Here is a 144,179-nt window from a genome sequence, read left to right as displayed (position 1 = left end):
TTTTGGACAATTTAATAAAATATATATATATATGGGTAGCCCGCCATTCTTGACCTGTTAAGTATCTCTACTTACATGGTCTACTTGGTCGACCAAGGTAGTTAAAAATTGAGAATGAGTTTAAATTGGGATCAATAGGGCTTTCATCATTTTTTCCTGTCCTTCACCTTTTGTTTTGAATGTAAGGCACAAATAATATGATGCAAAAGTTATTACTTCCTTGACAATGTATGCATTAATGTTGGGGTTCAATCAAAGTCCCATATTGAAAAGATTTGGTAAAGATCATGGGGGTTAAAAGGATGCAAGATATCTCCATTGATATGAGACCTTTTGGGTAGAGGCCAAGAGCAAAGCCATGAGGGCATAGGCCCAAAGTGAATAATATCATGTCATTGTGGAGATATGTGGACATCCTTTGGGCACAACAAATGGTATCAGAGCCATGGTACGAACCAAATACCATGTGGGGTGGCCTTGAACGAAGTTGAGGGTGGGCCTGGAGTAGGTTAAGGTGACCGGATGTTCGTGGGAGGCCTGGAGCAGGTCAGAGCGATCAGAGACTTGTGTGGAACCAAGTAGGTCAGGGTGACCAGATGCTCACAGGGAGGCCCGAACCAGGTCAGGGTGACCGGATACTCGCGGGGAGGCTTGGAGCAGGTCAGGATGACTGGATGCTTGCGGGAGGTCTAGAGCAGGTCTAGGTGATCAGATACTCGCGGGGAGGTGAGTAGGTCAGGGAGACCGGATGCTCGCAGTGAGGCCCGAAGCAGGTCAAGGTGGTTGAATGCTCGCAGGGAGGCCCGGAGTAGGCCAAGGTGACCGGGTGCGGATGCTTACGGGGAGTGTTGGTTGCTACTCGGAAAACCTAGAGGTTCCACTGTACAAAAATTTTGTACAAAGGTCTGAACCTTTTCCTAGCTACCATGTGTTCTTTTAAATTAAATTTTGGATCGCCTGCGGAACTTAACACGTTTGATCCAAAACTTAATCTATTTGTTCTTTAAGGTTTAGACTTGGATCTCCTGCGGAACTTAACACGTTTGATCCAAATCACCTAAGTTATTAATTCCATTAAATATTAATTTCCATAATTGGTTCCCAGTACTGACGTGGCGAGGCACATGGCCTTCTTGGATATGGGAACAACCACCACCGACTAGACAAAACCTTTTATGGAAAGCTAATATTTAATTTCCTAAAATAACTTTAGGTCAACCAAAAGGAACAATCAAATCACAAGGAAAAGAAAAATAAAAGAACACAACTTCGAAAAACATATTCGAAATACTAGAATCGTAAGCCTCTTGTATTTGGTATTATTTCCATAAATAACTAGTATGCTGCGGAAAGAAAAATTACTAGTTATACCTTATAGAAAAACCTCTTGATCTTCTACCGTATTCCTCTTCTAACCTCGGACGTTGTGTGGGCAACGATCTTCCGAGATGAGAAACCACCAAAGCACCTTCTTCTCCTTTCTTCAAGTTTCGGCCAAGCACTATGCTTCCAAGAGATGAAGATCTTTTCCATCAATCAAGCTCCAAGGGATGTAAGCTTTCTCTCCTTCTTCTCCAAGCTAAAATCCGGCCACCACTTGATCTTCAAGGAGGAAGAGAGGTCCGGCCACAAGATGGAGAGAAGAGAAAGGAAGGAGGCCGGCCACACCAAGGAAGAAAAGAGGGAGAAAATAATAGAGGTTGTTCACCCTTGAAGGCTCCTCTACCTCCTCTTTTATAATCCTTGGTCTTGACAAATAAGGAAATTTTAATAAAAACTTCCTTAATTCTTTTGCCATGAAAAGGAAAATTTTATTTTAATTAAAATAATTTTTCTTCTCACTAAAACATGGTCGGCCACTTATTTCCTCAAATCAAGGAGAGTTTTAATTAAACAAGAATTAAAACTTCCTAATTTGTTTCCGGAAATTTATAAAAATTTCTCCAATAATTTTATCCCTTCATGATTGGTTTATAAAAAGGAAATTTAATAAATTAAAATCTTTCTTTTAAACATGTGGATAAAAAGAAAATTATCTCTAAAAATTAAAATCTCTTTCAATCTACAAATAAGGAAAGATATCAAATCTTTTCTTAATCTTTTGTAGAAACTTATAAAAGAGAATATTTAATTTTTAAACTCTCTTTTAAATCATGAACATGTTTAAAAGGAAAGTTTTCTTAAAATTTAAAATCCTCCTTTAATCAACAAATAAGGAAAGATTTCAAATTTTAAACTCTCTTTAATCATGTAGATGATTTACAAATAAGGAAAGTTTTTACCAAAATTAAAACCATCCTTTTAAACTACAAATAAGGAAAGAGATTAATCTCTTCTCATAATCTTTGTAGAAAGTTATAAAAGGAAATTTTTATTTTTAACTCTCTTTAAAAACATGATATCCACATAAGAAATAATTTTAATAAAATCCTTTTATTATTGTGGCGGCCACCTAAGCTTGGGACCCAAGCTTTGGCCGCCACCTTCATGGCTCATCCACTTGTCTTGGCGGCCCTAGCTTGGGTTCCAAGCTAGCTTGGCCGCCCCATTGATGGGTAAGAAGGTGGGTATGCGGTGGGTATAAATCTCTATATACTAGAGGCTACGATAGGGACAGAGGAGGAATTGGTTTTGGTCTCCGATAAAATTAATCCCGTGTTCGCCCTAACACACAACTTAATTTTATTAATAATAATTCATTCCACTAGAGAACTATTATTGAACTACGCACCAATCCCAAATTACATTTTGGGCTCCTTCTTATTATGAGTGTGTTAGTCTCCGTGTTTAAGATAACAATGTCCACTAATTAAGTAAGTTACCGACAACTCACTTAATTAATATCTTAGTCCAAGAGTAGTACCACTCAACCTTATCATCATGTCGGACTAGGTCCACCTGCAGGGTTTAACATGACAATCCTTATGAGCTCCTCTTGAGGACATTATCAACCTAGTATCTCTAGGACACAGTTTCCTTCTATAATCAACAACACACACTATAAGTGATACCATTTCCCAATTTATCGGGCTTATTGATTCATCGAACTAAATCTCACCCATTGATAAATTAAAGAAATAAATATCAAATATATGTGCTTGTTATTATATTAGGATTAAGAGCACACACTTCCATAATAACCGAGGTCTTTGTTTCTTTATAAAATCAGTATAAAAGAAACGACCTCAAATGGTCCTACTCAATACACTCTAAGTGTACTAGTGTAATTATACAGTCAAGATAAACTGATACCTAATTACACTACGACCTTCTAATGGTTTGTTCCTTTCCATTTTGGTCGTGAGCTACTGTTTATAATTTATAAGGTACTGATAACATGATCCTCTGTGTGTGACACCACACACCATGTTATCTACAATATAAATTAATTGAACAACTACATTTATCACAAATGTAGACATTTGACCAATGTGATTCTTATTTCTAAATAAATGTTTATACCAAAAGCTAGGCTTTTAGTATACACTCTAACAGGGAGGCCCAGAGCAGGTCAGAGTTACCAGATGCTCGCGAGGAGGCCCGAACCATGAGAGTAATTGTGGTCCTTCGTTTGAGGGGAGGATTGTTGGGGTTCAATCAAAGTCCCACATTGGAAAGATTTGGTAAAGATCATGGGGTTAAAAGGATGCAAGATATCTCCATTAGCATGAGACCTTTTGGGTAGAGCCCAAGAGAAAAGTCATGAGGGTCTAGGCCCAAAATGGACAATATCATGTCATTGTGGAGATATGTGGACATCCTTTGGGCGCAACATCTGGTCACTCTGACCTGCTCTGGGCCTCCCCGCAAGCATCTGCACCCGGTCACCTTGACCTACTCCGGGCCTCCCCGCGAGCATTCGACTACCTTGACCTGCTTCGGGCCTCACTGCGAGCATCGGTTTACCATGACCTACTCGTCTCCCCGCGAGTATCTAGTCACCTTGACCTGCTCCAGGACTCCCGCAAGCATCCAGTCATCTTGACATGTTCTAAGCCTCCCCGCGAGTATCTGGTCACTCTGACATGCTTTGGGCCTCTCTGCGAGCATCTGGTCATCCTGACCTACTCCGGGCCCACCCTCAATTTCGTTCAAGGTCACCCCACATGGTATCTGGTTCGTACCATGGCTCTGATATCATTTATTGTGCCTAAAGAATGTCCACATATCTCCACAATGACATGATATTGTCCACTTTGGGCCTAGACCCTTATGGCTTTGCTCTTGGGTTCTCCCCAAAAGGCCTCATACCAATGGAGATATCTTGCATCCTTTTAATTTCATAATCTTTACAAAATCTTTCCAATGTGGGACTTTGATTGAACCCCAACAATTAACAATAAATACTTCAACATGTGCCTTATTTTTGATTTTTTTTTTCTTCAAATGATATAAGAATCTGATTATGCTAAAACAAATTGTATTAGATATTAATATATAATAAAATTAGTATATTTTTATGCATTCATATTATCAAAGTATAGAAGATGAAAATTTACCTTTCAAAAGGATACATCCATCGAAAATAGACAGGTCCTCCAACTTTAACCTCGTATGGTAAGTGAATCAAAAGATGTTCCATGGAATCAAAAAATGAGGATGGAATTATCCTTTTTAAATTACAAAAAATGATTGGAATGTCTCTTTCTAATTTCTCCATATGCGATTGTCTCAAAACTGTAGAGCAAATATCATGTAGAAAAATGCATAACACTATAATAACATCCCATACAAAATCTGATAAGAGTTCCCTAAACGCAATAGGAATGAGTCTTTACATGATTATATGTAACGCCCGAAAATTCTCGAAACTGCATTATAAATATTCTACAATTTTTCTGGAGTTTTTAGATATTTTTCCTGAATTTTTCGAGTAGCGGAAGCAGCAAAAATAAATAGAACCGCAAAATAGCTTAGGCGGGAATAGAACCCGAGACCTATGGTTTAGGGATAATGTTAGTAACCGGTTGAACCCAGCAGGGCCGTGCTGAAAGGAAAGGGAACCAATAAAATTTATATTGGAGTTGGACGAATTAAGTCTTTAATATAAATAGGAAAATTAATCAAGTGAGGAGGTTATTTTATTTTCACCGTGACCTATCCTCTTCCAAAACCTCACCGCCGCCCACACCTCTTCCTCCTCCTCTCTCGGCGCCCAAGCCCAAGGACTCTCGGATCATCCTCCGGTGACGACTCCAACACGAAAGAGGTTCTTCTCCGCGAGAGGAACGCGAAGACGTGAGCGGATCGTCGAGAAGGTCATCTCCACCGGAATTCTAGCGAATAGAATCGTAAGAAATTACGAACCGGAGGTAAGAAACCCCTCACCTGCAGTATAATAGCTACCGTGTGATTTTTCTGTGCATTAGTTTAGTTATATGCGTATGTTTTCGACACATAGGGTGTATTTAACCCTCCTCGCAGGTTTAGGGATTTAGTGAGTACCTTTAGATGGGTCGGACACATCTTTTCTCCTTCAGTTGGAGGTTTAGATGTTGTTGGGTGCCTAAAGGTAGTCTCCCTAATAGAGAGGGGAGTTAAAGCGCACTAGGTGTTCGATTAAATAACCAGCTTAGAAAAGAATGCAACTTAGGCATTTTTATTAGCACGGTTGAATGCATTAGAAGCATCTAAATTAGTAAATCAGTTTATTCTAGCTTATATGGGACTACGGTCCAATGGGTGGGCTCCCACAGTCGTCTCTAGGTTCAGACAACCTAGCTCTAGGTTCAGATAACCTAGAAAGAGAAATTTAGTGTTGGTGCAACCTTAGGTCAAGGTTGACCTGGTTGACCTGACTCGAGTTGACCTGACTCGAGTTGTATTTTGATGTTTGACTTAGGAAGATTGTTGGTGCAACCTTAGGTCAAGGTTGACCTAGTTAAGTTGTATTTTGATGTTTGACACTCGTGGAAGAGTTGTGTTCTTGATATGGGACAAGAATAGATGTTTGGGAGATTATTGGTGCAACCGTAGGTCAAGGTTGACCTGGTTGACCTGATTCGGGAAAAAGTCCAAGTATGGAGACTTGGCAACGGAAAAGTCCAAGCAGGGAGCTTGGCATGCGAAAAGTCCAAGTATGGAGACTTGACACTGGAAAAGTCCAAGCAGGGAGCTTGGCACGCGAAAAGTCCAAGTATGGAGACTTGGCACTGGAAAAGTCCAAGTATGGAGACTTGGCACTGGAAAAGTCCAAGTATGGAGACTTGGCACGGAGAAGTCCAAGCAGGGAGCTTGGCAAGAGGGAAAGTCCTAACTGAGATGTTAGGCAGTTGGAAAGTCCTGGTGAGTGAAGCCAGGCAGTGAGAAAGTCCTAACTGGGATGTTAGGCAGTGTGGAAAGTCCTAGTGAGTGAAGCCGGGCAAGGGAAAAATCCAGATGGATCAAGGGTGATCGGACATCTGGTGTGGAGAAGTCTAAGTGGGTCAAAAGGATTGACCGGACAATTAGCGGAAGTCTAGCAGTCAAGGGAGTGACCGGATGCTAGAATGATGTACCAGGTCAAAGTTGACCGAATGTTGGTGTGGAAGCCTTAGGTCTAGGGTCGAGAAGTTTGGATCGGTCGTGACCGATCCAGAGGGGTCCCGATCGGTCCGGTGACCGATCGGACGATGGCTCACTGATTGTAATCTGATCGGTTTGGAGACCGATCGAGGCAACGCAACCTCGCGAGAAGAAGCCGTGGATCGGTCTGCCGACCGATCGACTGCTTATGTATCACTGGGGACCGATCCAGGGGTCTTGATCGGTCCGGGACCGATCAGGCTATCCACCTCCGATCGGTCCGGGGACCGATCGGGAGGTTCGCTGTGGCCTGATCGGTCTGCAGACCGATCAGGGTTCTAGCCGTTGCGACGCAACGGCTAGTTTCTTCGCTGTCTTCTTCGCAGGTATAAAGGGGTCGACGGCTGCTGCTGCACGTTAACTTCTTCTTCTTCTTCCTTCCTGTTGCGAAGTGCTGTTGTGCTTGAGCTTTGTTGAGCTCCTCCTTGTCGAAGCTTCGCGTGAGCTTCATTCCACGACTGGATCAGCTGCTGCTGAGTTGCTTGCTGCATCTGTCCGTGAAGTTGCTACTTCATCCGGGACCCCAGTCGACGAGAAGGCAAGCTACTGTGTTTACATTCCTATTGTATTTTGTTCTTGCTATTCTCTTGTACTCTTAGCTTGATGTTGTAAGTGATTGTGGCGAGGTTTCTCCACCCACAAGGAGTTTGATTTAGCCGGTTTTCCGGGGACTCATCCACTGACGGATTAATAGGCTTCGTCCACCTTACGGACACGCCGAGGAGTAGGAGTTTCATCTCCGAACCTCGTTACATCCTTGCGTAGAGGTTTGATTTCTTCTCCTATTTTCTTTCTGCATTTAGTTTCCGCTGCGCTAACCCTAGTTTGTAGAAAGAAACGCGAGCAATTGGGGTCGGCTATTCACACCCCCCCTCTCTAGCCGTACGAAGAGATCCTAACATTTAGAACAGTTTAGCTATACTCAGTATTTTACTTTTCAGTTGGCACTGTACTGGATTAGATATCCATTGAGCTGGGCTCCCATAGTCGGTCCCTAGGTTTAGATAACCTAGTAGCTCTACTAAATTCGGGACTTGCAACCCCGGGTCTAGTTAGAGATGCGCGCATAGCACGTACAGTTGTCGGGCCCCTCAGCAGCATGTTTAGTATTTTCACTTATTATATGTATACGGTTTTCAACCTTTCACAAATTAGTTCGTGAATTCAGTACAGTTCTAGCAGTAGCTCAGTATTAGCGTAGCTCAGTTCTTAGTATCAGCTTAGTTTTTCCCTGTGAATATGCATGATGACTTTATGTTCAGCTTTAGATATGCCATGATTGTATGCTTATATGTCATGCCATGCTTAGTTTATGTTAGGATCTTTCGTACTCGGCTAGAGAGGGGGTGTGTGAATAGCCGACCCCAAATTCGCTTTCTTTCTACAAATCGAGTTAGCACAGCGGAAAATACAAAGAAACGAAAGAGAAGAAAACCAAACCTTAACACAAGGATGTAACGAGGTTCGGAGATTAGGGCTCCTACTCCTCGGCGTGTCCGTAAGGTGGACGAGTCCAGTCAATCCGTCGGTGGATGAGCCCCCGGAAAACCGGCTAATAGATACTCCTTGTGGGTGGAGAAACCTCGCCACAATAACTCGCAACAGCAAGATAGAATACAAGGAATACAAGAAGTAAATACAATGAATGTAACAATACAAGCTTGCCTTCTTGTCGTCGACTGAAGTCCTGGAAGCAACAACTTCACGGACGAATGCCAACAAGCAGCTCAGCCGAAAGAAGCTCACGCGGGGCTTCGGAAGTGAGCTCAACAAAGCTCAGTCGAAGCTCAAACTTCAGCAGCAGAACAGAAGTTCTAAGAAGGAAAAAGAAAGAGAGAGATCTCACAGAAGATGTCCTCGTCTCCTTATACCTGCGAAGAAGAAACAGCGAAGAAACTAGCCGTTGCGTCACAACGGCTAGAACCCTGATCGGTCTGTGGACCGATCAGGCAACATCCTGATCGGTCTGCAGACCGATCAGGGAAGAAGCCTTCGCTTCTGTTCCGTCCCTGATCGGTCCATGGACCGATCAGGGAACCTCCTGATCGGTCCACAGACCGATCAGGGAACTTCCTGATCGGTCTGGGGACCGATCAGGCTTTGTGCTCGCTCCTGTTCGGCTTCTGATCGACTCCTGATCGGTCACCAGACCGATCAGTTATCACACAGTAGGCTACTGATGTGTTACTGATCGGTCACCAGACCGATCAGAATATTCGAGGTATCACTGGATCGATCACCAGATCGATCTAGTTCATGGTTTTCGCCCAAACCAAGTTCAAACCAACATCCGGTCAATCTTGACTTGTTGGTACTTCATTCCTAGCATCTGGTCACTCCCTTGACCTGCTAGAATTCTCCGCCAAGTGTCCGGTCAATCCCTTTGACCTACTTGGACTTTCCTCAACACCAGATGTCCGATCATCCCTGATCCATCAGGATTTTCCCTTGCCTGGCTTCACTCACCCGGACTTTCACCTGGCTTCACTCACCAGGATTTCCACACTGCCTAACATCCCAGTTAGGACTTTTTCACCGCTGGCTTCACTCACCAGGACCCATCACCCTTAACGTCCATTTGGACTTTCCCTTGCCCGGCTTCACTCACCAGGACTTTCCACACTGCCTAACATCCCAGTTAGGACTTTCCCACTGCCTGGCTTCACTCACCAGGACTTTCCACACTGCCTAACATCCCAGTTAGGACTTTCCCTCGTGCCAAGCTCCCTGCTTGGACTTTCCGCGTGCCAAGCTACCTGCTTGGACTTTTCCCCGTGCCAAGTCTCCGTACTTGGACTTTTCGCGTGCCAAGCTCCCTGCTTGGACTTTTCCCGAATCACGGTCAACCAGGTCAACTTTGACCTAAGGTTGCACCTACAATCTCCCAAACACCTATTCTTGTCAAACATCAAGAATACAACTCTCTTCTCGTCAAACATCGTCAAACATCAAAACACAACTCGAGTCAGGTCAACTCGAGTCAGGTCAACCAGGTCAACCTTGACCTAAGATTGCACCAACAATCTCCCCCTTTTTGATGTTTGACAAAATCCAAAATCAAGTTAGGTTAACCCGATAACCTAACTTAGGTTTTCTAATGTTCTTCCTTGAACATTCTTCCAAAACCTACACTCTCCCCCTTGGGACATCTCTCCCCCTTTTTGACACACATCAAAAAGAGGGAATCAAGGTCAAGAGTTTCTTCCTAATGAAAGTCTCATACCTTTCATTGAAACCCTTAATTTCCCCCTTGAAACTAAACTCAACACTCAATTTAGTGATAATCCCATATCACTAATCCTCGAAAGTCTTAAGGAGTAAAAACTCCCCCTAAAAGTCAACTCCCCCTTGACAATTAGGTAAAACTCCCCCTAAAGGTCAACTCCCCCTTGACCATTGCACCAACAATGTCTTAGAGAGTTTCAAACCTTTAGAAACCCGAAACTCACTCCCAAAAACTGAAATTTCAGACACCTGCTGAAAATCAGAAACTGGCACGCACTGATCGGTCCTCAGACCGATCAGAAGCCCCATGGATCGGTCCCCAGACCGATCAGGCCTTCCCTGGATCGGTCCGGTGACCGATCCAGCCTCTGAAATCAGAGATTTCTGATTTTCTCCCCGGGAGAAGTTCAGAAACTCACAGAAAATTACAGAAAATTTCAAAAATTACGAAACTTTGAGGATACATTCCTCATATCATACACTATCAAGGAAAAATAGTTTTCTATGAAAATAGTTTCCATTTTTCAATCTTGATACAAAGTTCAAAAACTTTGAAATAGTTCAAGTTTAACTCAACTTTGTATCACAATGTTCAATGATGAATGCTATCACTAGGAAAGCTTCATCAAGGTTTTTCAAATCAATTTTAAAATGCTTTTAAACCCTTTAATTTGGGACCATAATCTTAGGGATAATTGTACATGACTTGTACACAAGCTTTCCCTATGATCCCCCATTTAGAATTAGGCTCATCTAGGTACAAGAACCATGCACCTTGATCCTAACTCATCATCCTAATATCTCACACACATCTAAGGTGTATCAAACACATTCAAGTCAATTTTGATGTGAGATATGGGTTTAGGTTAGCTTAATCTAAGTTCTCATGTATTTTTCTAAAACAACAACTTGATCTCCATATCAAATTGTGTTGTTTATCCTTAGATCAATTTCATTGATTATAAATGCAAGAAATGATGACATGGCATAAAATGATATCATACATAATAACATGTGCCAATGTCATGATGTCATGGCATAAAGTATGAAACTTTAACTAAGGCATGACATATAACTAACCTAAGCATTATCATGACATTTTAAATGATCATAAAATAAATATGATGTCATGACATGGCATATGGCAAACAATACATGGCAAATAGCATATAAAGGTATAGAAAATACCTAATTCTAGTCTTAGTTGTCATTTTTGATAATTTTGATCATTTTGCCATAAATTCTATATTCCTAAGTGTAATGGACCTAAAATCAAATACAAAAGATTTTTAGATCACTATGTGCCAATTAGATTGACTCTAGAAAACTCCTTAATTGAGATTGGCACATCCTAATCACCTTAGGAATAATTTTCCATTTCATTTTCAAGGCTTGATTACACCTTGAAAATTCCTCAAATGCCACCTTTTGCTATGAATAGATTAACTATCTATCCAAATAAGGTTGACACACTCTAATCCATCTAGCGTGATGAAATCACGCTCCTAGGAACCCAATACCTATTTGAGCTCATTGGGTTCACTAAATATTCACTAGGGATGACTTCCCTAGCAACCCTCCTAATGACCCTCCTAGGCTTTAAAGCCTTGGTCATTTGGGACTCATCAAGATCAACTCTAGGGGTGACTCCCCTTGTGACCTTGGTGATGGTCTTCCTAGCCCTAGATTTTGTTCCATAATCGAATGGAACATTATGATAAGTGGGCTTGACCACTTGGGACTTAGGTTTGTGACCCAAACCTTTCTTGTCCTTGAATATTGGTTTTTGACCCTTAAACCCTAGAGATGACTTCTCCAAGTTCTTAAGAGCCTTTTCCAAAGTATCAAGTCTTGACCTCAAGACTTGATTCTCCTTCTCTAATACCTCAAACTTTAATTTATCATTTTTCTTTGAGGTATTCCTAGGCATATGTCTAGATGATTTGGGATTTCTACCTAGGTTATCCTTAACCTTAGATGAGTTGATCCTAGGGTTGGCTTTCCTAGTGTTATCCTTATCTAGGCTCACATGTTTGGCACCTAAGCATGTGTATCGATTTTTATAATTATCATGCGTATCATTATTGTCAATTGCAATCAAACTACTAGCATGCATCTTACTAGTATTGCAATAATGAGCCTTAAAGGTTACCTTAGGGTTTGCCTTAGCTCCCCCTATCGATGTGCTCGTCTTCTTGTCCTTGTGAGGTTGCCTCCCCCTCGGACATTGACTCCGATAATGTCCCCTTCGCTTGCATTGGAAGCACACCATGTGCTCCTTGCCCTTGCGTGTTGGGACTCCGACTTCCTTGACCTTTGGCGCCGGTGGAGTCTTCCTAACCCTCCTTGGACACTTACTCTTGTAATGTCCATACTCCCTACACTCAAAGCACATTATACGTAATTTACAAGAAATTAAATTGCTTGAGTTACCTAGGGTTGAGGATGGTTGAACGCTCTCTCCTTCATCCCTTCCGGAGGTAGAAGCTTCTTCTTCTTGCTCCAAACTTGAAGAAGAACTCTCCTCCTCTTCATCCTTAGATGCTGAGTGACCCTCAACCTCTAAATCCATGCCTCCATGATGTGAGCGACTTGACTCACTTGACTTCTCTTCATGGCTTGAAGTGGAGTTCTCCTCATGGAACTTAGCCAAGTTGTTCCACAACTCCTTGGCATTGTTGTATCCACCTATCCTACACAAAACATCATTAGGTAAAGAAAATTCAAAAATTTTCAATACCTCATCGTTGACGGTTGATTGGTGGACTTGCTCCTTTGTCCACTTCTTTTTCTCCAAAAGTTCTCCTTCTTTATCCAATGGAGGCGTAAAACCTAATTGAACACAACTCCAATTCTCAAGGTTAGTCATAAGAAAATATCTCATTCTTACCTTCCAAAACGCGAAGTCGTCGCGATCGTAGAAAGGTGGAATCGTGATGTCTTCTCCGAGTTGATCCATCTCTAGCTTGTGCTCCCTCGGATGTTAATCCGGCGAAGAGCGACCTCGCTCTAATACCACTTGTTAGGATCTTTCGTACTCGGCTAGAGAGGGGGGGGGTGTGAATAGCCGACCCCAAATTCGCTTTCTTTCTACAAATCGAGTTAGCACAGCGGAAAATACAAAGAAACGAAAGAGAAGAAAACCAAACCTTAACACAAGGATGTAACGAGGTTCGGAGATTAGGGCTCCTACTCCTCGGCGTGTCCGTAAGGTGGACGAGTCCAGTCAATCCGTCGGTGGATGAGCCCCCGGAAAACCGGCTAATAGATACTCCTTGTGGGTGGAGAAACCTCGCCACAATAACTCGCAACAGCAAGATAGAATACAAGGAATACAAGAAGTAAATACAATGAATGTAACAATACAAGCTTGCCTTCTTGTCGTCGACTGAAGTCCTGGAAGCAACAACTTCACGGACGAATGCCAACAAGCAGCTCAGCCGAAAGAAGCTCACGCGGGGCTTCGGAAGTGAGCTCAACAAAGCTCAGTCTCAAGAGCACAAGAACGTAAGTTCTAAGAAGGAAAAAGAAAGAGAGATCTCACGGAAGATGTCCTCGTCTCCTTATCCTGCGAAGAAGAAACAGTGAAGAAACTAGCCGTTGCGTCTGGACACCTGATCGGTCTGCGGACCGATCAGTATATCCTGATCGGTCCGCATCGATCGAAGAATCGCTCTGGGGTCCCCGATCGGTCCATGGACCGATCGGAACCTCCTGATCGGTCCACGCCTCGATCGACTTCTGATCGGTGCGGGACCGATCAGGGAGGTCCCTGATCGGTCAGGATCTCGCCTCGCTCTCGATCGGCCGATCGATTCACGATCGGTGCGATTTCATGAGCAAGTGGCTATCGATTCAATCGCTGCCCCAATCGATCAGTAATATTCGAATCGATCACCGATCGATCTAGTTCATGGTTTTCGCCCAAACCAAGTCCAAACCAACATCCGGTCAATCTTGACTTGTTGGTACTTCATTCCTAGCATCTGGTCACTCCCTTGACCTGTTAGAATTCTCCGCCAAGTGTCCGGTCAATCCCTTTGACCTACTTGGACTTTCCTCAACACCAGATGTCCGATCATCCCTGATCCATCAGGATTTTCCCGCTCACTGACTTTCCCTGGCTTCACTCACCAGGATTTCACCTAACATCACTCACTAGGACTTTTACACCGCTTGGCTTCACTCACCAGGACTTTCTCTGCGCTTCACTCACTAGGACTTTCCTTCCACCTAACTTCACTCACTGGACTTTCCACCTGCCTCTTCACATACCAGACTTTCCACTGCTGACTTCACTCACCAGGACTTTCCCACTGCCTGACTTCACTCAGGACTTTCCCTCGTGCCAAACTCCCTGCTTGGACTTTCCGCGTGCCAAGCTACCTGCTTGGACTTTTCCCCGTGCCAAGTCTCCGTACTTGGACTTTTCGCGTGCCAAGCTCCCTGCTTGGACTTTTCCCGAGTCACAGTCAACCAGGTCAACTTTGACCTAAGGTTGCACCTACAATCTCCCAAACACCTATTCTTGTCAAACATCAAGAATACAACTCTCTTCTCGTCAAACATCGTCAAACATCAAAACACAACTCGAGTCAGGTCAACTCGAGTCAGGTCAACCAGGTCAACCTTGACCTAAGATTGCACCAACAGTTTATTCAGTATATCCAGCATATGTTTTAAACAGCATGATTTAAAATCATATTTGCATCGTTGCATGTTTTGTGAGGTAGATGATTTCTTACTAAGCTTTTTAGCTTATAGATACTACTTTTCTTATACTGCAGATAAAGGTAAAGGAAAAGTGGATCAGTAGCGGAGGCTGGAGGGCAATGCTATCAAGATGTGTGTGGGCAGGAGTTGGAATAAAGATCTTTGGGATCTAAACAGTTTTACTTCAGTATTAGCACTTTGCGTTTTTTTAGTTTTCATTATTCAGTTTTGATTGTTAAGTGTTATGAGATAGTAAACCATGCACTATGTAGTATGCCAGGTTTAGAATGTTAGTAGTGTTATATTAGTGTGATTTGCATTGGTTTACAGTTGTTGTGTGAGGTTTTGGCACGCCAAAGTGCTGAAATCAGATTCTCGGGCGAAATCAGAACTCTGATCGGTCTCCAGACCGATCAAGGCCTGAGCAGTGCCACTGGATCGGTCAGCCGACCGATCCAAACAGATACAGTATGCTACTGTATCCTCCTAGATCGGTCAGCCGACCGACCCAGCACGATACAGTAACGTTCCAGGAGAGTTTCAGGTGCCTGGATCGGTCAGCCGACCTATCCAGACATACCTGGATCGGTCTGCCGACAGATCCAGCCACACCTGGATCGGTCTGCCGACCGATCCAGTTGGGAACAGAACGACCGCAGCTCCGATCGATATGTGGATCGATCGGCTGGTCTGTAGGTAGTTGGGAAGTTTAGTTTCTAGTCCCTAGCTCAGTTGGGATGTTCAGTTTCCCCTCCTTAGCATGTGTACACCAGCAAAGAAGGTCTTTAGACCTTTCTTATCAGTTGTATCCGTCCTTAGTAGAGTAAAATTTTAATTAGCCCAGCTTTCCGCACAGTATAGTTTAGCATAAATTATAGCGACCAGCCTTACAGCCAGTACCCAGAAGGTGGGTCGTTACAGAGTGGTATCAGAGCAGTGTTCCATACTTCCTACACACACATCAGCATTGAACCTGCAGCTTCCAAGTAAGAACATCTCTCACTTTATTTATGTTTCCTGTTTTCATGTTAGAAGTAAATGAAGCATGTTTAGTATGTGATAGTATATAACATGATAGCAATAGTTATATAATTATAAGTGTATTAGTTATGCATGTCCTGTCCTCCATGTCTTTAGAAATGGCACGGGGACGCCCAGCTAGAAGGACACCAGCTACTGAGCCCCAGCATGAGGCAGGCAGTTCAGTGCCTCCCCCAGACCTTACAGCGTTAGTGGCTCAGTTACAGCAGCAGCTAGCTGAACAGCAACAGGAGATAGCCACCCTCAGGGCTAATCAGCAGAATACCCCCCCTACAGCGCCAGCGCCAGCACCAGTACCAGCACCAGCAGTCCCAGCAGCTGAGCCAAGAAAGGAAGCCTATCTGATCCAGTGGCAGCGAGTCAAGCCAGAGAACTTCTCAGGCACTAGTGAACCATGGGATGCACAAGCCTGGTTCAAAACACTGGAGAGCACGATGGAGCTTCTGGACTGGCCAGAACACGAGAAGGTGAAGTGTGCCTCCTTCTGCCTGACAGGAGACGCACGCATGTGGTGGGAAAGAATCAGAACGAAGCACCCAGTGAACTAGATGTCATGGGCTGACTTCGAGAAAGAATTCTTCGAGGAGTTCTTTCACATACGGGTTACAAACCGCCACTACGACGAGTTCACTGAGTTTCGTCAGGGCAACCTTTCAGTTGAGGAAGCCGTGAAGAAATTCAACAGTTTGGCTCGTCTATGCCCAGAGCTAGTCAGCACAGAGAAGGAACGAATTCGGTTGATGCTTAAGATGCTGAGGCCAGAGATAGCAGTGAACGTGGCTAGTGGCATACATAGGCCACAAACCACAGAGGAGTTAGTGAGCAGTGCCTTGACCACAGAGCATTACCAGAACAGCATAAAGCAGCAGAAGCAAGTCTACTCAGAGTCCAAAGGCCAAGGAAACTCTCACACTCAGAAACAGCAAGGCCACAGCTCTAACTGGAAAGGGAACTCCAACAGCAAGCGCAAATCAGGGAGTGACCCAAAAGGAGGACCATCTAGCAAGCGACCCAGTTATCCAAAGTGTGCAACTTGTGGGAAATTCCACACAGGGGTTTGTCGCAAGGGCACACGAGGATGCTTTGAATGTGGACAAGAAGGGCACATGGCCAAGCAGTGCCCGAACAAGACCGGTCTTCCTCAGCCACAGCAGATTCAGTATACAGGCCAGCCAGCTCAGTTATATCAGATGCAGGCCGCTCTAGAAGGTCCACTTATCAGCCAGGGCAGATTAGAAGCCCCTCCAGCTATGGCGAATGCGAGGATCTACTCACTCACCAGAGAGGACATAGCCAATGTCTCGACAGTTGTCACAGGTCAGATTAGCATTTTTCAGTATAATGCTACTGTTCTATTTGATACTGGGGCAACTCATTCATATATAGCCCGGATGTTCTCCGAAAAATTAGAAATACCCTCAGAGGTACTCAGTGGTCAGTTTTTGACGGCACTACCTTCAGGAGAGATCATGGCATCCACGCACTGGCTCAGAGCAGTGCCGGTCATTATAGCAGACAGAGAGTTCTTTTGTGATTTGATAGTGCTAGAGATAACCGACTATGACGTTATCTTTGGAATGAACTTTCTGATCAAGTACGGTGCTACCATAGAGTGTCGTAAACAGAAAGTCATCTTCCAACCTGAAGCGGTAGTGCAATTTGAATACAGCGGGGAACCAAAGAGAAAGGCCAAGAAGCTTCTCTCAGCTATGAAAGCACAGAAGCTACTGGATTCAGGATGTACAGGATTCCTAGCACATGTAGTCAACGCCAGCCAGGACAAGAACCAACAGCTAGCAGAGGTTCGAGTCGTATGTGACTACCCAGTAGTCTTCCCTGAAGAGTTACCAGGCTTAGCACCAGACAGGGAGATTGACTTTGAGATAGAGCTCATTCCCGGTACAAATCCTATCTCCAAAGCGCCTTATCGCATGGCTCCAGTAGAACTGAAGGAACTTCAGGAGCAATTACAAGAGCTGCTCGACAAGGGTTTCATACGCCCGAGTCACTCGCCATGGGGAGCGCCTGTATTGTTCGTGAAGAAGAAGGATGGAAGCATGCGACTGTGCATAGACTACAGATCACTGAACCAAGTCACGATCAAGAACAGGTATCCCCTTCCCAGAATCGATGACTGCTCGACCGGTGAAAGGGAGCAGGTGTTCTCAAGATAGATCTCGATCGTTATCATCGGTGAAGGTTAAAGAAGGATATACCCAAGACAAAGATTCGTAACCGGACACTACGAGTTCGTAGTCATGCCCTTTGGCCGACCAATGCTCCACCTACATTCATGGATCTCATGAAGTAGTATTCAGGAGTATTTAGATAAGTTTGTTATTGTGTTTATCGATGACATTCTTATCTATTCAGGAACTCAGGAAGAACATTCAGAGCACCTGAAACTAGTATTGCAGACCCTTCAGCAGAACCAGCTATACGCCAAGTTCACGAAATGTGAATTTTGGTTAGATCAGGTGTCCTTTCTGGGTCACATCATCTCAAAGGATGGTATTATGGTAGATCCCAACAAGATAGAAGCGTAGTAACTGAAAGAGACCTAAGAACGCCAAAGAAATCGGGAGCTTTAGGGATTAGCAGGATATTACGAGAAAGTTTGTAGAGGACTTCTCCAGATAGCCTCCCACCGATGCTCTTACCGAAAAGAATGAAGTATCGGTGGACGAGGATCAGGAGAACAGTCAATGAAAAGGAGATTGACCAGGCTCCCATTTTGCTCTACTGCACAACACCAGCACTTTGACATCTATAGTGATGCCTCTAAGTTGGGACTAGGAGCGATCTTGATGTAAAACGGCAAGGTGATCGCCTATGCCTCCAGACAACTCAAGGATTATGAGAAGAATTATTCTACTCATGACCTTGAGCTTGCAGCGGTGGTGTTCGCTCTCAAAATTTGGAGACATTAGTTATATGGAGCTCAGTGTATGAGATCATCAGTCTGAAGTACTTCTTCACTCGTAAGGATCTGAATATGCGACACAGATGGTTAGAGCTGGTCAAAGACTACGATATAGACATCCTCTACCATCCGGGAAAAGCAAATAAGGTAGCGGATGCACTTAGCAGAAAGTGCTACCTTATTATCTCTAGCACCATGTCACCAACCCTACAGAAGGAGATCGTAGATTTCGGTCTTGAACTCATCGTTGGACTCCCTACTATGACCTTAGAGTCTACCTTGCTTGGTGATATTCGGTCAGCGCAGGCCTGAAATTCAGAAAATCAAGCAAGGGCTAGCGTAAGAAAGTAGAGAATTCAGAGTGTCCGATAGAGGGGTGTTGTATTTTGGTGACAGACTCTGTGTTCCAGATCAGGAGGAACTACGGAGACAAATTTTAGATGAGGCTCACAGGACTCCCTATGCGATGCATCCAGGTTCCACCAAAATGTATCAAGACCTGAAGAAACGTTTTTGGTGGCCCGGGATGAAGCGAGACATCGCCAGATATGTTAGCATCTGCCTCACCTGTCAGAGGGTCAAGGCAGAACATCAGCGACCAGGAGGAGTTCTGCAGCCTATACAGATTCCAGAATGGAAGTGGGAGGATATCTCTATGGATTTCATAGTGGGACTGCCCAGAACCACGAATGGTTTTGACGCCATCTGGGTAATAGTCGACAGGTTGACTAAATCAGCCCACTTTTTAGCATCAAGATATCCTACTCCATGGAGAAGCTAGCTCAGTTGTATCTCCAGGAGATCGTCAGACTTCATGGAGTCTCACGTACCATTATTTCAAACAGAGACAGCAGATTTACATCACACTTCTGGGAGTGTGTACAGTCAGCATTGGGCATGAAGTTAAAGTTTAGCACAGCATTCCATCCATAGACAGATGGTCAGACAGAGCGAGTAAACCAGGTACTCGAAGATATGCTCCGAGCGTGTGCCCTAGATTTCAAGGGAAGTTGGTGCAAATATCTGAGCTTAGCAGAATTTGCATACAACAACAGCTATCAGGCCACTATCGGCATGACACCTTACGAGGCTCTCTATGGGCGGAGGTGTAGATCTCCAATCTGCTGGTATGAGAGTGGTGAGCAAGGAACTAGAGCTTCAGACGGATCTAGTAGCAGATACCACAACAAATATACACAGCCAGAGGATAGAGACAGCTAGAGCCGTCGAAAAGCTATGCTGATACACGACGCAGACCCTTAGAGTTTTCAGTTGGGGATTCAGTGTTCCTCAGAGTAGCTCCCATGAAGGGAGTAATGCGTTTTGGGAAGAAGGGCAAGCTAAGTCCCAGATATGTGGGACCATACCTTATCAGCAGAAGAGTGGGCAAGGTAGCATATGAGCTAGAGCTACCCCAGGAAATGTCAGCTGTCCACAACGTATTTCATGTCTCTATGCTGAAGAAGCATACCCAGATGTCACCAGGTGATTGAAGTACAGATCCGCGAAGACCTCGGCTATGATAGTCGGCCTATTCGGATAATAGACCGAGCGGTTAAGAAATCATGAACAAGGAAGTACCATTAGTCAAAGTCATTTGGCACGATCCACTGCAGAAGAGGCAACTTGGGAGATGGAAGCTAGAAGTATCCGGAATTGTTCTAAGTTTGAGGATGAACTTTTATAAGGTATGGGGATTATAGCAGAAAATCGAAACCGCATTATAAATATTCTATGATTTTTCTGGATTTTTAGATATTTTTCCGAATAATTTATGTCAGACAAAATAAATAGAACCAAAATAGCTTAGAATCGAACCCGAGACCTATGGTTTAGGGATAATGTTAATGTAATTGAACCACAAGGTCGTGCTGAAAGAAAAGGGAACCAATAAAATTTATATTGGAGTTGGACGAATTAAGTCTTTAATATAAATAGGAAAATTAATCAAGTGAGGAGGTTATTTTATTTTCACCGTGACCTATCCTCTTCCAAAACCTCACCGCCGCCCACACCTCTTCCTCCTCCTCTCTCGGCGCCCAAGCCCGGATCATCCTCCGGTGACGACTCCAACACGAAAGAGGTTCTTCTCCGCGAGAGGAACGCGAAGACGTGAGCGGATCGTCGAGAAGGTCATCTCCACCGGAATTCTAGCGAATAGAATCGTAAGAAATTACGAACCGGAGGTAAGAAACCCCTCACCTGCAGTATAATAGCTACCGTGTGATTTTTCTGTGCATTAGTTTAGTTATATGCGTATGTTTTCGACACATAGGGTGTATTTAACCCTCCTCGCAGGTTTAGGGATTTAGTGAGTACCTTTAGATGAGCCGGACACATCTTTTCTCCTTCAGTTGGAGGTTTAGATGTTGTTGGGTGCCTAAAGGTAGTCTCCCTAATAGAGAGGGGAGTTAAAGCGCACTAGGTGTTCGATTAAATAACCAGCTTAGAAAAGAATGCAACTTAGGCATTTTTATTAGCACGGTTGAATGCATTAGAAGCATCTAAATTAGTAAATCAGTTTATTCTAGCTTATATGGGACTACGGTCCAATGGGTATTGGGTGGGCTCCCACAGTCACCTCTAGGTTCAGACAACCTAGCTCTAGGTTCAGATAACCTAGAAAGAGCAATTTAGAACAGTTTAGCTATACTCAGTATTTTACTTTTCAGTTGGCACTGTACTGGATTAGATATCCATTGGGCTGGGCTCCCATAGTCGGTCCCTAGGTTTAGATAACCTAGTAGCTCTACTAAATTCGGGACTTGCAACCCCGGGTCTAGTTAGAGATGCGCGCATAGCACGTACAGTTGCCGGGCCCCTCAGCAGCATGTTTAGTATTTTCACTTATTATATGTATACGGTTTTCAACCTTTCACAAATTAGTTCGTGAATTCAGTACAGTTCTAGCAGTAGCTCAGTATTAGCGTAGCTCAGTTCTTAGTATCAGCTTAGTTTTTCCCTGTGAATATGCATGATGACTTTATGTTCAGCTTTAGATATGCCATGATTGTATGCTTATATGTCATGCCATGCTTAGTTTATTCAGTATATCCAGCATATGTTTTAAATAGCATGATTTAAAATCATATTTGCATCGTTGCATGTTTTGTGAGGTAGATGGTTTCTTACTAAGCTTTTTAGCTTATAGATACTACTTTTCTTATACTGCAGATAAAGGTAAAGGAAAAGTGGATCAGTAGCGGAGGCTGGAGGGCAATGCTATCAAGATGTGTGTGGGCAGGAGTTGGAATAAAGATCTTTGGGATCTAAACAGTTTACTATTAGCACTTTGCGTTTTTAGTTTTCATTATTCATTTTGATTGTTAAGTGTTATGAGATAGTAAACCATGCACTATGTAGTATGCCAGTTTAGAATGTTAGTAGTGTTATATTAGTGTGATTTGCATTGGTTTACGCTTGTTGTGTGAGGTTTTGCACGCAAAGTGCGAAATCGATTCTCGCGAATCGAACTCGACGGTCTCGGACCGATCAAGGCTCGAGGCTGGATCGGTCGGTGGCCACCGACCGATCCAAACAGACTGATATGCTCATGATCCTCCTAGATCGGTCACCGACCGGCCCAGACGATCTGATGAACGTTCGGAGAGTTTGGTGCTGGATCGGTCGGCCGACCTATCCGGATACACGGATCGGTCTCCCGACAGATCAGAACATGGGGATCGGCCGACCGATCCGATTGGGGAAAGACTATCAGACCTCCGATCGATCCGTGGATCGATCGGCTGGTCTGTAGGTAGTTGGGAAGTTTAGTTTCTAGTCCCTAGCTCAGTTGGGATGTTCAGTTTCCCCTCCTTAGCATGTGTACACCAGCAAAGAAGGTCTTTAGACCTTTCTTATCAGTTGTATCCGTCCTTAGTAGAGTAAAATTTTAATTAGCCCAGCTTTCCGCACAGTATAGTTTAGCATAAATTGTAGTGACCGGCCTTACATCCAGTACCCAGAAGGTGGGTCGTTACATTATATGACATTCATGACTTTTCAAACCAATAAATTTACATTCTATCATATCGACGCATCTTCCAAGATTAGAGACATACCCATCTGGAAATTTTGATGATTTTAACCATTTACACACAACACGTCTCTGATTCTTATTCAATGTATAAACTGTTTTTGGCTTTGGTCCCCTACTATTTTCATCGACATCAAGAGTGAGCCTTTTATAAATAATGAATAGCATATTTGAACTCTTTGCAATCTCAAAAATCCACAGGAACTTAAATGAGTGCAATCGGAGTTCTCTAAGTCTATCAGTGAGTTTTGGTTAAAACTCATTGATGGAACTAGAGAATTCCAATTTCACTCATTTCAGTTTCCGTAGATTTCTAGGGTTTCAAGGAGTTTAAATATGCTATCCATTGTTTATTTCAGCTTCTCAGAGGTGTTAAAATATAATAAGGAAGAATTGTTGGGGATCGGATGACCGACTAGAAGGGGGGTTGAATAGGCTAGGTCACCCCAATTTGATTTCTTCTCAATGAGGTTAGTACGCTAGTGGAAATACTATTAACTAAATAAAACAATAAGAATAGAACACAAACTCTAACACGATCGATGTAACGTGGTTTAGAGATTGTTTGCTCCTACTCTACGGCTTGTCCTTGAGGTGGACGATCCCTTAATCCTTCGGTGGATTAGTCCTTGGCAATCTCCAACTATAGTTTTCTCCTTCTCGGTAGAGCAAACCTTTCACAAAGGTCTCTTCCTCTTTACAAGATGAAACTTAGGTTTGGATAGGAAGAGAAGACTTAGGAGTTATTCAACAATCATAAGTAACCTCTGTACTCATCCCCATTTATTATATCTATACCTATACCCACCCTCATACCTATCGAGTATTTAACTTTCATATTCATCCCCATACTCGTTGGATTTTTGAGTATCCATATCCTACCCATCATCCTATTAATCCCTACCATTCTTATTTTTTTAAAAAAAAAAAATTATTTCAATGTACTTGTCAGCTCTTCCTCGTCTCGCGCTCCTTCGATCGGGTGAACATTTCCCGTGAAAAAAGATAAAATACGTGTTGATGACCGGATAAAGAGACAAACTAAGTCTTTTTTATGATGGAAAGTGGGCTAAAGTTTTTTATTTCTCAATAAAAAATGAGGATATATATATATATATATATATATATATATATATATATATATATATATATATCGACTATCAGGTAGGGTATGAGTAGGATTTTACCACATCCGCCTTCATACCCATACTCAAAATACCTATACCCGAATACCCATTTACTATAATCGGGTATAAAAATTTTCACCATATCCTCCTCCATTCGAGTCGGATGTCGGATTACCCATCGAATTCTGGTGAAATTGTCATCCCTAATAACCTCCTTCAATACCCCAAAGCTTCCCTTAAATAAGAGGAGATAGTTGAATAAGAATTCAACTCAACCCGACATCAGTCGACTGGTCTATACACCAGTTGACTAATATAGCCGTTAGATACAACCAACGACTCTTTGCAGGACTCATATTCTACTAACGGTCATATACTAGTCGACTGGTGTCAACACCAGTCGACTAGTCTTCACAGCCGAAGAGCACAGAACCTTTTTGTGGTCTTCGCAGGTGAACCTTCCTGTGCTCTTTACGAATTTGGACCAGTCGATTGGTCCAAGTACCAGTCGACTAGTACATTACATTCACTCATACTCATCCCTTCCGGAGTCGCCCTTGAAGCCCTCTTCCTCGGCCTTCGTCCCTTAGATGCACCCGAGCCCGCGACTCCTCTCTATGCACCCTTCGCGTTGCCTTGAAGTCCGCTTCCCTCGGTTTCACTCTGTTCCTCATCCGACGGTCTCTCAGATGTCTTCCACACCATCCTTCATCGACTCAAGGATCCGAGCCCTAGGATGAGCTTCCTAAACTTGGTCGCACCAAGTTCCTCATGTGTTTCACCAAATCCTGCATGGCTCAAACACATATCAAATACATATGAAAGTCTAACTTAAACTCTTTGACACACATCAAAATCATAATCGTACATATCAATCCTAGGTCGATTGCACCAACAAGGATCACCAAAATTCTCCACGTTGAGCCTAATATGACCCAACGTGGGTCTAATATGGCCCAACGTGGGCCTGATATCATTCTATATCAGGCCCACGTTGGACCTGATATAATTTCATATTAGGCCAACGTGAACCTGATATCTTTCTATATCAGACCCACATTAGGCCTGATATGATTCCATATTAGACCCAACGTGGGCTTTATATCATTCCATACCAGACTCATGTTGGGTCTGATATGATTCCATATCAGGTCTAATGTGGGTCTGATATCATTCTATATCATGCTCACATTAGGCCTGATATGATTCCATATCAAGCCCAACGTGGAGAATTTTGATGATTATTTCTTATTATAGTTTAACACCTTTGAGAAGTCGAAATAAATAATGGATAGCATATTTGAACTCCTTGTAACCTCAAAAATCCACAGGAATTAAAATGTATGCAATTGGAGCTCTTTAGGTCAATTAGGGGTTTCGATCAAAACTCACTGATGAACTTAGAGAGCTCCGATTGTACTCATTTCAGTTCTTATGGATTTCTAGGGTTGCAAGGAGTTCAAATATGCTATCCTTTATTTATTTTAGCTTCTCAAAGGTGTTAAAATGTTTTTATAAGAATTGACATGTAAAAGAGAGAAAAAAAAAGAGGAGAGGAAAAAAAAGAAACGTTGCATGCATAGGAGGAAAGAGAAGAGAGAGAAATAATAGAGAAAATAAAAATAAAAGTAATAAAGGAGGTAGAATGAGAAAAATAATATAAAAAAGTATATCTTTTAGTAAATAATAAATTAACATACACCTTTTAATAAATTTAAAATCTTAAATACACTTTTTAATAAATTAACATAATATATTTGAGAAGACCTATATCATTCTACTAGTCTACTTGATAATTTTGAAAGTGCTCATTATAGTGTAACGATAACTTCCGCAAACCATCCATCATTGTAAAGTTACGCTTGGCCCGATCTAACTACCCTGAACCATGAATTTCTCAATACAAGTCTTTTCTTTTAAAGTAAGTGTCCATACCTGTCCGAGAATCTGGGGTGCTTTAGGAATTCAACTTAATGCCTTATCGCCGCATTGTGCTCGTGGAGCTACCTACGTCATTGCTGAGGAGATATTTTGGACCATTTTTTACAATTTAAAGGAGATCTTCTGTACCATTATTTATTATCCAGATAATACCTTTTTTTATATGTATTAATAGGGATGGATAATCTCTACTTATTATTATCATCCCTATTTATAAAATAAATAGGAATTATTTATCCCTATCAATACATATAGAAAGGATCTTTTGAATCATAAAAATGATCCAAATGATCCCACCTCACATCATTGGGGGTTATTGGTGCAGGAGTGCTCATGTGATAATTTAGAAAAAAATTGATTCATTCCTTTGATATATTTTTTCTTCTTACATTCGATTATTCGACCATTATTTTATAATGTTAAAATAAAAAATGAATGATACATTCTCTCTCTTATCTGTACCTCAATTAAAGTAACAAGCTATAACACTATGTAGCTCATACAATTATGATGTTTTTGATCGAGAATTATTCTTGATAATTTTGATTATCTATCTAAGGTTATCAACAAAAATCCTGTTTAGTTTAGATAATCGATGATTCTCGAGTAATGTTTCATGTCCGACACGTCAGCAAAAGGAGCATGCAACCAGGAATCGGAAAATCTCGGAAAACTGAGATTTTATTATTGATTCCGGAGTTATCGAATTTTTTTTACCCAAAATATCTTCGGATAAAAGAAAAATGTAAAGAAAAAAAACGAAAAATATAGAAAATAAAATTTAAAAATAAAAAAACCTAAAAAAATTAAAAAAAATAAAAAATCATTAAAAATAATTAAAAAATGGTAAAAAAAACTTTTAAAAATAGGAAAAACATTAAAAAAATACAAAAAAAAACATTAAAAAATAAAAAATAGAAAAATGTAAAAAATTTAAAAAAATAATAAAAAAATGTTAAAAACATTAAAAAAAATAGAAAAATGTAAAAAACCCAAAAAAAATTAAAAAAAACTAAAAAATAAAAAGTAAAAAAAAATTTAAAAAAATTAAAAAACATAAAAAACAATATATATATATATATATATATATATATATATATATATATATATATATATATATATATATATATATATATATATATATATATATATATATATATATATATAAAAAAACATGAAAATATAGTAAAATATAATAGAGTTTAAATAATAATAATAAAAATAATAATAATAATAATAATAATAATATTATTATTATTATTATTATGTATAGTTAGTTTTGCAACTAAGGGTAATTTAGTAAAATATTAAATTAAGTTATTCATTAAAATCTTCAAACAAATATGTTTTTATTGTATTAACTAAATTGAACCAAATAATATTTTATTTTTCGTAATCTTGATTATGTGATTATCTGATAATCATATAACAAAGATTATACATGATAACTTAAAACAATACAATAGAACGATGATCATGGTAATATAACATCCGCAGCAATGGTAATATAACATCTGCAGCAATTGTAGAAGAAGAAACAGCAGCATCCGATCGATCGATCGATCATGGAGGTGAGAGTGAAGAGCTGGAGGCTCGTCAAACCAATCGACTGGCATCCGCCTCCTTCGACTGATCGTGTCCACATCGTTCCCCTGACCGTCTTCGACAAGGTGACCACGAACTTCCACGCCGCCGTCATCTACCTCTTCCGCCCGCCGCATGCGCCGACCTCCAATTGCCACTTGGAGCGCGGCCTCGCGGAGGCCTTGTCCGCCTATAGGGAGTTCGCCGGGAGGTTTGCCGCCGACGATGACGGCAACCCCGTCATCGTCCTCAACGATGCCGGAGTGCTTTTCGTCTAGGCGACGGCAGACTTTCCCCTCCCGTTCGAACCGTCCCCTGCTTCACTGCGCTTCCTCTCGAGCAATGATGACGGTGATACTGGAGATGCTTTGGCGCGTGTCCAACTGACACGGTTCGCGTGTGGCTCCTTGGCTATCGGGTTCTCGTCGCACCACCGCGTCGCCGACGGGCACGCCACTGCCAATTTTTTAATCGCGTGGGGGCTCGCTTGCAGGGGGATTTCGTTCCCGTCGCCGTTCCGCGACCAGTCCGTTGTCGCTGTTCCGCGTGACCCTCCGGAAATCCGGTTCGATCACCGGAACACGGAATACTACTTCAACGCCGACAATGATGGTGACAGTTTCCCAAAAGACGACTGATACGGTTAGGTCCTGATGGCAAAGTGGTAATTATAAAGAGAGGGAAGGGCAAAATGGTCATTACACTGTATAGGGCATTAAAGGGGAGAAGGTGCACTGTTGAAGGGGGCTGCTTCGTGGAATTGACTCCGCCGCCAACAGTTGCTTCTTTCTCCTTCTCACTCGAATTCTTCGCCGGCACCGATGCTGACCGCCGGCAGCCGCACATTCTGTAACGCCCGCCCTCCCTGCTAACCCTAAGGGACGGGGCTACGATACTCTATGTACAATTTTTTTTTTTTAAACAGCGGAAGACTTAAAATAATTCTCTTAGTTTAATAAAAACTTTTCTTTTGTTTTCCCTTTCATCAAATCCGAACTACACTACCATGGCCTCAATAACATGATATCAAAATTAGTAGAAACATAACATCAAGTCACGCATACGGTACTACAATTCATTATACCAAAGCATAGTTTTTTAAAAGTTTTTTTTTTTAAGCAGGTTCTTATTTGGTTGCCTAGCCACTGCCACACACATCTCCTTGCCTCTCCTGCTGCTCCTCTAGCTCATCCAGCTTTTTCCTTTATCTGTGGTACAAGGACAGTAAGCTGTGAGCACTCATGGCTCAGTAAGTTCCTTTCCTACTCACTAAAACTGAAAATCATAGTATAATCAAAGAATGTCTCAACATGGCATCATTTCAACTAGTCATGACATAATGTAACATACTCTTTTAAGCATATCATGCAACATGAAGAAATCATAACTAGTCATGGCATATCATAGCGTAAAGCATAGCATGAAGCATAACATAATCGTATCTAATCATCGCATATCGTCATAAGGAGTCATGGCATATCCTACACATGGACATATCATGGAACATAACATAATCATATCTAACCATGACATATCATAAATCATCATAAGGTATATGCAATATGATTTTGAAAAAACATGTATCCGAAAACATGTGTATGTCTCATTATCTTTAAAATCATTTCTTCTTACATATATACTTGAACATAATCTCAACTTAAAGGGGATCCCGGCTATGTACCACTTACATATTGCGCGCAACCTATGTAGGTCCAAGGTAGCAAGTCTTGAACCCTACAAGGCAACATACTAGGCCCGAGTCTTACTCCATCGACCTAGGGGCACTTAGGAGCCCATCCCTAACGAGGCCCGAGTCTTATTCCATCGACCCCGGGGCGCTTATGGAGCCCACCCTTGGTACAAGCCATATAAAGTAAAGTACATGTCATACTTATACATATCATACATCATAAAAGCATGCATCACTTAGGCACACATCCTATCATAAAAGTATGCATCACTTAGGCATACATCATGTCATAAAAGTATGCATCACTTAGGCATACATCATATCATAAAGGTATGCATCACTTAGGCATACATCATGTCATAAAGGTATGCATCACTTAGGCATACATCATACCATAAAAGTATGCATCACTTAGGCATATGTCATATCATAACAATATGCATCACTTAGGCATAGATCATAAAAACATGCATATCTTAAGCATAAAGCATATCATCAAGCATGCATAATTTAACGACATAGCATATCATGAATGCATGCATATTTTAAGCACTAAACATAGCATCAAAGCATGCATAATTTAACCACATATCATAACATAAGCATGCATATTTTCAGCTTATATCATATCATCAAAGCATGTAAAATTTACCCACATATCATAACATAAAGCATGCATATTTTGAACTCATAACATATCGTAGAAATTCTCATCTTGTATAGCTCACAAGCATACATGTCTAAGCATAAAAGTGTATCATGTGCTCATCCAATCATAAGGAACAATGTAACATGATTAATTTGGGTACTAAGCTTCCTAATCCTTTGGGTTCTTATCTTGGCCGAAACCCTCTTAGGTGCCAATTCAGGTTTTAAACAACATCCAAGCATGTAGAACCTAATTCATCCACATATCATTTTCATAGGAAGTATTATAAACAAGATTTACTTGGACTCTAAGTTCTCCAAGTCCTTCAGCCTCATTTGGCCGAACCTTAACAAGTGTGAAACAAGGTTCTAAATGACATAAAGTATGGAAACCTTAACCATATTTATAGCATTTGTTTCAAGTAATATGGTAAGCACAATTGAGTTAGTTCCTAAATCCTTTAAGCCCTTAAAATTATGTCATGGCCGAAACTAACTGTTGGTGCAATATCCCTTAGGTCAAGGTTGACTGGTTTGACCAAGCTTGAGTCTTGGTCATAGTTTCGATGTTTGACAATACATGTAGACACATGGACAATGCAGGTGCAGTTGTTCATATGGGGAGATTCTGATCAGGGACTGATCAGTGTGAATGAAGAAGAGTCAAGTAGGTATACCTTGTTAGAGTGTATACTAAAAGCCTAGCTTTTGGTATAAACATTTATCTAGAAATAAGAATCACATTGGTCAAATGTCTACATTTATGATAAATGTAGTTGTTCAATTAATTTATATTGTAGATAACATGGTGTGTGGTGTCACACACAGAAGATTATGTTATCGGTTTCCTTATAAATTATAAATAGTAGCTCACGACTAAGATGGAAAGGAACAAACCATTGGAAAGTCGTAGTGTAATTAGGTATTAGTTTATCTTAACTATATAATTATACTAATACACTTAGAGTGTATTGAGTAGGACCATTTGAGGTCGTTTCTTTTATACTGACTTTATAAAGAAACAAAGACCTCGGTTATTATGGAAGTGTGTGCTCTTAATCCTGATATAATAACAAGCATATATATTTGATATTTATTTCTTTAATTTATCAATGGGTGAGATTTAGTTCGATGAATCAATAAGCCTGATAAGTTGGGAAATAGTATCACTTATAGTGTGTGTTGTTGATTATAAAAGGAAACTGTGTCCTAGAGATACTAGGTTGATAATGTCCTCAAGAGGAGCTCATAAGGATTGTCATGTTAAACCCTGCAGGTGGACTTAGTCCGACATGATAATAAGGTTGAGTGGTACTACTCTTGGACTAAGATATTAATTAAATGAGTTGTCAGTAACTCACTTAATTAGTGGACATTCGATATCTTAAACACAGGGAGACTAACACACTCATAATAAGGAGCCCAAAAATGTAATTTGGGATTGGTGCGGTAGTTCAATAATAGTTCTCTAGTAGAATGAATTATTATTGATAAAATTAAGTTGTGTGTTCGGGGCGAGCACGGGATGCTTAATTTTATCGGGAGACCAAAACCAATTCCTCCTCTCGGTCCCTATCGTAGCCTCTTAATTATAGAGTATTATACCCACCTATACCCACCTTCTTACCCATCCTATAGGGGTCGGCCAAGCTAGCTTGGAGACCAAGCTAGGGCCGGCCATGGGTATGTTCATGGGTGAATTCATGTGGCCGACCCTATTAAATAAAAAGGAATTTTAATTTTAAAAATTTTCTTATGTGGATAATATAATTTAAAAGAGAGTTTAAAAATTTAAATCCTTCCTTTTATAAGATTCTACAAAAGATTAAGAGAAGAGTTAAAATCTCTTTCCTTATTTGTAGATTAAAAGGTTGATTTTAATTTTGGTAAAAACTTTCCTTTTAATTATATTCATGATTTAAAAGAAAGTTTAAAAATTAAAAATTCTCTTTTATTAGATTTTACAAAAGATTAAGAAAAGATTTAATATCTTTCCTTATTTGTAGATTGAAAGGAGATTTTAATTTTTAGAGATAACTTTCCTTTTTGGAAATTATCCACATGTTTAAAAGAAAGATTTTAATTTATAAAATTTCTTTTTATTAACCAATCATGAAGGGATTAAAATTATTGGAGAAATTTTTATAAATTTCTATAAACAAATTAGGAAGTTTTAATTTTTGTTTTAATTAAAACTTTCCTTGTTTTGTGGAGAAGAGTGGCCGGCCATTATAATTTGAAAAGAGAAAATTATTTTAATTAAATAAATTTTCCTTTTCAATGGCAAAAGAATTAAGGAAGTTTTTATTAAATTTTCCTTATTTGCCAAGACCAAGGATTATAAAAGAGGGGGTAGAGGAGGCTTCAAGGCTAACGACTCTATTCTATTTTTCCTCTCTTTTCTCCTTGGGTGTGGCCGGCCCTTTCTTTCCTCTCCTCTCCTTTGTGTGGCCGAAACCTTCTCATGGTGGAGATAGCTTTGGTGGCCGGATCTAAGAAGGAGAAAAAGGAGAGAAAAGAAGCCTCTTTTCTAGCATCCCTTGGAGCATGGTGGTGGTGGCCGAACCTCTTCATCCTAGGAGAAGTTTTGATGGTCGAAACTTGTAAGGAAGAAGAAGGTGCTTGGTGGTTCTCATCTCGGAAGATCGTTGCCCACACAACGTCCGAGGTTAGAAGAGGAATACGGTAGAAGATCAAGAGGTCTTTCTAGAAGGTATAACTAGTAGTTTTTCCTTTTCCGCATCATACTAGTTATTTATGGAAATAATACCAAATACAAGAGACTTACGATTCTAGTATTTCGAATATATTTTTCGATGTTGTGTTCTTTTGTTTTTTCTTTTCCTTGTGATTTGATTGTTCTTTTCGGTTAACCTAAAGTTATTTTAGGAAATTAAATATTATCTTTCCATAAAAGGTTTTGTCTAGTCGGTGGTGGTTGCTCCCATATCCAAGAAGGCCGTGTGCCTCGCCACGTCAGTACTGGGAACCAATTATGGAAATTAATATTTAATGGAATTAATAACTTAAGGTGATTTGGGTCGAACGTGTTAAGTTCCGCAGGAGACCCAAGTCAAAACCTAAAAGAACAAATAGATTAAGTTTTGGATCAAACGTGTAATGTTCCGCAGGCGATCAAAAAATTTAATTTAAAAGAACACATGGTAGCTAGGAAAAGGTTCAGACCTTTGTACAAAATTTTTGTACAGTGGAACCTCTAGGCTTTCCGAGTAGCAACCTAATTTGCCTAGGTTGTACAGTGGAAACCTTAACCATATTTATAGCATTTGTTTCAAGTAATATGGTAAGCACAATTGAGTTAGTTCCTAAATCCTTTAAGCCCTTAAAATTATGTCATGGCCGAAACTAACTGTTGGTGCAATATCCCTTAGGTCAAGGTTGACTGGTTTGACCAAGCTTGAGTCTTGGTCATAGTTTCGATGTTTGACAATACATGTAGACACATGGACAATGCAGGTGCAGTTGTTCATATGGGGAGATTCTGATCAGGGACTGATCAGTGTGAATGAAGAAGAGTCAAGTAGGTATACCTGACTGGATGGAAATCCTGGTGAGTGAAGCCAGGTAAAAGTCCTAGTGAGTGAAGCTAGGCAGATGGAAATCCTGGTGAGTGAAGCCAGGTGAAAGTCCTAGTGAGTGAAGCTAGGCAGATGGAAATCCTGGTGAGTGAAGCCAGGTAAAAGTCCTAGTGAGTGAAGCTAGGCAGATGGAAATCCTGGTGAGTGAAGCCAGGTAAAAGTCCTAGTGAGTGAAGCTAGGCAGATGGAAATCCTGGTGAGTGAAGCCAGGTAAAAGTCCTAGTGAGTGAAGCTAGGCAGATGGAAATCCTGGTGAGTGAAGCCAGGTGAAAGTCCTAGTGAGTGAAGCTAGGCAGATGGAAATCCTGGTGAGTGAAGCCAGGTGAAAGACCTAGTGAGTGAAGCTAGGCAGATTGAAAACCCTAGTGAGTGAAGCTAGGTGAAAGTCCAAGTAAGTCAAGAGAGTGACCGGATACTTGGCATGAAAGAAAAGTCCAAGTGGGTCAAAGGGATTGACCGGACACTTGGTGAGGGAGTCCTAGCAGGTCAAGGGAGTGACTAGATGCTAGGCATGACGTACCAACAGGTTAAGTTTGACCGGATGTTGGTTTGGGAGGTTTGGGACTTGGTGTTGGGCAAAAACCAAGCTCTGGATCGATCAGTGGATCGATCCAGACCTTTCCCAGCGAACAGAAAGCCTCTGGATCGATCAGTGGATCGATTGGGACGCTGTTGCTTCGCGCGATAAGCGCTGGATCGATCCGTGGATCGATCCAGGCTTTTTTCCAGAGCACAGAGGCGCTCTGGATCGATCCGTGGATCGATCCAAAGCCTCCCCGATCGATTGGGAATAATCGAATCGATTGAGATCCGACCGTTGCGTCGTATTTGAGCCGCAGGCGAGCTTTGTCTTCGGCATCACTCGACAGATTCATTTCAGATCTTCACCAGCTCCTCCACAACTCTTCTCAAGCTCGAGATCGCCAGTTCTTGAAGGTTCTTGGAGGCTCTTCCAAGTCAAGAGGCGGATCAAAGCAAGAAGAAGAAACTAGGGTTAGGGTTTGTGCACTCATTGTAAGCTTGTAAGCTTGTATTTCTTTACTACCCTTTCTTCTTCTTGTATTGAGTCTTGTAGGGCTTCTCCGCCCTTGGTAGTTACCATAAAGGAGAGTTTCATTAGTGGAGGGTGCGTGCGTTGTGTGGATCCTTGGATTAGTCACCTCCCTTGGAGGTGGATACCAAGTAAAATCCAAGTGTTAGCGTGTTTGTATTTGTTTCTTTGTATTTCCGCTGCGCATCCTTGAAGAAACAAGCAACGCCGAGCAACGAGCACGCGAAGAGCTATTCACCCCCCCTCTAGCTACTTTTGGTCCTAACAAGTGGTATCAGAGCGAGACCGCTCTTCACCGGAATCATCGCCGGAAGGGTCAAGCATAACAAGAAGAGCTAGAGGGTGAAGAAGTTGAAGCAAAATTGTCAAAGTCAAAGAAATTCAAAAGCTCAACTTCTACAATGGAATTCCGAGATGGGCTCGGATTCGACACGAGGGTGGCTCCACCATACACTTCCACGAGCTTCGATTCTTGGAAATCAAGAATCGAAAATTTTCTTATGATGGAGATAGAGCAATGGTTTGCTCTTATGGAAGGTTTCAAGACTCCAACAAACTCAAAGGGCAAAGTTCTCAAGAGGAGCAAGTGGAGCCAAGAGCAACTCCAAAGATGTGAGGCCAATGACAAAGTGACCAAGCTTTTGGTCAATTTATTGCCAAGCAACATCTTGGAGCAAATTGGAGAGTTTGAAGATGTCAAGGAGCTTTGGAGCGAATTGGCAAGGATTCATGAGATCCCCTCCACTGTACCAAATCAAGGAGAATCCAAAGAGGGTGACTCAATGGATCAAAATCAAGAAGAGGAGGATTCCGAGGTTGAGAGATGCTCAACCTCCGAAGAGGAGGTCCAAGAAGCTTCATCCTCAAAGGAGAGCAATCAAAAGAGCAAGGAAGAAGTATATTCCTTGTTTCATGTACAAGAGGATGAAGATGAAGAAGAAGGTGAAGTCTCCACCTCTAGGATTGAGGGGGAGCAATCTTCATTGACACCGGAACAAGAGCAAGAAGAATCCTCCACATCCGGGTCAAGAGAAGAAGAGGATGAAGAAGCTTCCACCTCCACAAGTCAAGCAAAATCAAATGGAGGAGAATCAAGGTCCGATCAAGAGGAAGCTTCTACCTCCGGATCCAAAGGAAAAGATGTCACCCCTACAAGCAAAGGTATAAATGTTTCAATTAATAATAAAAATCATATTATATGCTTTGAATGTAGGGAACATGGGCACTACAAGAGCAAGTGTCCTAAATTGGCCAAGAAGAAGGGCCAAGTGGCACAAAAGGGCAAGGTAAAGCCCAAGGAGACCATCCCCAATACAAAGAAGAGCAAGGAGCATATTATATGCTTCTCTTGCAATCAAAAGGGACATTACCGAAGGCAATGCCCCAAGGGGAAGAAGATGGTCAAGGCTCAAGGAGGAAGCTCAATTCAAGGGGGAGCCCCTAAGGTAAAAAGAAAGGTAACTTTCATTGAGCCTATTCCCTTGCATAATGGTAAAAAGCATGCTAATTCAAGTTTATATCATTTTAATGCTATTTACCATGAAAATAGGAAGCATGATAAAATTAAAGAAAAACATGTAGCTTATCATGCTAAGACTACCACACCTAGAATTAGGAAGATAGATAAAAATCTAGGCAATCACACTAAGGACCATAGTTATAAGTCTAGAAACAAAAATGCTCATGGGTGTAATGAAAAATCTATGGTTGAGGGATTATGGAAGGAAAATCAAGTCTTGAGGTCAAGACTTGATAAATTAGAAAAGACCCTTAGAAAAATCACAAATATGACACAAGGGTCTAAGGGTAAAAATCTAGGTCTAGGAGTATCAAAGTCATCCAATGGCCATAGAGGTTTGGGATACAAACCTAAGGCTAAGAAGGATGAAATTTCGTACCATAGGGTTCCATATAGTTATGGAACTAACCCTAGGTCTAGTGGTCAAGTCAAGAATACTAGGGAAGTCATCCCTAAGAGTATTTTTGCAATAAATGTGACTAAGGCTTCTAAGAAGTCTAAGAAAGTCACCAACAAGGTCACAAGGGAGGCTATCCCTAGAGTTGACCTAGAAAATGTGACCAAGGCTTCTAAGAAGTCCAACAAGGTCACTAGGAAGGTATCTAGGGAAGTTATCCCTAGTGAGTACCTAGAGCATCCAAGGATCACCAATAGGTGTTGGGTTCCTAGGAGCATCTTCTCTACCCCATAGATGGGTTAGAGAGTATCAACTCTAAGAAGAAGGGAAGTTAACCCAACTTTGAAGAAATTGACACTCAAGGAGCATTTTCAAGGTGATTATTAACCTTTGAAAATGAAGTGGATTTATGTTTACTCTTGGGAAGAGTAAAATGTGTCACAATTTGATAAATTGGATGATATTTTAAGTGACATAAATTGGGAAAACCTAGAGAAATACCAAGTTGGGATTTTGGTATTCTCTTAGAAATTTTAAGGCAATCCGGGCCTTGATTTATATGATTACTCTTGTGGAAGAACGAAATATGCCAACATTTGAGGAATAAGCTAAATTTCAATTAGCATAAGTTAATCAAGAGAACTAGAAATGCAAATTTAGGCTTTGGCACTTTCTTGAAGCACTTTGGGCAATATAGTGTTTAAGTTTTAGGATTAGCTAAGATTAACGATACTTAGATAGGTAATCTAGGTATATTTTATTTATGCTAAACCTTGCCATGATTGTTTGCCCATAATATGCCATGACATCATATTTTATTTTTTTTATTTTTATTTTGCATTCATGACTTATCATGAAAAATACAAAAATACCATGTCATGCCATACATACATCATGTAGTTATAGGAATCTTTCTTTTGAAAGCTATTTTATTTTGATGTATGCCATAACATTATCATGCATTATGTTTATTTCCTTAAAAAAAATAAAAAAATAAGGACATATGACATTAGTTCAACAAGTGGCATTTGTTTACAACAGGTGGAATAAACAAGTGGCATTTGTTTAACAAGTAACATCCTTTATGGATGTCTACCTCTCAAAATGCCTAGATAGATATGCATGATCCCTAGAATAGGGCAAAACCAAAATCTTACATCTCACAAAGACCTATAAGATGACTTGTATGTGTTTCAGTGCACATTAGATACAAGTGAGATGTTAGGATGATGAACAAAACTCAAGATGTTGATTTAGTGCATTCTTTTGAGTTTTAAGTTCATCAAAACACATAGTTATGTGTTTTCCCATCATTGGGAAAGCTAATGTACAAGTCATGTGCATTAAGCCCAAGGAACATGGTGGGATATTGGTTTTGAAAATATTTTTAAAATGATTTTGGAAAACATTGGTGAAGGCTATCTTTTGATAGTAATCACCATTGAATAGTTAGACACAATCTTGAAGAAAAACACTAAAGTTTTTGTAAGTTTTCAAGTTTGTGTCAATATTTGAAAATATGAAGTATTTTCATAGAAAATTATTTTTCCTTGATAGTATATGCCCTAAATAATGCCTACACGAAATTTCATGATTTTTGGATTTTTGTAGAATTTTCTAGGGGTTTCTGAAGTTGGCTGATTTTGAAATTCAGCTACTATCAGAGCTCCGATCGATCCATGGATCGATTGGAGTGTCTGAATCGATCAGTGGATCGATTCAGAAGGCAATTCTAGCGAGCAGAAGCTCGCTGGATCGATCAGCCGATCGATCCAAGAATACTGAATCGATCGGTGGATCGATTCAGAAGGGTTCAATCGATTGGAACCCAACTCCAATCGATCGAAGATGCTGATTTTGGCTGGGAAAGCTTATTTTCAGCATTTTGAACCTATTTTAGTCTAGGTAACCATTCCAAACCCCTGAAAATACATTTGTATACATAAAAAGGGTGTTTTCGTGTGGAAAACAAGGATAGATTGGTTAAGGAAGGCTAAGTTGAAGTTTAGGTCGAGGTTTGTTTCAAATTTTGAATATTTGAACCTCAAAACTTCTAAAATTGGGTTTCCTAAAGTTTTGGGGATTCCAAGTCATTGTTGGTGCAATGACAGAAGTTACCACCATATCTTTAGGGGGAGGGACTCTTTAAAGACATGAAAACTATTTTTCATGAACCTTGGAAGGTGGTCAACCTTCCGTTAAGAACATGCTCAAGGTTGAGCGTTTGAACTTTAATGGGGAGTGGATATCCTCATTGTTCAAGTGGCTTCAAGTGGATAATGCTCAAGGATGGGCATTTGCCTACATTGGGGGAGAATGTAGGGTTAAGGTTAATGAAGGGAATGGGTCCTTCATTATCGTGTTGGTCACAACGAGTGAAGTTGTGAACAACGATGAGCAACTCTTCAGGGGGAGAGTTTTCAACAATGGGGCATTTATTGAAGAGTGCCCAAAATTGAGGCACGGGTTGATGTGTGCTCAAAGATGGGTTGATGTGTGCCAATAGGGGGAGAATGTGTGGTTTAAGTTAGACCTTCATTACCTATGGGGGAGGTCATAGGGGGAGAATGAAGGGAACCAACATTCATACCTTGGCATGAATGGAGTTAAGGCTATGGGATTAGCTTAACTCAGAATGGTCCAAACTTAAAGGTATTGTCAAACATCAAAAAGGGGGAGATTGTTGGTGCAATATCCCTTAGGTCAAGGTTGACTGGTTTGACCAAGCTTGAGTCTTGGTCATAGTTTCGATGTTTGACAATACATGTAGACACATGGACAATGCAGGTGCAGTTGTTCATATGGGGAGATTCCGATGAGGGGCTAGGCGGATGGAAAAGTAGTGAGTAAAGCTAGGTGAAATCCCTGGTGAGTGAAGCCAGGTGAAAGTCCTAGTGAGTGAAGCTAGGCAGATGGAAACCCTGGTGAGTGAAGCCAGGTGAAAGTCCTAGTGAGTGAAGCTAGGCAGATGGAAATCCTGGTGAGTGAAGCCAGGTGAAAGTCCTAGTGAGTGAAGCTAGGCAGATGGAAATCCTGGTGAGTGAAGCCAGGTGAAAGTCCTAGTGAATGAAGCTAGGCAGATGGAAATCCTGGTGAGTGAAGCCAGGTGAAAGTCCTAGTGAGTGAAGCTAGGCAGTATGAAAATCCTGGTGAGTGAAGCCAGGTGAAAGAACTAGTGAGTGAAGCTAGGCAGATTGAAAACCCTAGTGAGTGAAGCTAGGTGAAAGTCCAAGTAGGTTAAGAGAGTGACCGGATACTTGGCATGAAAGAAAAGTCCAAGTGGGTCAAAGGGATTGACCGGACACTTGGTGAGGGAGTCCTAGCAGGTTAAGGGAGTGACTAGATGCTAGGCATGACGTACCAACAGGTTAAGTTTGACCGGATGTTGGTTTGGGAGGTTTGGGACTTGGTGTTGGGCAAAAACCAAGCTCTAGATCGATCAGTGGATCGATCCAGACCTTTCCCAGCGAACAGAAAGCCTCTGGATCGATCAGTGGATCGATCCAGACCTTTCCCAACGAACAGAAAGCCTCTGGATCGATCAGTGGATCGATTGGGACGCTGCTGCTTCGCGCGATAAGCGCTGGATCGATCCGTGGATCGATCCAGGCATTTTTCCAGAGCACAGAGGCGCTCTGGATCGATCCGTGGATCGATCTAAAGCCTCCCCGATCGATTGGGAATAATCGAATCGATTGGGATCCGACCGTTGCGTCGTATTTGAGCCGCAGGCGAGCTTTGTCTTCGGCATCACTCGACAGATTCATTTCAGATCTTCACCAGCTCCTCCACAACTCTTCTCAAGCTTGAGATCGCCAGTTCTTGAAGGTTCTTGGAGGCTCTTCCAAGTCAAGAGGCGGATCAAAGCAAGAAGAAGAAACTAGGGTTAGGGTTTGTGCACTCATTGTAAGCTTGTATTTCTTTACTACCCTTTCTTCTTCTTGTATTGAGTCTTGTAGGGCTTCTCCGCCCTTGGTAGTTACCATAAAGGAGAGTTTCATTAGTGGAGGGTGCGTGCGTTGTGTGGATCCTTGGATTAGTCACCTCCCTTGGAGGTGGATACCAAGTAAAATCCAAGTGTTAGCGTGTTTGTATTTGTTTCTTTGTATTTCCGCTGTGCATCCTTGAAGAAACAAGCAACGCCGAGCAGCGAGCACGCGAAGAGCTATTCACCCCCCCTCTAGCTACTTTTGGTCCTAACACTTACAAGTACTCATTTAGGTTTTCAAGCAAGCATACAAGCATGTGAACTTACTCTAACATCATGTATAAATTTATAAATGGCATCATACAAGTGGTCATGGCCGAAACTTCCCTTAGCATCAATTTAGGTCACTAACAACATATAGCATGTGAATTTTTAGCTTTCTACGTTTCATATTCCATGGAGAGTGACATGAGCATGTTCAATGTAAGTTCTAGGGTTTCTAAGGCATGTATCCCTTCATGGCCGAGACTTTAAGGTGTCCATTTGAATCATAGTTAAATATATAAGCATGTGAACACAATCAACATGTTATCTCAATTTCATAAGAAGCATCTTTAACACATGAGGTCTAAATTTTAAGGTTTCTAGGTCTTTAAACCCTACATGGCCGAACCTCATCAAGCATGGAATTTGTTCAAATGGCATAAAAGCATAGAAAGTCATAACACATTTCATAACATGTATAAAAGTCAAGCACTATAAGCATACATTTAAATTGTGTCTTAGGTTTCCTAGGTTTTTCCTTTCTTTATCTCATAGCATATGTTTGGCCGAAACCTTCCAAGTCTTTAAACTAGGTTTTAGGTGGCCTAAAGTATGGAAAACCTAAACAAGTTTTATGGCAAAAACATCAAAGGAACTATACATATAAGTTTGGTTCACAAACAAGCTAGGACCCTTATGGTCATAATTATCATATATCATGCAACCAATTTTCCTATACTCTAATTAAGCATGGGAGCATCAAACAACTTTCATATCTTATTGTCATGGAGGTTTTGAGCATGTTAAAAAAATCTGTTTAAGCTATTCTAAACCATCCACCTTACCATGGCCGAAACATTAAAAGTGATGTTCATGAGTTTCTATCAACATACAAGCATGCAACTCTTTAAGAAACTCTATATTCTATCATATAAACATGGTGAGTTTAAATTCAAAGTCTTCCTAACCCTAAACCCTTCCTTGGCCAAAACTTGTGAGTGGGGTACTTTTGGTTCCAAGTAACCTTCAAGTATGAAAACAATAATGGATCCTTAACCATTTATTTAGAGGGTTTTGTGCAAGTTAGGTAAACAAATAAATTCCCTAGCCCTTATAAAACCTTTTTGGCCGAAACTCTAGGGTTAGGTACATCTCTAATCCAGCATCACATATATATAAAAATATGAGAGAACACCTTCTTACAAAGCATAGAAAAATTATCATGAATCAAGGCTTATATTAAACATTCCTAGGATCAACAAGTCATTTCTTTGGCCGAATTTTCACAACTTTGTTTCTAGGTTTTAAAATCTTCATAAAATCTAAAAACACATTAAAACCACTTGTACCACAGGTGAGGGGATACTTACTTCCTTTTCGCTTGTGGTTCTAAAGTGTGGTGATGGAAGAAAGAGTCTCTTCTTCTTATTCTCCTCCTTTGATTTCCCTTGGTAGTCTTCCTTGTATCCTAGGAGGAACCTTGTTTTGGGGGCCGAAAATGGAGGAGAGGGGGCTGAGGCTCTCGGTGGTGGAGAGGAGAGAATGAGAGAAATGAGAGAAAAATAAAATCTTCTCTTTACATGCTCCCTTTTATGTTAAGGGGGAAGAGGTAGCAAAATTGATTTTTGCTTTCCTTCTCCCTTAGCCCCCTTTTTATTTTATTTTATTTATTTATTTGTTCCCATTATTCATGATGAAACAAGGGGGAATGAATCCCCTTAATTGTCCTCTTTAAGTCACGGCAAAGGGAGAGGAAGAGGGAGAGAAAAGAAGGAAGGCAAGTTGCCTTTCTCTTGCTCTTTTCTTGCTTTCTTTTGGCTAGCTTTTACTCTCATCCTTATCATGAGTTTCCCTCCTTTGCTATCAATATATCATTCCTATCCCAACTGGTTATTACCCATTAATCCTATCATTTACATCATGAGAGGTTCAAGGTTCAATCCTTGACCACTCCCTATTTTTATTTTTTATTTTTTTTTTTTTGGTTCAACATTCTACTAATATTTTTCTAAGGCAAATTCATCATTCTCATATTTATCTTAAAAGCTTAGTGGGTGTTATACATTCCTCTCCCTTTCTTCCTCTAGCTATCACCCCTTCTCTTCTTCTTCGTCTTGCTTCTGTGACCAGGCCGCAGATCAAGTTCAGAGAAGGGGGAGCTGCGTTCGCGTTGCTCCGCCGCCGTCGATAGGGAGGTTTTGAGGGTCGCCGCCAAAGGAAGAAGGGATCTTCTTTGTTTGGTAGCTCTGCTGCCACCATAAGACCGACCACGCCACTGTCTCCGAGCGCCTCTCGCTTCTCGCTTCTTGCTTCTCGCCGGAGCTGCCTCAAAGTCGTCCCTCCGCTCCTTCTCTCGGATGCAGACAGCCACCTCTCCCATCCTCCTCGCAACACCGCAGCCGACCTCTCCTCCTCGCGATACTGTAGCCGGTTTCTCCCTGTACACAGTGGGATGACGACGCCACCTCTCTCTTTGCACGGTGGCAGTCCATATGCCCCCTCCTTTCCGGCACACCAGTAGCTGTCGTCGGCCGACCCACGACTTCCGTTGACTGCACAACGGTGGCCATGCTCCGATTCGCGCTGCCGTATAGTTTTGACGTCGATTCGGTATCCGAGCCACGCCGCTGTGCGCTTTCGACACTGATCTGGCCTTCAAACCATCGTGTATTCCAGCTTTCGTGCGGTGGTTGTATTTCGACTTGTGTGCTTATGTTGTATTATCCCGGCCTGCGTGCCGATATTAGTTCCCGGCCTGCGCGCTGATATTATTTCCCGGTCTGCGTACCGGTGTCTTATCTCGGTCTGCGTACCGGTGTCTTATCCCGGTCTGCGTACCATTGTCTTATCCCGGTCTGCGTACCAGTGTCTTATCCCGGTCTGCGTATCGATCTCGTGTCCCGGTCTGCGTATCGGTATTATATCCCGATCTGCAGCTCGTCTTCCGGGTCAATGCATCGTTCAGCCTCTCGTCGTCAGATCCAGCTCTCCATCCTGATCGGGCGTCGTCTACTCTTCCGATTCCCGACAACTCGTACCGCGTCCCATCCGAGGGCGCCCCCTGGGCCAGGGTACGTTCCTCGTTCATATTTCATATGCATTTTCATTATTTCATGACTTAGTCTTGTACTCATATATTCGTTGGATCTGCCTCGAGCATCGGGGTACCGGGGGCCGGGTCAATCCGATCGCTGGCTGCAGGTAGCGTTGACCAGAGGACTTTTGAAGACTTGGTCAACACGGGAGCCATCTCAGCACACCCCCTCCGGGACGTCGTGACTTCGTCAACATTTCATCCACCTCACCCGACGGTCCGTCCGACTCAGCTTCCGGACCGGATCAATTTGGCGCCGTCTGTGGGAATCTCCTTCACCTATTCTGGAACGTGAAGATGGACGACGTCGGGAGGTTCTCTGCCATTATCACAATCTCGGAGGACTCGACGCATATATTATATTCTATCCTCACTCCACCGGTATTCGGGAGTCAAGGGATCGTGTGGAGTTTCAGCTGGCTGACAGGTTAGTTTTTCCGTTATGTTTTTTCCCTGACTCCACGGGTATTTGGGAGTTAAGGGACCGAGACAGACCCTTAGCTGGTTGGCACGATTTCTCGATCAGGTACGCTACGAGCTATGCTCTCTTTTTACGATTATAGGAACTGTTATATTTCCCTGATAAAAGAGTAAGAGCCTAGTTCCTTGATCAAAGACTAGAGCCTTCAATTTCTGATCGGACACTAGGGGCCCAGCTCCCCGCTCATACACTTGGGACACAACTCCCCGCTCATACTCTAGGGGCACAGCTCCCCACTCATATACTTGGGGCACAGATCGCCGATCATAGACTTGCAGTACCACTTCCCGATCAGGATCTAGGGGCCTCGCTCTTTGATTACAGGCTAGGGACCTTACTCTCCGATCAGGGACCAGGGGCCCAATTCCTCCATCATGTGTGCTACAGGCTCTGCACCCTTCACCATGAGGCTCTGCATCCTCTTACTGCTACAGGCTCTGCACCCTTCACCATGAGGCTCTGCATCCTCTTATTGCTACAAGCTCTGCATCTTTCACCATGGGCTCAGCATTCTCTTACTGCTATATGCACTTCACTCTACTATTATTATATGCTCTGCATCCTTCACTTGTTGTGCAGTCTCTTACATCTACAGGTGTTGCTCTCTTCACCTACGGTGCTCTGCTTCCTTCTACGGCTATGGGCTTTGCTCTCTTATATCAGCTTCATGTTCTTTATCTTCTCCCCTCGCTCCACGGGTATTTGGGAGTTGAGGGACCGAGACAGATCCTCAATTGGTTGATATCACTTCGCGATCAGGTATGATAAAATCTCTATCTCTTCATTTCGTTATGGGCTCCGTTTCTATGGGCTTTAAGGCTTATCCTCCCCCGTTCGGGGTCGAGATATCGCCACTGGTCTCGGATCAGAGTATCACCGCCAGTCTCGGATCGGGGTATCGCTAACAATCTCTTTGTCGAGCCTTCAGACCAATTCCCGGTCGGGCTTCCAGACCAATTCCCGGTCGGGATGTCAGATCAATTCCCGATCGGTCTCTCAGACCAACTCTCGGTCATTCTTCTATACCAATTCCCAGTCGGGCTTTAAGACCAATTCCGGGTCAGGCCTTCAGATTGCTTTTTTGTCAAGCATTCAGAATGTTTCCCGGTCAGGTCTCCAGGTCGGGTCTTGGTCATACCTCCAGCTCAATGCCTGGTCAGACCTTCAGATTGCTTTTTTGTCAGGCATTCAGAATGTTTCCCGGTCAGGTCTCCAGGTCGGGTCTTGGTCAGACCTCCAGCTCAATATCGGGTCAGGCCTTCAGATTGCTGTTTTGTCAGACATTCAGAATGTTTCCCGGTCAGGTCTCTAGGTCGGGTCTTGGTCAGACCTCCAGCTCAATGCCGGGTCAGGCCTTCAGATTGCTGTTTTGTCAGGCATTCAGAATGTTTCCCGGTCAGGTCTCCAAGTCGGGTCTTGGTCAGATCTCCAGCTCAATGCCTAGTCAAACCTTGAGATTGCTTTTTTGTCAGGCATTCAGAATGTTTCCCGGTCAGGTCTCCAGGTCGGGTCTTGGTCAGACCTCCAGCTCAATGCCTGGTCAGATCTCCAGATTGCTTCTTTGCCAGGCATTCAGAATGTTTCCCGGTCAGGTCTCCAGGTCGGGTCCTGGTCAGGTCTTCAGATCAAGTACTGGTCAGGCCTCCAGATCACCTTTCAATCGGGATTCTAGACTCTCGCCCTAGTGCGAGTTATAAGTGAGCACTGCTCTCACGCTCAACCCCCCAACGACCTGCCCGGTCGACTGTCCCAGACTCTCGCCTCAGTGCGAGTTATAAGTGAGCTATGCTCTCACGCCTCCAGACTCTCGCCCCAGTGCGAGTTATAAGTGAGCTCTGCTCTCACGCCCAACGACCGAGCTGCTCGGTCAGCTGTCCCAAACTCTCGGCCCAGTGCGAGTTATAAGTGAGCTCTGCTCTCACGCCCAATGACCGAGCTGCTCGGTCGGCTGTCCCAAACTCTCGGCCCAGTGCGAGTTATAAGTGAGCTCTGCTCTCACGCCCAACGACCGAGCTGCTAGGTCGGCTGTCCTAGACTCTCTCCCCAGTGCGAGTTATAAGTGAGCATGCTCTCACGCCCAACGACCTCTCGGTCGGCGTTCATCACTCACTCGCAGCTCTGCATGACACTCGTCATACTCGCCGCTCTGCCTGGCACTCAGCTCTCACGTTCCGCTCACTGCTGTTGCTCGATCGGCATTCATCGCTTTACTCGCCGCTCTGCCCGGCACTCAGCTCTCACGTTCTGCTCACTGCTGTTGCTAGGTCGGCATTCATCGCTTTACTCGCCGCTCTGCCCGGCACTCAGCTCTCACATTCCACTCATTGCTATTGCTCGGTCGGCATTCACCGCTTCACTCACCGCTCTGCTCGACACTTATCATTCACGTTTCATTGATCGCTGTCGCCCGGTCGGTGCTCACCACTCACTTGCCGTTCTGCTCGGTACTCATTACGCTTGATTCACTTGCCGCTCTGCTCGGCACTCTCAGCTCACGTTTTCGCTCACCGCTGTTACTCGATCGACGCTCACCGCTTCACTCGCCGCTCTGCTCGGCACTTATCATTCGCGTTTCGTTGATCGCTGTCGCCCGGTCGGTGCTCACCGCTTACTTGCCGTTCTGCCCGGCACTCATTACGCTTGATTCACTTGCCGCTCTGCTCGGCACTCTCATCTCACGTTTTCGCTCACCGTTATTACTCGATCGGCGCTCACCGCTTCACTCGTCGCTCTGCTCGGCACTTATCATTCGCGTTTCGTTGATCGTTGTTTCCCGGTCGGCGCTCACCGCTCCACTTGCCTTTCTGCCCGATACTCGTCAGTCACGTTTCGCTCGTCGCTGTTGCTTGGCCGTTGGTTCGATCACTCACTGGCGCCACTCGGCTACTCGCTTTATGTCGATCGGCCTATCTCTTAAAGGTTTTGTCGGTTGTGCATTCGACATCACTCACCCGTTCTTATTCTGCTCGGTAAGCATTCTCTCTATTTTCAGATCGATATTTCTCGATTGCCAGGTCGCGACTTACTGTCGCTCGGTCGACACACGCTCGGTCACGATCATAGCTTTGCTCATCCATCATTTTCTTTATTTGCCCGGTCGCGTTTACGGATTTACTCGTCCCGATCGCGATTTACTATCGCTTGGTCGATATTTTTCTCAGTGGCGCTCATGGCTCTGCTAGTCCATCAGTCTCTCTATGGCTAGGTCGCAATTTACTATTGCTCGATCGACATTTTTCCAGATTGCGGTTACTCTTGCTCAGTAGACATTTTCTCGGTCGCGCGTTTGATACCACTTGCCCATCGTCTCTCGACCCGCTCGATTGTCTCCCTATCGCCCGATCGGCATTAGGGTTTTACTTCTCGCTTGGCAGGTACATAATCGCCTGATCAGTCTGCTTAGCATCTCTTGACCGTCTGCTCGATATCGCTCGACATTCGCCAGGTCGCTCTTTCGACACTCGCTCGATGTCTTTTGTCGCTCGGCCAACGCTTATTCTTTTCATTGCTCTGTCGGTTACTCGTTGCCCACAGTTACTCGTTCGACGTTATATGATAAACCCGCGATGTGACTTTGCATTCAGTAGCGATTCTGTTTTTCGTTTGGCTGGGTCTAGTCAGTTGGACTTGTGCCTCCTTCGACTAGACTTGAAAGGGAGGCTTGTGATACAGTTAGGTCCAGATGGCAAAGTAGTAATTATAAAGAGAGGGAAGGGCAAAATGGTCATTACACTGTATAGGGCATTAAAGGGGAGAAGGTGCACTGTTGAAGGGGGTTGCTTCGTGGAATTGACTCCGCCGCCAACAGTTGCTTCTTTCTCCTTCTCACTCGAATTCTTCGCCAGCACCGACGCCGGCCGCCGGCAGCCGCACATTCCTCTCCCTTTCTTCCTCTAGCTATCACCCCTTCTCTTCTTCTTCGTCTTGCTTCTGTGACCAGGCCGCAGATCAAGTTCAGAGAAGGGGGAGCTGCGTTCGCGTTGCTCCGCCGCCGTCGACAGGGAGGTTTTGAGGGTCGCCGCCAAAGGAAGAAGGGATCTTCTTCGTTTGGGTGCTCTGCTGCCACCATAAGACCGACCACACCACTGTCTCCGAGCGCCTCTCGCTTCTCACCGGAGCTGCCTCAAAGTCGTCCCTCCCCTCCTTCTCTCGGACGCAGACAGCCACCTCTCCCATCCTCCTCGCAACACCGCAGCCGACCTCTCCTCTTCGCAATACCGTAGCCGGTTTCTCCCTGTACACAGTGGGATGATGACGCCACCTCTCTCTTTGCACGGTGGCAGTCCATATGTCCCCTCCTTTCCGGCACACCAGTAGCTGCCGTCGGCCGACCCACGACTTCCGTTGACTGCACAACGGTGGCCATGCTCCGATTCGTGCTGCCGTATAGTTTTGACGTCGATTCGGTATCCGAGCCACGCCGCTGTGCGCTTTCGACACTGATCTGGCCTTCAAGCCATCGTGTATTCCAGCTTTCGTGCGGTGGTTGTATTTCGACTTGTGTGCTTATATTGTATTATCCCGGCTTGCGTGCCGACCTAGTTTCCCGGCCTACGTGCCGATATTAGTTCCCGACTTGCGCGTTGATATTAGTTCCCGGTCTGCGTACCGGTGTCTTATCTCGGTCTGCGTACCGGTGTCTTATCCCGGTATGCGTACAGATCTCGTGTCCCGGTCTGCGTACCGGTATTATATCCCGATCTGCAGCTCGTCTTTCGGGTTAGTGCATCGTTCAGCCTGTCGTCGTCAGATCCAGCTCTCCATCCTGATCGGGCATCGTCTACTCTTCGATTCCCGACAACTCGTACCGCGTCCCATCCGAGGGTGCCCCCTGGGCCAGGGTACGTTCCTCGTTCATATTTCATATGCATTTTCATTATTTCATGACTTAGTCTTGTACTCATATATTCGTTGGATCTGTCTCGAGCATCGGGGTACCGGGGGCCGGGTCAATCCGATCGCTGGCTGCAGGTAGCGTTGACCAGAGGACTTTTGAAGACTTGGTCAACACGGGAGCCATCTCAGCACACCCCCCTCTAGGACGTCGTGACTTCGTCAACATTAAAAGAGATAAAAGAGAATTACCAGAATTGACCGGATCAAATCATCAAATCAAATCAAATTAGTTTTAGGATTATTCTAATAATTCTGTTATAATTATTAGAATAATTCTCAGAATAATTTTTAGAATTATTCAGTTATTTATTAATTGGTTAATTGACCGAGTACTTGTTTAAACCCTATATATTGTATTATATTGTGGGCAAGTATCAACAGACAATAAGATTAATTATTACTCTCCTATTTTATCTTCTTCCTATTCTTCTTTTAACATGGTATCAGAGCCATGATCCTTCGTTCCTTCTCTTTCTCTTAATTCTCCTTCACAAATCCTCTTCCCTTCTTTTTTCTGCCGCCGCCCAAGACAAAAGAGGAGTTTTTTTTTTGAAACCGCAAAACAAGACGACAAAAGGACTTCCCCTTTTGTGCTACCGTCGCTGTCCACCGAACGCCGACCAATCCTCGACGTTGACAACAAGTGGTTGCTCCAGCCAAGGCTTCTATTTCCTCCAAGGAGAGTTTCTCGAGGCGAAAGGCCCCCTTTTCCGGCGATCCAGTCTCTCTATAAGATAAGTTATTTTACTTTAGATGTCAAATACTCAACACTATCAAGGAGGCCAAAAATAAAATTCAGTCCGATGTCAAATTTGTCGCATCATTGGCCATACTGGAAATCTATGCCCTAAAAGATTTGATTACTCTCGGGTAAAATGTCAAATTTGTCACATCATTGGTCATCCTGGAAATCTATGCCCTCAAAGATTTGCCTCAAATTTCATTGGTGGTTCTACAGTCTCAAGACAACCGTCTATTTCACAAGCATATCCTAAAGCTCTCTCATCTGTGCCTACTTGCGGTAAAACCCCAGAGTTTTCATCTACTGATTGGTATATTGACACTGGAGCAACTCATCATGTCACATCGGATTATAATATCCTTACAGACGTAATGTCATATTATGGCTCAGATACGGTTCAAGTAGGTGATGGCTCAGGTTTGCAAATTGCTAATCTTGGAAACACATATATTCATTTATCTAATCGAACTTTTCACATGCGCAATATCTTTCATGTTCCATCTATCACTAAAAATTTACTTTCTACCCGTCAGTTTTGTCTTGATAACAATGTCATTTTTGAGTTTCATCATAATCATTATCTTATAAAAGATAAAGGAACAAATGCTATTGTGTTTCATGGGAGAATCAAAAATGGCCTCTACTATCTTCAAAGTTCTTCGATCAAAGCTTTTGTTGGTGAACGCACAAACAAACTAGCTTGGCATGCTCGACTTGGTCATCCATCTCTTCATATTGTCCAGTCCATCATCAATAGGTATGGTTTACCTACTTCCATTACCTCCTCTCCATCTCATTTATGTAGGGCCTGCATGGAATCTAAAAGTCATAAGCTACATTTTTATTGATCCGATTATGTTTCTAATTCCCACTTGAATTAATTCATTCTGATGTTTGGGGCCCTGCACCTGTTTTATCTAACCAAGGTTTTCAATATTATGTTACCTTTATTGATCATTTTAGTAAATATACTTGGCTCTATCCTATGAAAAGAAAATCTGATTTATTGGATATATTCTGTAAATTTCAAAATCAAGTTGAACGATATTTTAATTGTAAAATACTTTCTTTTCATTCTGATTGGGGAGGCGAATATCAAGCTCTCCATCGTCATCTTGTCTCTTGTGGAATTGTTCATCGAGTCTCTTGTCCTCACACTCCAGAACAAAATGGCTCTGCTGAGAGAAAACATAGACACATAGTCGAAACTGCCTTAGCTCTTCTTCATCATGCATCAGTTCCACGTAAATTTTGGGATGAAGCTGTTACCACTGCTGTATATCTCATAAATCGACTCCCTACTCCATTGCTCAATCATAAATGTCCTTTTGAAACACTTTATAATTAAACTCCTAATTACACTTTCCTTCGAATTTTTGGTTGCGCATGTTATCCATGGTTACGCCCCTACTCTAAACACAAACTTGACTCTCGTTCACTACAATGTGTTTTCCTTGGTTATAGCAATTTGCACCATGGCTATCGTTGCTTACATATACCAACAGGTCGAATTTATATTTCACGACATGTTACTTTTGATGAGACTCTATTCCCTTTTTCAGTATCTTCTTCGATCGCTCCTCCAGATACAGGTGGCACCTTCTTAATACCACCTAATATTGTCAGAAATGATGGCATCTTAGGTCCTGCTCCGCTCTCTAATAATTCTCCTATACCATCAGAATCATCTCAGGATGCTCCTCCAATCTTGGAAGCCTCGCCGGTCGAAGATAATATGCTCTCTAGTTCTGAATCCTCGGATAATGCAAGTCCGTCATCTACATCACCATGTCAGCCTACTTCCTCATCACCATCAACAAGTGATTCAGATGATAATGCTCCTCGTCGCATGCTTCCCATTAGTAACATTTATGAACGTTGCCCACCAAATGTGACTCGATATCCTCTTCCACGGGCTCTAGTGGTTTCTTCAAAATCTATTGAACCAACTTGTTTTACGCAAGCAAACAAGGATCCAAATTGGCGTAGTGCAATGGCTACAGAATTTGATGCACTTCTTCGCAATGGAACATGGAGTCTAGTTCCACGCACCTCCTCAATGAATGTTGTGGGCTCTAAATGGGTATTCCGTCTTAAGTATCGAGCTGATGGCTCTCTTGAACGGTACAAAGCTCGACTTGTAGCCAAAGGTTTTAGTCAGCAACCAGGTATTGACTTCAATGACACTTTTAGTCTAGTCATCAAGATTACATCTGTCAGACTATTATTATCAATAGCTGTTAGTTCCAATTGCCTTGTACACCAATTGGATATCTCAAATGCATTTCTCCATGGTCATCTTGAGGAAACTGTATTTATGGAGCAACCACCTGGGTTCATTCATCCACAATTTCCATCTCATGTTTGTCAACTTAAGAAATCCTTATATGGTCTTCGACAAGCTCCTCGTGCATGGTTTCATCGACTATCTAATTGGTTACAATCTCAAGGATTTTCTGGATCAAAGACTGACTCGTCTCTATTTCACAAATATAATGATGGGTCTATGATATTTTTTCTTATTTATGTGGATGACATCCAGATAACCGGTAATGATCACAAGGGCATCATAACTTTATTAAGTCTTCTCAATCAAGAATTTCCTACCCGAGATTTGGGCATTGCTCGTTTTTTCCTTGGTATTGAGTTTATTCCACATGAGGATGGCTATCTTCTCTCTCAGAGCAAATACATTACTGGACTTCTTCAAAGAGCCAAAATGGATGGAGCACGTCCGGTCTCTACACCAATTGCTATAAACAATTCTCCATCTTCATCCTCTTCTGCTCTGTCTGATCCACAGACTTATCGAAGCATTGTTGGAGCTTTACAATATGTCACTATCACACGCCCTGATATTACTTTTGCCGTAAATCATGCTTGTCAATTCATGCATGCTCCAACTGAACAAAATTGGGATAATGTAAAAAGAATACTTCGCTATCTCAAAGGTACTATTCTACATGGTCTTCTTTTATATCGTCAATCGTCTCGAGATTTACATGCCTATAGTGATGCGGATTGGGCAAGTTCTCCTGAAGATAGACGCTCTACTAGTGGATATGCAATATTTCTTGGACGAAATCTTATCTCATGGAATTCGAAGAAGCAACCTACGGTATCTTGTTCAAGTACTGAGGCAGAATATAAAGCTATAGCAAATACAACGTCTGAAATTATTTGGCTTCAATCACTTCTCTCTGAACTTCATCTTGCATCAAATATTGCACCAAAAATTTGGTGCGACAATATTGGATCAACATATCTCACAGCAAATCCAATCTTTCATGCTCGTACAAAACATGTGTAAATTGATTTTTATTTTGTTCGTGAACGTGTGACAACTCAACAATTGTCCGTCTCTTATATCTCTGCTGAGGATCAAATTGCTGATATCTTTACTAAGTCATTATCCAGACAATGTTTCAACAAGTTAGCAAGCAAACTCAACGTCAAAGATCTCCCGTTAAGTTTGTCGGGGGTAAAAGAGATAAAAAAGAATTACCAGAATTGACCGGATCAAATCATCAAATCAAATCAAATTAGTTTTAGGATTATTCTAATAATTCTGTTATAATTATTATAATAATTCTCAGAATAATTTTTAGAATTATTCTGTTATTTATTAATTGGTTAATTGACCGAGTACTTGTTTAAACCCTATATATTGTATTATCTTGAGGCAAATATCGACAGACAATAAAATTAATTATTACTCTCCTATTTTATCTTCTTCTTATTCTTCTTTTAACAAACATTTCATCCACCTCACCCGACGGTCCGTCCGACTCAGCTTCCGGACCGGATCAACGACGATGTCGAGATGATCAAGGTTCACTTCACGCCGGAATTCAGCGCCGATCTCAAAACAGAGTCTGGGGAGCCCACCGCATTCGAGGCCGTGGTGGCGCAGCTGTGGCGGGCGGCGACGAGGGCTCGCGGGCTCGGCGAACGAAAGACCGCCCACTTGATGATCTCGATCGACGGGCGGAGGCGGACGAGCCCTCCTCTCCCTGGCGAGTACTTCGGCAACCTGGTCCTCTGGGCTGTGCCCCACGCCGCTGCCAGCGATCTCGTCGCCCAGCCGCTGCGCCACTCGGCGTCAATAATTCGCGAAGAGGTCGCCAAGATCGACTCCCGGTACTTCCAGTCGTTCGTGGACTTCGAGAGCTCAGGGGCGGTGGAGGCGGAGAGGCTGGTACCGGCGGCGGTGAATGGAGAGGCGGCAATATGGCCAGGACTGGACGTGGCGAGCTGGCTGAGGCTGCCATTCTCCGAGGTGGATTTCGGCGGAGGGCCCCCGTCCATGGTGATGCCGCCTTACGTGGCCATGGAGGGGCTGGTGGTGATTTTGCCCGGAGGAGACGGCGGCGTCGACGCGTACGTCAACATGTTCGACCGATTCGCTGACGATTTCCGGCGGTTTTCTCATTGTTTTTAATAATAATAATATATATTATTGTATTGGCTTTATTGCAGTGTTTTATGTCATGTGTTATGCTGATGATAATAATAATTCCTTTGCCTCAAAATTTATATGCATTCAGAAATTAATTTTTGAAATATTTTTATTTTATTTAAGATTCAAATTTAAAATTTCTAATTATTGCTATAAATGACTAAGATTGATCTTAAATTGAAACATTATAATTTCAAATTAAGATTACATTAATCTAATATTATAAAACTTTTATTTTAGTAATTGAAGTTCAAGTAGATCAAAATGACGAAATATTTGGTGGATTCGATACCAAGTAGATAAAAAAGTCATGAATATGAGACCTTTAATTTAGCAAAAGACGAGACCTCTTAATACTAAGAGGATAACCCGGAGGCGGATACTTAGTAGAAGAGGTCCTAGACGAGATTTCTTTGGAAAACAATATCTGTTAGCAAATAAGAAAGTCCCAAAGGTATATTTTTTGCTTAATTATCAAATAAATTAAATTTAAACCAGTTGAGGGTTTATAAATGACATTGACATATATATAGTCATATACTCTTTATGTTTTTGGATAGACTTGGACTTTGACAGTGGTTCGATTTTAGATTGATGGTAGTTGGTAACCCAATCGAGTGGAAGCTAACATAATGGAGTGATGAGTAATTTAGAGATTTGGTTCAGGGTGATTTGCTTGTGAATCGAATATTTTATTCGGTGAAGAGTCGATTAGACATTCAACTAAAGCAAGCTTAAGGAATTGACTGGAATGTTTTTTTAGAAGAGTTGGAAAAGAAGGATATACTTTTTTTAATAATCTAGTTATCTAAGTCTCAGTCGGAATCAGGAATTTTATATCGAGCGGATAAAATATATATGTTTATATTGAAAGAAGATGGTCATGTCGTTACCTTCCATTCATCTCTTTTTCATCCCTATTCTTATATCTTATATATTTTTTATACTTAAAAATTAAGGGGGTGATTGCCGTCATCCTCCTCCTTTGCTCCGTCCCTGATCTCATGATCTAATGCATTTTATCTTATGATTTAATTCGACGACCCACCCAATCCATAAAAATTTTCAAAAATGTAAATAATAATCAATGTAATAATCCAACAACTTCAGTGATTGAAATGCAGAAGGTAAATTTCTTATGCTCTTTAATTTTGAACCTCTCCCGTGCATAGAGAGTCTGCTAACCACTGCACCATTGCAAGATGTTAAAACATGAAAAAATGAGTCTCACAGATTTAACTGAATTGATAAATGACAGCTTGATTGCTATATTAAAAAATTTAAGATCAAATCTTAAGATTGATGGGACGTAAATTTTTACATTACGTATAAACTCATCCTATCTATTACTTAACTTTTTAGTCACTATAATTTATTTTCTCCCGATTAATTCTAGGACAAGCTGATGAGAGCGCTAGAGATGAATAAAAGATAAAGAGATGAACGGTAATTCATTTAATAAAAAGGATGGCAAGAGTCATCAAATGACTTTCATGATGAAGGGAATCAAAGCAAGTCAACTGAAGTATTCATTAATGTTAGGTAAATAGGTGCTTGAAAATAAATATTATCTATTGATGGTTTTGTTGCCTAGCACAAGCTTACAGTTGCTTGAAAATAAATATTATATATTGATGGTAAAACTAATCCATCGTAATCACGAGCATATTGAATATCTTAGATTAATATAATTATTTATAATTATATTTTATATATTTAATAAAAAAATATAATTAATCAATCAATCAATAAATATCAAATATGTAAATTTATTTTAATTTTTATTTTTATCTCAAATCCATACATTTTAATTAGTCATTTTGTAGTCATAGAACTATAGATCGAATTATTCATAGTCTTTAGGATATATACTAAAATAGCAGACTCTAGTTAAAATTTCAAGTATTAATATGACACATGAGTTGTCAGACAATCAAAGGGCTATATCTTTACATAGATACAAAATACTCCTCCGATATTTATGATGGGACTGTTGGATACAGTGGAAGCGTGGTGCTTAGATAGACTGTCTAGCAGTGATGTGATATCTTATTAAATGCTAGTGTGCTACCAAAAGTGTAGCACAACTGAAATCCAAGAATGTCCCTTGATTTCTTGATCGATGATCAGGAAAAAGGTCAATCTCCAAATGGTAGAGATATGGTCAATACCTATAATATGAGTATAAAAACTCTACTAATCTTTTTTTAAAATATCCAGAGAGTTTGTCGAATCTCATTCCTTTCAAATACTCAAAAATCCATAGTAAAGGAATGACAATCCAACATCTACGGATCACTCAACCTCCTGACTAAAAGTTCTACCTATCAAGAGAATATCCTCACAACTCTCATTGTCATGCTGTAAATATCCTTTGTCAACTGTCGACAAAAGGTCAAATACCCTCTGATCTAAGATATAGACCTTAAGACCTTTAACAACTGATCATGTGATCAAGGTCTTAAGCTATTTATGGAGACAATGATAGTTGAGTCGACTAACCATTGTCTTGCAACACATCATAGTACAATTGCTCCACCTGAGATTCAATAACCTCTAGTGACAAGCAATGGACACAAGGGTAGAGAAGTACTATCAACAAATAGCCAACCGATATAACTGTCGATCAAAGCTCTGCTTCTCGAAGATCGTCATCTGAAACTTCCACTCGATGACAGTGGAACTTCATAGATGTTAAGCAACTAACACCACCTCCTTTGCATCATCGAGGCTTATATATCTCTAGGTTTCATCAAGGATATCTAACTATATCCAATCGGTCTATGAGTCTGGATCTCCCATGGAACAACGTTAAGCGAGTCAACTGACCATCGCCTTATAAACCGTTATGCTTCCAAAGGAAGTAGAGAAGTACTCTCTCTCTCCAAAAATCCTCAAAACAATCACCAAGAGATGTTTTGTTCTCAAATTCGTCTTCTGCATCTTTCTTCATGTGGTGCCGGATCACGTAAAGGATACACAACTAACATCATCTTTTCCGCACCAGTACAAGTCATATATCTGAATGTACTCACCAATTCATACACATATATATCAGATGTATCACGTAAATGTTAAGCAGCTAGCTCTACATTTTTTCACATTAGTGGGGGTCATCTATCCGAATATACCTTCTAAGTTACCCTATCAAGTACATACAATCTATGGTCAAAGTCCCCATAGAATAGGATACATCGATCCTCTACAGACTAGTCAAGTCGGCAATGGTATATGGCCAATACAGTTCATTCTACGTCTGTACAAGTCATGTACTCAAATGTGTCTTCTAGGTTATCTAACCAAACACTAATAACTCAAAGGTCAAAATCTTCATGAAATAGAGTAAGTCGGTCTCCTATTGACCGAACTAATAAAAGTAACTCAGTACTCTACTATCTACACCTACAAAAATGGACCAGTCTTCTATTGACCAAGTTAATAAAGGTAAATCGATAATCTATTAACCAAAGTAACAAGAGTAAATTGGTCATCTACTGACCAAACCGTCAAAAATAAATCGATCCACTACTGACCGAAACAACAAGAGTAAATTGATCCTCTATGGACAGAGCCAACGAGAATAAATCGATCATCTACTGCCCAAGTCAATAAGGATAAATTAATTTTCTACTAATCGAAGCAACATGATATTTAGCAGATACTATACACTACCGAACTAGTGATAACAGAAACTAATAATACTGATGGTATAATAAGAGAAATCCCATGGGACTGTAATCCCTAATCTCTAGCTGTGTTTGATGGATCTAACTAATGACTAACATAACACAAGTCATACATGGTATAAACAACTAGCCAAGTAACAACAGAAGTGTATGATAATAGTATACAACATACCTCCTATAACTTGGAGATTCCTGCCACCGCCTAGTCCCAAAACTCGAAAGGTCACATCGAGAAATCAAATCACGAAAAACCAAAATACAGAAAATAGGTCTCGTAAACCTGTGACTCTGATACCAATAAATTGTCATGCCCCAGAGGAGTCCCTACCGATAAAATTTCGACAACATCTCCCCTGTACCGGTGACAATCTGAGGTATATATATACATACATCCACAAGCATAGTCATCGGCAATATACAACAGCCCACACGGCTGGATGAAAACACAACCACGCAGTTTAATAGATAGCTCACACGGCTGTAACATAAACACAGCGGAAATCACAAAATAATGAACATAAAATAAACCAAACAACTAACTGCGAGCCGACTCGACTTGACACAACATCACCAAACCAAATACAAGATACCACAAGACAAAACTTCAAGTCCACATCAAACTATTACAATGCCAAGATCACAAATCCAAAACAAAATAGCATAAGAAACCGAAACCAGAAGATCGTCCTCGAATGTGATGTGATACTGGCGAACATAACCTTCAAGCAACTCCATATACCTGCCACCTTGCGAAATAAACTAATTTATGGGGTGGTGAGTACTAAGACTCAGCGGGTAATAGACAGATAGTGCATGAGTATAGTAAAGAACTATAGATACAAAGGTATACAATCTCGTAGGGAAAATAACAAATACAACAATGATATCATAATAAGTGTATATACCTAAAACCATATCCTAGACTAGTAATAGAAGGTCAGGAGTAACAAAGTCCTACTACAGTACTGCTCATAACTACATGGATAACATGTGAGGTATATACATATTACTAATAAGCAAACCAGTGTCTAAACTCATACCTCAGGTATATATATCTCAACCTATGTGAACATATCAGCATAAGTAAGCAACAACAACATAAATAAGTAATAGCAGCATAAGTAAGCAACAACATCGGCATGTATAATAATAACAGCGTATGCACGGATGATCTCTCGCCCACCCTTCTGCATCATGACCCCTGTATGGCCGAGAGGCCGGGTCAGTTACAGACTGTACACCACTCCAGCTACCACTACTCTCGAGTGGCTGAGGGGACAGTTGCATAGTATCTAACTAGCTAGGTCTGCGACGAGAGTCCTGCTGCTCGCAACTCCAACTATAACTACCCATGAGTAAGCGAGTGGCCACTACCCATGAGTAGTCGAGCGTGCTGCCCTGGCCAACAACCCTCTCAACCACAAGGGAGACATGGTCGCCGACATGCATGCAATGACATGATGCGTAAAATACAACAGTCATCATATATATATATACACAGAAAACAAGTATGCTATATGAAGCCAGCATGCTCAGTAAGGTGTGTAAATAACAACATTCAAGCAAATAAGTATGGTATCTAGTATCCATATATTCAATATCTAATATCTAGTATCTGGTATATGGTATATGGTATCTGCTAAATATCATAGATAGCAATGAGAGACTGTATAGATATAGAGATGAGTTTCTCAAAGATTGAGTGGATAAGCATCAAGCACAGGACAAATACGAGTGGAGTCAAGATAAATATAGGAACTATTCGAAAATATAGCTCATGCACTAAGATTAATATACTAAAGAGATAAAGCAAGAAGTACCCGCCTTTATCTGTCGATCATGCAAAACAATCCCACATCGAGACGCTCATCTTGAATCAAAGACCTGCAATTACATGATGTACAGATTTAGCTAATTGCATATGAGTTGAATAGCTAAATCAAATCCCCAAACCTATTTAGGATAACTCCAAATCGAAACATGATCAACACTTAACCCCCAATATATGTTTAGGTTTGGGTAAAATAATTCATCACCTAAACTCAAGTTAATCGAGTTTCAACCATAATCAATCCACAATCCAAATATGCAACTCAATTATGTCTCAACAATCCACAATTAACACGATCATCCTTTAGATTTAATCAAATTCAATTAGATACCCTTCTTGTTAACATGCTTCAATTATCCATCGAGATATAGACTAACAAGCCAACTAATATAATCAATCATGTATCAATTAGTTAATCAACTCTTTTTGCCCTAATCATCAAATTAACTTCTAATCTCTTTCCATAATCAATTATGATTCTATAATCAGTCACAATAAATTTAAATTAACCACCCAACATCTCAATTGATCACTTAATTTAATCCAATACATAATGTAATCAATCCATAGCACAACTTACCCAAATTCGAAGACATCTCTGTTGACTCATGGCTGGAGCTGTTGCTGCCGGAAGTCACGGTTGGAGTAGGTGAAACTACTGTCCTCCATATCAAGTACCCCAATTCAACACTTGCTGGTCAGAAATTCAGCATAGCTATAGCATTACGGATCAGATCTGCAACCCATATGTAGATCAAATGAGTACTCTGGCCGACAATTAGATGGAAAAAGCAAAGAGATAGAAATGCTCACCATATTCTTTTGAAGACAAAGAAAAGATTGGTGGGCGCAACTACACTTGTGGCCAAATCCTTGTCAATCTCCCTGCAAGGATAGGGTCTGGAGAAAAGGCTCACACAAGGCAGAGATCGGCTGAAGTAGTACTATCCGGTGGTCGGAGTCGCGATGTGCAAAGGTGTGTCACAGATCTAACCTTGTAAGAACGATGACTCGAGGAGATGATCAGCTGTCAGACGAACTCAATCGATGGAGAAGAGGGGCGCTCAGCCGACGGAGGATCGAACGACGCTGGTATGATCAGTTCCCTTGTGGCATCGACGTCGGGGAAGAAAACATCAGCAAAGATGTAGTGCGCAAGGGAAGGAAATCGAGAGGGCTAGGGCACAACGAATGGTCAACCTCGGGTAGCTACGATGCAAGTGTTGGTTAGTCCTAGGAAAACGTACCGGTTCCATTGTACAAAATTTTTTGTACAAGTGTCGAACCTTTCCTTAAATAACCTATTGTGTTCTTTAGAAGTTAAATTAGGAATCGCAGACGGAACTTAACATCATTGATTTCAAATTTAACTTATCTGTTCTTAATGGTTTAGATTTGAATCGCAAGCGAAACTTAACATTATTGATTCAAATCCACCTATGTTATTAATTTCATTAAATATTAATTTTCAAAATTGGCTTCCAGGACTGCATGGCGAGACACATGACATTCTTGGATATGAGAGCAACCACCACCGCCTAGACAAAGCCTTTTTAGGAAAACTAATATTTAATTTCCTTAAATAACTCTAGGTTAACCAAAAAGAACAATCGAAACACAAATTCGAAAACAAAGAAAACATAAACTCAAAAATAAATTTGAAAAACTAGATCTAATGCCTCTTGTGTTTGGAATTCATACAAAGAAAAATAACTAGCATGATGCGGAAAACAATTGCTAATTATACATTCTCTTTGTATGCTAATGACCTCGAGATCTTCTGTCGTATTCCTCGCCTCGCCTTGGACGTCGTGTGGACGACGATCTTCCAAGATGAACACCAACCAAAAGCTTTCTTCATCTTCATCTAAAATCTGGCTACCACCACCACCAAGGAGAAGAGAGCAAAGGGAAAGGGAGAAGAGAGAGGGCCGGCCACACCAAGAGAGACTCCTCCAAGAGAATAAGAATTGTGTCTCATGAAGCCTCCTCACCCCTTCTTTTATAATACTTGCCCAAGGCAAATAAGGGAAGAATTTTTACAAAAATTAAAATCTTCCTCTAGTTTTTCCTTTTCCCTTTTTATTTTCCTTTTCTTTCCTCTTGATTGAATCAATCACCAAATATTAATTGATGATTTTATATTAATTTCAATTTGGCCGACCACCTTGCTTGGGCACCAAGCAAGGGTGGCCGACCCCCTTAAAGAGGAAGGAAATATATTTTTTATAAAATTTTACAAGAAGAAAAACTCTTATAAAATTTTACAAGCTCTCTTTCCTAAAGTAGGAGTTAAAAAAGGAAAGTTCTAAAAATTAAAACCATATTTTAAAATTTAAAACTTCTCTTATAAAATTTCCTTTTTTAACATGGTAATAGAAAATTTAAATTTTAAAACTTATCTTCATTTTTTCCTTAAACCATGAGGATGGTTAAAAAAGGAAAGTTTTAAAAACTTTTAAACTTTCTTTTAGAACATGTGGCCTAATTCAAATAAGAAAAATTTTAAAATTTAAAATATCTCTTTTAAAACTTGTAGTTTTCTACAAAGAGAAGATTTTAAAAATTCAAAACACCCCTCCTTGTTTGAATTATTATGGTTGGCCCGTACATGCTTGGGCACCAAGCAAAGGGTCGGCCCCTATAGAAGAGGATGTGGCCGACCCTTGCTTGGTCACCAAGCATTGGACCGACCTCCTTCTTGGACACCAAGATGAGCTTATATTTGGATGGACTTGAGGCTATAATGAGGCTACGACAGGGACCTAGAGGAGAAATTGGTTTTGACCTTCCGATGAGCTTGAGTATCCCGTGTTCGCCCCGAACACACAACTCAAGTTCATCGATAATAACTCATTTCACTAGAGAGTTATTATCGCACTACCGCACCAATTCCAAATTACATTATGAACTCCTTCTTATCATGAGTGTGTTAGTCTCCCTGTGTTTAAGATAACAAATGTCCACTAATTAAGTAAGTTACTGACAACTCACTTAATTAATATCTAACTCCAAGAGTAGTACCACTCAACCTCATTGTCATGTTGGACTAAGTTCACCTGCAGGGTTTAACATGACAATCCCTATGAGCTCCTCTTGGGGACATTCTCAACCTAGATAACTTGGACACAGATTCCTCCTATAATCAACAATACACACTATAAGTAATATCATTTTCCAACTTATCGGGCATATTGATTTATCAAGCTAAACCTCACCCTTTGATAAGTCAAAGAAATAAATATTAAATATATGTGCTTGTTATTATATTAGGATTAAGAGCACACACTTCCATAATAACTAAGGTATAGTTCTTTTATTAAGTCAGTACAAAAAGAACTTACCTAAAATGGTCCTACTCAATACACTTAGAGTGTACCAGTGTAATTTATTAATCAAGATAAACTAATGCATAATTACACTACGACTATTCTGATGGTTTGTTCCTTTCCATCTTAGTCATGAGCAACTGTTTATTATTTATAAAGAACCGACAACATGTTCTTCTGTGTGTGACACCACACACCATGTTGTCTACTATATATAAATTAATTGAATAATTACATTTAACAAATAAATGTAGATATTGACCAACGTGATTCTTTTATTTCAAAAATAAATGTTTATAAAAGCTAGGCTTTTAGTATACACTCCAACAGCAAGTCAATGTTGTGGGCTTCACCGACGATGTGTGGCATAGCGTCAACGACGGTGGTTGACCGGGAACGATCGGCGATGGAGAGGGAAGGAGAAGAGATCGGTGGATCGGGAGAAATGGGCTAGAATCGGAAATGAAGATGTGTGGGATTAGGGCATGGGCTTATAAACTTAGGTTTAGTTAATTAAACCATAAGTTAATTCTCAATCAATACCCACTTCATTTGTTATTCCAAACAGATTTTCCCCACACCTAATAGCTCTATCCCCTTAAACGTGTCATACGAACTCCGTTTAAATCCAATTTTTTTTAAAAAAAAATCTTGAAAAATCTAATAAAATTATTTCTCTAATAACACTTATTATTTAATTTTACCGTATCTTACATTTAACTTGTTTACTAACGATTTCATTCCTCTTGTCTGTGCTTGCTGGCATTCTCGGTTCAAAATTTTTTCCAGTTAACCTCTAAGTCAGCTAACCCATAGGCCAACTCTCGCTGCTTAGGATTAATATCTTTACGTAGTAATAAAAAATTTAAATTACCTCAATATTACTTACGACGTGGCGTTACATAAGGTTGGGAAGTTGGCATTTATGTTTCTTTTATTGTTCCTAGTTTCATTGTTGAAGTGTTGTTAAGTTTCCTCCTAGTTTGGGTGTCTTAACTATGCGTTGGTTATCTATAGATTTGAAAGGTCTGAGGGCATTCTGTCGTTGTGGCAAAGTTCTACTCATTAGTGCCCCCTTTAAATGATAGTCTAGACATTTACAAAATGCAGTTTTACCTGGTTATGACGAATCATGCTGTTAGGAATGATACCCTATCTTGTTATATTTTAATGGTCATTCCCATTGTTAGGACGAAACAAGTACAATAAAAAACACGTAAAAAGAAATAGGCAGGAGCATGCCCATTCAATTTTACAAAAGCTGACAAACCTGAATTGTGTGAGGTTGAAATTTTATTAATCATGTGAGCAATGGTAAGGATTGTTTCCCCCCCAAAAGATACTAGGAACACTAGCAGACAATAAAAATGAACGGGTTATTTCAACAAGATGTCTATATTTTTGTTCAACCACACTGTTTTATTCAGGAGTATCTGTATGTGAGATTTGATGAATAATACCATCAGAAGTAATTAAACATGAAAAAATAATTCAAAGTGTATTCACCCCTCAATCACAACGAAAGTGCTTTATGACACTAGAATGTTAAATTTTAATAAAAGCTCTAAAGTTATTGAAAATGGTAAAATAATCAGACATGTGTTTCATAAGATAAACTCAAGAGTAATGAGTGCAATTATCAATAAATGAAACATAATACTTTAACCCCCCCCCCCCCCCTCTCCTCCTTTGTAGAAATAGGAGAGAATTCTCACACATCAGAATGGATAAGATCAAATAGAGAAAAAAAAAGAAAGAATTTTAGAAAAAGATAAGACATAAAATGTAGCCAGTTTACAATCACTATAATCAGAAATATCAAAATATTTTAAAGGTCCTAATATTCCCGTAGAAGCCAAAAACTACAATCGAAACACTGAAACATAACCTAAATGAGAGTACCACAAATAAAAATTAGAAGATGAACAACTCAAACAAAAAGATGATAAACCCACACTCAAAGCTATAACATTTGGTACTTTGAGATGATCCAAAACATAGAGTCCTCCTTGCCTATGGCCTGTCCCAATTAGCCTCTAAGATTGCAGGTCATGAACATAATAATTGGATGAATAAAAAGATATTAAATATCCAGACTCATACAATTAACTAACAGAAATAAGATATTCAAAGTAAGACTCAGAATATAATAAACATCAGTAAAAATAAACAAGATGTAACAATCGAACCAATACCTACTAATGACATAGGAGTATCATCAGTAGTCACAATAGATATAGATGAATTGGGAGAAAAAAATAAAAGATAATAAATTAGATGACATATAATGGAAGACACTAGAGTTTAAAATTCACAAAGATTAAGATATACTTGAAATATCAGATGATGACGAATATATATGAGAGGAAACTGACATGACAGAAGATTGTGAAACAAGGAACTATTAAAACTACTCAAGCATATATGGATTAGGTTTTCATGAAGCATCTATACGATCAGGTATAGTGACAGAATGAATAATGCTTAGAATAACCAAACTGTACGAATACTTTAACACAAAAAATTTTCTGAGCCTTCGTCTCGAATCCTAAGCAGGGCCGCACTGCCACCTGCACACCTTAAAGAACTCACAGCGGAGTTTGATCCTCGAATGCTGTGGATGTGACAATCAGTTCTTCAATTAAACTATCAAAATCATAAAGATGAAGACTATGATACCATGTAAAAATTAAAAAAGAGAAAATTAAGGCTTACCTTATTAGGTTAAATATTAAGATGTTTATATAGTTAGTGTTGGATCGAGATGCGCTAGAGGGGGGAGGGGGGGTGAATAGCGCTCGCGGCTAATTCGTTTGATTCGTAAAACACTCGAGTAATTAAAATGCAGCGGAAAATAAGAAAGCAAGCACACAGAGACAGGAGGATTTACTTCGTTCGGAGCCTTGATCGACTCCTACTCGAAGGCCCACGATCCTTGATCGCTTTCCGTGGGCAACAACTATAAGCTCGTAAAAACTATTACAAACTAATTACAATTTAAAGCAGTAAAAAGATTATACTGACAACAAAGGACTAAATCTGAAGCTCCAGGTTGTCAAGGTGTCGTTGCAGCACTTCGGGATCGTCTCGTAGGCAGCTTGTAGCAGATAGTTCACTTGGAAGAAGATATATCAAGTTGTTGGTCGAGATGTCCTTTTATTGGACGTTCAAGGCACCTCCAGTGCCAGTCAAGGCGCCTTGAACCCCAGAATTTATCCCTGTTCCTGCGTTGTGATAACCTCCGCTGACTGCTGCTTATCTTAACCTGAAGGCGCCTTCATCAAAGCTCCAAGACGCCTTCAATCCCTATGAAGGCGCCTTCAGCTCCACTTCGCAGCCAGCTTCAGGTTTTGCACCCGAGGCGCCTCCAAGCTCCATGGAGGCGCCTCGGACACTGTTCATCCGAGGCAAATCTTCGTTATTTTGTACCTGCAAGACATGTTAGTGTAAGACCATTAGATTCGATAGAAGGGGGGGGGGTGAATATGGATTCGAAAATCTCGAGTTAAGACGCAGCGGAAAAGTAAAGAAGTAAAGAGATGAACACTGTTGATTTTTACTTCGTTCGGAGCCTGTGACGACTCCTACTCGAAGGCCCGTACTCCTTGAGTACTTTCGTTGGACAATTCACTAGCAATTCGGATAATTACAATTTACGTACAAATATTGCTAATGAAAAGAAAGAAAACAAAGTTAACCGACAAACAATGAATTAAAAAGAGAGCCGGAGTGAGTCGTCGGAGCTTTGTGAACGTTGTTGGAGCGCAGAGCAGCAGAGTGATTGGACTCAGAGTTCTCAGAAGACTGACTTTTTCCGTTGTTGTACTGAAGCTCCCCTCTGACCCTTCTTTTATATAAAGCTCGGGGCGCCCTGGATTCCTTCCGGGCGCCCTGGTGAGACGTGGCAAGTCCAACCAGTGAGCTCCACGTGGCGACGCGCAATCAGGATGAAATTTCCCTCCCGGGCGCCCGGATCCCTCCCGGGCGCCCGGATCCCTTCCGGGCGCCCGGAGCCTGTTTTCCCGCAGAATCCGTCCTGCAAGACAAACGTTAGTCCGGAGGCAAATTTACCCTGCAGCAAAGATTGTTAGCACAGTTTTATAGATAAGCAAAGTATGACTTAGATTCCGTCTTTCCGAGACCGGAATCTAGTCACGATCTCGACTTAGATATCCGAAATGGATCTAAGTCGGATCGACGCCTAATGTTCCCTTCCCGGGAACGCGTCCTCGCAGTCATTCCCCTCCAGTGACTTACCTCACTTACCTGCCAGACGTCCAGTCAGCCCGTCGACCCGTCTGGACTTCTCGCCAAGCGTCCAGTCAGCCCGTCGACCCGCTTGGACTTCTCGCCAGCTATCCGGTCAGCCCGTCGACCTAGCTGGACTTCGTGCCAAGCGTCCGGTCAGCCCGTCGACCCGCTTGGACTTGTCGCCAGCTATCCGGTCAGCCCGTCGACCTAGCTGGACTTCGTGCCAGACATCCGGTCAGCCCGTCGACCTGTCTGGGCTTCTCCTGCACACTTGATCAAAGTGTCAGACAATAACAAACTAACTTAACCTGATTTGTCATTCATCAAAACCTGGGTTAAATCGTTAGTGCTAACCGCACCAACAATCTCCCCCTTTTTGATGGAATGACAACCTGGTTAAGTTAGTGAAAACATATGCAAGTAACAACATGCATTTATGTGGTTTTTAAGTTAGTTTGTATTTTCAATTCTGGTTTAGCTAACTTAACCACCTAACCCTCCTCCCCCTTTGGCATTCATCAAAAAGTAAGCAGGGGTAAACAAGCATAAAAAGTTTAGTTCAAAAAATTCAAAGATATTGATAAAAGTACAATTTTTAACAGCAAGTTAAAAAATAGTCAAGTTGACTTGGGGGAGTTTAAGCTTTTGAAATTTTGTTTAAAGCATTAGCTTTTAGCTTTTAGAAGGCTAGCTAAGTTTTCATTTTCAAACACAAGTTTTCAAAAACCAGAATTCCAAAACTAAGTTTGAAAAATTTATTTTTCAACACTAAGTTTGTAAACGATTTAATTTAAAACTTAAGTTTTGACAGTGATTTAAGTTTGAAAAAATCTAACTTTCATGATTTTTAACACTTGAGTTTTTGCAAATCAAGTTTCAGTTTGTAAATATTGATTTTGAACTTTACTTTTAGTTTTCAAAGGAGTTTGGTAGAACTAAAATTGATTTAACAATTTTGAGTTGATTTAAAAAATTTTCACAATTTTAAGCAAGTTGATTTTGAAAATTGATTTTTAAACTTTGATTTTCAAAATTAAGAAAAATGATTTTGAGAAGCTTAGTTTGTAAACTTAAGTTTTGAAAAATCTAATTTCCACAATTTTCAAAACTAAGTTAAATCTAATTTTCAAAATCAATTTTCAATAAAAAGTAAAACCCAATTCTTAAAAACAACTTAGTTTTATAAGAGTTAGTTTTCAAAAGTAGGTTTAAGAAATTTTTAGGAGAACATTTTTCAAACAAAATTTAAAATATTTTATATAAAGGAAAATTTTTAATTAATTCCTCCCCCTGAACCTGACATACAATTTGAAAATATTTGCTAAAAATATTCAAAGTAGATATATATTTATTTTTTAAATTGAGGTAGAATTTTCTAGAGAGATTTTAAAGAGAAGATTAAAAAATAACACTTCAGGAGATAATTAAAAAATAAACCTCCCCTTTAATTTGATACTCCTTTAATTTATAAAATTTTACAACCGTAACATATTTTTGTACCTTGGTGTTTTAGACGATTGTAAAATTATCTTTATAAAATTGTTCATTTAAATTTGACTAACCGTAATTAATGTTAGATTAAGTTGAAATAAATTAACCTTTAGTGTAATGTTAAGTTAGATAAGTTGTTATTAATTCAATAATTGATCAATATTAATAATTTATTGATTAAATTTTGCTATAATCTAAATTTTGTATTAATTGATGAAGGTGTTAGTTATAATTTAACTTTTTATTTACTTCCTTTTAAGTTGGATTGACTTAGTTTAAAGTTGGTGGTAATTTGAAGTTAAACTCGTTATTAAACAAGGTTAAGTAAGGTTCAATTTAAGTCAAACTTTAATTATGTTTTAATAAAAATAATTAATATTTTAAAGGTTGATTAAGAAAAATGACTTAGAGTAATTTAATATTTTTACTAAGGTTAAACCTAGGTTCTAATCAAATCAAGCTTAGTTCTCAAATAAAGTTAAACTTAAATAGTTAAGTTCTACTTATTAATTAAATAATTAAGTTTAAAGTTGAAGTTAACGGAATTTAAGTTTTTAAGTTAGGTGTCTAAGTTTTAAATGAATTTAAAAGAATTATAATAATTATTATTTTTAAGGGATTTCTAACAGGAATTTAATGACAATTAATATACGTTCAATTCAGTTTTGATTTTAGATTAAAATTAATATCAATGATTAATTTAGCTTTAAGTTTTAAGTTTAAGTTAAATTTTTAAGTTTTAATTTTCAGTTAGGTTAAATTAAAAAATAATTTTAAGGTTAAAATGATGTTTAAGATTAAAAATGAGTTTAAAGTCAAAATAATAATTTTTAAAGTGAAAATAGTCTATAGAAATAATTTATTATTATTACTATTTTTTTAAGTTAAAAGAATTTTATTATAGTGAAAAAATAAGAAGAATTTTTCAAAATGATACATAATTTTTAAACTAGTTTTTAAATGATTTTTAAAAGTTTTTAAAATAATTTTTGAAATAATTTTTAAGTTAAAATAATTTAAAAATATAATTTTTATATTAAAATAATTTTAAGTTAAAATAATTTTTAAGTTAAAATAATTTTTATGTTAAAATAATTTTTAAAATAACAATAATTTTGAAAAGGTTTTAAAAGAATTTTTTAAAGTTTTTTTGAAAATGATTTTTAAAATAGTTTTAAAAGTTTTTAAAATGATTTAAAATAGTTTTTAAAATAATTTTTAAAAGAATTTTTTAAAGTTTATAAAATGATTTTTAAAATAGTTTTTTTTTAAAATAATTTTTAAAAGAATTTTTTAAAGTTTTTAAAATGATTTTTAAAAGTGTTTTTAAAATAATTTTTTAAATAGTTTTTAAAATAATTTTTAAAAGTTTTTAAAATGATTTTTAAAATATTTTTAATATAATTTTTAAAATAGTTTTAAAAATAATTTTTAAAATAGTTTTTAAAATAATTTTTAAAATGTTTTAAAAGAATTTTTTTAAAGTTTTTAAAATGATTTTTAAAAGAGTTTTTAAAATAATTTTTAAAAAATTTGGAAATAATTTTAAAATAATTTTTAAGTTTAGAATAAAATTTTTAAGTTAAATATAAAATTTTTAAAGTTAAATTTAAAATTATTTTTTTTTAAAGTTAATTTTTGTTTTAAATAATTTTTTAAAGTTAATTTAATTTTTAAAATAATTTTTAAAGTTAATTTAATATATATATATATTTTAAAAAATTAATTTAGTTTTAATTCGAAATTTAATTTTTAATTAATTCAAAATTTAATTTTAATTTGAAATTCAAAATTTAATTTTAATTAATTTTAATTTAATTTGAAATTTGAAATTTAATTTTAATTTGAAATTCAATTTGAAATTGAATTTCAATTTGAAATTTAATTTTAATTAATTTTAATTTAATTTGAAAATTAATTTGATCCTTATTCATCTCACCCGATCTAGATTATCAATCAAGGAATCCTATAATTTTGTTAGATGAATTAGATTTAATTACAGAGTTTGGTTTAACTTTTGTTAGATTCAGGTTTAGCTTTGGTCTCAACAAATAGGCATTCTTCGGATAAACTTCTAAGCTTGGTGAGTCACTTGGACGTCATTAGAAGTAGCCAACCTTTCGAGGTTTTCCGAATAGTCCTATCCACGGAGCTTAGTATTAAACCTTGGTCTAACTAGTTAGGATCCATTTAAGGGTAGCTTCGGTTAGTTCCACTTGGCCAAATGCACCAGATCGAAGCCATATCTTTCTAGACATGCGATGCCCAAGCTTCCCTAACGTACTATCATCCAAAAACTTCACCAGTACCATGATTCAAGTTAAACTTGGTCTCTTTTTAACTAATCCTAATTACCCTGCCGGGTTAGTTTGTTTGGGTTACCCTGTCGGGTAAGTTAGTTTTGGAGGTGCCAGCTATTCTGGAGCCTCCCCCTAAATCATTGGTCTTTAATTTAAGATTTTTGTATAATTAGAGTTGGTTTTAGTTAAGTTGTAATGTTTAATTTGTAATTTAAATTTAAGTTTTTAATTTTGAATTAATTAAATTGGTCAAATTATCTTTCTTTAAGAGAGTGTATTTAATATTTGAATGTTCTTTCAATTTCAATTTTATTGGGTTAATTGAATTATCTTTCTTTAATAGCTTATTTTTAAAGTTTAAGTTTTTATTTATTTTTAAATTTGAATTAACTAAACTGTTTGAATTATATTTTCTTAACGGTTTATCTTTTAGCTTTTTATTAATTGTTAATTTTGAAATTTCTAGATTATTTTTGTTTAATATGTTATCTTTAACATTTAATTTTAAGTTTGTTAAATTCCGTTTTGATTTTATCCTTATATTTTCTTTGTCTTTTAAATTGATATGGTTAATTGAATTTATTAGATTAGTTTTATCTTTAAAGTTTAATTTCTTATTAATTAAATTATCTTGGTTTTGGATAGAATTTTCTAGATTAATATTGTCTAGATTAAATAATTTATTAATTTTATCTAGATCAATATTGACCTTGTCATCTTTTTTGTTTGAATTTTCAAATTTGTTTAGGTTTAAATTCAAATTTTTAGATTTATTAATTATTTTCAGATTTTCTGTATTTTCTAAATTAATTATATTTGTTTTGTCAGAAAATATCCTAGAGGTATTTTTGCAAGTATTGTCATGTACACTATTTTCACATATACTTTCAGACATATCCAAATTAACAGTCGCATATTTTAAACTACTACTAGCAAGGGTGTTTTGGTAAATATTACTAACCTTGAGCGCAACCCCTAATTCAGCAGGCTTCTCCGTTGGATCTGACTCGAGTCCGGATTCGACTTTAACTTGATCTTCTAGCTCCATCGTCATCTCGTGAAGCTTGATCAACTGGGTCCACAGCTCATATGCATTCTTGTACTTTTCTAATCTGCATAAAATATTGTTAGGTAAAACATTACAAATAATGTTACTTACCTTTTTGTTCAGTTCCGAGTTTTGAGAAGGTTTCCTCAAAATTAGCATATAATCGATGTCTATGCTTCCTAAGAAGCATTCCATTAATCGCTTCCAGTAGTTGAAGTCTTCATGATCGTATGGTGGCGGTTCGCAGGGGTTCCGTCCTTCTAGAAGAGTCATAATTTCTTGCACACAGAGAAACAAACAAAAGATCCCAAGACTTGGTCTTGGATTAGCAGTGCCGAAAAAAATAATATTTCACTATTTTCAAAAAAAAAAAAATATTATTAAAATATTAATAAAAAAATATTATTTCAAATTTTTGAAAATGTAATATCTTGTCAATACTAAGCAATGGTGAAGAGATGACGATGTATATTTCAAAAACAGTTTTATTTTAAAGATAAACGATATCTAATTTTTCTTTCAAAAAGTCCCCCCTTTGCCTGATTGGTGGTTGCACCAAATCAGAGCGGTACCTGCTCTGATACCACTTATAAGACCGTTAGATTCGATAGAGGGGGGGGTGAATATCGATTCGAAAATCTCGAGTTAAGACGCAGCGGAAAAGTAAAGAAGTAAAGAGATGAACACTGTTGATTTTTACTTCGTTCGGAGCCTGTGACGACTCCTACTCGAAGGCCCGTACTCCTTGAGTACTTTCGTTGGGCAATTCACTAGCAATTCGGATAATTACAATTTACGTACAAATATTGCTAATGAAAAGAAAGAAAACAAAGCTAACCGACAAACAATGAATTAAAAAGAGAGCCGGAGTGAGTCGTCGGAGCTTTGTGAACGTTGTTGGAGCGCAGAGCAGCAGAGTGATTGGACTCAGAGTTCTCAGAAGACTGACTTTTTCCGTTGTTGTACTGAAGCTCCCCTCTGACCCTTCTTTTATATAAAGCTCGGGGCGCCCTGGATTCCTTCCGGGCGCCCTGGTGAGACGTGGCAAGTCCAACCAGCGAGCTCCACGTGGCGACGCGCAATCAGGATGAAATTTCCCTCCCGGGCGCCCGGATCCCTTCCGAGCGCCCGGATTCCTTCCGGGCGCCCGGACCCTGTTTTCCCGCAGAATCCGTCCTGCAAGACAAACGTTAGTCCGGAGGCAAATTTACCCTGCAGCAAAGATTGTTAGCACAGTTTTATAGATAAGCAAAATATGACTTAGATTCCGTCTTTCCGAGACCGGAATCTAGTCACGATCTTGACTTTGATATCCGAAATGGATCTAAGCCGGATCGACGCCTAATGTTCCCTTCCCGGGAACGCGTCCTCGCTACTTACTACCCTTAATTTCCCCCTTGATACTCGTCGACCCGTCTGGACTTCTCGCCAAGCGTCCGGTCAGCCCGTTGACCCGCTTGGACTTCTCGCCAGCTATCCGGTCAGCCCGTCGATCTAGCTGGACTTCGTGCCAAGCGTTCGGTCAGCCCGTCGACCCGCTTGGACTTCTCGCCAGCTATCCGGTCAGCCCGTCGACCTAGCTGGACTTCGTGCCAGACATCCGGTCATCCCGTCGACCTGTCTGGGCTTCTCCTGCACACTTGATCAAAGTGTCAGACAATAACAAACTAACTTAACCTGATTTGTCATTCATCAAAACCTGGGTTAAATCGTTAGTGCTAACCGCACCAACAGTTAGTCCCAAACAACATCCTGCAACACAAAGTTAGCACAAAATAACAGTATGGATAATAAAGAATGTTTAAGACAGTCTCCGGACTGTCCGGGTCTGATTTCGGATTTCCTACCGGAAACCTTAGGTCGACCCGACGCCTATTGTTCCCTCTACGGGGAACGCGTCCTCACCTACTCCACTCAGGAGATTTACCTGCTGCTAGTGCGATCCTCCAGATCGACTGGACTTTTGCTCAGCACTCGACGCTTCCGGACTTTCTGTTGGACATCCGCTTCTCGGCCAGTCCAGTCTTTCACATGGTTCGCGACACCAGGACTTTCTACCTAGGGTTACCACCCCCTAGGACTTTTGCCTGAAGCCATCGACCTGCCAAGACTTTCCGCATAGGGTTACCACCCCCTATGACCTAGGGTTACCACCCCCTAGGGTTTTTCCCTTTGCCTAACCGCAGCTAGGACTTTTCTCCACCTAGGGTTACCGCCCCCTGGGACCTAGGGTTACCACCCCCTAGGGTTTTCACCTGCCTAACCGCAGTTAGGACTTTCCTGAAGCACTCATTCAACATGTTAGATAACAACAACCCTTAACTTTGAATCTTTTGTCATTATCAAAACTCAGGTTCGATCGTCGGATGCTTCCCGCACCAACAGTTAGGTTAAATATTAAGAGAAAGACTAATTTATCTTTAATAGTTAATAAATAAAAAAAACCTAATAATAATAATAATATAATTTACCAATTTCATTGATTGCCATTATTCTAAAATTGATGATAAGTTATGGGTGATTGGTGGCACGGATTATGGGACTCTTGGGTACTTCCCAATCAACAATGATCATGTTGGAAGGCATTACAGAAGCTAATCTTGAGGGTGGTCATACTGGGGTTGTCAGAACTGTCTTGCCAGCACTCATAGCACCAACTCCAAAAATAACATCTTTTGTTGGTGAAAATGGTCGCTTGCGTAGTTGGTTATCAGATGCATCACCACTGTCCAATCACTCATGGATTTCAAAATCCAGGGCCGACCCTGACTTTCAAGGGCCCTCGGCGAAAAGAGAAAAGACACCTCTTTGGGGCCCTTGGCGAAAAGAGAAAAACAACCTCTATAAGATTTTTTTTTTTTTTTACTAACCTAGCTACAATTTAAATAGAATTTAATAGAAAAATTTAGAAATTAATATATTTTATTTAAAATATGATAAACTCCATACAAAATATATTTCTCGAGACTCTTAAAAAATTGTAACATCATACAAAATATGTTTCCCAAGTTTCTTCAAAAACGTGCGATACCTATAAATACAAAAAAAGTATAAAATAATTATTGAAAAAAATCTAGATCTTCTAGTATTTTGAGAAGTAAAATCATTTATAAGGTCTTTAAAATCAAGTTTTTCTAACACTTCATTTTAAATGTATAAAATTGTAAAGTTATTTACATTCAAATCATTATTATTATTTTCGCTTAATTCTTCCTGCTCATTCATTGCATGATTATGAATTATGATCACCACTTTATCTCAATTTTTCCTGCTCATTGATTGTATGATCATTTAGTTCTTCTTGATTATTTGATTGTTGTTTATTTGTTGTATAATCATTTAGTTTTTCTTCACTTTCTTCTTGTAATTCATCAACTGAACATTCAATTAAAGAGCTGACTTTAAAAAACTTATGAAGAACACCGTTGTAAGTTTTAATAATATGTTCCATTCTTTTTTGACTCCCAGAATGATATTTCTTTAGAAACATGTTTATACTACAAATTTTAATTGTAAAAATAAAACACTAAAACTAGCAACAAATCTAGTAATGAAATAAACATAAGCAATGAAAATAATAGTGAAAGAGTAATAAAGTCTTATTTGTGCTTGAAACAATCGATATAATCTATTTTATGATGATTAAAATTGGGATGATTTATTTAAACACTTTTAAATCTGCAAGAAAAATCATAAAATATTGAACTCTAATATAATATTAAAAATCAATATTAATAATGTGTAAACCATCGCGTAACTCAATATCCGATAACTCAAACTCTCCATATTAATTAGATCACTTAACAGGGTTAATTTTTTTAATGGAACAAATCTGAATGCTTACAAATAATGTGTAAACCATTGAGTAATATATATATATATATATATATATATATATATTAATGAATATTAATGAGCTGAATGCATGTATTCAATTTTATTCATTTAATTTAATAAGTTATTCTTCATTTAATCAACCTTATATATGCATTCAGCTCATTAATATTCATTAATAAATATTATGAATTATTTGTAAATAATATTTATGAATCATATTAATTAATAAAACTTTTAACCACATAATAAATAAATAAAAATACTTTTAAAATTAACAAATATGCTTATATTGTCAAACTTAACAATCAATCAAATAAATTTAACATTAAATTTTTTTAAATAATCAAACAAACTTGACCTAAAAATTTGATAATATCCAAATGAACCAAATTTAACAAATTTAAACCAAACTCTAGCTCACCAAAAAAAAAAAAAAAACTAAACTTGAACAACTACTTAAATGACTTCTTTCATTTTATACTAGACTTAATTTAATTTGGTTACATCATCAAATAAACTTAAATACCATAAAATTTGACCTAGCTTATCTAAATTAAGATCCTAGGTGTTTGTTCCTATATAATAGATATCGAAAGTGCAATTGAATTAGTGATATGAATCCATTTAAAATCACTAAAAGGCTCACCTTTTGCTAAAACAACTATTAAAACGATATATCATTCTAACTTTTTATTTTCCTTAAAAATATCTCTCTTTATCAATCTAATTAATACTATTGTAGTCATTTTGATTAAAAAATATTTTAACATTTGTAAAAACTATTTCAATGTTGGTTAAAATTACTTCAACTCTAATAAAAAATGCCCCAGTGTCAATCAAGATTGTTCTAATATTGGTTAACAATGCTCTTTAAATTTAGTCAAATTATATTAACATTTGAATATTTTTGACTAATTTCAACCAAATTTGGAGTAATTGCCTATTTGCTTTTATCTATTTTCCAATTTCCAAAAATATATCTTTATACTAAATTTATATACCTAAAAGTTCAAAAGTGTAATTTTGTTTATATTAGCAACACAAAGAGATCGTGACGTCAGCGACCACCCCAGCTATCCACGAAGCCGCCTTTGCCCCTCTCTCTGATCCAGGTCAATGATATCTGACGTGTCAGTCTTCCATTGGCCGCACACGGTGTCAAAAACCTAGTCTCTTACAACCCTGAATTTCCCAAATTCCTACCTCGATTCACGTGGATAATTATTATTTGTTGTCAGTTTAAATATCAAACGGCCCCAAGTTAGAGACCACCTGCAGATCGAGTAAGATTCAAGCCGAACTCTAAAACGTCCTCAATAGTCACCACCGTTTATTTCAACGCTCCGTCAACCCGGCTTTTCTTCCTCCTCCCACGTCGAATTTCTAAACCCTCCCTTCGATTTCGCGCCGGATCGTTAGGGTTTCCCACTCTGCCCCTGAATCTCCACCGACTCCGGACTCAGATTTCTACTTCTGGCGGTAGGTCATGAAGGGGGCCGAGGTCGGCAGACGGAGAGGCTGGCGCTGGAGCTGCTGGGCCGTGGGGGCGCTGATCGCCGTCCTCCTCGCCTCCGCCGCGACTTCCAGGAACTCCGTCAAGATCCCTCTTTTCGGGATTACCAACCACATCTGTCGGTGCGCGGTGAGCTTCTCTCGATCTTGATGCTAATTTTGATTTCGAAATAATGCAAACTCGTCGTTTGATGTTTTTGCGGGTGACAAATTTGAACCCTCTCAGGAGTCTAGGAAGTACACCGGCGTCGTGGAGGATTGTTGTTGCGACTATGAAACTGTGGATGGTCTCAATAAGGAAGTCTTGCATCCGATCCTACAAGATCTCGTCACCACGCCGTTCTTTCGGTATTTTAAGGTAATCGATTGAGACTTTTGATTCTGTTATTTCTTATGCTAGTCTCTGATGTTCTCTGTGATTTTTGTTGTCTTCCTTCGCTCTGTGTTAGCAACTTAGGGGTGCTTGTTTAACGCTGCTTGAATGCGGATGCAAGGGAAACCTACTCTCTTTTTTTTGTTTCTATGGTCATCATTATACATACGGATTATGTTACCTTGGTGTGTAAAGGTTAGCTTGATTTTTTAAGGTTTATTTTGAGGAAAGTTTGTTAAGGACTGAGAAAAAACTATGTGGGATTTTTGAAATGGATGAAAGAGGCAATTTTGTTTTCAGCTCAGTATAGAGGAAATTGTCTTGTGCAATAGTCTCTATCCTTAATGTTCAGGATTACTGCATACTGCTATATGATCAAGGTTAGTAGAAGTTGGAAAAAGGGAACAAGTCAGATAGAAGGGTTTCTCTCTCATTTTTTCTCCACTACCTCATTTCTTCCCTTGGCACACGTCTTGTAATCTGTTGCTGAGTTCATGCATTGTAGTTCTTTCTGACTTTATTGGTAGACTCAGATTTTATTGTCCATGAGTAAGAGAGTAAACTGATGAACTGAACTGAATAATTTGGTAAGAATCTGACCACAACAATTATTACAAAATTGAGATTCTCAAACATTACTCTGCAATCTCTTTGGCGAAGATTAGGTCCATGATTTACCTTCTTTTTTTTTTCTTCTAAAACCTGTTATTTATCCATAGATAAGGCACATCCTTCTTAGATAATATTTGTCAAGAGGCATTGGCATATATTAAATCAACAATTCCTCCATACTTAGTTTTTCTCTAATTGAGCTCTTATGTAACCTAGTGACTTATGTAAGTCTATTTTCCTTTCTTGGTCATGTACCCATGTACTCGTATCATTTGAGAGGGAGAGATGTCATATGTAGGACAATTTTTCCCATGTAACTTTTGTACTTCTAATCATCTTGTCTCAGTTGATCATCTGATTTGATATTTAAGGATTATTTTATAGAATTATTGAAATATTATACTTTTGGGAAAAATATATCAACAACGGGTTAACATAATCTTTAATTCCCTGATTATCATAATATTGCTACACCTGTATTTTGATTCCTTGTCTGGCACACACCTTTTTTGTCTTAGAAGTCTGCATTTTTTGGTTACTATGGTAGTTTCAGTTTGCTTAGGATGTCTACTTGATCATTCATCTTTATCAGCTTCCATCTTATAATGTCTCTTTTCATTGGGCTATTGGAGATTCCTATTGACTTGCAAGATAGTTGCTGATGATAAATGATTATTAAAAAAGGGCATCCCGGTACATGAAGCTCCCGCTATGCGGGGTCCTGGGAAGGATCCATTGTACGCAGCCTTACCCTGCTTTTTGCAAGAGGCTATTTTCAGAATTCGAACCCATGACCTTTTGGTCACAAAATAACAACTTTACCGTTGCGCCAAGGCTCCCCTTCATGATAAATGATTATTGCTGATAAAAAAAAATATTTACTAGTTCATTCTAATATCTTAACAACACTAGGAAACAAACCTCCAGTCAAGTATCCCACAGTCTTGTTCCATCCACAAAAAAAAAATGAGTGAATGAGAAGGTAATCAATCATGTCTATGAACCATCAGTTAATCCTTTTCTCCAAAATTTGTTTGTTTACATGAGTGAGCCATTGTGTAGGGACCCAAGTGTGCATTTCCAGGTACTTTTTCATTTATGTAATTATTTTGTTTCCTGATCTATTGTTTTCTTGTGGCATTGGAAGGTCAAGCTATGGTGTGATTGCCCATTCTGGCCTGATGATGGAATGTGCCGTCTTCGGGATTGCAGTGTCTGTGAGTGTCCAGAAAGCGAGTTTCCTGAGCCTTTCAAGAAACCTTATCATCTTTCCTCTGATGATCTAATGTGTCAGGAAGGAAAGCCACAGGCTGCTGTTGATCGTACAATTGATAATAAAATTTTCAGAGGGTGGATTGAAGTTGACAATCCATGGACCAATGATGATGAAACTGATATTGGTAGTCAATAATGTTATTTTACTTAACATGGCTGATGTATCCTTTCTCATCTTTGTTTATGTATGATTCTCTTGTGCAGCTGAGATGACTTATGTGAACCTTCAACTAAATCCTGAGCGCTACACTGGCTATACTGGTCTTTCAGCTAGGAGGATATGGGAAGCAGTTTATTCAGAAAATTGCCCAAAATGTTAGTTCAGTGATTTTTTTTTGGGTCTCATTACTGAAGATTCATTTAGTTGCATTTTAGTAATTGCTGATATTTGTTGCTTTTGTACCTCTCCTATGATTTTCATGTTGATTTTGACTCTTTCTACCAACCTAACTCATTTTGCATATTATTTTCAAGCAGTTTCATTTGCAGCAGCATTCTCTGCCGAAACTTTTTCATGGCCACCTTACTGAGTTTCTAAGTTAATGCAGTTATAGTCATGCTATATCAGTGTATGATTTTGCAGTAGTCACATATGAGCATACAAGGCTAACTAGGTTAATAGGGCGACTAGAATAGGTGAGTCACCATACCATGTTCTTATGTTCCTTTGCTTGTATTCCAGATTCTTCAGAAGAATTTTGCCAGGAGAAAAGAGTCTTGTACAAACTGATATCAGGATTGCATTCCTCCATCTCGGTTCACATAGCTTTTGATTTTCTTCTTGATGAAGCTAATAACTTGGTTATTCCTCCATCTCAGTTCACATGGCTGTTTATTTTACTTTATTAACAACTTGATAGTTTTGCTGACATTTTTGTTATTTTCTTCATAATTGTAGTGGGGTGTAAATCTTGAACTGCTGTATGATCGGGTATTGAGTCATCCAGAGCGTGTTAAAAACTTGTACTTCGTGTTTCTTTTTGTTCTCCGGGCAGTGACAAAGGTATTTTTTTTTCTTATTGTCACATTTGTCTCCCGTTTCACAGTAGAGACATGGTGTTAGCAGTTGAGATGTTTTGTTTTTTTAAAGTTTCTCACTGGAAGTAGGATGCAGATTTTGGCCACGAATACTAAAGGAAAGACACAACATGACCTTACCTCTATCAGAGGTTTTACAACACTAGTTGCCTTTATTAATTCTATCTGATCATAACAACATTGGAAGCATCTTGTGCATGCTATGTTTAGAGAGATTTTGATCATGATACATGCAATTTTACAAGACTATCAAGGGAATCCAATAGTTATTTTTGAAGGAGAAAAAAGAAAAATACGTCATTGTTCTCTGAGATTATATTCTTAGTCTTCTCTGTTTTTGAACAAAATGGTTCTCCTCATACAAAATATTTAAAAAAAGAAGAAGAAATCTTTCTGTATGCCACTGTGATTATGAAACCAACCCATGCTTTCTCATACACTACTAAAATGCATATTTGGCATCAATTCATTCATTATCCATTAAATGCTCAATCAGCTTTGAGCCTTAGACATCTTTTCTTCCTGCGCATTTCTACTCATCTATCAATCTGACAGCATAATTCATATGTTCAGGCCACAGATTTCTTGGAACAGGCTGAATATAACACAGGAAACCTGGAAGAAGACCTTAAAACACAATCGCTGGTGAGGCAACTTCTGTACAATCACAAATTACAAGCTGCTTGCCCAATACCATTTGATGAGGCCAAACTTTGGCAAGGTGAAAGTGGTCCTGAACTAAAACAACAAATCCAGGCACAGTTTAGAAATATCAGGTTATATGAAACTTGATCTCATATTATTATGAGTAGATGAGACAATCGACCTTACTGGATTCATTTTCTTCATGAAGTGCATTAATGGATTGTGTTGGATGTGAGAAATGCCGCCTATGGGGAAAGCTTCAGGTTCTTGGTCTGGCTACAGCTTTGAAAATTCTATTCTCAGTTGATAACCAAAACCTCATCAATCAACAGGTAGATCTGACAAATAATTAAGTTCTATAGATCTCCCTCACTACCTAGTTCATATAATCATATCTTTATTAGCGTGAATATTGTGCAAGTCAATCTTGTAATTTGTAATCGTCTTCATTCTCCACATATAAGTCAGACTAGCAGAATCACATTTCAATATTTCATTCTGTTAACATTCCCCCCACCCTTTTGGATTTGAAATGTATTTTATTAGCTTGATGCATAAGCCACATCAATGATAGCTCTTTGTTGGTTGTCCAGTTGCAGCTTCAACGAAATGAAGTTATTGCTCTGATGAACCTCCTCAACAGGCTCTCAGAATCCATTAAATTTGTCAAAGAGAAGGGGCCGGATGCCGAGAAAATCATGGAGAAAAGGACACATTCAACTACCACCAAAAGCAGTCTCTAAACCACCAAACTAGCACTTACGTAAGATTTCTGCTCCCTACTTCAAGAACTCACAATGTCTCGATCGTATTTGTCTTCAACTTTCACAATGCTCATTTACTGCAATTACAGGTATATCAAATCCGATCATGTTATTCTGGTAGTGATTTTTTGAGCACGCTATCAAAGGAGTTAGAACTAGTCCCAGAGTTGACAAAGACGTGAGCACTAGCATTCATCTATTACTCTGTTGATTACATATTTTCCCATGCTTTTGCTGAAACTGAACTGATTACTAGCAAAGATCACACCATTTTTTATTAAGAACATGTACTGTATCATTTAGATACAAAGTATGAGCATACATATACAACTTACATACTCAGTTATTCCAGCGAGAGACTCAAATCATGCACATACTAACACACAAGCTTAACTTTAGGCCCCTCTTTTGAAAAATTCCCAATCTTGGTTTGTTTGGATTCATTGTACTAGAATACCCTAGGGAAAACAAGCCATTCCTCTTGTTCAACTGCTGGAAATTGAACTTTTTCTTTGCTTGAAGTTCTGATACCGGAGGAGAGGAGAGTAGAGGTGAGGAGAGAGCATTAAAGGGTGGATCTTGTCGTTGTTTCCCCTCTTTCCTGTTGAGAAAGAACAAGAGAGAGAGGGAAAGAAAGGATGGGGCAGGGAAAGGACTTAAAGGGGTGTTGTGTGATTGGTATAAAGATAGAGAGATGCCATTTCCATCCCATCACAGAACATCTGGCCACATAAACAACTACCCCCACTACCGACTGCTTCTTGCTTACTGGCTGGCAAATGCACAGTTTGGGTAACTGACAGCATCTCTTTTTACCTTCAACTTTTACTTTCACCCATCTGTTTCTTTGATTGGTGTGAGGTTGGCATGCAATGCGAATGCCAAACCCACTAAGAAAGGATGCATGCTTCCATCTCTCTCTTATATTATATTTCTTACCCCCTAAGGTTTATTTTGGTTTATTAGAATAAGTTTATCTTTTAATCATTTATCTGTGTGCGCGCGCGCCAGAGAGTGAAAAATATTATGTGATTATTGATTCTTTTATATATATATATATATATATATATATATCAAAAGTTCATTTTAGATTCCATAATTTTATGGGTAAATAGTATTTTAATGAAGTATTTAAACTTTAGGGTATAAGTGCTAGTAAAAGAATTCATTTTAGCCTCCATAATTTCTCTCTCCTTTTACATAATTATTGGGCAATAATAAAAGAGTTGTTCTCGCTACAATTGTTTTTTTTAATTATTAGAATCATAGGATGTCCATTTTGAATTTTTTTTATCAAACGAATGTGCCACCCCCTGCCCAACATCTTTTAAAATTACATAGTTGCCCTTAAGTGAATGGTTGATTGACATAGATTGATTTCAATTTTTTGATAATTCAGTTTCAAGTTTAAACCTTGAATCATTCTAGTAAAATTGACTTGTTCAACAATATTTATGCTGTAATAGCTATCGGGTCATAGTTGTTATAATTATTCTTAATTTGTTAAAAATATTCATATTATAATAATTATAATTTTATTATTATTACAATAAGAATTTAATTTGTTTATCTAATAATTAAATTATAACATATATGAAACCATAATTGTTATAATTCATATTTATATTCAATAACATTCATGTTGTAAATGTTACATATTATAATTGCTATAATATCATAATTTTTATAATATTCATATTATAAGCCGTAAAATTGTGACTGTTATAACTACAATAGTAATTACAAAATTATAACTATTATAATATCTTAATGTCCGAACAATATAATTGAGAACAATTTTATCATTTTATGAGTGACCCAAACATTCTTTTGATAATCAAATAAACTAGGGATGCTCATGTAAAAATATCTTTTATTTTTATCCAATATTATTTTTAATTTCTTTATATTTTAATTAAATATTATATTTTAAAATTATTAAAATATATATAATATTCTAAATTATGAGCCTTGGACAAAGTCAAACATCCTCACAAGATCCGCTGCTCATTTTCTTTTATTGGTACAACAATAAACTTATTCACTTATATATGATTTTTTTTTCACAAGTACGATTTCAAACAATTGAAAACGATATATATATATATATATATATATATATATATATATATATATATATATATATATAATAATTTCCCAATCTCATTCTTTGAAAAAATCTCTAATTCTTTAAAGTATTGGTCTATGAATCTATAAGAAAGATTGGGTCTATGAATAATTGATCATGTGCTTCGTCTCGTTGTTACCAATTTAATGTATAAAATATTGTTTAATAAGGTACTTAAGCCCTGGACATTTAAGGTTTGAAAAGACCGACAAACTACATAAGAATACTGACGGTTTATGCTTCTCCATTTATCCGGATAGGTATGCAAAATTTTCGGTTGGATTGATTATTTTGTTCTAAAAGTTGAATACTTTATTATAAAAATAAATAAATAAATACCTCTTAAAATTAAATATGATTAAAATATCAACTTTTTATAAACCCCTTTTTATTATTTTTTAAGAAATACTTTAAACTGCGAGGGGTTAAATGCAAACAGAAGTAATTCCGGACAGCAAACACAATTTTCTAAATTTGAAAGCGTCTCTTCTGAACACGTGCCTCGCGCGTGATTACAAGGCATCTGTTTCCCCTCACCTCCAGTCCTCGTCTTTCACACCTCCGCGATCCACGTGTTGCGGTGCTGGGCGCTCTCTCGGCTCGACTTGATCCGACCCTTCGTTCGTCGGAGGAGGTACGCAGCAGCTAGTGAGCACTGGCGGTGACGGGATCTCGTGACAGCAACTACACAGCGAGGAGAGAGGAAGAAAGGTCCAAGCAAAACCCAGTGCCCAAGAAGAGCAGCGTCCTTGTCTCCTCCTCCTTCTCTATATATATATATACGCGGCCGGAGCGAGGAGGAGAGGAGGACGCCCTTGCTCTGCCTTCTTCTCTGGTGGCGTGGAGTAGTGGAGGCTGGTTTGGCTTTTGTCGTCATTGGCTGTCGATCGAGCTAGCGAGCGAGAGATGCAGCAGCACCTGATGCAGATGCAGCCGATGATGGCAGCCTATGCGTCCCCTAATCAAGTCACCACCGATATCATCCAACAGGTACGGCTCTTCTCATCCCCCCCTTTCTCCTCTCGCCCGTTGCTGTCGTGCACAGAATCGTAGGCCGCGTTCTCATTGCCTCGTCTGTTTTTGTTGTTGCGGCGAACCCCCGATCTTGTTCTCGTTGTCCTTAATGGCGATTGCGAGCTTCTTGCTTCGTGTTATCTGGCGCTTCTGTTTCTAGGGCTTGGATGGATGTTAGTTCCGTCTTGCACCGTGATCCTACAAAAACCGTGTTTTTTTGGCGCTGTAATGCTTCGACGATTAGAACGACATTGGCTCTTCTTCCTTGCTTCGATCGGGATCGTGTTTCCATCCTCGTCAATGTCTTAGGCGAGCTTTCTTCTCATCCATCTTGTCAAACAAAAAAAATCTTGTTTTTTAGGGCTAATATGAAGATGGATGTTAGTCCCGTCAATTTGGTGCTTCGATGCTTGAACAATAGAATGGTATTTGACTCTTTGCTGCTCTATATCGGAATGTGTTCTTCGGCATCATTTTTCATCTCGATAGAGAACATGAGGCTTTTGACGGCGTTGTGCAAAATGCGTGTTTATTCCTGTTCTTGCTTCGTGATCCTTTTGAACGTCGGTTCTATTGTCTTCTTCCTTCCATTCTTAAAGGAATGGCGTTCTTTATCTCGACAGAAAAAAAAAATTCTAGGTTCTATTAAAATAAGAGTTTTTGATCGCATTCTTGGTGTTTTGAGCAATCTTTAGTCTTCAAGTTAGATCTTTTGTTCCCAAATAGATCGATTAGTGTTAAGACATTCCCTTTCAGAGGATAGACCTCCATTAGAATCTCAAGGCTTGCTTGGTGTTTGTTCAGTGGCAAATGGAGTTCTTTCTTTGTTGCTTTTACTGCTGTTTTTCATACATGTTGTTGATCCGATACTCATTCAAGAATGTTGGTGGTTGCAGTTCATCGCAATAAACATTCATATATCTCTTAGTTTTTTTTTTATCTTCGATTGCGATAAATATTTTTAGGGTACATAATCCTTGTCATTTGGGAATGATAATAGATGCAATATATCATTTTATCTCCTTTTCTTATGGTATCATAATTTTGTTGATAAGGTCAAGCAAAGATTGAGGAGCATGCATGAAAGTTTTGTTACTTAATGAATCATTTGACCTATGTACCATAATTCACATAGTACACCTTTTGTTTATGGCTAAATGTATTGAAAGTTTAACTCATTTTTCGGTCCTTCATTACAAGGAAATAGGTAGCCTAAGCACAACTTATGCACACTCAAAATCCGACCTCTAGAATACCTGTTCTTATTGGGATTTGATTCAACCTCTGATCCTCTTAGTTGTTTTACCATTGCATTACACACGTGGGAGCTTGGTTCTTCTTCATTAGTAACATAATGTAGTAGATACAAATTACCTAATATATTTGTTCATAATCTAGTAACAGACAACAGTTTACATATTTGGTTGGGTAGTTTCCTCAATGCACGCTGAAGAATTTTTAATTGCTTTAGGTTCATAAATGCATTTATTTCAAGTACCTTTTATCCATTTAGTTGATTCATCAAACTAAACCACTGTTTTTCGTTTTGTTTTATTTCCTAAAAAGCTTTGCTAATTGCCTATTGATACTGCAGTACTTGGATGAGAATAAGCAGTTGATTCTAGCTATTCTGGACAACCAAAATGCTGGGAAAGCTGATGAATGTGCCGAGTAAGTCTTAAATATGTTGTAGATACAATCATAATTCAAAGGTTCTATGAAGAACTACTGTGTTCATACCTTGCATTTTGATCGTTTTCTATTCATGATGAGTTGGTTTCATTTGAAATTCCATGAATGCATGAATTTATGGCTCATTGGGTCTTCAATGGTTGAACACTTAAATCACAACCACCATCTTAATCATTCTGATCAAAACATGAGAAAACTATGAAAGCTAATAATATATAAATGTGAAGTTTCTTGTTTTGGTCTGCCTTGCAAACAAGAATCTTGATCTCCCCTTAGTATTTCTTATTAATATCGTTTCCTTATTTGCTTTAAACTTAACCAAAGGTCAGCATTTTCCCTACGGTTTTTAGATGCAGTAGAAAGTTGTTAGGGTTTAGGGATGCTATTCCTTTTAGCCGGACCCGAATCTTTTGTGGATTTATGTTACTCATTCTACTTGCAGGAACCAAGCTAAGCTTCAAAGGAATTTGATGTACCTTGCAGCGATTGCAGATAATCAGCAACAAGCACCGACAATTGCTCAGGTATGTATCACTATCAGCACTTTGTTCCTGGATTTGCTATTGATGAGTATGCTGGATTTAACTTTGGATCGCTTCTTGGCAGTTCCCGCCCAATCCTGCCATGCAATCAGGTCCTCGCTACTTGCAACACCCACAGGCTCAGCCGATGACTCCTCAGTCGCTCATGGCTGCTCGATCGTCCATGCTATATGCTCAGTCACCGATCTCTGCCCTGCAGCAGCAGCAGCAGCAGCAGCAGCAAGCAGCAATGCATAGCCAGCTCGGCAGCAGCGGTGGATTCAACATGCTTCACGGAGAGGCGAGCATCGGAGGGAACACGCTCGCTGGCGGAGTGTTTTCTGATTTCGGCCGCACTAGTTCAATGAAGCAAGATCCCGGCAGCGCCTTGTCCAACGAAGGGCGCGGAAGCAACAACTCCGGCAGACAAAATGGAGACGGTGCAAAGACGGTCTACATGAAGGGAGCTGAAGAGGAAGGGAACTAGGGAGTATGGTGATGTGGAATTCTATAAAATGCGTCACTCGATCTGTTTTGGATTCTTGTCGTGTCGGTGATGGCATTGACATTTGATGTTCGATGAGGTGCATGCTCATCAGGGTTTTCAGTTCCATTAGAGTAGATATGTATGATTAGTGTGGTGAAGAACCTAATGTTATGCTTTAAAGACCTGCCCATGTAGCACCCTGTGGCTTCCGCAAAACCGATTCTTCCCACTTCACTGAGCTGATGTTCGGAGCTTGGATCATAGTGTTTCATTGATCCCCGTGTGGATTGACAGGTATTTACATGGTATTTGATATACTAGATTTTGAGATTAATTTTTAACGGATATGAAAATGCCTCGTTAGGTATCTGATGTTTCTCAAACAGGGGCCGCAATGCTAGGTTAAATGTCTCATGAATTTTTCTTTTCTAGAGTGTGGAACATCTTAGAAGAATCGTTAAAATGATGTCTTCACCTTTAGATGCAATAAATTATCTTTAGTTTGGCTTATGAAGCTAAGCCTAATGTCGTCAAACCCAGTCGATGTCACCACCTTCATTGCGTCAATTAGCTTCCCCTTTGCTGATTTGAGTGCAAAACACTGGCTTGTGAGTAACACCTTTAGATAGGGCTAAACAAACTATGAATCAAATGGAATTAACCTATCGAAATCGGAAGTTTGAATAAGTTAATTTGAAAATTCATTCTTTATAAAAATAATATCCATTAATTCATTTTGATTTAGAGTTTAAGATATCAATTTAAACAATTAAATCGAACTGAAGATCATTGATGATCCCGAACGGTAACGATCGGCCTATTTCTAATGTCGATGGACTCGACAATCTATCAATTTTAATTAATCATTTTTTTTTTTATCAATTCTTGTTTGATTTTCATAAAAAAAAATTAGGTAAAAATCCAAAGAAATTTTTTTTTGTTATCGAATTGTCTATCCTATTTTGATTTTTTATCCAAAAAACGTCCCACCCTTATAAAATAATATAAATATCTTCTAATACACTACTTGTTTCTAAGACACGCATTTCGTACATATATTTCTGTCTAAATCTTGATTGGGAGGTCGCATTGTTGCAATTGCAATTTAATTGTTAATATGAAAAATAACTTTCATGAAAAGGACATATTCTTTGAAATTCTTGAATAGACTTTAAACGATGTTCTTTGATAAGACTTGAGCCGTTATAGATAAAGAAACTAATCTGATGTGCATCTTTAAAATCATTTCTGATGAACTAATTTGAGTCAGAGTAAAAAAAAACTAATCCAATGTTTATATCTTTGCATCAGTTTCTGATAAACTAAATCGAGCCTGATTCTAAAAATTAATCCGACATGAGCTTTTCAACTATCAACAAGTCTTTTTAAATCCTCCCAAGAAACTAATTTGATTTTTGCTAAATCTTTTAAATGAAAATTATAACTTTGTTAAAAAAATCTCTTTCCAATTCTCCCAAGAAGCTAATTTGATTTTTGCTAAATCTTTTAAATGAAAAGTATAACTTTGTTAAAAAAACCTCTTTCCATTTATTCATATGCTCTCACAATTTTAAAATTGTTACAACACGATGTTGATTCAAAATTTAAACAGGATGTTAAACGAGAAATATGTGTCAGTATACCTATCATTTTATAAATGGTAGAATACCTACTGATATTTATGTCATTTTATAAAGGATAGTTTTTTTTTTTTTTGATAAAAAGTTATAAAAAAAGCGCATAATTCAGAAAAAGAGAGAGCTCTTGTAACTTTTGCCCAAAAAATTTGATGCGTTTGATTAATTAAAAAATAATAATTAATTTGCTCAATTTCTTATTTATCAGTTCGATTATTAACAAATTAGCTCTTGCTTGACCTAAGTCGGAATGCAAGTTGGTGGATTGCTCGGCCCGCGAATTTGGCTTGAATCCACAGTATCCCACAATTGCTGATTCAAAGAGAAGAATTAGGGTTTAGGTTGAAGGAGAGTAGTCAACCAATAAATATGGTCCCATGGTTCAATACTCTAATTTATCAATTAATAGCATTGCGTCAAATTTGAAGATGTTCAAATTTATTTATTTATTTTAATAGGCTTGTTTAACCTTTCTTATTGCAAAATTCATCCAACTTAAACTTCTACTGAGTAGGCTAGTACCATAATAATCCTTGTAATTTAATTAAATCATTAATCTAATAAATAAAACTATAGTAATTTTCAATTTTAATATATTACAGCTAGCTAAAACCTTTAAACTTTTAAGATATCAAGAATAATAAATAAAAAAACAAACTAAAGAATAAAATTATAATAAAAACATATATTTTTTTTCTTAAAAAAGGTTAACACCTCTGGGAGGTAAAATGAATATTTTCCCAAGAAAAATAAAATTGGAATTTGATCCTCACATCATGACCAAATCAACCCTTTGCAGAGATCTTAGCCATCAGAATTCAACATGTCGACGACAATTTAGATCAAAGACGATGGTGAAAAAAATTTGTCATGCGGTAAGATAGTTGATCATATCAGTAACTAAGAACTCGAAGAATCAACAGAGACAGGAACAGGCCCTTATGGAATCGTTAGGAACAGCGAAAATGCAGGGAATGCGAACTATAATACATTGTGAAATAGCTAACCAGGTGACTTAAGAGAGACATTGTTTTTACCCGAGTTGGATAGTATTCACTGTGGTGCAGACGGATCGAATAAGTTCCAGTATCAGTGGTTATACACCGCATGCATCAGCTTCCTTATTCTTCTTCAATACCAAATGCATCATAATACCTGAAAAGGGGAGAAGACGAAATGGCGTCCCAATTTAGTCCTACAAAGAAAGTATTACAAGTCCGAATGAACGAGCTAATATTGAATTAGTGAGTGTGCTGTATAAGTTATTAGGCGAGTTCTCACATATATTGAGTTCTTGAAGAGGTAGCGGACCGTATCACTATCATATTCATTCAAACATTTTAAACAGTAAAAATGTTAGAACACAGTTTGCATTAAAAATGATTTTATACTAAAGCAACAAATCAATCTGCAGAGGCACTTTCTATTATTGCATTAATGGTCATTATAAAAGCTATTGCTCTCACAGAGAGAGTTTGCTGGCTATCAAGAGTAACAATGCAAGTGGAGTTCATACAAGTTACATATGAACAGGCTTGTCGAAAAGCAAGAGTCAGATTTGGTGACCTTAGTGAGATTCTATCCAAATGGCCCTTGGAACCAAGGATGCAAAGAGAAATAACTGTCGAATGCATCTAAAGAAAAGCATTTCAGGAAACTAACTCTCATTGGATCATAAAGGATGGCTCTGTTGTTTCATTTATGCACGATGGACAACATTGTTTTCCATAGTGAAACCCTATTTAATGAATGCACAGTTAAAGATCGAGTGAGAAATAATTCAAACCAGCTTTTTCTTCTTCAGCCTCCTTTTCCGGCATGGTTTGCGGGCATCAGAGCCAGAACTCACGTTGCTGTTCTGAGATCTCACTCCATTTACAAATCTTGAACTATTGGAGGAAGGGCCACTCCTAGTAGTTGATGTGTTACTAGATGTAGACATCACATTTTCAACAGGCTGGTTTCTGCTTGATGGCATTGAACGAGGTGGCGGCATTAGAGCTCGAGCAGATATTAGCCTCTGAAAGGACATGTTAGGCAATGCATGTCAAATCTGAACTATGTGAAGAGAAAAAGATGAGAAGCTGATTGTTGCAGATCCAAAGGGAACTAACCTGATTCCTTTCATCGCTGGACATGCCGGATGTTGCTTTCCCAGAAGTACTTGATGCTGGTTCTCTGCAAATAAAACAGCAAACTCTCCTGGTCCATATCAATAAGATCTATGAAATAAAGAAAAATATTCAGAGAAAATTAAGGCGCTTCATGGATTTATTATTCATGAGGGTCTAGATGTAAATGATGACTTAACTTTTCATTTTATAATACTCAAGACATTAGGTAGATCACGGACTCAGTGTTTAACAATTATCAAAAGTATAAAATAAATGGTTGACACGATGAATTTGATTATTGGTAACGTATTAACAAGAATTAAACAACAGGATCATCTAGGTTAAAGATGCATTGACAGCTGCACTTGTGAATCTTCACTTGGCAGATGCACCAAAGCTCAGGGAAATTTCCAAGGTGGTAGCTCAAGCTGCAAAACTATCCACCTACACATTTTTTTATCGACATGCAACTGCACAACGACAATCATACTGAGTGATATAAACCCAAGTGGCGCCAAGGGATGTGGCCAAATGAAAGGTAGCCAGCTAATGTCATTCGTGTTTGAACTATTGGCAGATCCAAATCCGAAGGTGAACTCCATTTATATGTTGTTAGATAGAAACATTTGTTGCTTCTAGGTATAAACATGTGGCTTCTAGATACATGCTTCCATAAAGCCAGTTTGAAATTTTTTTCCAAGGGGAATTAGAAAGTCAACACCAAATATGAATTTGTTCAGAAGATCCAGAGTTAGGTTGGTGTGGAGGGAAAAAACTGTCCAGCACCATCCTCAATGATTTCCAGCAATACAAAAGCATAACTTGAAGACTGGAAAAATCCATAATGGGCAAGCAAATTCACTATCATATATGTTTTGGCCTATAGTTTAAATACCGCAATTCAATTCGTAACTGACCATAACAACTACAAATCATTAGTTCTACCCAGTCGGCATACATACACCTTTTATCATCCCTTACAATTTCACCTGAATGTTCATTTGTTTCTTTCCATGCAGCAAACTCTTAAGGCCTTGAGTACAATATCCTGGGTTATTAAAGGCGCGCCTCAGGCGCGCCCGAGGCGCTAGGCGCACAAGGCGCAGGAGAAAACGCCTTGCGTGACGCGAGGCGGGCGCTGTTCGCCAGGCGCGCGCCTAGGCGCGCCTCGTGCGCCTTGGCACCTCAACGAAACGCTAACGAGGCGCGATTGAGGCGTCGCGATTGGAAAAAAATCTGGATTTTAAACCCAAAAAAACATTCCAAATCTTGTTTGGAATTAGGGCACGGGAAAGAGGAACAGAAAAGAACGCAGGAAGGGAAGAGAGGAAGAGAACGCAGGCAGAACCTGAATCCATTTCCGTCCACCGCCGCGCTGAGTTGCATCGCCGCCCAAGTATGTTTTTTTTTCTTTTTTCTGTTTTTTCTGTTCTTCCCTTCTTCTTCTGCTTCTTCTTCCTCTTATCTTCTTTTGCGTCTGTTATCATCTTGTTCTTCTCTTATTCTCTTCGCTTCTTCGCTTCTTCGCTTCTTCTGTTATTCCTTTTCTTCTTCTTTTCAATTTTCTGTTTCTTCTTCTTTCTCTGTATCTTCTTTTCTTCTTCTTCGTTTTCAGTTTTCTTTTTATTCTTCTATTCGGTATCTTCTTTTCTTCTGCAGTTCTGCTTTTTTGTTTTTTTGCTTTTAGTTGCTGGTTCGTGTTCGCTGAGCTGTGTGGTTTTGTTTTGATTTGGTTTCCTGTTTTTTAATTTTGTTTTTGCTTCCCAGTACCTACTGCTGTCCAATTTTTTAATTTTGTTGCTGTGCTGCTGTTCGTATTGGTCCTGCTGTCTGCTGTCCGATATTTTGTTTTTTTACTGTTGTTTCTTGCTGGTTCGTGTTCGCTGAGTTGCTGTCCAGTTTTGTTTTGTTTTGCAGGTTGTGTTTTTGCTTCCCAGTTCCTTACTGCTGTCCGATTTTTTACTTTTGTTGCTGTGCTATGTCTGCTGTCCAATATTTCGTTTTTTAACTGTTTTTTTCATTTTTGTTTGACTTGTTTTGCTTTTTGTTTTTTTACTATTTTGTTATTGCTGATACTGTACAGTACTTTTCTATTGCTGGTACCATATTAATTTTATTTTATTTTTAATTTTTCAGACTAGTTTCTTGTTCAATTATCATGGAAGGTAGTAGTGATACTCCAACATATATATCAAAAGATCCGGGATGGAATTATTTTCAAAAAGTTAATCCAGATAATAAAAATGATTTAATTTGTAACTTTTGTCAAAAAGTTACAAAAGGGGGCATTTATCGTGCAAAACAACATCTTGTTGGGGGGTTTCGAAATACTACGACTTGTAAAAAATGTCCATCTCATGTACGTGAAGAAATTAAAAATTTCATGGAGAAAAAGGCAGAGAAAAGTAATCTTTCTCAACTTGCAACATTGGACTTTGAGGATGTAGACCCTCTTGGTGATGATATTGATATGGATAATATTGGAGCTAAAGGTGTGCCACCTATAAGTACAAGTACAAGTTCTAGATCAGTGAATATGCAAAAAAGGCCCAGACAAATAGGTCCAATGGATACGTATTTTGCTCCTAATGTACAAAAAATTGTTGAAAGTAGAAAGGGTAAAGAAAGACAATCTACGATAAATGAGGCATACAAGAAAGAATTGAGGGAAAAAGCTTGTATGGCCATAACTGAGTGGATGTATGATGCGACAATTCCATTTAATGCCGTTAACTATTCAAGCTTCAAAAGAATGTTGGACTTGGTTGGCCAATATGGTATAGGTCTAAAAGGACCTAGTTATCATGAGGTGCGGGTTCCTTTTCTAAAAAAGGCTGTTGATAGTGTGACAAATGATTACATTAAGTCGTGTGAAACAGAATGGGCCAAGTATGGTTGTAGTTTGATGGCAGATGGGTGGACAGACAAAAGGCAGAGAACATTGATTAATTTTTAAGTGAATTCTCCTAAAGGTTCAGTTCTCATCGAATCGGTTGATGCTTCTGATTATGCAAAGACTGGAGAGAAAATATTTCAATTGCTTGATCGATTTGTGGAGCGTGTAGGAGAAGTAAATGTTGTTCAAGTTGTTACAGATAGTGCAAGTAACAATGTGCTTGCCGGTAAGAATCTATTTAATTATTTCTTATCAATATGTTTTTTCTTATATATGTTAAATTTATCTACTTTTCTAACTTCTTTTGTAGGAAAATTATTAGAAGCAAAAAGGCCACACTTGTATTGGACTCCTTGTGCTGCTCACTGCGTTGACTTGATCTTAGAAGATATAGGGAAATTGCCTGATTTTAAAGCAACATTGAAGAAGGCAATGAGTGTGAATGCTTACATTTATGTTCGCCCTGGCATGGTAAATATGTTGAGGCAATTCACAAGACAAAAAGAGCTTTGTCGGGCAGGTGTCACAAGATTTGCTACTGCTTTTCTTACTCTTGAAAGGATGCACCTACAGAAGCAAAATTTAAGAAAAATGTCCATTTCAAAGGATTGGATAGAGAGTAAATGGGCAAAAGAAGCGGCGGGGAAGAAGGTAGCTAAAATCATCATGACACTTAGATTTTGGAGCAGTATTGTGCATATTTTAAAGATATATGGCCCTTTAGTCCGTGTTCTGAGACTGGTTGATGGCGAAAGAAAACCTGCAATGGGTTATATTTATGAGGCTATGGATAGGGCAAAAGAAACAATTATGAAGGCCTTCAAGGAGAAAGAAGAAAAATACAAAGAAGTGTTTGAGATCATTGATGCGAGATGGGAATGTCAACTTCATCGGCCTCTGCATGCTGCAGGACATTATTTGAATCCAGAATATTTTTATTCATACACAGATTCAAATATCTGTGGAGAAGTGGTGAATGGTTTGTTTGAAACTATGGAGAGATTGGTTTCAAGCGCTGCCGAGCAAGATAAAATCACTACCCAACTCTCTATATATCGAAAGGCAGAAGGGCTATTTGGGAGGAATGTAGCAATTAGACATAGAAGAGCATTATCTCCAGCAGAATGGTGGGAATGCTATGGAGCAAATACCCCAGAATTGCAAAAGTTTGCTATTAAAGTGCTTAGCCTCACTTGTAGTGCTTCTGGTTGTGAGCGCAATTGGAGTGTATTTGAGCAGGTATGTAATAAATATAAATGTTTGATACTATTAGTATGCTACTTTTATAAGTAGAAAATATTCTTTGATATTTTATTATACTTATTGTGATTTTTGACATTTTGTAGATTCACAGCAAAAAAAGAAATAGGCTAGCTCAACAGCGCTTAAATGATTTGGTATTTGTGAAATACAATCGTGCCTTAAAGCTTCGGTATGATGCACGTGATAAGATTGACCTCATCTCTTTGACAGATATTGATGATAGTAATGAATGGTTGATGGGTAGAATGGATGGAGAAAGTGATAATGAAGAAGATGAGTTGGTTTTTGAAGGTGATGACTTGACATGGGATGTCGTTGCTAGGGCTAGTGGAGCTGAAGAGCCTGAATATTGTACTAGAGGAAAAAATATTGCAACCATGACCTCTAGTTCAAATGCTAGGCCTAAACAAGTCGAGAAGGGAAATGCATCTTCCTCTATGAGACACTCATCTCTAAGATTTAGAGATGAAGAAGAAGAAGAAGAAATTGAATTTGAAGAAGATGAAGATAACGAAGAAGAAGAATACAATGAGGATGATCTTGAGCTTGATGATTAATTTGACTTATTACGCTTATTTTGATGGACTTTGTTAGTTTAAATTAGAAAGTTGAAATTTGAAAGTTTGAAACTTTTATTAATTTTATCATGGTGTTGTTTTGCTTGTTATATGTGATATTGATGTGTGTGGAATATTAATAGTTATCATATTTGACATAATATATGAGTGTGGCAATAGTCTGGTAATCATCAACCTCATGTTCAAGAGGCGCGCGCCTCGGGCGCGCCTCGCGCCTCGGGCTCTAGGAGCTTTTTGCGCCTCGCGCCTCTAACAACACTGACAATATCATACTTAAAGCAACAAAATTTGATACATACAAAAATATCTTAAGGGTAGTAGAGGACTGCAGGTTAACTGGGTGATTATAAGTAAACAAAAAAAAACCAAGAAGATATTGAAGTAATATTCAATGACATCCTCAGAACCAACATTGAGTTAAAAAAGAGAAAATATAACAAAAGGGTTGGCAAGATGAAATATAATCTCTTAAGGAACCTTTTGCAATGGTTTAAACTTTAACCAGTATGTTTCCTCTAAAAAAAAACATATGTGACAATCTTTCAACAAAGACAACCTTACAAAATTCATTAAAATTTTCATCTTAGAAAACTCAATCTATGAAAAAATAGCATACCTAGTACTTCTATCTGTCCATTCATCGTCTGCCTCTGCCTCATCACTTGAACTTCCACTCAAGAAGAAGTCATCCTCACTGACATCTAAAGCATCATCATCACTTGCTGTTTCTGCTAAGTCAGTATGACCATATTGAAATTTATGTATAACAAAGGCCAAATACCAAGTGATTGATGCATAACAATATTTGTTAATATACCAAAGTACTTGGTGTCACACATAATGCTAAAATCAAGTGTAACGAATTGAAACAGTTAATAAACTAATAAGAATATCATAACCTTCTAAATCCTTTCCATTTGCAGCAGCAGTTATAAGATAAGCTTTAACCTGTTGATGTAATTTGTTTCTCTTATCGACAATTGCTGGATTATCACCACCAACAAACAGTGACACATATTTTTCAGTCTTGGGGAAGAACTGTATCATCAAAGGGAATAAATCAGGTGTCACTTTGAATTATCTTCAGTGTTTAGCAACAACTAGACAAACAATAAGAGCATCATTCAGCACAGATTAAACGGCAAGTTAATAACTAGAGAAATGCTATTCCTAATAAATTTCTAAAATTTTAAAATCTTTCAATGCACCAGCTACCTAGCAAACACAAACAAGATTAAGGCCATTCCCATAGTACGACTGATGAAGAGAAAAATTGAACTCACGCGGATATAATTTAGATCCTCCTTTAGCTTTGAAAGCTGATAGAAAATACTTTCATCTGAGACATGATCTAATGATGTGCGTTGTTGTTTCTCAAGCCTCCTTATCATCCTTTCAACCTTTCGCCTCTCTAATTACAAACCACAGCAAGATGAACAGAAAAAGATAAGCAAAAGCACAATCCAACAAATTACAATAGTTTTCATTTCGAAACATATATACCCAAGAATTTTATCTTTTTGTCCCTCAGACGTAACTTATGTTCCAATTCCAAGAGTGTCTGCAGCTCCTGTTGCTGTTTGAGTTCTTCAAGCTTCTTTTCCTGAGCCTTCCTGACTTCATCAGGTAAGTCCTAGATACGTCCACTGTATTAAAAGACTCACCAAGCAAACAGAGTTTCTTTTTATAGATAAAAAGGAATATATTACACAAAGGAAAGCAACTAGACACCGTGGCTTTATTGAACAGTTAAATTTACAACTACAAAATTTTCACCCAACAACCAAAAAAATCACAAAAGATGTTTATAGAAAAAAAAAATAAAGCTAAGTGTTAATCAAAACCCATAGCAAATAATGTACTCAACAGCAAACAGCATTAATGATTAATATCATAATTGAATTTTTTTTCAATCAGGGCTTCAGCAGTTTGTTCCATTAACGCAACTGCAGGATTATACATCTGTAATACTACCGTTTTAGCTAAATGGAAGTTGAGGCCTGAGTACCTTACGAAGAAAGCGCTCGACGGAACGGATCTGACTCTTGAGGGAGACGCGTTTCAATTTGTTGCGCCTCTTATCCAGCCCCACCCCCTTGGAGCGCCGGCCAAGGGGTCGCCGCTCCTCGATCCGACGCCTGCCGTAGCCGCCATGAGCCATTCCCGATGATTTACAACCCTCCGGAGCTAGATCGGCATCGCCGGGGACCACGGATCAAGGAAGACGGTGGAATCGGCGTAGAATTCGTAATTGGAAGCAGGAATTGCTCCTCTTCGGTTCCTAGGGTTCCTCTCGTCGAACGTGGGAGAGGGAATACAGAGAGGAGACCTCCTTCGTTACACGTCGTGTCAAGGACAGTTGGCTTGACGCTCTTGAAGTCTTCAAACGATGAATAAATAGGCCGAAAAAGCCCAATAACTCCAAAAGACAAGGCCCAATTAAATATTCTCCATGCTAGCCACGTGACTAAATGAACCGGAAAAAGAGGCGATCTGAACCGGTCTAAGCCCAACTTGCAACCGTTTTCATTTTAATACGTTTGGTGGAAGGTTATCTATTTATCTTTATCACCTTGGTTATCCATCTAAATTATTAATAAAAATTCTGTTCGAGTAATATTTCACATGTCAGTAAAAGGGACATATAATCCAAAATCTAGAAAAATTAAGGGTGTAATTGGTACGCGTGTATTCTCCATGCTAATCACGTGACTAAATGAACCAGAAAAAGAGGCGATTTGAACCGGTCTAAGCCCAACTTGCAACCGTTTTCATTTTAATACGTTTGGTGGGAGGTTATCTATTTATCTTTATCACCTTGGTTATCCATCTAAATTATTAATAAAAATCCTGTTCGAGTAATATTTCACATGTCAGTAAAAGGGGCATACAATCCAAAATCGAAAAATCTAGAAAAATTAAGGGTGTATTTGGTACGCGTGTTTTTTATTTTCATTTTTTTAAAAACACGCATTTTCTGAAAAATAGTGTTTGGTTTGCATTTTTCGTGCATGTTTTCTAAAAAAAATAGATAGCGTTTTCTAGAAAAATAGAGAATAACAAAAAGTCATTTTTTGTTTTATAGAAAATACGCATTTTTCAGAAAATAAAAATGAAAAATGCGCGTACCAAACGCACCCTAAGATTTTTCTTGATTCTGGAGTTAACAACAAATTTTTTCCCAAATTACACTCAAATAAGAGAAAAATGTGATAAAAAAGGAAAAATATAAAGTAAAAAATAAAAAATAAATAAAATAAAATAAAAAAAATAAAAAAATAAAGAAATTGTAAAAAAAACCATTAAAAAAATTTAAAAAAAAGGAAAAGATAAAAAAAAATTAAAAATAAAAAAAAATGAGAAAAACATTAAAAAATAGAAAAATAGAAAAAAACCGTAAAAAAAATTAAGAGAACGTAAAAAATAATAATAATAAACGTAAAAAAAAATTTAAAAATATATATATATAAATAGAAAAAAAAACATAAAAAAAATATAAAAAAACGTAAAAAATAAAAAAACTTTGAAAATAAAAATAAAAAAAATGAAAAGAAATAAAAAAATTAAAAATTAAAAATTAAAAATTAAAAATTAAAAATAACATAAAAATTTAAAAAACATGAAAAAGGAAAAAAATTTTAAAAAAATGTAGAGTTTAAAAGATATATATGATTAGTTTTGTAACTAAGTTAATATAGTAAAATATTAAATTATATTATTTATTTAAATCTTCCAACAAATGAACAAATTAGTTTTTATTCCATTACTTATGTTAAACCAAACAACATTTAGTTATATTTATTCCTCATAATTTTGATTATGTGATTACTTAGTAATCATATAACTAAGATTATACATGATAATTTGAACTAAATGCACCTTCACTATTTTTAAATTATAATTTACCCGTTCTTCAAATGACAAAGTGAAAAGGTTGTGTTTTGAGAAAAAATAAAAGAGCGTCCAAAATAAGAGAAAGATCATATTAACTTAGAAAAAAGAATAAATGGATGTCCTTCTTGAAAATACCTCTAGATTCAATAATAATAATAATTATTATTATTATTATTATATTAATTATATAAATTATTGGCTAACTTCTGTAGCGTATAGAAAATAGTAGATAGTTGTTATATGTTATATGCTAGTTTCTACGTGTGCTTGATCATGATTATATTAGTTTCTATATAGTCAATCATGATCCAATAATATTAATATGAAATGCAGTGATTGTCATGGAGTTTTCATTATTTATTTTGCTCATTGAAAAATTATTTTAATTAGATTATTTAAAGAAAATCAAAATATATAAAGTTGTTGTGGTAAAAGTTAGCACCTAATTTCTACCATTATTAAAATTAGTTACTGTTGATGCAGTTGATATCAATGATCAAACCTGAGTTTTAATGAATGACAAGTGGATTAAAGTTAGATGTGTTTATGATCTAACCTTGTTATAGAGTGTGCACGATTAACTAACTTGACGAGTCAAGAGGACCTGACACCAAGCAGGAAGTCTGATGTGAGATTCTAGCAGGAGCTTGGGATATTCGATTCCCAACGGGAGGAAGTCTGGGTGTGTGATTCCAGTAGGAGATCGAGATATTCGATTCCCGATTGGCAAAATCTGGATGTCTGATTCCGGCAGGAAGATCTGGTGAGTCAAATTGAACGTCTAGAAAATAACTTAACACTTGATAAGTGGAGGTAAGTTACTGGAAGAGAGTGATTCAGTGAGGACGTATTCTGGTTGTGGGACAGTAGGCGTCGGTCCAATTTAGGTCTATTCGAAAATATAAATTGAGACCCTGGCCAGATCCTGATCTAGAGGACATGGTCTAAGTCATAAATTAATCATATTATTATTGTGCTAACCTTATTTATAAGTTAAATATTTTTGTATTGGACTAACATTTTTTGCAAGGTAAAGGGAGCACAAAAGATCTTGGGTGAATAGTACCCGAGGCGTCTTTCAGGCGACGGAAGGTGCCTTGAGTACTGTTCATGAAAGGCGCCTTCAAGTGCTTAGAAGGCGCCTTCTGTCGAATAAGGTAGAGACGTCGTCGACGATAAGGAGTTGTATTTTAAGGGATTGAACTTGGCATTGAAGGTGTCGTCAATGCTATGGAAGACACCTTTCATCCCTTACATAAAAGAGACATTCAACCAAGGCTTCTAAATCCTCTCTTCCACAAACTTCTACGCGTCTGTTTGATGTTTCAACTACTCTGGTTTCTTGCTATTGCTATGATACGATGTTGCTGCTCCTGACTACTGCTGAGGAACCAACCAACACTGAGCGTGATCCGATTATCAACAAGTGTTGGGTAACGAAGTTCTTTTCATGTACATAATTATTGCTTACAAGGAAAGTATAGCGTATTACACTGTTCCTATTATTCTTTTTATATTCTATCCCCTCTTCTATAGCTTCAGAAGAGGTTATTAGTGGATTACCCGTCGATAGGTCCACGGGACCTGGGTCTTGGAGTAGGAGTCGCCGAAGATTTTGAATCAAGTAAAACCGAATATATGTCTTTTACTTGCTTTTGTTTTTATGTTTTTTCCGCTGCGTACTTATCTTTTAAAATTTTTTTAAAAAAAAATAAAACTACATTATTCACCCTCCCCCCTCTCACGTGCGTCTCAACCCAACAAGTGGCATCAAAGTGAGGTTTTGCTCTGAATTGGTGCAACCACCAATCAAGCCGGGGAAACTGTTTTATTTCTTTTCGGATTTCTATTTTTCGTATCTTATTTGAATTGGTAAAATTTACCTCTTCAGATAAGTATTTCTCGTTCGATTTTAACTCGAAGTTGGTGCAACACCACTAAAGTATTCGATATTTCTTTTTATCTCAAACTTTACTAATATAAGACCTAGTCTTGGGATGGTTCTTCTCTCTGTTTCTTTTGCAAGACAATTCAGATGACCCAACTCGAAGGATATAGCACCACTCGTCCTCCTCTCTTCAACGGAAATTGTTTTCCGTATTGGAAGAAGAAAATGGAGGTCTACTTGAAGACGAACATCGAGCAATGGTTTACCATCCGACGAGGGTACCGGGTGTTTGTAGACAAAGTAACTAAAGTATCCCTCAATCCAAAAATATGGAATCCAGAAGATAAGAAAAAAACCCATATCGACTCAATGACATTGAACACAATCCAGTACGAACTCACGAAAGAAGAACTCAACCGAGTCGACCCGCATGAGAATGCAAAGGGGCTATGGGACAAGCTCATTGAATTACATAAAGGAACCAACGATGCCAAGGTAACTAAACGAGACCTGCTTCTAAATTCTTTATTTAATATTAAAATACAGGACGAAGAAACTGCAAGCTAACTATATGCGAAGATCAAGGATATCCTCACTGACCTGCACATGATCGAGCATCAACTCGAGAACCGTGACGTTATTAGGTACGCTCTGAACTCGTTTCCTCGAACCTCACTATGGGCATTGATTGTAGATGCTTATAAGGTTTTGAGGAACCTTTTAAAGTTGAAATTAGACGAGTTATTTTGTGAATTGAAACTGCACAAACAAACTAACGCCATAAAGGTCCACAAAGGAATCGTTTTTCTTGTAGATACTCCAAAAGGAGCTAAACCCAAGGTGGAAACTGAGTCCGACTCAGAATCAGATGAAGAAGAACTGCTAGTTAACATGATAAGGAAGATGTTCACTAGACGCAAGAGAAACTTCTTCAAACATGACATGAAGAAGATGTCTAAGTCCACATCCAACAACTCAAAGGCGAACATTACGTGCTACGACTATAACAAGAAAGGACACTTCAAACATAAATGCCCTAATGAAGATAAGATGAGGAAAACAAAGCAAAAGTGGGCATTCAAGGTGACTTAGGATGAGTCTTCCTTGGATGGATCAGAAGTAGACGAACCAAAGCAAACAAGTTACCTCGTGCTAATGGCAACAGGAGGCGAATTTGATCAAGAAGACAAGTTTCAATACAAGTTGAGCATGTTAGCATCGATTTGTAGCTAGAGGGGGGATGATAGCTCGTCGCGTTTCATTGGCTTGCTTCAGTGTTGTTGAGAGGGCATTCAAGGTGACTTAGGATGAGTCTTCCTCGGATGGATCAGAAGTAGACAAACCAAAGCAAACAAGTTACCTCGTGCTAATGGCAACAGGAGGCGAATTTGATCAAGAAGACGAGTTTCAATACAAGTTGAGCATGTTAGCGTCAATTTGTAGCTAGAGGGGGGATGATAGCTCGTCGCGTTTCGTTGGCTTGCTTCAGTGTTGTTGATGTGCAACGGATAGAACTCGAAGCAATATTTACAATGCTAACACAAAGATTTACTTAGTATTCACCTCAAGAAGAGATGACTAATCTAAGGATCCACACACGACACACTCTCCACTAAGAAAAACACTCCTTCTCGGTAACTACCGGAGGTGGAGAAATCTCGTACAATACTCACACAACAAGATACAACACATGCAAGAAGAAAAATACAAGAATACAAATAAAAACCTTCTTCTTGCTCACTTGTTGTTTGTTGATGCCTCTTGAACCTTGGAAGTGCACCTGCACTTGTCTCCAAGAGCTTCCAAGAACTAGCGATGGGTGTCAAGGAAGAATGTCTGTGAATCAAGAGAAGAGATTCGAAGATGAAGGCTCGCCACAATTTTATACCTTGCGCTTCTAGGGCTCCCAATCAATTGGGCTTACTCCCAATCGATTGTCATGTCATATCAGCGCAATCTCAGCCGTCCAAAACTTGCATCCTGTGCAACGGTCATATCCCAATCGATCGGCTGATCGATTGGGGAGGCTTGAATCCATCGACTGATCGATTCAGAGCGTCTTTGTACTCACGCTGGAAAAGGTCTGAATCGATTGACCAATCGATTCAGACTTCCTCGTGACTCCGAGAGAATCCAGCCCCAATCGATCGGCTGATCAATTGGGCAGCTCTCTGTGCTCATGACAATTGATCCCAATCGATCGACCGATCTATTGGGCCGCTGCTTGTCGCAACACTCTCCCAATCGATCGGCTGATCGATTGGGCTTAGGTCAATCGATCAGCTGATCGATTTCCCCAACCATGACTTGCCTAAACTCAAGTCTAAAGTTGCCAAACCCAACATCCTGTCAACCGTGACATATTGAAACTACTCGTGCCTAGCATCCGATCAACCTTGATCTGCTGAAACTTTTTCACTAAGTGTCCAGTCAATCCTTTGGCCCACTTTGACTTTTCTCCTCGTGCCAAGTGTCTAGTCAACCTTGACCCACTTGGACTTACCGTCTCGTGCCGAGTGTCCGGTTCTTCATGACCCACTTGGACTTCCATCAGATGTCCATTCACCCTTGACCCTTCTGGATTTTCTCATGCCAAGTATCCGGTCAATCCTTTGACCTACTTGGGCTTCCCAACACCAGGTGTCTGGTCAACCTTGACCCACCTAGAGCTCCACATGCCTTAGCTTCACTCACTAGGTCTTTCCATCTGCTTAGCTTCACTCACTAGGACTTTCCATCTGTCTGGCTTCACTCACCAGGACTTTCCATCTGTCTGGCTTCACTCATCAGGACTTTTCATTTGTCTGGCTTCACTCACCAAGACTTTCACCTAGCTTCACTCACCAGGATTTCCAACTGTCTGGCTTCACTCACCAGGACTTCCCTTTGCCTAACCTCCAGTTAGGACTTTCTCAGTTAAATATCCGGTCAATTCTTTGACCTACTTGACTTTTCTTCACATCAGATTGGTCAAACCTTGACCAGAGAGGAATTGCTCCAACAATCTCCCCAATCAGATGATTGCTCCTATAATCTTCATATATTGTCAAACATCAAGACTCAAGCTTGAGTTAAATCAAGATTAGTCAACCTGGTCAACCTTGACCTAGGAATATTACACCAACAATCTCCTCCTTTTTTATGTTTGACAATACCTTTAAGTTAGGCTAATCTCATAGCCTCAACTTTTTCTTCATGTCAATGCATGAATGAGGGTTTTCTTCATTCTCTCTCTTTCCCAGAGAGCATTCTCCCCCAAACTTTCCTAGAAGGGCAATGAAGGCCTAACTTAAACCTTACATTCCCCTTTTATTGGCACACATCAGAAATTCTCCCCTTGAAAAGTTATCCTAATGTTGTTCACAATCTCACTCGTTGTTCACAACACCACAATGAAGGTCTTATACCTTTCATTGTCTTCAATACTTACCCTTGAGCATTAACCAGCTTCACACTCATAATGAAGGTCTCATACCCTTCATTATATTCAATGTTCATCCTTGAGCATACTCCTTTTCTAGAATGAAGATATCCAATCTTCCATTGTTCCCCAATACTCAACCTTGAGCATTTTTCCAAACGAAGGATTTACCACCTTCAATGGTTTCAAAAAAATATTTTAATGTTTTTAAATAGTAGCTCCTCCTAAAAACATGCTTCAAACTTCTATCATTGCACCAACAATGACTTGGATCCCTAAACATTTAGGAAATCCAAAATTAGAAGTTTTGAGGTTTAAAAATCCAATATTGAAACTAAATCTCAACATAAACTTCAACTTAGTCTTTCTTAACCAATCCATCTTTGTTTTCATTATGAAAACTCCCCTAAATGTATACAAATGTGTTTCAAGGGGTTAGGAATGATTACTTAGACTAAAAATGGTTTAAAGTGCTGAAATCAGACATTTACAGTCGAAAACAGCCTTCTCAATCGATTGATGTTGGGACTCAATCGATTGAAACCATTCAATCGATCCATTGATCGATTCCGCGAGCTTCCGTTCATGGAAAAAATCTTTGAATCGATTGACTGATCGATCCAACACAGTTGAATCGATCGACTAATCGATTTCGCGATGCTTTGTTTGCGAGAAAGTCCCTTCTCAATCAATCGCCTGATCAATTGTGATACTCCAATCGATCAGGTGATCGATTGAAGTTCTAATTTCCTGAAAGTGAATTTCAATGAAATTCAAAAATACTCTAAAAATTCTAAAAATCATGAAAACTCTTGTAGACATTATTTAGGGTATATACTATTAAGAAAAAAATAGTTTTTTAAGAAAATACTTCATATTTTCAAAGATTGACACAAACTTAAAAACTTACAAAAGCTTCAATGTTTTTCTTCTAGTTTGTGTCTAACTTTTCAATGATAATTACTATCAAAAGATAACCTTCACCAAGGATTTCCAAAGTATATTTAAAATGTTTTTCAAAATCAATTTCCAATTATGTTCTTTGGGCTCAATGCACATGACTTGTATATTAGCTTTCTCAATGATTGTAATATACATAACTATGTGTTTTGATGAAGTCAAAACTCAATTAGATGTACTAAATTAATATCTTGAGTCTTGTTTATCATCCTAGCATTTCACTTGTATCTAATGTATACTAAAACATATACAAGTCACCTTATAGTCTTTGTGAGATGTAGATTTTCGTTTTACCCTAAACTAGGGATCATGCATATCTATCTAAATATTTTAGGAATTATGAACATCCACCTAGGTTGTTACTTGTTAGTAAATGTCATTATCATTAATTACAAGGAAACTAAAATGATGCATGATTACTTATGACATGCATCAAAAAGAAATGATTTTCAAAAGAAAATATACTAATGATATATGATGTATGTATGACATGATATGGTATTTTTGTTTATTTTTCATAATAAACAAAAATGATGCATCAAAAACTAAAATGATTAATGATTACTTATGACATGCATCAAAAAGAAATGATTTTCAAAAGAAAATATACTAATAATACATGATGTATGTATGACATGATATGATATTTTTATTTATTTTTTATAATAACCATGAATGCAACATATGATGTCATGACATATGATGGGCAAACAAAGCATGACAATCAACATAAATAAAATATACCGAGATAATCTATCTAAGTATCCTTAATTCCTTAGCTAAATTAAAATCTCATCCTAGATTGTCCATATTTTCTCAAGAAAATGTCAAACCCCAACTTCACATTTCTTTTACCTTTCTCTATTTGTGCCAATTTAAATTATGTATAATTTCTTAAGGTTTGGTACATTTTACTCTTCCAAAGAGTAATCACTTAAATTAAGACTTAAATTTACCCTTAACTTCCTAAGAAAATATCAAAATCTCAACTTGACATTTCTTATGTTTTTCTCAAGTGTGTCAATTTAAATTAAATTCAATTCCTCAAATTTTGCCACATTTGACTCTTCCAAAGAGTAAACAATAATCCATTTCATTTTCAAAGATTAACAATAACCTTGAAAATACTCTCTAAGTGTCAACTTTATCAATGTTGGGTTAATCACCCTTCCCATTTGGAGTTGAGACTCTCTAAACCCATTTAGGGTGTAGAGAATATTGTTGGTGCAATATCCCTCAGGTCAAGGTTGACTTGGTTGACCAAGTTTGAGTCTTGGTTTGAGTTTCAATGTTTGACAATACAAGACTTCGATGATATGGACAAGTGCAGGTGTAGTTGTTCATTTGGGGAGATTGTTTGGTGCAATTCTCCTCTGATCAGGGTCTGATCAGTTTGGTTGTAGAAGAGTCAAGTAGGTCAAGGTTGACCAGGTACTTGACTAGAAAGTCCTAACCGGGATGTCAGGCAGAATGGAAGTCCTGGTGAGTGAAGCCAGGCAGAGGAAAGTCCTAGTGAGTGAAGCTAGGTGAAAGTCCTGGTGAGTGAAGCCAGGCAGAAGAGAAGTCCTAGTGAGTGAAGCCATGCAGAAGAGAAGCCCTAGTGAGTGAAGCTAGGCAAAAAGGGAAGTCCTGGCGAGTGAAGCCAGGCACGGGGAAATCCAGATGGGTCAAGGTTGACCAGACATCTGGTGAAAGTCCAAGTAGGTCAAGAGATTGACTGGATATTTGGTAAGAAGGGAAAAGTCCAAGTAGGTCAAGGGAGTGACTGGATACTTGGCACAATGAAGAAAAGTCCAAGTGGGTCAAAGGGATTGACGGGACACTTGGTGAGGGAGTCCTAGTAGGTCAAGGGTGACCGGATGCTAGGCATGATGAACCAACAGGTCATGGATTGACTGGATGTTGGTTTGGGGGCTTTGGGACTTGGTTTTGGGCAAAAACCAGCAGTGGATCGATCAGCCGATCGATTGGCTGGAGCTCAATCGATCAATCGATCGATTGGGGTGTCCTCGCGAGAAGCCTTCATCCCAATCGATCAGCGGATCGATTGGGAGGAAGTCGCGAGCGCACAGAACGCCTCTGGATCGATCAGCTGATCGATCCAGAGGTCCCAATCGATCAGGGGATCGATTGGGATGGTGTATTTTGTCGCGATAAGCCCTGGATCGATCAGCCGATCGATCCAGGCAAATTCCCAGAGCACAGAGGCGCTCTGGATCGATCCAAAGCCTCCCCGATCGATTGGGAGCATTCCAATCGATCGGAATCCGACCGTTGGCGTCGTATTTAGCTGCAGGCGCTCGATTCCTTCGGTAGAACTTCCGAGACTTCATACGATTCATCTTAGCGACTCCACAGCTTCTCCACAAAGTTCAGATCGCCAGTTCTTGAAGGTTCTTGGAGGTTTTCCAAGTCAAGAGGCGGATCTATAGCTAAAGAAGAATGTTAGGGTTAGGGTTTCCTTGTAAGCTTGTGCTGTATTTTGTTTCCCTTTCCCTTTCTTCTTGTAGTGTGAACTTGTAGGGCTTTTCCGCCTTCGGTAGTTATCGAAAAGGAGTGTTTATTAGTGGAGGTGTGTGTGTGTGCGTGGATCCTTGGACTAGTCACCTCTTGTGAGGTGGATACCAAGTAAAATCCATTTGTTAGCATTGTTGTAGTTGTTTCTTGTATTTCCGCTGCACATCTTTGAAGAAACAAGCAACGTCAAGCACCGAGCACGCGTCTAGCTATTCACCCCCCTCTAGCTACATTTTGGTCCCAACAAGTGGTATCAGAGTAAGGTCGCTCTTCACCAGAATCATCGCCGGAAGGGGCAAACAAAACAATTAAAGCTAGAGGGTGAAGAAGTTGAAGAAATTCTACAAGTCGAAGACTTCATCAAAAGGCTCAACTTCAAGATGCAATTCCAAAATGGACTTGGTTTTGACACAAGGGTGGCTCCACCGTACACATCCACAAGCTTCGATTCTTGGAGATCAAGAATCGAAAATTTCTTGATGATGGAGATAGAGCAATGGTTTGCTCTCATTGAAGGATTTGAAGCTCTAACAAACTCCAAGGGCAAGCCTCTCAAGAAAAGAAAATGGAGTCAAGAGCAAGTTCAAAGGAGCAAGGCAAACGATAAAGTGACCAAGATTTTGGTCAACTTATTGCCAAGCAATATTTTGGCTCAAGTTAGAGAATTCAAGGATGCCAAGGAGCTATGGAGCAAATTTGCAACAATCCATGAAGAACCCTCCACTGTACCAAATCAAGAGGAATCCAAAGAGGGCGACGCATTGGAGCAAGATCAAGAGGAAGAGGACTCCGAGGTTAAGAGATGCTCAACTTCCGAAGAAGAAGTCCAAGAAGCCTCATCTTCAACGGAATGCAATGAAGAGGGCAAGGAGGGAGCATACTCCTTGTTCCATGTACAAGATGAAAATGAAGAAGCCTCCACCTCTAGGATTGAGGGGGAGCAAATTTCGGTGACACCGGATCATGGAGAAGGAGAAGCCTCCACATCTAGGTCAAAAGAAGAAGAGGATGAAGGAGCTTCCACCTCCACAAGTCAAGCTAAATCAAATGGAGGAGTATCATCTTTGGATCAAGAGGAAGCTTCTACCTCCGGATCAAAAGGAGAAGATGTCACCCCTTCAAGCAAAGGTATAACAATTTCAATTAATAATAAAAACCATATTATATGTTTTGAATGTAGGGAAAAAGAGCATTACAAAAGTAAATGCCCTAAATTGGCTAAGAAGAAGGGCCTAGTGGCACAAAAGAGAAAGGAGAAGCCCAAGGAGACCATCCCTGGAACAAAGAAGAGCAAGGAGCACATTGTGTGCTTCTTGTGCAACCAAAAGGGGCATTACCGAAGTCAATGCCCTAAGGGGAAGAAGAAGGTGGTCAAGGCTCTTGGAGGAAGCTCAATTCAAGGGGGAGCCTCCAAGATAAAAAGAAAGGTAACGTTTATTGAGCCTACCCATTTAAATTATGGTAAAGAGCATGCTAGTACTAAACTATATCATTTCAATGCTATTTACCATGAAAATAGGAGGCATGATAAAGTTAAAGAAAATCATGTAGCTTTTCATGCTAAAACCACTACACCTAGGGCTAGGAATGTAGATAAAAGTCTAGGCAAGAATTCTAAGGATTTTAGCTATAAGCCTAGAAACAAAAAATGCTCATGGATTTAATGGAAAACCAAAAACTAAGGACCTAGTGATGGAAAACCAAGTCTTGAGGTCAAGACTTGACAAACTAGAAAAGACCCTAAAAAGGATGGAAAATATCCTTAAAGGGCAAAATGAGCAAAACTAGGTTTAGGACAACAAGGGTCATAGAGATTTGGGATACAAACCTAAAATCAAAAAGGATGTACCTACTTACCATAGAGTTCAATATAGCTATGGAACCAACCCTAAGTCTAGAGGTCAAGTCAAGGATACAAGGGAAGTTATCCCTAGAAGTATTTTTGCAACGACAAACGTGACTAAGACTTCTAAGAAGTCTAAGAAAGTCACAAACAAGGTCACAAGGGAAGCAATCCCTAGGATTGACCTAGAAAAAGTGACCAAGGCTTCTAAGAAGTCAAACAAGGTCACTAGGAAGGTATCTAGGGGAGTTATGCCTAATGAATACCTAGAGCATCCAAGGAGCACCAATAGGTGTTGGGTTCCTAGGAGCATTTTCTCTACCCCATAGATGGGTTAGAGAGTGTCAACCCTAAGAAGAAGGGTAGTTAACCCAACTTTAAAGAAATTGACACTCAAGGAGCATTTTCAAGGTTATTATCAACCTTTGAAAATGAAAAAGATTTATAATTTACTCTTTGGAAGAGTAAAGTGTGCCAAAAGTGAAGATATTGATTTTAATTTTATTTGGCACAATTTGAGAAAACATAAGAAATACCGAGTTGGGATTTTGGTATTTTTCTTAGTAATTTAAGGCAAATCTAAGCCTTAATTTAAAGTACTACTCTTGTGGAAAAATGAAATATGCCAACATTTGAGGAATAAGCTAAATTTCAATTGACATAAATAAATCAAGAGAATTAGAAATGTCCATTTAGGTTTTGACATTTTCTTGAAGCACTTTGGGCAATCTAGGGTTTAAGTTTTAGGATTAGCTAAGATTAAGAATACTTAGATAGGTAATCTAGGTATTTTATTTATGCTAGACCTTGCCATGATTGTTTGCCCATTATATGTCATGACATCATGTTTTATTTTTGCACTCATGCCTTATTATAAAAATACCATGTCATGTCATACATACATCATGTAGTTATAAGAAAATTTTCTTTTGAAAATTATTTCTTTTTGAGGTATGTCATAACATTATCATGCATTATGTTTATTTCCTTAAAATTAAGGACAAATGACATTTATCAACAAGTCAACAAGTGACATCCTAGGTGGATGTTCAATATACACAAAATGCCTAGATAGATATGCATATCCTTAGATTAGGGCAAAACCAAATTTAACATCTCACAAAGACCTATAAGATGACTTGTATGTGTTTTGTGCACAATAGATACAAGTGAGATGTTAGGATGATGAACAAAACTCAACATGCTGATTTAATGCATTTTTTTGAGTTTTAAGTTCATCAAAACACATAGTTATGTGTTTTTTCATCATTGGGAAAGCTAATGTACAAGCCATGTGCATTAAGCCCAAGGAACATGGTGGGATATTGGTTTTGAAAATGTTTTTAAAATGATTTTGAAAACCTTGGTGAAGGCTATCTTTTGATAGTAATCACCATTGAATAGTTAGACACAAAATTAAAGAAAACACTAAAGTTTTTGCAAGTTTTCAAGTTTGTGTCAATCTTTGAAAATATGAATTATTTTCTTAGAAAACTATTTTTTTCATGATAAAGTATACCCTAAATAATATCTATACAAAATTTTATGATTTTTGAAATTTTGTAGAATTTTCTAGGGGTTTCTGAAGTTGACTGAAATGGAATTTCAGCAACTATCAGAACTCCAATCTATCACCCGATCGATTGGAATGCCTCAATCGATCGGGCGATCGATTGGGAAGGTAAATTAAATCCCGCAAGCAGAAGCTCGCTGGATCGATCCAGCTCTTCTGAATCGATCAGTGGATCGATTCATCATGGTCCGATCGATTGGGACCCAACTCCAATCGATCGAAGTTGCTGATTTTGGCTGGTAAAGCCTGATTTCAGCATTTTTGAACCATGGTTAGTCTAGGTAACCATTCCTAACCCTTAAAAATATATTTGTATACATAAAAAGGGTGTTTTCGTGTTGAAAACAAGGATAGATTGGTTAAGAAAGACTAAATTGAAGTTTAGGTTGAGGTTTGTTTCAATATTGAATTTTGAACCTCAAAACTTCTAAATTTGGGTTTCCTAAAGGTTTAGGGATTCCAAGTCATTGTTGGTGCAATGACAGAAGTTACCACCATGTCTTTAGGGGGAGGGACTCTTTAAAGATATGAAAACTATTTTTTTATGAACCTTAGAAGGTGGTTAACCTTCTTTTCAGAACATGCTCAAGGTTGAGCGGTTGAACATTAATGGGGAGTGGATATCCTCATTGTTCAAGTGGTTTAAGTTAGAAATGCTCAAGGATGGGCATTTGACTACATTAATGGGAGAATGTAGGGTTAAGGATAATGAAGGGTATGAGACTTTCATTATCGTGTTGATCACAACGAGTAAAGTTGTGAACAACGATGAGCAACTCTTCAGGGGGAGAGTCTCAAAAGTGAGAGTTTTCAATAAGTGAATTTGTTGATGTGTGCCCAAGGATGGGGCATGTTGTTGATGTGTGCCCAAGGATGGGGCATGTTGTTGATGTGTGCCAATAGGGGGAGAATGAAGGATTTAAGTTAGGACTTCATTACCTAGAGGGAGTTTGCCCTCTTAGGAGGAGAATGAAGGGTTTAAGTTAGGACTTCATTACCTAGAGGGAGTTTGCCCTCTTAGGAGGAGAATGAAGGGTTTAACTTATGCCTTCATTACCTAGTGGCATGAAGGAAGTTTAGGCTATGTGATTAGTATAACTTGCATGTGGTATTGTCAAATATCAAAAAGGGGGATATTGTTGGTGCAATATCCCTCAGGTCAAGGTTGACCTGATTGACCAAGTTTGAGTCTTGGTTTGAGTTTCAATGTTTGACAATACAAGACTTCGATGATATGGACAAGTGCAGGTGCAGTTGTTCATTTGGGGAGATTGTTTGGTGCAATTCCCCTCTGATCAGGGTCTGATCAGTTTGGTTGTAGAAGAGTCAAGTAGGTCAAGGTTGACCAGGTACTTGACTAGAAAGTCCTAATCGGGATGTTAGGCAGAATGGAAGTCCTGGTGAGTGAAGCCAGGCAGAGGAAAGTCCTAGTGAGTGAAGCTAGGTGAAAGTCCTGGTGAGTGAAGCCAGGCAGAAGAGAAGTCCTGGTGAGTGAAGCCAGACAGAAGAGAAGCCCTAGTGAGTGAAGCTAGGTAAAAAGGGAAGTCCTGGTGAGTGAAGCCAGGCACGGGGAAATCCAGATGGGTCAAGGTTGACCAGACATCTGGTGAAAGTCCAAGTAGGTCAAAGGGATTGACTGGATATTTGGCAAGAAGGGAAAAGTCCAAGTAGGTTAAGGGAGTGACTGGATACTTGGCACGATGAAGAAAAGTCCAAATGGGTCAAAGAGATTGACCGAACACTTGGTGAGGGAGTCCTAGCAGGTCAAGGGTGATCGGATGCTAGGCATGATGAACCAACAGGTCATGGATTGACTGGATATTGGTTTGGGGGCTTTGGGACTTGGTTTTGGGCAAAAACCAGCAGTGAATCGATCAGCCGATCGATTGGCTGGAGTCCAATCGATCGGTCGATCTATTGGGGTGTCCTCGCGAGAAGCCTTCATCCCAATCGATCAGCGGATCGATTGGGAGGAAGTCGCGAGCGCACAGAACGCCTCTGGATCGATCAGCTGATCGATCCAGAGGTCCCAATCGATCAGGAGATCGATTGGGAAGGTACGTTTTGTCACGATAAGCCCTGGATCGATCAGCCGATCGATCCAGGCAAATTCCCAGAGCACAGAGGCGCTCTGGATCGATCCAAAGCCTCCCCGATCGATTGGGAGCATTCCAATCGATCGGGATCCGACCGTTTGCGTCGTATTTAGCTGCAGGCGCTCGATTCCTTCGGTAGAACTTCCGAGACTTCATACAATTCATCTCAGCGACTCCACAGCTTCTCCACAAAGTTCAGATAGCCAGTTCTTGAAGGTTCTTGGAGGTTTTCCAAGTCAAGAGGCGGATCTATAGCTGAAGAAGAAAGCTAGGGTTAGGGTTTCCTTGTAAGCTTGTGCTGTATTTTGTTTCCTTTTCCCTTTCTTCTTGTAGTGTGAACTTGTAGGGCTTCTCCGCCTTCAGTAGTTACCGAAAAGGAGTGTTTATTAGTGGAGGTGTGTGTGTGTGCGTGGATCCTTGGACTAGTCACCTCTTGTGAGGTGGATACCAAGTAAAATCCATTTGTTAGCATTGTTGTAGTTGTTTCTTGTATTTCCGCTGCACATCTTTGAAGAAACAAGCAATGTCAAGCACCGAGCACGCGTCTAGCTATTCACCCCCCCTCTAGCTACATTTTGGTCCCAACAAATATGTTTCTCGGAACCCAAAACCTATTGGTGCTCTTTGGATGCTCTAGGTACTCACTAGGGATAACTTCCCTAGATACATTCCTAATGACCTTTCTAGGCTTCATAGAAGCCTTGGTCACTTTCTCTACATCAACTCTAGGGATAACTTCCCTTGTGACTTTCTTGGTGACTTTCTTTGACTTCTTAGAAGTCTTAGTCACATTGGTCTTGGTAAAAATACTTCTAGGGATAACTTTCCTTGTATCTTTGACTTGACCCCTAGGCCTAAGGTTCGTTCCATAATTATATGGAACCCTATGATAAGATACTTCATCTTTCTTGGTTTTAGGTTTGTATCCCAAATCTCTATGACCATTGGATGACCATTGTTGTCCTAAATCTAGATTATGATTCTTGGACCCTTGTATTTCATTTTTGATTTTTCTAAGGGTCCTCTCCAATTTACCAAGTCTTTACCTCAAGACTTGATTTTCTTTCCATAACTTCTCAACCTTAGATTTTTCACTAAAGCCTTGATTTTTCTTTTTCTTAGGCATATATTTAAAACCCTTAGAATTATTGCCTAATGTGTTAACTACCTTTCTAACCTTAGGTTGAGTGTTTTTAGCATGATAAGATACATAATTTTCCTTAATTCTGTCATGCTTCCTATTTTCATGATAAATAGCATTAAAATGATATAAACTATTCCTAGCATACTTTTTATCATTACTTAAAGGGATAGACTCAATAAATGATACCTTGAGTTTGCTCTTTAGAGCTCTCCCTTGATTTGAGCTTCCTACTTTTACTTTGGCCGATTTCTTCTCCTTTGGACATTGACTCTGGTAATGTCCTCTTTGATTGCACAAAAAACACACAATGTGTTCATTACTCTTCTTTGTCACGGGGTCGGTCTCCTTGGGCTTCTCCTTGCCCTTAGGTGCAACTTGGCCCTTCTTCTTGACCAATTTAGGACATTTACTCTTGTAGTGCCCTTTTTCCCTACACTCAAAACATATAATGTGACTTTTATTATTTAAAATTGAAATAGTTATACCTTCTTTGCTTGTAGGGGTGGCACATGATCTTTCATTTGATTTTTCTTGATTTGTGGAGGTGGCACAATCTTCTTCTTTTTCACTTGATCCGGAGGTAGAAGCATTTTCTTGCTCCAGAGTCAATAACCTACGCTCCCCCTCAATCCTAGAGGTGGAGGCTTCATCATCATCATCCTTATATACATGAAACAAGGAGTATGCTCCCTTCTTGCCTTTTTCTTTACACTTTGTAGAGGATGAAACTTCTTGTTCTTTTTCTTCCAATGTTGAGCATCTCTTAACCTTGGAGTCCTCTTCCTCTTGGTCTTGATCCAATGAGTTGCCCTCTTTAGATTCCTCTTGATTTGGTACAGTGGAGGAAACCTCATGATTCTTCGCCAATTTGCTCCAAAGCTCCTTGACATCCTCGTATTCTCCAATTTAAGTCAAAATATTGCTTGGCAGTAAATAAATTAATAGCTTGATCACTTGTCATTTGCCTCACTCCTTTGAATTTGCTTTTGACTCCATTTGTTCTTCTCGAGGAGCATGCCCTTTGAATTTGTTGGAGCTTCAAAGCTTTCTATTAGAGCAAACCATTGCTCTATCTCCATCATGAAGAAGTTTTCGATTCTTAATTTCTAAGAATCGAAGCTCATTGATATGAATGGTGGAGGCACTTTTGTGTCGAATCCGAGTCTATCTCAGAATTTCATCTTGAAGTTGAGCCTTTGACGAAGTCTTTGAATTGTGAACTTGCTTCAACTTCTTCTCCCTCTAGCTTGTTGTCCTTTTCGGCGATGAATCTGGTGAAGAGTGGCATCGCTCTGATACCACTTATTAGCATCGTTTTGTAGCTAGAGGGGGGGGGGGGGGGGGGAATAGCTCGTCGCGCTTCGTTGGCCTATTTCAGTGTTGTTGATGTGCAGTGGATAGAAATTGAAGCAATACTTACAATGCTAACACGATGATTTACTTGGTATTCATCTCAAGAAGAGGTGACTAATCCAAGGATCCACACATGACACACTTTCCACTAAGAAAAACACTCATTCTCGGTAACTACCGGAGGTGGAGAAACCTTATACAACACTCACACAACAAGATATAACACACGCAAGAAGAAAAATGCAAGAATACAAATAAAAACTTTCTTCTTGCTCACTTGTTGCTTGTTGGTACCTCTTGAACCTTGGAAGTGCAGCTGCACTTGTCTCCAAGAGCTTCCAAGAACTGGTGATGAGTGTTGAGGAAGAACGTCTATGAATTGGGAGAAGAGATGTGAAAATGAAGGCTCGCTGCAACTTTATACCTTACGCTTCTAGGGCTCCCAATCGATTGAGCTTACTCCTAATCGATTGCCACATCAGATCAGTGTGATCCCAGCCGTCCAAAACCTGCATCCTGCACAACGGTCATATCCCAATCGATCGGCCGATCGATTGGGGAGGGTTGAATCCATCGGCTGATCCATTAGGGAGGGGTTGAAACAATCGGCTGATTGATTCAGAGCGCCTCTGTACTCACGCTAGAAAAGGCTTGAATCGATTAACCAATTGATTCAGACTTCCTCGCGTCTTCACGAGAATCCATGCCCAATCGATCGGTTGATCGATTGATGTTGCCCAATCAATCGGCTGATCGATTGACTTTGCCCAATCAATCGGCTGATCGATTGGGCAGCTCTTTATGCTCGCGACAATTGTTCCCAATCGATCGACCGATCGATTAGGTCGCTGCTTGTCGCAACACTCTCCCGATCGATCGGCTGATCGATTGGGCTTAGGTCAATCGATTAGCTGATCGATTGCCCCAACCTTAACTTGTCGAAACTCAAGTCTGAGGTTCCCAAACCCAACATCCGGTCAATCATGACCTATTGGAACTACTCATGCCTAGCATCCAATCAACCTTGATTTGCTGGGACTTTTTCACCAAGTGTCTGGTCAATCCTTTGACTCAATTAGACTTTTCTTCTCATGCCAAGTGTCTAGTCAACGTTGACCCACTTGGACTTACCATCTTATGCTAAGTGTCCAGTCCTCCATGATCCACTTGGACTTCGATCAGATGTTCGGTCACCCTTGACCCATCTGGATTTTCTTGTGCCAAGTATCCGGTCAATCTTTTAACCTACTTGGGCTTCCCAACACCAGGTGTCCGGTCAACCTTGACCCACCTGGATCTCCACGTGCCTGGATTCACTCACTAGGACTTTTCATCTGTCTGACTTCACTCACTAGGACTTTCCATCTGCCTGGCTTCACTCATTAGGAATTTCTGTTGGGGCAATTCCCTAGGTCAAGTTTGACCAGTTTAACTAAGCTTGAGTTGAGTCAAGCTTGAGTCAGGATTTGAGTTTTGATGTTTGACAATATATGGAGATTGCTAGGGCAATCGTCCATTTGACAATATATAAAGATTGTTGGAGCAATCGTCCGATTGTGGAGATGGTCAAGGGATTGACCAGGTTGATAAGAAGACAAGTCAAGTGGGTCAGTGTTGACCGGAGACTTGACCGAGTAAGTCCTAACTGGAGTTTAGGCATCTGGGAAAGTCCTAACTAGAGGTTAGGCAAGAGAGAAGTCAAGTAGATCAAGGTTGACAGGAGACTTGACTGGGAAGTCCTAATTGGAGATTAGACAAAGGTAAGTCTAACAGGAAGGTTGGCAAGAGTGAAAATCCAAGTAGGTCAGTGTTGACCAGACTTGGTGGTGAAAGTTCTGATAAGTGAGATCAGGCAATTGGAAAGTCCTAGTATAGCTAGGCAAAGGGAAAGTCCTGGTGAGGAGCCAGGCAACTGGAAAGTCCAAGTGTGATCTTGGCAAAAAGAAAGTCCTAGTGAGGAGACAGGCAATTGGAAAGTCCAAGTGTGATTTTGGCAAAGGGAAAGTCCTGGTGAGGAGTCAGGCAATTGGAAAGTCCAAGTGTTATATTGCAAAGCAAGTCCTAGGGTGATTTGGCTAGGAGAACCCAACAACTAGGATGAGGCCGATGGAAGCTCCAGAAGGCGAGGCGTGAAGGATGGGGAGATATCCGAGGGACACAAGGCTGATGGAGGAGGCTAGAAGGCTAGTTCGAGGTTGGTCGGGAGTGGCCAAATGCTAGGCATGGAGACCCAACAGGTCACGATTGATCGAGAGTTGGGTTTGGGAGTTTGGACTTGAGTTTGAGTCAAGTCCAGGCTGGTCAATCGATCGGGCGATCGATTGAACCAGGGACCAATCGATCAGTGGATCGATTGGAGTGTGATGCGAAGGAAGGAATGACCCAATCGATTGGTCGATCGATTGTGACCATATTTCATGAGCACAGAGCCCTTCCCAATCGATTGGGCGATCGATTGGATGCTGCCAATCGATCGGTCGATCAATTGGGCAGGGGTGTTCTCGCGCGATCGCGAGAAGCACAGAATGCTTCTGAATCGATCCACTAATCGATCCAGATGTTCCCAATCGATCAGTCGATCGATTGGGATTCAACCGCTGCGTAGGATGCAGGTGATGGACGGCTAGGATTGTGCGGATGTGATGTGGCAATCGATTGGGATTGATCTCAATCGATTGGGAGCACTGTATATAGCCTGGGCGGAGCATTTTCTTCGCCAGATTTTTGTGATCTTTTACGCAACTCTTCAACGATTTTCACCAATGATCTTCTCCGAGATTCTTGCCAGTTCTTGAGGGTTCTTGGAGTGTATCTCCAAGATTCAAGAGGCAACCACAACAACAACAAGTAAGCAAGAAGAAGTGTATATTTCATTTGTATTCGTGTATTTTCTTCTTGTGTGAGTGTTGTAGTGTTGTGTGGGTTTGTACGAGGCTTCTCCGCCTTCGACTGTGGCCGAGAAGGAGTGTTTCATAGTGGAGGAGTGAGTCGGTGTGTGGATCTTTGGATTAGTCACCTCATCTTGAGGTGGATACCAAGTAAACCCTAGGTGTTAGCATTGTGTGTGTTTGTTTTTATTTTCCGCTGCATATCAAGACGAAGCAAGCATAAGTGTGCGACGAAACGCTATTCACCCCCTCCCCCCCATTAGCAGGCACAACGGTCCTAACACTTTCCATCTGCCTGGCTTCACTCACCAAAACTTTCACCTAGCTTCACTTACCAGGATTTCCAACTGTCTGACTTCACTCACCAGGACTTCACCTTACCTAATCTCTAGTTAGGACTTTCCTAGTTAAGTATCCAGTCAACTCTTTGACCTACTTGATTCTTCTTCACATCAGACTGGTCAAACCTTGACCAGAGGGGAATTGCTCCAACAATCTCTTCAATCAGATGATTGCTCCTGTAATATTCATATATTGTCAAATATCGAAATCCAAACATCAAGACTCAAGTTTAAGTCAATTCAAGCTCAGTCAACCTGGTCAACCTTGACCCAGGGATATTACAACAATAGAGCAATGGATCGACATCCGATTCAGACGCACCAACTAGGGTAAAATTTAATTGTACTGTAAAATTTTTCAAAATAATTTCCTTCTTAAATAAGAAATTTTCAAAAATTGAGGAATACGTTAAACTCCTCCTTAAGGAAAATAACATCCTTAAGGAACAATTGAGCTTAACCTCCTTAACTGACCAAGTTCAAGATTGAAATTTAACTCAAGCTGCAAACCTTGAGAAAGAAAATTTTGTCTTGAAAAGTCAAGTTAAGGAATTAAAAGAACAGTTGGAAAAATTTATCTCAGGATTCAAGTATCTAACCATGATACTTAGATCTCAAAGAGTTGTATACAATATATCCAGACTTGGATACAATTCTAACTCTGCTTTTAAATTATTTCGACTCTTAACTCAAAATAAAAAACTAACTAAAGCTTGAGTTTCGAAAGCTTGTCTAACCAAGCAAATATAATTCAATTAATACTATGTACCTAAAAATAAAATACATTATCTTAGACTTTCTAAGTTAAATCCAAATAACTTAGCCTTAATCTCAAAAATCAAACCTTCTAAGCTAAATTGAAACCCAAAAAATAAAATGAAATTAAAAATTAAACTAAAATCAAGTAAATACAAAATTAATCTTAACTGAAACTATAATCAATTTTATTATAACTATAAAGCAAATCAACACAAACTTAAAACTTAAAACTTAAAACTCAAAGTTCAACAATTTAGGGGGAGATTTCAAATTAGTTTATCCCTCCCAAATAATAATTTACCCAGCTGGGTAATTAGGACTAATTTAAATGGGGACAAAAGTTTAACTTAACTAACAATACTGGAGAAGTTTGGATGATAGTAGGTTAGGGAAGCTCTGTCTATATATATCTACGAAGATATGACTTTGACATGGTGATTTGGCTTAGTGGAACTAACTGAAGCTACCTCTTACTATTCCTAATTGGTCAGACCAAAATTTTATACTAAATTCAGTGGACAAGAGAACTATTTGAAAATTTTCAAAGGTGTGGTTACTCTAATGATGTTCAGGTGATTTACCATAACTTAGACGTTTATCTAAAAAATGTCTGCTTATTGAACCCAAAGTTCAACTTATATCTAAAATAAGTTAAATTAAATCATGAAATTCAAACTTAAATCATCTCACAAAATTATATGATTCCCTGATTAAAAATATAGATCGGGTGAGATGAATAAAAATAAAATTAAATTAACTTAAAAATTAAAATTAACCTAACTTAATATTAATTTAAAACTTTAAATTAAAATTAACTTAAAACTTAAAATTAAAATTAAAACATAACTTGAAAATTAAATTAAAGTTAAAATTAACTTTAAAATTATAATTATAATTATAATTAAAAATTTAACTTCACTTAAAATTAACTTAAAACTTAAAATTAAAAATTAACTTAAACTTAACTTAAATTAAAATTAGAATCAACTTTAAAATTAACTTAAAAATAAAAATAAAAATTTAACTTAAAATTAAATTTAAAATTAAAATTAAAATGAAATTAAAATTTTTTAAACTTAACTTAAAATTAAAACTTAAAACCAAACATTTAAACTTAAAAAAAGTGCCTAATTAGCCCCAACCTCCATCTGTCGATGGTGATAGACTTAAAAAAATGTGTCTGACCAGTACACTTATATACATTATATATTTGCTTGACTTGATTTATGTATTTAATTACTTTTTGACCACTTGATTTGGATAATCTAGAAAATTTCTTTTAAAAAAGAGTAGGATATGTTTTTCATTAAAAGATTTTCAAATGGTTTACAAATTTTACGAAAATTCATTACTTGTATTTTATAAAAATTCTCACTTCCTTAGTATTTCAAAATCTGTTTGGGCCTTAGTCTAGATCGCACCCACAGAAAGCATAATTATATAAATCTAGATAATGAGCATCTTACAAACACACTAAGTTTACCTTAATTGTGTATTCACAAGCTTATAATGGGATGAGATGCATAAGTCTTTTGCCTAGACTTCAGATGCTTATATGAGTACATCAAAACATGTCTTGGCAATAAATACAATAGTATATTGATCAAGTTGAGTAGTCCTTTTTAGTAAATTTATAACTGGACATTCTTACTTAACTTGACTAACCAAGTGAATACTACTATCTTCTGATAATTAGTTAGTAACTAACGGTTAAATATTTAATAACAAGTTTTAGATGAATATTATTTTTTAAATAATATCATGTTCAAGGGAGAATATTTGAAAACTACTTTCAAAAAGAATTTTATTTTTACAAAATGTTAGTTTAACAATTGTTTTGCAAATAGTTTAAAAACTACTTCTGAAATATGCCAAACCTATTTTACTTTTAAAAAAATATTTTTCAAAGTACTTTCACAACTTTCTTTCAAAACTTGCTTTGAAAAAACTTTTATCTGTTGGTGCAACGGAGGCCGGCAAGAGGGGGATGAATTGCTGAAAACAAAAAAACAAACTATACCCTCCTCGGATTTCAACTCAGAATTTAAATCAGCAACTAAATTAATGAAACAGAAAAAGAAACACGAATGGAAAAGAACCAGAGATTTAACCTGGTTACAACCAAGGAGGTTGTTAATCCAGGACAGTAGAAAAGCGTAGTAAGAAAAATCTCCTTCTCTGAAGGCGGAGAAGCCTTTTACACTTTTGAAGCTCACTAGTTGCTTAGGAATTGCTAACAGATTGATTGCTTGAGTTGTATCATAATTCCTAGCTCCAGGGGCCTTTATATAGGCCCTGGAAATCTTATCCCGAGAGTCTAAGGCGCCTCCAACTGGGTTCAAGGCGCCTCCAGCTCGGTCAGCGGATAAAACTTTATCCGCTGCGCAAACGGTCAATTTTGACTGTTCAAGGTGCCTTGAACTAGCCTTGAAGGCGCCTTCAATACTGTTGAAGGCGCCTTGAGTTGGATTTTCCAGCACAGCTCCTTTTTCAGCTCTTTTGCGTGGGCTTACGATGCTCCGATCTTTTGGGTGATTGTGGCCAACCGGAATAGGGCTCACCCGAACCCAATTCCCGGCCTTCTCCTCGAGCAGCCTTCCGTCCTGGCTTAACGTCCCTCGAACGCCGCGCACGCTCTTCATGCCCACCGGAGTACTCTTCCGCAGCTCTCTCGTCCTTCGGACGCACCGAGCCCGTCGGCTCCCTTCCTGTGTCGTCCTTCTCGCTAGCTGCGTCTTCCGCTCGACTTCCTGTCTTCCTAAGCTCCTGCACACTCAGACACAGGGATCAAACACAGCAGGACCTAACTAACTTGGTTGATCACATCAAAACTACCACGGGGTCCAACAATCTCCCCCTTTTTGATGTGCATCAACCCAAATTCAAGTTAGGGTTAAACTAGACATAAAAAGTAATTTTAAAGAAAAATTACTAAACTAACAAGTTATGCATAATTTTTGCAATTAGTAAAATTGTAACACTTTTTATAAAAATAATAACAGAAATGTTAAAAAAAATTTTCTAACTCCCCCTAAACTTGTACTTTTCTCTCCCCCTTTGATCACAGCAAAAATGGGGTTAAGAAAATATGAAACAAATAAGTTAAGTAAAATGCATAGAATTTTTTTTTTTTTTAAAAAAAATTCTAAGATGAAAAAAAAATTCTAAGTTATTTTAAAAAAAATAATCTTCTAAGTTAAATTTTTGAATTTTCTGAAAAAAATTTTCTAGGGAAAAAAAAAATTCTCAGTCAAATTGAATTTTTCTACAAAAAAAATTTTAAGTCAAAATTTTGAATTTCCATAAAAAAATTTCTAAGTCAATAAAAATTTCCAAGTCAATAAATATTTTTTTTTTTTATTTTCACAATCTGACATTTTAGAATTTTAAAAAGATTTAAAAACTTTTAAAGCATTATTTGATTCTAGTTTAATGCTTTTTCAAAAACGTTAATTAAACATTTTCTTCCAATATTTTAGCTTCCAGGTCGTGGCGAGGCACTAGGCCTTCTTGGTTATTGGAGTAACAACCACTTCCTTAGACAAAGCTTCCATAAAGAATTTCAATGTTTAATTCTCTCACTATAAGCTTTTAATTTTTGAAAATTTAATTAAGCACAGATTTTGGAACCAAATAGAGGTTCCTTCCTACAGGATTATTCAAAAATCTAAGGGGTACATAGTTTCTTGGTATTTTTCTAAGTTGACCTTGATGTTTCCTTATATACCAATTTAATTTACCATAAGTCCTAATTTTTGACTTTGGAAATTTCTTTAAGTATGCATCATTTTTCAATTTTTCAATTTCTAATTTTAAATTTTCATTTTCTGATTTTAGATGATCATACATTTCTAACGGGCATGCTCTTGCTAAGTTCAATTTTAGTTCAGCATTCTCTTTTTCTAATTGATCTAACTCTTTAGAAAGAGACTTGATAAATTTGAAAGATTGAGTTGGGGTTAGATTGCGTACCTTACTTACCTGGTCTGGTGACGCTCCCCCTTCACTGCTGATTTCTTCTTCTGATGTTCCTCCCCTTCATCGATGCTCATCTCTGAGCTGGACGTTTCTTCTTTCTGATGGTTGGCCATCAGTGCTAGTCCCGAGAATTCTTCGACTTCCGATTCGGAGGATGACGAATCTGACCAAGTAGCCTTCAGATTCTTGTGCTTGGAGGGTTCTGGTTTCTTGTATTTTGGCTTTGCCTTTTCTTTCTCCTTTCTCTTTAGCTTTGGACAGTCATCTTTGATGTGTCCCTCTTCGTTGCAGTTGTAGCAGCGAACCGTCCTCTTCTTTCGATCATGCCTCTGCGATTTAAATTTATTAGTACTAAAAAATTTATTGAAGCGTTTTACCAGTAGTGCCGCTTCTGATTCGTCGACTGAGGCTTCAGAGTCAGAACTGTTTATTTTTGCCTTTAGGGCAATGTTCTGACTTGTCTTCTCTGCTTCGTTGGGTTCTGAAACTCGAGATTCGTGAAGTTCAAAAGTAGAAAATAATTGTTCTAAAGTACTTACCTCGAGATCCTTAGAGATGTAATACGCATCTACTAAGGAAGCCCACTCTGGAGTTCTAGGGAAGGCGTTGAGCGCGTACCGGATGGAGTCCCGGTTGGTTACCTCTTCTCCAAGGTTCGTTAGTTGCATTATTAGCTCCTTGATTCTCTCTTGGAGTTGCGCTACCTTCTCGCCTTGGTTCATCCGGAGGTTCGTTAACTGGTTCCGGAGGATGTCGCGCTTTGCTTCGGAAGTACCTTCGTGTAGTTCCGGGAATTTTTCCAGAGATCTTTCGCTGAGACGTAGCTTCCGATCCGATTTACTTCTTGTGGTGGCAGCACGCTAAGCAGGTGGAACTCCGCCTATTCGTTGGCGACGAAATCGGCTTGCTCCTTCTCGCGCCAGGCGTTTTCTTCTTTGTCTTTCGCAAAATCATATTTCATTGTAATAAGAATATCAAAATCCGTTTTGAAAAATACCTCCATTTTGCGCTTCCAGGTGGCGAAGTCTCCGTCAAACTTCGGAGGATGGATGTTTGCTCCGGCCATCGTCTTGATCGTAGTGCTTCAGTTGGCGGTTAGTCCTTCTGAGGCGATCAGGCTCTGATACCACTTGTTGGTGCAGCGGAGACCGGCAAGAAGGGGATGAATTGCTGAAAACAAAAAAACAAACTATACCCTCCTCGGATTTCAACTCAGAATTTAAATCAGCAACTAAATTAATGAAACAGAAAAAGAAACACGAATGGAAAAGAACCAGAGATTTAACCTGGTTACAACCAAGGAGGTTGTTAATCCAGGACAGTAGAAAAGCGTAGTAAGAAAAATCTCCTTCTCTGAAGGCGGAGAAGCCTTTTACACTTTTGAAGCTCACTAGTTGCTTAGGAATTGCTAACAGATTGATTGCTTGAGTTGTATCATAATTCCTAGCTCCAGGGGCCTTTATATAGGCCCTGGAAATCTTATCCCGAGAGTCTAAGGCGCCTCCAACTGGGTTCAAGGCGCCTCCAGCTCGGTCAGCGGATAAAACTTTATCCGCTGCGCAAACGGTCAATTTTGACTGTTCAAGGCGCCTTGAACTAGCCTTGAAGGTGCCTTCAAGTTGAAGGCGCCTTCAAGTTGAAGGCGCCTTCAATACTGTTGAAGGCGCCTTGAGCTGGATTTTCCAGCACAGCTCCTTTTTCAGCTCTTTTGCGTGGGCTTACGATGCTCCGATCTTTTGGGTGATTGTGGCCAACCGGAATAGGGCTCACCCGAACCCAATTCCCGGCCTTCTCCTCGAGCAGCCTTCCGTCCTGGCTTAACGTCCCTCGAACGCCGCGCACGCTCTTCACGCCCACCGGAGTACTCTTCCGCAGCTCTCTCGTCCTTCGGACGCACCGAGCCCGTCGGCTCCCTTCCCGTGCCGTCCTTCTCGCTAGCTGCGTCTTCCGCTCGACTTCCTGTGTTCCTAAGCTCCTGCACACTCAGACACAGGGATCAAACACAGCAGGACCTAACTAACTTGGTTGATCACATCAAAACTATCACGAGGTCCAACATTATCCTTTTTTCATTATCTATTATGAAAAAAAAAATGCAAGTGATTTTGAAAATTGTATTAAAAAACTGCTTAAATATATTTTGAAAGATGTTTTCGAAAACACTTTGGATAATTTTTGAAAAGTTTTATAAAATTCTTACAAAGGCTATCTTTTCATTGTGAAAAATAACTTTTTAAATTCTGTTTGAAAACTATTTTAAAAATATTTCCAAAATTATTTTGCTTGGACAAATTCTTTGAAAATACTTTCAAAAATATTTTAGAAAGAAAATTTGTAAAAACTTTCAAAAATAGTCTTGAACAATTGAAACTCTAAAAATTATTTTACATAATTTTTTTTAAACACAAGTGTTTTTAAAATCTATTTTGAAAAATAATTCGTATGATTCTGGCAAAATTTATTTTTACAAATGATTTATTTTGCAAAATCAATTTTTAAAATATTGAAAACCTTTTGAAAAGTCTAAAAATTTCTATCAAAATACTTTGAAAGAGTTTTATTAACTCTTCCCCAACTTGAAATTTTTTTTTGGCTTTTAAAAATTTATTACTTACTATGCTTACTTGTGAGTTTACACTTTTGACACATTTGTCTGCGTATTTTTTTTGATAAATACCAAAAAGAGTGGGGGGGGGGGGGTTAAGGTTTAAGTAAGAAAATCAACGATAATATGAAAATCTGAAAAACTTAAGGGAAAATTTACATGCAGTCCCCATTGATAAACACAATTTTGCATGCACTCCCTAATGAAAAAAATCTTTCTTTTCACTCCCTAATCTAATATACTCACCTAATTGCCCCTGATATTTTAAGTATAAAAAGTCTAAAAATGAATATAAATCCTCTTAAATTCAATACATTAAACTAGAATCTAGTATGTTTTCTATCCAATTGAGTACGATTCTTTTTCCACCTCAATTGGATGAAAAATATATTAGATTTTCTTTAAATGGTACTCAATTAGATGTAAAATATATTAGATTTTTTCTTTAAATGATACTCAATTGGATGAAAAATATACTAAATTTTTTTAAAATGATACTGAATTTAGGAGGAATTATATTAAATAGGAAAAAAGTCGTACTCAATTTAATAGAAAATATACTCTATTCTAGTTTAAAATGCTGAGTTTAATAGGAATTATACTCATTTTTAGATTATTTATACCTAAAATATATGAAGGACAATTTTAATTAAAATATACTCGAATATACTAGATTTTCTTTAAATAATACTCAATTGGATAGAAAATATACTAGATTTTCTTTAAATTATACTCATTTTTGGACCTTTTGTACCTAAAAAATCTGAAGGGCAATTAGGTCACAATATTTGCATGAGGGAGTTGAAGCAAATAAAACTTTGCATGTAGGGAGTGGAAATAAAGTTTTTCATGAGTGGGGATTGCATGCAAAATTCAAGTTGTGATTGGGGATTTTTCTCTACTGATCCTGTCCGAACCAAGAATCAGCGGACGTTGGGCACGTGGCGCTCTCTGCTGGATCCTCGAGTGCTCCGGCGAACCTACAACAAAACCGAGCCGGGAGGGGTGCCCCGGCGACGGTCCTCCGACGCTCAAGTCAGGTAAGTGGTGGAGAAAGTGGCTGCCAAATTTGTATCATGCGTACCTCTGGCGAAGTAATAGCCTCTTTATATAGGACGGAGAAGGAACTGATGCACGCCCACCTGCGTACGTGTCGAGAACCCATACCACGGTATGCACTTGTCGAGAGCTTACCGCCACAGTCGGGCATGTTCTTTGATGGGACGGGGACCACCCGTTGTCGGACTAGAAGTATGGCACAACCATACGATTTGACGGCAGAAGATGTCCCGTCTTTTACCCACCGTCGGACCGGGCGCCCGACCTGCCGGGCGGGCGACGTCCGGACGGCCTTGATTCTTTGCGCCGTCCAGGCGGCACCTCCTTCCGCTCGGTCATTACCCGCTTTATTTGAGCGTCGGACCGGTCCCTACCAGGGTGCCTTTACTATCGATTTCCCTTTCTTCGAGTCCGGTCGGCTCGCCCTTTTCCGGCGAGCCACTGGATCGACCTCCCTCGGCGTTGACTCCTTATGGGGTTCCGGATTTTTACCCGGATCACTTGCCTTCCTCTCGAGTCTAGTCGAAGGAGGCAAAGTCCGACTGACTGGACTGCCGATCATGATCATTGCCTTAGGCCGCTCGGCCAGGCATAAAGATGCTCATCCGTGCGGCGATATCAGTCTGTCCGGCGATACTTTGTCCATGCCTTGTATTTTCTGGGAATCGATGTCCGTTGTTCTCCCACACTACCCCTCACGTGCTCTGCGCACTGTAAGGGGAGCTCATTAAATGCGGCTAATAACCGGCTGACACGTGGCGACCGTGCATTTGTCAGAGTATGGCGGTTACGTCACTTCCGATGGGACTGCTGCCGTTTGAAACAGACGATCCGATGACAACCTCGATATCGACGACCTGGATCGGACGGTGGAGATCGTTTCCGGGCGGCGATATAAGACCCTTGACTTCGTTTCCGCCGCATTTCGTCTTCTTCGTTTCCAAACTCCTGTCATTCCCCCTCTCGCCGGCGACTTTGTTCTCAGATTTTCTGACGATCACACGGCTTCTTCCGGTCATCTTCCTCGCATGTAAGAGCCTTTTTCTCGCTTCAGACGCATTCTTCTTTCTGTTAATCATCCTTTTCAGCCGGTTTTCTTCCATTGCTTGAACCATCCTCTTCTATCCCGCATTCTGGCCTTTCGATCATGACCAGTACCTCGCAGTCAACCGGCGGTGCTCCGGGTCTTTGGTACTCGAACATGGAAAGTCGGTTCGACGAGGAAGACGCCATGCGCCTCACTAGAGCATATGACCTACCGACCGACCACGAAATAGTGTTAGCCAAGCCTTCCGATCGGCCTAACGATCCTCCGCCCGGCACTGTTGTCTTCTTCCGGGATCAATTCCTGGCCGGACTACGTTTTCCTCCTCACAAGTTTTTCTTAGAAGTTTGCAACTATTTCCGCATTCCGCTCGGCCAAGTAGTTCCTAATTCTATTAGGTTGCTGAGCGGAGTGGTAGTTTTGTTCAAACTGAACGGCATTCCCTTAACCCCAAAAATCTTCCACTACTTCTACTATCCCAAGCAAGCCGAGTGGGGCACCTTTGTTTTCCAATCTAGGATAGGCTTCGTCCTTTTCGATAATATGCTGAGCTCCAACAAACACTGGAAAGAGCATTTTTTCTATATACGCTTTCCCGGCACCAAGTGGCAGACGGCTATGCCTGCGCAACCGGAGCTCGGCAAGTTTAGAGGTGACGCAGACTATCTCCATGCAGCCGAACAGCTAGTCGGTCAGCGCTACCACATTGACAAGATGCTTCTCCCAGGAGTAATGCATATATTCGGCTTGTCTTCTACACCAGCCGATCTGCCTTGTAGCATGAGTAAGCTTCCCTATCTTCCCCTTTATTTTGTTCTAACTGATTTATTCTCTGCTTCTGCAGCTGAGGTCATGTGGCGGGCCAGAGCCACCGCTCGGATTGAGGCGGTGACGAGCAAGGAGGCCGCCGAACGGGGCATTGCTCCGGCTGATCCGGCCGGCGAAGAAGGTGAGGGGACGCCAACGGTCCCAGAAGCCCGGACGCCCCTGCCCCTCCCGATGAGGCCACGGGCAATATAGAACCTGCGAGTGAAGCTGAAGTGGAGGGCCGTTCGGCCGATGATGTGCCGCTACGCACTCGGAAGACCGGAATCCGCCCCGCCTCTACACTTGATGAGCCTGACAGGCGGGGTGCGGATCTTGCGGTCTTGTCCGATCTCTCGAGTACCCGACCCCTCGAGTTCTCCGAGGCGGCTTGGAAGTCGCCGTCCGGCCCTTGAGGACTCGGCAGGCGTCTCAACGTTGGCGAGCTACCCACCTCTTCTGTGGCGGGCCATCTCGGAGGCGGGGCGGCGAATTTACTTAAAGCTGCGCCTCCCTTTAGGCGTACATGCCGCCGATCGGGGTGTTTCTGACGGATGATCACCACAGCGGGCCCTCTTGCACAAGCTTGGATAGATGCTCGGTCGGATAGCTAAGTTGACTCCCGGGCAGCTCGGTGACAACAACCTTCAACCCACCGGCACCCTTCCCCTCTTCTCTCTCTTATTTGAAGTTTTACCTGTTCGTGTTTGGACTGGGTGGAGCAGATCGCCATTAGCGATCGGTTGGCTTGGAGGAGGAACGAAGAAACAAAAAGCGATGGGGGCCGAGGCGGTCGCTGAGAAGGCAAGAAATCGCTAGGCCGAGCGGAAGCGAGCCTCGATCCGCGAGCAAGGTCGTTCGGCTTGAAACAATGATTAAGCAGCGAGACAAGGAGATCCAGACGGCGATCACTCGGAAGCAACAGGCCATCAACGATATGGACCACATGAAGGTGGAGATCAGGGGGCTGGAGCAACGCATCAAGGATCTGGATGCTCTGCTGGCCACCGAAAAAGAGAGCCGCTCGGCTGATCTCCAAAGATTCGATGGAGACTTGAAGGATCTCCAAGCTGCTAGCGACGCTGCCCATGCCGCGCTCAAGGAGTATCAAGAGGGGGAGTCGGCCCGCTCGGACGAAGTGAGGAAGGCGTTCCTCCGCTCGGAAGGCTTCGGAGAGAAATTTACCGACAAGATATCCCTCACGTTCGAGGAGGCCATCAAGGCGGCGGTGGGCTATCTGAAGACCAAAGGTCACTGTCTGCCGTGACTATCCCCAGGATCTGGCGGCGTGATGGGCGCCATCCCACGCTCTTTTGATTTCGATGTGTGAGGAGCGTTTCAGAAACTTTTTGAATTCCAGCCGTTCGGCCCGCTTATCTATGTAATGACTTTTTGGCTTGCATATTAGATAATCTTATGCTCCTTTCTATTTTAGCAAGAAATTTTCCCTCGTCCCAACTTTAAGTGTCTCGATATTTATCGTCGGAGCTCGGCGCGGATATTTATAGCGGTCGGTGTGACTCTCGATTTTTAACGACGGGCTCGTCGGTTCGTCCGCTCGGAATTTATAGGCGTCGGCTCGTCTCTCGATATTTATCGTCGGAGCTCGGCCGGATATTTATAGCCGGTCGGCGGCTCTCGATTTTTAACGACGGGGCTCGTCGGCTCGTCCGCTCGGATTATTTATAGACGCCGGCTCGTCTCTCGATATTTATCGTCGGAGCTCGACGGCGCGGATATTTATAGCCGATCGGCGCGGCTCTCGATTTTTAACGACGGGGCTCGTCGGTTCGTCCGCTCAGTTTTTATAGACGCCGGCTCGTCTCTCGATATTTATCGTCGGAGCTCGACGGCGCGGATATTTATAGCCGATCGGCGCGGCTCTCGATTTTTAACGACGGGGCTCGTCGGTTCGTCACTTCGGATTATTTATAGGCAGCTCGTCTCTCGATATTTATCGTCGGAGCTCGACGGCGCGGATATTTATAGCCGATCGGCACGGCTCTCGATTTTTAACGACGGGGCTCGTCGGTTCGTCCGCTCGGTTTTTATAGACGCCGGCTCGTCTCTCGATATTTATCGTCGGAGCTCGACGGTGCGGATATTTATAGCCGATCGGCGCGGCTCTCGATTTTTAACGACGGGGCTCGTCGGTTCGTCCGCTCGGTTTTTATAGCCGGTCGGCGCGGCTCTACGGTTTAACGTCTGGGCTAGACGGCGCGGATATTTATAGCCGATCGGCGCAGCTCTACGGTCGACCGACCTTGGCCTTCCTTTCAAGTCTAGCTTGGATAATTACTCCCTGGCCGAACGGCTCAGGGTCCACTTCGTCGAGTATCTTGGCTCGGATAATATACCCCCTTCCGAATGGTACGGGGCTTCCGTTTTTAGAGCGCTTGGCGCCAATTTGATCCGTATACCTCCGGCCGAGCGGCTCGGGGCCTTCGTTGTCGAGCACTTGGCTCGGAAAACCATACACCCGGCCGACTCAGCCTTCGAGACAATAACCTCCCTCTATCATCACAGGCAGTAGGGGCTTTGGTTTCCTTCCCGCCACACTAGTATGCGGCCCGTCGGGGTCTTGATTTGAGCTTATATTCTATCGGCCCGGCGAACGGCACAGGGTCTTCGAGCTCGAGCTCCCGGCTCGGATATAAACCTCCCGCCCGATCGGGGGCCTTGGGCTCGAGCTCCGGCTCCGATATAAACCTCCCGGCCGGTGCCGTCGGCTCGAGCTCCGGCTCGGATATAAACCTCCCGCCGATCGGCGCGGCGGCGCGAGCTCCGGCTCGGATATAAACCTCCCCGCCGATGGGGCCTTCGCTCGAGCTCCCGGCTCGGATATAAACCTCCGGCCGATCGGCTCGGGCCTGGCTCGAGCTCTGGCTCGGATATAAACCTCGGATACCTCCGCCGATCGGCTCGAGCTCCGGCTCGGATATAAACCTCCCCGCCGATCGGCTTCGAGTTACGATGATAATGCCTTATATTCGCTCTTTTGACTTTTCATCTATGCATTTCAAGTATTTAGTCGAAAAATGAAATACAGGTGATTTACATGATACACCTTTCACCTCGCCCGGTGGAGGTGGTTCGCTCCACGGCCTATCTAGCCGTCCGTCCTCGTCCTCTAGATAATACGCGCCGCGGAGCTTTCGATGATTTTGAAAGGGCCCGCCCATGGAGCTTCAAGCTTGCCGTCGCGACCGGCTTGACTTTCTTCGAGACAAGATCGCCGACTTGGAACTATGGAATTACTCTAGGTTGTAGTTTTGCTTCATCCGTGACGGTATGCCATCACGAACGGACGCCTTTGCCTCTCCTCTTCTACCAAGTCCAGCTCCATGTTTCTTCGTTCGGCGTTGTCATCATCATAGCTCGGATCCGGTGACTCAACGCCGACTTCGACCGGTATGACAACCTCACCGCCATATACCAAATGGAACGGTGTGACTCCGTCCCTTCTTTTGGCGTCGTTCGGATGGCCCACAAGGCGCTCGGCACTTCATCCGGCCAACTCCTCCCAAATGGTCGAGCGCGCAGAATACGAAGAATTTCACGGTTGGCGACTTCAGCTTGACTTGCTCTGAGGATAGGCCACGGACGTGAAATGTTGCTCAATGCCGTAGCTTTTGCACCAATCCTCTAACATCTTCCACGTGAACTGCTCGTTGTCGGACACTAGTCGGCGAGAGATGCCGAACCGACAAATGATGTTTGCATAGAATTTTTAACCATTTATTCAGTGATCTTTGCCGGGCCTCGGCCTCCACCCACTTGGAGAAATAGTCTACCGCCACTAGTAAAATTTCCTCTGCCCGGCGCTGAAATGGACCCACAATATCCATTCCCCATTGATCGAACGGACATGAGATGGTTGATGCCTTCATTTCCTCTGTAGGTCGGTGGGAGAAGTTGTGATACTTCGGCATGAAAGGCATGTTGATACTCCGAGCGGCATCTGTTTGTAATGTTGGCCAAAAGTATCCGCCAAGAGGATCTTCTTGGCCAATGAGTGCCCCGGATGACCCCGCATGATCCTTGATGTACTTCACGGAGGATGTGTGAGTCAAGCTTACACTTAAGAGTTCATGACATTGAGAAAGGTAGCCATCACCATTGCCTAGTTCTTCAGGAAGTTGGAGCAGCGGTGTCATTCGTGCCCCTGATGGCTGATAATTCTATAGAAAAATTGAGGTACTTGAAGCGCGAGGCCTTGCATCCGGTCGACATGCGCCACCAGCAGTGTTTTTTCAATTGGTTCTGAATGGCGACCGGCGTTATTGAGCTCGCGAGTTTGGCTAACTCATCGGCCGCTGGTTCTCCGTTCGTGGGATCTTCCGAATAAGCACCTCTCGGAAAGTAGCTTTGAGTTTTCAAAGGCCTCGGCTAGAGTTTGAGCCGAACACGATTGATTTCAAAGGTGCCGGAAAGTTGCTGAGCGACCAACCGTGAATCGAATAGAGTGTCACTCGACCTGCTCCCACATGCCGTGCTGCCTGCAATCCGGCTATGAGGGCCTCATACTCGCTTCATTGTTAGTAGCTTTGTAATCTAGCCGGACGGATAGATGCATCTTTTCTTCCCGAGGTGAGAGTAGTAATATTCCGATCCCACTTCCGAGCCGAGTGGAGGATCCATCCACATATATTCTCCACATAGCTTCGGCTCGGCCTTTGCACTTGGTCACAAAATCAGCCAAGGATGGGCTTTAATCGCCGGGGCTGATATTGGATGTCAAATTCACTAATCTATCGTCCACTTGATAAGCCGTCCGGACGCTTGGATTCAACATCACTCTTCCGAGTGTATTCGTCCGGACAATAATGGTGTGAGCCAAGAAGTACGGGCGCAAGCGGCTAGAACCAAAGCAAAGGCCAACTTCTCGAGCCCGTGTAGATTCAGCATCTTTTAAAATGTGGCTTAGAAAATACACCTGCTGTTCTTCCCTCACAAGTCTTGAGCCTACAGCATGCTCAGTTGTTGACAGATACATATAAAGTGACTCACCCCGATCGGCTTGGCTAACACTGGCAGAGAATTAAGATATGTCTTCAACTCTTCAAATGCTCGGTCACATTCTTCATCCCACTGGAACTTGGCGGTGCAGATCTTGAAGAATGGCGGGCTCTGATCGGGCGATTGGAGATGAATGGATAAAGCAGTTATCCGACCGGTCAACCTTTGCACTTCTCTTGTATTTCTTGGGGCGGCATGTCTTGCGGTGCTTTAACTTTGCTTCGATTCCCCGCTCGGTCACTATGTACCCCAAGAAACGCCCTCCTTTGGCTCCGAACAGGCACTTTTGGGGATTTAGCTTGACTCCATATTTGCGCAGCGTTCGGAAGGTTTCTTCCATATCCTTTAAAAGATCGGCCGCTCGGACGGATTTGATAAGAATGTCGTCCACATAAACTTCCAGATTCCGCCTGATCTGCTCCTTGAACACCTTGTTCATCAAGCGTTGATAGGTGGCCCCGGCATTCTTCAATCCTAACGGCATCACATTGTAACAATATGTGTCACCGGCCGTTACGAAGCTTACTTTTTCTTGATCTTCCCGGGCGAGCGGCACTTGATGATATCCTTGGTAGGCGTCAAGCATGCAAATTAATTCGCAGCCGGCCGTAGAGTCCACCAGCTGATCTATCTGGGGCAGAGGATAAAAATCCTTGGGGCATGCCTTGTTTAAATCTCAAAAGTCGATGCAGACTCTCCACTTGCCGCCCGGCTTGGAGACCAAGACTACGTTGGCCAGCCAGCTCGGGAACTGCACCTCGCGTATGTGGCCGGCCTTGAGTTTTCCACCTCCCTTGGGATAATGGCATTACGCTCGTTGAAGTCCCTTTTTCTACCTTTCATCGGGGCGTCGGTCGGACATGCAATTCATCTTGCGCTAGGCTCGGCGAAATTCGGGTAACTCATGTGTCGACAGACAAAGACATCATGATTTCGTTGGAGGCATTGAATCGGCTTCTCCTTTTTCTTCCGGATCGAGGCGATAAAGTCGTGGCCTCCGATCGGGTCGGATGGATCTGGACTTCCTCCTTTTCATCATAAATTAAAGCGGGAGGTTTCTCGGTTATGGCGTGTACCTCAATTCGGGGCGCCTTCCGAGCGGAACAAGCTTCGCTCGGATCATCTCTATATAGCACCGTCGAGCTGCCCCGCACTTCTCCTACTTTGTCCTCCACGGGAACTTTATCTTCTGGTGGAAGGTTGAGACAACCGCTCGGATTCGCTGAGCGCCGGTCGTCCCAAAATGACGTTGTAGGATGAGGAGAGTCGACCACCACGAAGTTTATTGTCCTGGTCCTCTGGCTCTTCTCCAGTGAGGTGGCGGTAGGATTGTCCGGGCTGAACCGTTGCCGTAAACCCGTAGGCGGGTCGTCATGGCGGACTCGGCTCGATCAATTCGGTGATCGAGCATACGGAATATGATGTTGACCGAGCTCCATGTGTCAACAAATATGCGATGAATGGTGTAATTTGCTATTACCGCTTTAATGAGCAGCGTGGGTACTTCTACTCCTTCTAAGTCCCCGGGTCCGAAAGTGATTTCGGTCCACTTGCCCGCTCTTGGCTGCAGTCGACTGCAGTTGCCGGACGCCCGCCTTTCTGGCTCGGTTAGAGTCTCCTCCGGTCGGCCCACCAGCAATAACGTTGATCTCGCCCCGGGAAGTATTGCTCCTATTTTCCTCCTCCCGAGCGGACGGTCGTGACCGTTCTCTGGATGCCCGGCGATCCTCCTGCCTCGGAGATCGGTGCCGATCGGGTGTCTGCTGATGTCGCCCCTCGGTGCGGGTCCGGTCAGCTTCATGAGTCCTACGTCTCCTGTCGATGGGAGGCGACCGTCGTTCGGCTTTCCTGGGAACAGGATTGGACACAAAGGGAAGGCTTCGGCAATCCCTCGTGTTGTGCGTATCCGTCTGGTGGAAGGTGCAGAACATAGGGGTCCACCTCTTCTTTGGCTTGGGCCGAGCGGCAGCCACTTCTTGTACGTGCGATCTGGCATGAGGGGATCGAATTGCTTCGGCCCTCGGTCCTCTGGGTGGCTGCTGAGCGGCGTGCTGTTTCCGCTCGGCATGAACAGGTGCGCGCTCGGCTGGAGTTTCCTTTTTCCGAGCGGCTTGCGCTTCTTCCACATTTATATATTCGTTGGCCCGATGTAGCATGTGATCATAATCTCGGGGCGGCTTTCGGATGAGCGACCGGAAGAAGTCCCCATCCACAAGGCCTTGCGTGAAGGCATTCATCATCGTCTCCGATGTGGCCGTGGGGATATCCATCGCCACTTGGTTGAATCGCTGAATATAACCTCGAAGCGATTCTCTCGGCTCTTGCTTGATGGCGAATAAGCTGACACTTGTCTTTTGATAACGCCGACTACTGGCGAAGTGGTGGAGGAAGGCCGTTCGGAATTCCTTGAAGCTCGTGATGGATCCGTCCGGCAACCTCCGAAACCACCGTTGAGCCGATCCCGAGAGGGTGGTAAGGAAGACTCTACACTTTACTCCATCTGTGTACTGATGGAGCGTGGCTGTATTATCGAACTTACCCAGATGATCATCCGGGTCTGTTGTTCCATTGTATTCGCCGATCGTCGGAGGCACGTAGTGCTTGGGCAGAGGGTCTCGTAGGATAGCCTCCGAAAATTGGCGATTGATCCGCTCGGGGGAGGAGTCCGCTCGGGGAGCTTTCCCCTTCCTGTCATCCCGCCTTGGCATTTCATCTGAGGAAGATCCTCTATCTCTTCGGGCTGGTATGGCTTCAGGGGTGCGAAATAAGGCCCGATGGAATGCGACGGTGGCTGGAGGTGCTTCCGCTCGGCCACCAGACGCAGATGTTGCTCGGCGGATGCTTTTTGTTTTTGCTCCATGAGTTTGGCGGCCCTCATCTCGACCAGAGCGTCGAGTTCTTCTGTTGAAAGCGCCACCGTGTGTTGTCGTCCAGCCTCGTCCATTGTTCTTGTTCGAATGCAGGAGCGTTCCCACAGACGGCGCCAATTTGATCCTGTCCGAACCAAGAGTCAGCGGACGCTGGGCACGTGGCGCTCTCTGCTGGATCCTCGAGTGCTCCGGCGAACCTGCAACAAAACCGAGCCGGGAGGGGTGCCCCGGCGACGGTCCTCCGACGCTCAAGTCAGGTAAGTGGTGGAGAAAGTGGCTGCCAAATTTGTATCATGCGTACCTTTGGCGAAGTAATAGCCTCTTTATATAGGACGGAGAAGGAACTGATGCACGCCCACCGAGGTGCGTACGTGTCAGCAACCCATACCACGGTATGCACTTGTCAGAGAGCTTACCTGACACCATGCTGCCACAGTCCGAGCATGTTCTTTGATGGGACGGCAGGACCACCCGTTGTCAGACTAGAAGTATGGCACAACCATACGATTTGACGGCTGTCAGAAGATGTCCCCGTCTTTTTACCACCGTCTGACTGGGGTGCCCGGCCCGCCGGGCGGGCGATGAACGTCGTCCGGACGGCCTTGATTCTTTGCGCCGTCCGGGCGGCACCTCCTTCCGCTCGGTCATTACGCACTGCTTTATTTGAGCGTCGGACCCCTGGTCCCTACCAGGGTGCCTTTTACTATCAAATTTCCCTTTCTTCTGAGTCCGGTCGGCTCGCCCTTTTCCGGCGAGCCACTGGATCCTTTGACCTCCCCTCAGCGTTGACTCCTTATGGGGTTCCGGATTTTTACCGCCGGATCATCTACTTTACTCAAAACTTAACCCTAAAATGACAAAGAGAACAAAATTTATCTATTTTATTTTTTCTCTTAAAGTCATTTCTTTTTATATTTGCATATTCTTTCTAACTTTAACATAGGTTGTCATTGCATCAAAAAGGAGAAGATTGTTGGTGCAGTTGACACTAATGATTAAACCTGAGTTTTGATGAATGACAAGTGAATTAAAGTTAAATGTGTTTGTAATCTAACTTTGTTACAGAGTGTGCAAAGTTGACTAACTTGACGAGTCAAGAGGACCTGACACTAGGCAGGAAGTCCAGATCTAGAATTTTGGTAGGAGGTCAAGATGTTCGATTATCGATGGGAGGAAGTTCGGATGTATGATTCCGGTAGGAGATCGGGATGTTCAATTCTCGGTTGGCGAAGTCCAGATGTGCGATTCCGGTAGAAAGACTTGATGGATCATATTGGATGTCAAGAAGGCAACTTGACATTTAGTAAGTTGAGGTAAATTATTGGAGGAGAGTGACTCAGTGAGAACGCGTCCTGGTTGTGAGGATAATAGGCGTCAACCTAATTTAGGTTCATTTCGGAAACCTAAATTGAGACTCTGACTAGATCCTGATTTAGAGGACAGGGTCTAAGTCATAAATTAATCTTATTATTATTGTGCTAACCTTGTTTTGCAGGTTAAATATTTTTATGTTGGACTAACACTTTTTGTAGGACAAAGGGAGCACAAAAGGTCTCGGGTGAATAGTATTCGAAGTGCCTTCCAGATTTGTTCATGGAAGGCACCTTCGAGTGCTTGAAAGGCACCTTCGGTCAGATAAGGTAGAGATGTAGTTGATGATAAGGAGTTGCTTTTTAAGGAATTGAACTTGGCATTGAAGACGCCTTCAATGTTATGGAAGACGCCTTCCATCCCTTATAAAAGAGGCATTAGACCAAGGCTTAGCTTCTAAATCATCTCTTCCACAAGCTTCTATGTGCCCGTTTGACGTTCCGACTGCTTCGGCTTCCTGCTACTACTCTACTACAATGCTGCTGTGTCTGACTACTGCCAAGGAGCCGACCAACACCGAGCATGATCCGATTATCCACAAGTGTTGGGTAACCAAGTTCTCTTTGTGTACATAATTATTACTTAAAAGGAAAGTATAGCGTGTTACACTGTTTCTATTATTATTTGTGTACTCGATCCCCTCTTCTGACGGTTTCGAAATAGGTTATTAATGAATTATCTGTTGTGGGACTTGGGTCTTGGAGTAGAAGTCGTCGAAAATTTCGAACTAAGTAAAATCGAACATGTACCTTTTACCTGCTTTTATTTTTTTTTTATATTTTTTCTATTATATACTTATCTTTTAAAATAAAAAATAATTTTTAAAATTACATGATTTACCTTTCTTTTCATGTGCATCTTGGTCTAATAGTTACTAGCTTCTGTATGATCAATTATACATATAAGAATATTTTAGATAATTCATATTAAATAATATACTCATTTGATTTTAATTGAAAATGAGACGCCATCGGAAGATTTTATAAATGATGGTCGTTCTTTCAGTTATTGCCCTTTCTGTTCTTCTCATAATAAAAAAATAATAACTATCATATTAGAATTTGTGTTCGAGATTTTTTGAACAATCCAAATCAATTTGAGAAAGTAATAAAAAATGTAGATGGTAAATGCAATTTGGTTAAACTGTTGATGTCAAAAGAAAACGTTTCGAAGTTCTGGGACAAAATTGTAATTTTGTCTATATTGGCACCACGTCACGATTGCGATACGTTCCGCAGCCATCTTTCTCCCCTCCCGATCGGAGATCGCCGCCAGTGGCCGCCGGATCTTGCTCTTCTTCATTGTGCTCTCCTTCCAAGAGTAGCAGCAGCCTGGTACTTGTCTCCTTATGCAGAATCATTGCGACTGGTCGATCTCAACCAAATCCGTTGGTCAGCTTCCTGTACTCGCGATCTCGGCAGAATCCGAACGAAGATTTGAATAATTTTCTTGTAAGCCGTATTTTTTGTTTTAAAAGGAAGTGAATTCGATTGATAATAGTATAAGATTGAAACTTTTGAGTATTTGGGCTCCGCTTCAGCAAAAGATGCAGGACGGTGCTGATATCCACAATCTTCCCATCGACATCGCTTGCGCTCGTCTTGGAGGTCTCCTTCTGTCTATTTCTCTCCTGTTTGCTGCTCTTTTTTCTTATTTCTTTTTGCCTTCGATTTCCATGTTGTGGTCTCTCTTTCAGCAATCGCTCCATGTTCCCCTTTGCTTTCCTTGTATTTTTAATTTTTTTAAAGTATGAAATTCTGTTGATTTAGAATGGTTGGTGGACCGGAAGAGGATCCCTCAAGATTGGAGGAAGCGGCTGAGTTCGATCAAGTCTCGTATCTCGTCAGCGCTTTCATCACTGCCTAGGGATTTGGATCCCTTCTTCCAAACCCTAGACCTTGAAGGTAACTCTCCTTGCTTGATATCCTTGTTTCCTTTCCTCAAGCATTCGACATCAGCATCAGATTGTTTGATCCTGAAATTGTGCCCACAGAGGGATTGTGTTACCAAAAATTAATTCTTTGAACTTAGGAGTGTTCATCAAATAGCATCATATTGTTAGGGAAGAAGGTGCTTTTGTTGTGTGTCGATTTACCTATAACTGCGTTGTGATTGAAACATACGGACTACAAAATAAGTTCCTTAGTGGTTATTCCCCTAAAACTATCCATGCTGACAATATAATGCATTTTCAAACTAATTTGGAAGCTTTGTGTTGTTCATATTGCTTCATTTCAGCCTGAAAATAGTAATTTCAAATGTGTTGGTTAAAATCAAATATTTGGAAGTTGTTGGCTATGGGTGTGTTGCTTGGAGCTCAAGGTTGGAAGGTTCCATCACTCTTCATCAAAACTGTAAAATAATTACTAAATTAGTAAATTGTCAAGGATAGTTATCTAGAAAGGTATATAAGCTCCTGATTTATTTCCTTATGCCTATTTACTGTTTCTATTTGTATAACCCTAATTCCCAGTGGGTAACATAAGATGAATGGTTATAGATTTGGATTGAGGGGGACAAAAAGGTAGAATGCTTGTATATTAAACTGTTTTTCAAATAGGTACACACACACCGAAGCTCAGCAGTATTGGGATGCTTTCTAAGTGATACTTGAACTATGATGAGAAAGTATATTCAATTTTCGTTATCCTTTCTAATGAGCTGTGTAAATTTATTTTCAGGATTAGGGTATCTAGAAGTAAAGCAAGTATATAAGATTCTTCTAAATTGTACCTCAGAAAATCGTAATATTTTTGGAAGACTGTCAGGTTCTGCTGTAAGTTTTATGGACAAATCTTTGTTTCAACAATGCATATTTATTAAGATTAGAGCATAATCCAGCACCCTGCAGGGAGAATGGGAGTCAATTGTGCGCTCTTTTGAGAAGGACCATATTTTTCTAGGCGAGGCTGCTCAAATTATGGTTCAGAATGTTAACTATGAAATGTATGCTGCATTTTGGATATGAACTCTGTGTAAATTATTTGGCATACTTTTTTCACTAATTTTGGTTGAATTCTGGTTGAAGTCCATATCTGAAAAGACAAATGCAAAAAGTTCAACAACAATTAGTCGAACTAGATCGCAAGGAATCTGATATTAAGAGAAATGCTTCTCTATCTGCTGCTAAATATTCTGAAGCTTGTCAAGAGCTTGGGTTACAGGTCATATTTCATAACTTAAAGATAAATGTGCAGTTATTTTTGTCTGCTTTATCTTGGTCTTTGATCTTTTTATGGTTTGTTGATCCTACAAATGAGGTTTTTGTCACTGATTTTCCCATTTAAAAATTCAAACTTTTTCTCATCTCTGCAGGGGGAGAATGTAAGGGTGGAACTTCTAGAGGCTACCAAGATTCTTCCTTCTATCTTCAGTGAAATTTTGCAAGTTCTTAACAACGATTCCATTTTGAAGGCTATGAATTATTATCAAGATTTTGTTAGAGATGTTCATACAGAGAAAGAGGTCCGCAACTAAAAATTAACTCTTCATACTGCTGCAATTAAATAAGATTGCTTGGTGTCTTCATGCCATCTTTTCTCGTGTTGCAGAAAATTCCTGGTGATGTGCTTCAAAATCTTAGGCACCTTCATGAAAATCCACCATCTGTTCATGTGTTGATGTCTGCTGAGGTCAAAAATTCTCTTAGCGGTATATTGCAGGCAGATGTAGGCCATTTCCAAACTGGAGAACCAATGGATGCTGATCTTTCCATGGGTGGTATTGACTGGAATATTTCAGTAGATGATGCCCAAATTGACTGGGATATTGGGACTGTTGAACAGGTTGAAGAATCAGATAATGGCTTTGGCTCTTACGAACTAGTTGATTATAGTGCCGACTATCAAGAATCTGAAAATGGTAAACCTGTGCTAGTTGATGAAGCATCATTAAAAACAGCAGAGGAGGCTGCTGTCCCTGCTGATTCAGGGTCAGGAATATGCTTGGATGCAGGTCTTAAAAAATCACAATTTGCTACACTCGAAGATTCTGTCGTACCAGATGCGGGAGTAGAATCCCAACAAATTGCAGTAGAGAAATCACAACCTAGTGAATTAGATGAAGAGAGAAGTCCATTCTTGGAGACAGAATATAGGAATAAGATACTTGATGATCTATTTGAGGTATTCTGCCTTATTTATTACAACTCATGTTTCTTATCTATGTTATTTGGTGATTGCATTTTGTGTGTTTCTACTTCCAATTTCCATTTTCTCCCTCTATTTATATTGAAAATATTCTCAATTTTTTTAGTGTTAGGGCATTGAACTGGTTGATCTGTTTTCTAAGATTATTGTGATCCTAACATATTGTGAACACTTTAGCAAGCTTGAAGTTTGGCCTATATTTAGTTGATCTGTCGATGAGAACTACTTAATTGCCATATTCTTTCTCACAAAACTATTTTCAAATGGTCAGAATTTTATATAACATAACAAACTGATGCAGTTAATAACTGAGCAATTTATTACAATTCAAGTTTGTATAGCTAGACATGGGGATACAA

At 40.0% G+C, this 144,179-nt stretch overlaps 7 protein-coding genes across 9 annotated transcripts in view; 6 read left to right on the top strand and 1 right to left on the bottom strand.

The window, feature by feature from the left end:
• Positions 1-27,135: 27,135 nt before the first annotated feature.
• Positions 27,136-27,792, top strand: LOC122010685 (agmatine hydroxycinnamoyltransferase 1-like). Its single transcript, XM_042567189.1, has 2 exons — positions 27,136-27,385; positions 27,443-27,792. The coding sequence occupies exons 1-2, from the start codon at positions 27,136-27,138 to the stop codon at positions 27,790-27,792; spliced, it is 600 nt and encodes a 199-aa protein (XP_042423123.1).
• Positions 27,793-53,286: 25,494 nt separating this feature from the next.
• Positions 53,287-53,904, top strand: LOC122010684 (agmatine coumaroyltransferase-2-like). The gene has a single exon (XM_042567188.1). It carries the CDS (start codon positions 53,287-53,289, stop codon positions 53,902-53,904), a length of 618 nt encoding a protein of 205 aa, XP_042423122.1.
• Positions 53,905-76,975: 23,071 nt separating this feature from the next.
• LOC122008464 (endoplasmic reticulum oxidoreductin-1-like) lies at positions 76,976-82,282 on the top strand. Its single transcript, XM_042564207.1, has 10 exons — positions 76,976-77,337; positions 77,434-77,565; positions 79,340-79,592; positions 79,672-79,782; positions 80,150-80,268; positions 80,366-80,470; positions 81,079-81,281; positions 81,359-81,482; positions 81,744-81,913; positions 82,004-82,282. Exons 1-9 carry the CDS (start codon positions 77,182-77,184, stop codon positions 81,891-81,893), a joined length of 1,353 nt encoding a protein of 450 aa, XP_042420141.1. The 5' UTR covers positions 76,976-77,181; the 3' UTR covers positions 81,894-81,913; positions 82,004-82,282.
• A 2,486-nt stretch (positions 82,283-84,768) lies between these two features.
• LOC122008463 (GRF-interacting factor 1-like) lies at positions 84,769-87,990 on the top strand. Its single transcript, XM_042564206.1, has 4 exons — positions 84,769-85,032; positions 86,651-86,727; positions 87,191-87,272; positions 87,355-87,990. Exons 1-4 carry the CDS (start codon positions 84,949-84,951, stop codon positions 87,754-87,756), a joined length of 645 nt encoding a protein of 214 aa, XP_042420140.1. The 5' UTR covers positions 84,769-84,948; the 3' UTR covers positions 87,757-87,990.
• A 2,258-nt stretch (positions 87,991-90,248) lies between these two features.
• LOC122008461 (rRNA-processing protein efg1-like) lies at positions 90,249-98,617 on the bottom strand. 3 transcript variants are annotated; one of them, XM_042564204.1, is made up of 9 exons: positions 98,253-98,617; positions 97,748-97,877; positions 97,528-97,655; positions 97,144-97,282; positions 96,861-96,972; positions 91,508-91,571; positions 91,180-91,413; positions 90,675-90,711; positions 90,249-90,548 (listed from the first exon to the last, which is right to left on the bottom strand). In XM_042564204.1, exons 1-8 carry the CDS (start codon positions 98,403-98,405, stop codon positions 90,709-90,711), a joined length of 963 nt encoding a protein of 320 aa, XP_042420138.1. In that variant the 5' UTR covers positions 98,406-98,617; the 3' UTR covers positions 90,249-90,548; positions 90,675-90,708. The 3 variants fall into 3 exon arrangements, 2 of the variants coding, with proteins under 2 accessions (XP_042420138.1, XP_042420137.1); XR_006119292.1 differs by having other exon boundaries at positions 90,675-91,413; XM_042564203.1 differs by lacking the exon at positions 90,675-90,711.
• On the top strand, positions 94,754-95,750 carry LOC122008462. The gene has a single exon (XM_042564205.1). It carries the CDS (start codon positions 94,836-94,838, stop codon positions 95,694-95,696), a length of 861 nt encoding a protein of 286 aa, XP_042420139.1. The 5' UTR covers positions 94,754-94,835; the 3' UTR covers positions 95,697-95,750.
• Positions 98,618-140,893: 42,276 nt separating the features above from the next.
• The window catches only part of LOC122008460 (CDK5RAP3-like protein), a 4,549-nt gene continuing 1,263 nt past the window's right edge, over positions 140,894-144,179 (top strand). The window contains exons 1-8 of the mRNA XM_042564202.1: positions 140,894-141,123; positions 141,213-141,279; positions 141,442-141,576; positions 142,354-142,448; positions 142,524-142,618; positions 142,701-142,836; positions 142,988-143,137; positions 143,224-143,796. Coding sequence (XP_042420136.1) covers positions 141,219-141,279; positions 141,442-141,576; positions 142,354-142,448; positions 142,524-142,618; positions 142,701-142,836; positions 142,988-143,137; positions 143,224-143,796 — 1,245 coding nt within the window. The 5' untranslated portion in view covers positions 140,894-141,123; positions 141,213-141,218. The remainder of the gene's footprint in view (positions 141,124-141,212; positions 141,280-141,441; positions 141,577-142,353; positions 142,449-142,523; positions 142,619-142,700; positions 142,837-142,987; positions 143,138-143,223; positions 143,797-144,179) is intronic.

The sequence above is a fragment of the Zingiber officinale genome, chromosome 8A, assembly GCF_018446385.1.
Source record: "Zingiber officinale cultivar Zhangliang chromosome 8A, Zo_v1.1, whole genome shotgun sequence".
Lineage (NCBI taxonomy): Eukaryota > Viridiplantae > Streptophyta > Magnoliopsida > Zingiberales > Zingiberaceae > Zingiber > Zingiber officinale.
Note: the sequence above shows the minus strand (reverse complement) of the source record. Positions and strands in the feature narration are given on the sequence as shown.

What these genes read in the sequence shown, in the direction of transcription:
- LOC122010684 (XM_042567188.1), top strand. Translation starts at nt 53,287, where the DNA reads ATGATCAAGGTTCACTTCACGCCGGAATTCAGCGCCGATCTCAAAACA.
- LOC122008464 (XM_042564207.1), top strand. Translation starts at nt 77,182, where the DNA reads ATGAAGGGGGCCGAGGTCGGCAGACGGAGAGGCTGGCGCTGGAGCTGC. An exon ending in ACCACATCTGTCGGTGCGCG is followed by an intron (nt 77,338 to 77,433) that starts GTGAGCTTCTCT and finishes GAACCCTCTCAG; the next exon opens with GAGTCTAGGAAGTACACCGG. An exon ending in CGTTCTTTCGGTATTTTAAG is followed by an intron (nt 77,566 to 79,339) that starts GTAATCGATTGA and finishes TGGCATTGGAAG; the next exon opens with GTCAAGCTATGGTGTGATTG.
- LOC122008463 (XM_042564206.1), top strand. Translation starts at nt 84,949, where the DNA reads ATGCAGCAGCACCTGATGCAGATGCAGCCGATGATGGCAGCCTATGCG. An exon ending in AAAGCTGATGAATGTGCCGA is followed by an intron (nt 86,728 to 87,190) that starts GTAAGTCTTAAA and finishes TTCTACTTGCAG; the next exon opens with GAACCAAGCTAAGCTTCAAA. An exon ending in AAGCACCGACAATTGCTCAG is followed by an intron (nt 87,273 to 87,354) that starts GTATGTATCACT and finishes GCTTCTTGGCAG; the next exon opens with TTCCCGCCCAATCCTGCCAT.
- LOC122010685 (XM_042567189.1), top strand. Translation starts at nt 27,136, where the DNA reads ATGGAGGTGAGAGTGAAGAGCTGGAGGCTCGTCAAACCAATCGACTGG. An exon ending in GTTTGCCGCCGACGATGACG is followed by an intron (nt 27,386 to 27,442) that starts GCAACCCCGTCA and finishes AGGCGACGGCAG; the next exon opens with ACTTTCCCCTCCCGTTCGAA.
- LOC122008462 (XM_042564205.1), top strand. Translation starts at nt 94,836, where the DNA reads ATGAGTGTGAATGCTTACATTTATGTTCGCCCTGGCATGGTAAATATG.
- LOC122008461 (XM_042564203.1), bottom strand. Translation starts at nt 98,405, where the DNA reads ATGGCTCATGGCGGCTACGGCAGGCGTCGGATCGAGGAGCGGCGACCC. An exon ending in TGGACAGATAGAAGTACTAG is followed by an intron (nt 91,572 to 96,860) that starts GTATGCTATTTT and finishes TTTTATTTGCAG; the next exon opens with AGAACCAGCATCAAGTACTT. An exon ending in CCAGCGATGAAAGGAATCAG is followed by an intron (nt 91,414 to 91,507) that starts GTTAGTTCCCTT and finishes ATGTCCTTTCAG; the next exon opens with AGGCTAATATCTGCTCGAGC.